We start from the raw sequence: 119,580 nt of genomic DNA, 5'->3' as shown, positions 1-119,580 counted from the left end.
CAAAGAACATCAGAAGCAATCCGTCTTCAGGTGGCAGGGCCGCAGGACTCCATTGCTGTCCTGATTAAAGATATGTAATATCTTAGCTGTACAGCTCCATGCCACAACCTGCCTCATGGGGACCTTGACCTCAGCACTTCAATGTTCCATCATGTTGATAGGGCCTGGAGATCAGCAGTTTCCCTAGATGCTTTGTTAAGACATATGTATGAGTCAGAGGTGGGAGATAAAGCATGTGGAAATGTGAACTTTTCCCCTGATAAAGTTCCTGGGAATCAAGTGATCTGTTGAGGTCACAATAGTTTGTTAATGTAGAAGAAACCCCTACATTGTGAATTCCTTACCACTAAGGCCCAATTTCAGGCAAAAATGTCAGGTGGGAGCATCTTCTTGCTCCAACCCACTTACTGACCCAGAAGACTGCCAGCTTTGGGCTGGGCCCAGAGTGAGTGAAGGCTCTTGAGCGGGACAAGCCGTTAGCACAAATGATTCTGCCACCAGGCCGCCTGTGGCAGACCCAGGGTGCTTGAGGGATTTATCTGTGGCATACTGAGGAGCTACATGGAGCCTCGGCAGAGCAGAGTGCTGCCCTCTTGACTTGTCACTGGGCTCTGGGGCAGTCTGGGGCTTGGCTACAGCATACTAGGTGGCCATGCTGGCCTTCAGGAAAAGGGGCTGTCAGACCTACCCAGCCACAGACAGGTGTGGCCACTATCACTAGGTAGACACGCCAGGATAGGGTTCTCAAGGCACAGGCAAGCAGGTGTGTGTGGGAGGGGGGCGGGGCGTGTGGCTCACTCACTCTCTCCCACGATGCCTCCTTCCTGACCTATGGCTGAATTCATCTCAGTCTACACCTACACTATGGCTTTAATGAGGTGGGAACCCGTCTTGACCATTATGGGCCCTTGTGGATTTGGTTTGCTCTCCTGACCTGTGACACCTCTCCCATCAAAATCCACAGGATTATCAAATGTTCTAAATCTTCAACCAGGGAAGGCACTTCATAGCAAAGTGATGGGTTGATGCCTATGGCATCTGCTCATCTTGTCAGGATCCCAGAAGTCTACAAGCGGTTAGCTTGAAAATACAGTGAAATAGTTTGCTGAAAACTCAGGTGTGGCACCAGCTGAAAACAATACCTTGCGAAACTGGGTAAGGCCTGCAAGATGGAGCATAAGCTCCAAACCCACAACCAGTTCACGGTGCTTTCTCCCACAGGTTGAAGCGTGAAGAGGGGCGTTATTACTACATCTCAAAGCTCTTCTCATACCTGAGGTTTAGGATTTGACTGGTGTAGAGGTTTTAGTCCCCAAGGAAACATCTTCAAAAATTCATAGTAATGATTCAAGTGAATTAAATTAAAGGCCTAGGCATCTGGCTGTCTCAGGTTTTTTGTACCTCTGAGCGACACATAGCTAAGATAGGAGTGTATCTAGAATAGGAGTATACATAAAGACTACGTGTAGGAGTAGCTAGGATGATTAACCCTATCGAGGGAAAATAAGATCTTGGCTATTTAAAAGGGGGCAGGGTACAGATGGACATGGGGCATTTTCTAAAGTGCTTCCTGGTTCTCCATATCCAGTGGCTAATGTTTGCCACACAGGCAGGACCACTAAGGAACTGGACTTTGGGACTGAAGATCACTCCAACAGGCAAAAAAATCCCTAGTCATAAATACTAGTTCTCATGGCCAGTTATGAAGTGTGCTGTAGCCTTTACTCACACCTCCCTTCTTGCTGGGTTATATTCCTTCCACAGGTCACAGAATTTCAAGATGAGATTATGATAAAAGAGGGAAGAGTACAATTTGTGACACTGGACTTCAGAGAATGGCAGCCCTGGTCACTACCCCTGGACTTGGTCATTGGCTTTGACCTTGAATGATCTCCCCAAGCAGAAAGTAATTTGCTTTTGGTCACATGTGAGAGTCATAACATGTCATATGGGAAGAAGGGTGTGTTTTTATGTGTCAGGGTTTCTCCAGTGATTGCCTACCAAGCCTGTCTTACCCTCCACCATTCTTCTGGTGAGAATCCCCATTCTTTGGAAAACTGCCTCTCCCCTACTCCACATTGCCCTGAATTCCAGGACAGGAATTTGAATCTTGAGTGGAAGGAGACCCATTAGAGCCAACGGCAGCAGCTCCTGGGAGGCAAGCTCCAGAGCCACTATGGCTCCTGCCTTTCTAGGTCCTGTGAACTACCCCACACCCTTCCCATGAGTCCCTGCTCCTTGCTTAGATTGGTCCAAGTCCATTTCTGTTACTTAAAACCTGAGAAACATAATGGCCAGTGTCTCTTTTGAGACCACCTCATACATCTCTGCCTCCCACCAGTGGTCAGCTCAGGGTCTGGCATAAAGGAAGTCTGCTCAGTATGTCTGAATGAACAGGTGGGTGAACAAACAAATCAACAACATTCAGCTCTCAGTTCACCAAGGCAGTCTGGATATGCAGGCTGGGAGAGAGAGGGCGCACTGGGGCAAGAGGAGAAAGTATGGAGAGTCACCTGAGCACAAGAGGAGGTAGAGAAGTCAGAAATGTCTAGCGGAGGGGGGACATATGGGGCAAAGAAAGGCCTGGGCAGTCGGGTGGGGCCGGGGCTGAGAAACCTCTGCAGCTGGGAACCGCAGACAGTCCGTGAGTAACTGAGAGGACCGCGGCACTGGTCATCCCTTCGGCTGGTCTTGCTGCAGTGGAGGAAGTCGGAGACACTGGGCGTCTCTCCAGCTCTACTCTTCTTTCCTGGGTTCCTTTCTTTGCATTCTTCTTCCAAATGAAGGAGCAGTTCCAAAGGCCTAAGCACCCTCATGCTCAGGGACCCAAGTCATCTTCCCAGTGGTACAAGCACAGACTGTTTGGCTGTCGCCATGGAAGGCTGAGACTGTCAATCCAGGAGCCAAATCATGGATCTATCTTTCCAGTGGGTCCAGGGACTGGAGGATGTCCTCAGAAAACCCTGCCTGGGGAAGAGGGGACCCTGACCCCGTACACCTACAACCACACTAGAGGAGGTGAGCTGGATGCACAGTGGCTGCCTTTATTGCATTCCAAGGGGACTGGGCTAGCTCTAGACTCCCCCCTCCCAGGCCTCAAGAAGGGCTCTCAGGAAGGACCCAGGGTGCTGGGCTGAGGACAACTCCTCCGTACTGAGGCCCAGAGCTGGAGGCCCAGGATTGAGAGCTGAAGGTTGGAGGCAGGGGTCCTAATCCCCAGACAGAGACACTTGTCCACCCCACATGGGGATGGGCTGCATTCTTCCCAGAACTCCCACGTGTACTCCCTCTGGAGAAGAGTCCAGCCCTCTGTCCCCGGTCAAGAGGGCAGTGTGGAATTCACTGTGACTCCCTCTCCTTTCAGTAAGGAGTACGAGGTCTCACAAAATCGACGCCTTCCCTCTGGCCACAGCTGCTGATGCAACCCTCACCTCACAGCAGAGGGCCTGGGAGGAGGGGACAGGTGTACTGGGGGTGGCGGCTGTGAGGCCAGAGGATGTGCTCCTTCTCGAGGTGTGGTGGGTAGGGTGGGGGTCAGCTAGGAAGCCCTTGGGTAGGGGGACAGTCAGTGAAAGGCAGGCACAGGCTGCAATCGGGCTCAAAGCCAGGGATGGGGGATGGGGAGCAAGGGGGCAGGGGAGGCAGGGGAGTGAGTGCCTGAGCAGCAGGGAAAGGCTGAGCATGAACACGCATCACCAAAGACCACTGCACAAGGAGGGGACAGGCCCTGGAAGGGCCCTGAGACCCATTTGGGCTCAGGGACAGGTTAGTGGCAAGATAAGCTGGGATAAATGAGGCAAAATGGCTGAAGGAAAAGACCCTGAGAGTCACCAGGCCAAACAGAGCAGAGGAAGTCTGGAGCCCTGAGGGCAGGGAGAGATCAGAGCCAAGTGAAGGGAGAAGGGAGATGCTGTCCCACATGCCCCAGAGCATGACGTTAGCAGCAGGGTCTGGGCAGGACATCGGCTGCAGATCATGCAGAGGACTCAGGGCAGCCCCAGCAGTGGCCAGTGTAAACTTCAAGGATGGCCAGGCTGCCAGGCACTTGGAGGTGGGGCCTGGGAGCCCTGGTGACAATGGCACCAGGAGAGGCCACGGGACTGGGTGCCACACGCCCAGTGTCTGATGAGGAGCTGAGTGAGGAGCGGCTGCTTGGAAAGGCCCTGGGTGGAGCCTCCTGGGGCACACCTGCTCCAGTTGGTTCTGTACTGGGAACATCTCTGGCGGTTTGAGCTGCTTCCTTGTTGGTCTGCTGCTGGATGGAGGCCCCCAGCCTCCTGTGGGGGCTACCGCATGCCCTGGGCCTTGGAGGCTCCCTCTTGGATGGGAGACTGTCCCAATAACTGGGTGGCAACCACCTCTGAGGCCTGAGGGGTGGCTTTGGAACCCGAGGCACTCTTCCGGGTGCCCTGGGGACTCGGGGGGCCTTTCTTCTGGGGCTGAGGACTCAGCTGGGGGCCCTTCCTGCCGGCAGATGGACTCTTGGAGCCTTTGGCCTTGGCTTGGGGGTGGGTGGCCTCTGGGCCCTTGAGGGGTTTTAGCCCCAGCATCTCACAGAAGGTGTTGCACTGGTGGGAGGAGGCGAACTGGTCCAGCAGGGCGGGGAAACAGCTCTCCTTGAGGCCTTGGTACCTGCGGCAGGACACAAGAGCTGAGTGGGGTCCTACCCAGAGAGACAGTCCTCAGGGCAGACCGTGGGGTGCCCATGGCATGGTGTCATGCCCAAGGTACCTCTTACCTTACCTCGGGGTGCTGAGGAGTCCACCTCAACTGGCAGCACCCAAAACCTCACTTTTAATCTGAGGCCTCATTCAGCCCTGGCCCACGGAATTCATCACGTGGGATGTCGCTTGGTATGAGAAGGCTCTGCTTTATCAACATAAATTACTGCAGACTCCAGGTCCCCACTCCACTCACAGGCCCTGTTTATCTGCCCCCCGATGAACCTCCACAAGGTTTCTCTGTGAGAAAGCAGAGGAGCGGGTTCACTGCAACCCCAGAACGCCAGGTGCTCCTGTGTGGGTGGCAAGAGCTGCTGGTCAAGATCTGGGGTCAGGGCCGTAGCAGATGGGGAGCAGAGGTCCCTGAGACATTAGGACATGGCCTTGGGCACAACTAGGGCTACTGAGTCACAAGGTCCAGCACCTTGGGGATGGAGAACCAGAAGAACTTTGACATTTTACACCCCAAGCAGCCTCTCAGAGGGCATTCTGTCACCAAGAAGCACTCACCCTCGCAGTTTGGTAGCAATCTGCACATCAGTCATTTTCCAGTTAACCCCTGAAAAGAGAAAGACAGAGAGTATTGGGAATTGGTGGTAGCCTGGGGCAGTTCTAGGACCCCCAGGTCTCCAAGATGTGTATCATTTTAGATGGGAACAAGCCAAGCTCTAGGCACATCTTCAGGTTCCCTCTCACTGGGCATCACCTGGCCTGTCTCAGGGGCAGTGTGTGTATATTTGTATTATGAGTAGTAATAATAGTTCCATTTTCACAGGTAAGGAAATTAAGTAACTTCAGCAGAGTCAGACATTCATTCATTTACTAACTGGGCACGGTCTGTGTACAATGACCACTGTGAATTAAAGTATCATTCCTAGACCCACAAGTCTTCCAACTAAGCTATTCTGTCTCTACTGGGTGAGAGTAGGTCATCCTAAACTGGGCAAGTCTCTGGCTTTTAGCTAAAACTTTCGCCTCCTCCTTAACAGATTAGCCCATCTGGACAGAGAGAGCTAGGTGGAAATGGAAAGGTGTAACAGAGCTGGGCTGGCAGAAGTGTAGCATGGATAAGACCAGCTTCCACATACTCATCAAGGCAGCAAGCAAGCACTCCAAGCAGCCAGACGGGCTCCAAGGTTAAGAGAGCCTTGAAGGACAGAGTCGGGCAAACAGTGATGGAGGAAACACATCCCACCTGGCCAGGCTACCCCAGCACCTTAACATCACGCATCAGGCCTGTGACCGCCTTTCCCTGTTTGCACTCTGTCCAGCTGCCTTCCTCCAGGAGCCAAGCTCTCACTAACAGGCCTGAGTGCCAGTAGATGACAGAGCAGCACAGATGTGGGCTTGAAACCAGGCAGATCTGGACTTCCATTTTGGCTCTGTCGCTTTGGAGCCGTGTGTGCTTGGCCAGTCACTTCCTATCTCTAATCCTTGACAGTAAACCCAGTGATCATGCTGCCCATCTTGTAGGGGAATTAAGACGATCACGGTATGTGTCAGACCCTAACTTAGTGTCTGAAGCACAGCAGTAATGCAATAAATATTCATTTCTTTGTCTTTTCTCTTTCAGCATTTTTCACATTCCATTGTGCATGATAATACTCATGATCCCTCACTTGCACAGAACTCTGGTTTGCAGAGGGCGTTCCCAAATACAGTCTCATGGAATCTTCATAATAAGTTTGAGAGAGAGGCAGGAAAGATACTATTATTCTTAGAGAGGGAAAGGAAATGGAAGCTCAGAGGGATGAAAGACGTAATCTGTCTGAGCTTCTTTTCTTCTCTGTAAAACAGAGACCCAGCTAGAAAATGAAGAGGCCTGGGGTTGAATTTTTTTTTTCTTTTCTTTTTTTAAGGCTTGACTTTCTTTCATTTCCAAGTCCTTCTACTATATTATGTTATTATCCCATTGTAGAAATTGGTATATTCATCATAAATTCTTGAGGACAATGGGTATTCCTAATTCACATTTTTATCTTCTCAGTACTTAGTAATGTTAGATGGAAAAAAAGAAGGAAAGAAGAAGGGAAGGAAAAATTTATAAGTTAACAAATGGAGTGAATAACAGTTTAATGTGTTACTAGCTCGCCCTTCAACATCTATAGTTATATATAAATATTTATTGTACAGCTTACCCCCAACGCTAAGCACACTTACAGTCAGTTTTCTATCTCTGGCCCTGGTTTTCTCACTTATTTACATCAGGGATAAAATGCAATAATGTGTGACATCCCCAGCATCCCCCAATGTGTGTAGACAGAACTGTATCTTTTCCTTTCTCTTGCCAGGTCTGGTTAAAGAGTGTAGGCCTGGAGAGGAGACGTCAAAGAAGGAAGGAGAATTCACGCTTACTGGCCTCCCTTTTTGGGGAAGAATCTGAATAATGGGAAAAATAGAAACAGACTAAAGAGAAGTATGAGAGACTAAGTTTGCTTACATAATATTAATAATAAACTACCAAAGACTGCTCAGTTGGTAAAGAATCCGCCTGCAATGCGGGAGACCTGGGTTTGATCCCTGGGTTGGGAAGATCCCCTGGAGAAGGGAAAGCCAGTATTCTGGCCTAGAGAATTCCATGGGCTGTATAGTCCATGGGGTTGCAAAGAGTAAGACACGACTGAGCGACTTTCACTTTCACACTCACCAAAGACTGAGGGGGGAACAGAGAAGGAGGAGACAATAAAGCTCTGTGTGCAAGGGTAGAAGAGAGTTTAGGAAGCTGGAGAGGAAGAAGGTTCAGAGCAGAGCTACAGGGAAGAAGGGTGATTTTGAAAATGTGGTCATGCAGCTTGAATTAGATCCCATGAAATAGTCTTTGAAATAATATATTTTTTAAGTGGAGCCTGGAGTATACGCCTTTAAACACAATTTCAGTAAGAGACTAGGCTCCATGAGGGTCTGGTATGTACTAGGGTTGCACAGAAAGTGGTTTCTGTCCAGTGCACTTTAAAAGGTTACTGTGAAAGCAGAGAAGAACACATGCGGAAGTGTGCTGCACACCAGTGCCCTGCCCTCCGCATGCTCTCCTGCACAGGCACACACCCACCTCACACCCTCATACCTGCCAAGTCTGTGACAAGGAAGCTGCCGTTCGTCCACAGATAGAGCCAGTGCTGGAAGGTCTGGCATTTCCACACGGCCTCAGAGCTGCTAGGCGCTGCAGGAGCCGCAGCACAGCCCCAGTCCCGGGAGCAGTAGGACTCTAGGGGCTGGCCCAGGTCCTCCTCCAGGGTGGCATAGGGGATGTTGTTGGCAGGCCGGTAGATCAGATACAGTGGGATGATCCTAAGCACAGTGCCACCCCGCGGTGAGCAGGACTGACCGTGCCCCGAGAGCGCCTCCCTCCACCTCAACTCCACACAAAAGGAAAACCCTTCCAAAAAGGGAACTCAGCTCTGAGCCTGAAGGGCAGCAAGGACAGGAGTTTCCCAATGCCTTCAGGGTCCTGTCCATCTTCTGAGGTCAGTGGGATGAGAGCTGAACCCTGCTCTGGCCCCAGGAGGCCTCTGTGCCTGAGTGAGGGGCTGGGACCCGTAAGTGACAAACAGAAAGGAATACCTCTGAGAGGATTCAGCCAGACTGTCCACGCCCACTAGACCCTGGATGGTTTAGCCTCCCTGTCACCTTCAGAGAGGCCCAGAACCTGCCATGCCTAAACCCCACAATCAGCAAAAACTGGGAGAAGGGGTAGGGAATTCAGGTGGGTGAGAGGAGACTGGAGACCAGAACAGAAGCTTTTCTAAAGTGGGCCATGAATCTTGACGTCTTTGTTTCTAGATTCTATTGAGGAACCATTGAGCTGAGCATGGGGCTAGCTGGGGGCCCATTTGCACATGACCATTACTCAGGGGGTACCCAGCAGGCTGTGAATCATGTCTCTGTGCAGGAGCTCAAGTCAGACTGCATGGCCCCCTCCCTGTGCACTTACTCAGGCACCTCTCCAAAGCCAGGAGCAGCCCGGGCTTCAGCCGCAAAGATTTTGCAGTACTCCCGGCTCATGTTCTGGATCTTGCACCCCTGTGGGTTGAAGAGAACCAACTCTGGTCAGCACAGAAGCATACCTGCTCTTAGTCACGCCTTGCTCTAAGTGGGAGGCTGTCTGCTAGAGGCTGCAGGGAGGATCCCAGCCCTGGGGAAGGTGGGGTTCACTCCTACCCTCCTCCCTCATCTGCACCTCATTTTTCTCATTTGTAAAACAAGAGGCTTTGGACATGTTTTCAAAGTGGTTTACAAACTGTTTGCTAGAGCCCTCGTGATAGGTAGCTGTGCCCCAGGGGCCACGCTGCAGAAAGTGGGGCACCCGCCCCACCCACAGTCACCCCCTGTCCCCTCACAAACAAGGCTTCTCTGTGCAAGATACAGTTGAGGGAAGTGAAAAAGGTTTCTGGTGAAAAATAGTTTGAAGACTATGGTCCCAACGATGTAGCCTGGACTACATCTCAGGCTCTCCTCAAGGTAAAGCAGAGACTGAGATGGCATCCACCTCCATATGGGGCTTCCCAACAGGACCAGGCTGGGAAGGGGAGGGATGAGAGGGTGGAAGCGGGGGCAGGGGCATGGGACAGTACCTGGATGGTGACGTCATAGTTTCTGCCCAGGAGAGAAGTCTCGCTGCTGGGCCCGAACACAAGCAGGCTGGACACCTTGATGACGCACGTACGGCCTGACTCGAAGATGGGTTCCAGCCCGTAGATGACCTTGGCCTGGGAGGCCTTCCTCAGGCTGCAACCGTGTCCACCCCCTCGAAGTTCCTCACTCACCAAGCGCCCAAAGAGCTTGTCCCCCCAGCAGCCAGAGTCAGCCAGACCCTTAGCGAACACCATGGGGGTCATCTCAATCTCTTCTCCAACTGGAGGGAACAGGAAAAGTGTGAAAAAACTAGAAACTCCCCCTCAGGACATCCCTGGCTGTCCAGGGGTTAAGATTGCGCTTCCAAAGCAGGGGACGTGGGTTCAATCCCTGGTCAGGGAACTAAGATCTCACATGCTGCAGGGAGCAGCCAAACAAATACATAAATACACATTATAGAAGCTCCCCCTGACTGATGCAGAGTCCACAGGGCAGGAAAAGCCTGGAATTGATACACTCACTCTGTCCATTACTGCTCTTTGGGGGTGCACTGTGGGGTCCGTGGTAGACTGTGAGCTCCTGAGGGCAGACCCTGTAGTTATGCAACCCTCGGTCATTCAACAGTGCTTGTGTGTGAGAAAATAAGGGCTCAGCCTGTGTCTGTGGAAGGCAGGGGTTTTCTGAGGAAGCAGCTATCAATACAGACTATCAGGATTAGTCTGTTTTAGAATTTGGTGTTTTGATCAAGTGAATAAGTGATTCCATCTCAATTAACAAGTTTGACTGAAAAAAAAAGTTTGAGACCAATCCAATAGCAATGAGTACTCCTAGTGCTCAAATTGTGATCACTAAATACCATTTTCCACTAAAGTGAAAGTGAAAGTCACTCAGCTGTGTCGGACTCTGCAACCCCATGGACTATATGGAATTCTCCAAGCCAGAGTACTGAAGTAGGTAGCCTTTCCCTTCTCAAGGGAATCTTCCCAACCTAGGAATCAAACCAGGGTCTCCTGTATTACAGGCAGATTCTTTACCAACTGAGCTATGAGGGAAGCCTATTTTCCACTAAAAGGAACCAGAATTCCCTGAACAAATGGCAGGAAGTGTCTTGGATTGACCAGAAACATCTATGGATCAGAAAGTAAGTGAAGTATCGAAAACAACTGGTTGCTTGTCACAAGAACACATGAGCCAACCTGAAGGGGCTTCCATTGGCCAAAAAAAAAAAAAAAAAGAGAGAGAGAGACAATTTTACTAACAAAAAGAATAACTGCAAAGTACTGAACATTCAAATGTGTTAAAATCCATACTTTCATAATTATAAAAAACAAAAAACCTTCCTCCTGGAAAAAAACAAAAAACCCTTATTGGTGACCTGTGGAAGATGTTACAGCTCTAATTCATTTTTCTGAAAGCTTAGCAAGAGGGAAAAGAAAGTAATTTCCATTCATTTTTTTGTTGGACCTATATGTATCAGGATTACCAAATAAACATTTCCTCTTTACTGAAAAATGTTAGCTAGTGAATAAAGAAGAAATGACAGAATTAAAATACTCCATGTTCTAAACCTTAAGGAGATAAAGGATTGAGGTAATAATCAGTGACTGCTAAAACTCCTCGATAATGACAGGAGTTGTATCAGATACAGTTTTAATTTTTTTTTTAAACTGTGCCTTGCAGTAAGTGGGAATCCTCGTTCCCCTAACAGTGATTGAAGCCAGGCCTGGCAGTGAAAGAGTCAAGTCCTAACTACTGGATTGCCAGAGAATTCCTGTTTATTTTTTTTAACTTTAAAGGGGATAGATCAGGCAGAAAACATGTGAATAAACTCAGTGATCATTCTTAGTTTTACTAAAACAAACAGATATCATGTGCCTGAAGATTGGAGGCAAAAGGAAACACACAGCTCACCTGTGAAATGTTCCCCCAAATTTGCACCTGAGCACCTCAACCTAATAACCAGTTTAGAGGAAGTCCATCAATGAAGCAACATGTTAAATGGTGATACAATCAACAAAATCCAAAATGGAAGACATTCTACACATCAAGTGACTTCACGAAGTAAATGGTAAGGAGTGAAAACAAGTGAGGGATGAGCAACTATTATACACTTGACAGATTTAAGAGATATGTCAGGGACTTCCCTGGCAGTCCAGTGGCTAAGACTCCATGCTCCCAGTGCAGGGGGCCCAGGTTCGATCCCTGGTCAGGGAACTAGACCCCACAAGCCACAACTAAGACCTGGTACAGCCAAATAAATAAATAAATATTAAATAGGAAAAAAAAGAAGATATGTTAGCCAAAAGCACTGAATGGTTCCTAATTCAAATAAACCAACACTTACAAGACAGGAAAATCTGATTTTATGAGAACAAAGTATTATTTGTTTTTAGGCATAAGGTTATATTTGATATTAACTGAACTGATATTAACTGATTTGATAACTGAACAAAAAGTACTAATTGAATGAATGAGTAAAGGAGTGAATGAATGAAGGAATTCATGAAGCTCTAGAAATCTTTCCATCACCAGCTGCCTTCAAAGTCCTAAATCCTTAATGTGTCTTTTGCAGGAGCAACCCAAACTCTTCCTCTAATATTTGTGCCTTCAAATTGTTTGTCAAACTTCAGGGTGTATGACAATCACCAGGGTGTCTACTGACATGCAATCATGTTAGGTCCTTCCCCAGACTGTGATTAAGAGTGTCTGCAGCAGGGCTCAGGTAACTGCATTTTTAGCAGGCTCCCCATGTGGGTCTCATGCAGGAATTCACAGACTCCTATGAGAAACTCCAGGGAGGAAACCGGCAGGGAGAAGTACCCTGGTAGCCAGTCCTGCTCTCGATCAAGGGCTCTGATGAGGGGAGAGGGCACAGGCTGAGTGAACTCCTTGTGGGATGGCCCTCTAGCCCTTCCTCCCCCCTCAACTTCTGAAACAGCTGTCCCCCTCCACCTCCTCCACAAGCCACATGCTAAACTAGGAGGAAAGGGTAGCTGTATGTGGAGATGAATGTGGCATTTGGATCAGATTCCAAGCTTCTCTTGTAGCTCAGTTGGTAAAGAATCTGCCTGCAATGCAGGAGACCTGGGTTGGATTCCTGGGTTGGGAAGACTCCCTGGAGAAAGAAAAGGCAACCCACTCCAGTATTCCTGCCTCGAGAATCCCATGAACAGAGGAGCCTGGGAGGCTACAGTCCATGGGGTCCCAAGAGTCGGACACGACTGAGCAATTAAACCACCACCACCAAGTCTTTAAAGAACCCCTGCAGAGGCAGGCCTAGGGACACAGGCCCATCCATTCCTCCCCGTGAGGGGCACCATACCTTGACCTTCTTCTCTGGAGATGAATCCTGACAGCACTGTGTGGAGAAAAAGCAGAGGAAGTCACTGTCCTCAGGTGGGCATGCCCACAGAGAGCTCTACCTCTGCAAAGGTAACTATCCCCGTCCTCCATGGAACAGAGACCAGGCGGAGGGGGCAGGGTCACACTCACCCTCGGGGCTGAGGCAGAAGTCGGTGGAGGCTGAGCCGTGCTCGTTGTGGATGGTGCATCGATACACGCCACAGTCCACGGGGGACGCCTGCACGATGGCCAGGGCCGCGGGCCCCTCATCCCCGGCACTGCAGAGAGGAGACCCTCCCCCTGAGGCCATCACCATGGCACAGCCCAGGCCAGACTGTGTCCTGAGGGTCCTCAGACCCCACTGTCAGAGGCTTCTGTGGGCACAGGCTCCAGGAGCTCTGGGCAGAGCCAGGCCTGCATCACACAGGCCAGGTTTTCGATCCTGACTCTGGCTGTGGGACTCTGGGCAAATGACTTAGTATCTCTGAGCCTCAATGTTCTCCTTTTTACGGTGGGAGTACTAGAGTCTCCCTTACAGGGTTACTATGAGGATTAACTGAAGGTGGATCCAAAGTTGGGACAATGCCCCGACGTGATCACTGCTGCCATGTCTTAGGGGGCCAGGTGGGGGTGACACCCAGCTGGCTTACCTCCTGCCCACCTCGCCCACTGGGCGCTGATCCTTGGCCCACGTCAGGACCGAGTCACTGAGAATGTTGAAGAACTGGCACCAGAGCTTCAGGCTGCCCGAGGCGTCAGGAAACTGCTCCACCCGAATCTTCCGAATCACCTGTGGGGCTGGGAGCAAGGGCACAGTGGAAAGGAGTAAGCCCTCTCCCTGCCGTCCTACGCCCTCTCTGGCCTTGCCCCCGCTTCCCTGGGTGTCATTGGTGCACAGGCTGAGAGAAAACAGGATTCAAGTCTCCTCACACACCCATCACTTCACCCACCCCCGCCACACCTGTGTCTCTGAGGCCTTTGCTCTGACTTCAGAGCACACAGCTTTGCTAGAAAAAACCCGGCCGTGCGCCCCCACTCCAGGCCAGGCAGAGCCTCACAGCTGAGGCCAAAGACAGCAGTCAAGAGAGGACATTCAGCTTGTAGCCTGGGCTCCTAACCCTAGGACCCTGCATTTGAGTCCTGTCTGTACCACTCTGTACTCGTGGGACGAGTCTGCAAAGAGGGGATGATGGTGGTGACAACGAAGATGATGATGCTAGAGCTAGGATGCTATTGAAGCCAGGCCCCAGGCCGAGCCCTTGATTTATTCTATCCCATTTAACCTCATAATGTTATGAAGTTGGTCCTATTATCAGCTCCAAGCCACAGAGCCAGGGCAAAAACTAAGCCTTTCTGATTCTACAGCCTGTGGGATTATTACATGGGAATACCTTTACAGAGGTGCACCAGGTCTCCAGCAGGCAGGTGACCCAGCAGCATCCTCTCCTGGGAGGCCATATCTAGTACTCACCTTTCAGCAGGTCTTTGGCCTTCCTGGACTTGGCCAGAGCATCCTGATTGCCTTCCTCCAGGGCCAGCTCAGCATCTAGACTGCCAGCTTTGGGGCTGGGGGCTGGGTCTCCTGCTGCCAACTCCTCCTCTGCCCGCGGCACCTCCAGCATGCCTGCCTTTCTGCCTTGAGTCGGGGAGCGTCTCTCGCGCCCAGGAGTCCCTGGGGACCGAGGTGCAAGGGCCTTCCTGGGCCCCCTGGGGGAGACTGAGGGGCTCTCTCTTTCTTCAGGCTTGGTGCCCTCTCCATCTCCCGCAGCTTTTACCTTTGGGAGAAATCTCTTCCTCCGGGCCCCAAGAGCCAGCTCCTCGGGCGTCGCCGCGGGGAGCGCCTCCCCCGGGGCCTCCTCCTCTGGGGAGGGCTCCTGGGCTCTGCTCTCGGTTGACAGCAGGCCCTGCCCAGGGGCTGCCTGCCCACCACCCTCCTCCCTAAGCAGCCCACCCATGCTGCTTTCCCGAGAGACCTCCAGGAGGCCAGGCCCCTCAAGGGGAAGCTGTCCCTCACCCTCACTGGATCCTCCTGAGGCCAGCCCAGGGCCCTCCGCCTCACCAACCACGATAGCGGGGACCGAGAGGGGGCTGGGGCCTGGGCGCCGGGCAGCAGCCAAGGCCTGCCGGCCAGCCTCCACCTCGCGGTCCAGGAGGCCAGTGAGACGGCGGGAGGTGCCGGGGCTCAGCAGGAGGGTCTGTGCGCTCTGCACCAAGTGGTTGTTCTCCACGCGCTCCAGGATGCGCCGTGAGGTTCGCGGACTCAGTCCAGCGACTTCTATGGTGGGGGCCAGGGTGGGCAGGGGCGCCGGAAGCCCAGCGGCAGCTTCCCCCTGAGACTCCGGGCCCCCTCCACTTGCTTCTGAGCTGGACAGCTTTAGCAGCAGAAGCAAGTAGTTCTTCAGGGAGTCTATGAGGCCGGGGTCACAGGTCCGGGGACCCGAAGTCCTCCCGTCCGCATCTGGCACCTTGGCGCAGGGCCCTTCGCTGTTTGCTGCCACAGTTTCTGGAGGGTGACTCGGGCTGGCTGTCCCTGGCCCCAGGTGCAGTGAGGGAGCAGAGCTCAGCAAGGTCTTGTCTTCAGAGGGCGGGAAGGCAGCTGCACTCCTGGGCTGAGAAGCTGGGGTGCTGGGTAGCCCCTCCTGGGAATGACGAGTCAGGCCAGCCTCAGGAGGAGAGGGCAGGGGGCGCCCCTCAGGGCCTAAGCCCCCTGGAGGACGGCCACCCAGAGCTGCAGGTGGCACTCTTCCCAGCTCTTCCTCCCTCGGACCCTGGAACAGGCCCTCCCTTGGCTTGTCCCTCCCCGGAGTGGACCACTCCAGCCCTCCAGAGCGCTCTCCTCCCACCGGCTCCGAACGGACCTCAGGAGGCAGTTGTGCCCTGGGAGCGAGGCCCCCCACCAGGGGACCCAGCACAGCTTCCTCCTGGTTCCCAGAGGCTGGTCCTGGTGTCTTGTCAGATGTGAGCACACAACCTGGTTTGTCTGGGACAGAGAACTCGTCCTGGCTCTGTCCAAAGCCTTCAATAACCTGAGGAGACCTAGGATCCTCCGAAGGTGGGCGTTTGGGGGCTCTGGAGTGTGGGCTGAGACTGGTCATGGACGCCTTCTCTGAATGACCTTTCGTGGTTGAGGGAGTGCTCCCCTCTGACTGTGTCCCCTTATCTTGCTGTACCCATCCATCTTCCTGGGTCCTCTCTTCTGCCTGCGTCCCCACCCTTCCTTGTGCCATCACGTCCTCCTGGGAATTCCTGTCCGACTCTGATCTCCTACTTCCTTGCATCACAACATCCACTTGTGTCATCCTATCTGCCTGAGTCCACTGGGAGGCTTCTGTTTGGTCTCCCTGTGTCCTCCCGTCCACTTGCATCTTCCTGTCCACCTCTGTATTCTTTTCACCTCCTGTTTTCTGGTCAACAGACATTCTCCTGTCCTCCTGGGTTTCTGCATCCATGGGCTCAATGATGCCCTGACTTCTAGAGGTGCTGTGACCAGCAGAGGCTGGATCAGAGCTGCTGCCGGCCGGTGCAGGAGCTATGGTTGCCTGGGACTCCTGGACCTGGGAACACACGGACAAAAGCAAGAACTTAACTACAGGTGCCTTAGGCTCTCTTTCCAATCTGATGTCCCAGTCTCCTCGGGCCTTAACCACAGCTGCCGTGATGGGAATCCGGCCACTTGGTTTCTCAGGCTTGTTAGGGGTGACAAAATCCCATGCCCACCCACCAAACCCCTGAACCCAGAATCCAGATACAGTAATATCCAGAATCCAGGTCTAGCTCTGGGCCTTCCCACCTCTCCCTGAAGAAATCCTGCCTTTCCTGATGGACTCTGCTCAAGTACTACCCCTCCCCTCACCCCCACCATTTGGAGGGATGTGTTCTCTCAGGGCTTCTGAGCAATTAACCTTTCCCTCTCCTGTGGCACTGCTGCTCTGGATAGAATGATGGGTGAGGTGGGAGAGTACTGGAGGGTCTCCTTGACAGCTTCGGGGGCAACATCACCATTAATGCTGAGTGAGTGGTAATTACATAATGCTAGTCAGAGAAGGCGTTGGCACCTCACTCCAGTACTCTTGCCTGGAAAATCCCATGGACGGAGGAGCCTGGTGGGCTCCAGTCCATGGGGTCGCAAAGAGTCAGACACAACTGAGCAACTTCCCTTTCACTTTTCACTTGCATGCATTGGAGAAGGAAATGGCAGCCCACTCCAGTGTTCTTGCCTGGAGAATCCCAGGGACAGGGGAGCCTGGTGGGCTGCCGTCTGTGGGGTCACACACAGTCGGACACAACTGAAGAGACTTAGCGGTGGCAGCAGCAGTCATAGAAGATTAAAGTCGTTGTGAATGACAGGTATGCCAGGAGATCCATGAAATGTTACAATGTTACCCTTCTGAACACCCACTATTTGCAAAACATTATGCTAGGCCCCCATTTATTATATAGGTATTACCTCACTCCTCACAACAATATGAAATAGTTATAAGAATTATCTCTATTTTAGAGATAAGAACACTGATAGTCAAAGAAGAAATGTAGTTTGTCCATTATCAGACAGTAAACAGTAGGGTTTAGAAGCCAGGAGTGTCTAACTTCAAATCACAAGTTCTTTGCTTTTATACTATTATGTCACACATTTAAATATAATTAAAGGACCTCCTATTTAAACACAGTGGCCTAAACGGTAATTTGCCTCTTCCCTCTTGGATATGCTCAAAACCAACTAAGTAAACAAGAAAAAATAAAGCAAATTCCATTGTTAGTGGAACTTGAGGTTGATAAAACCTATAGTCTCAAAAAAGTATGTGGAGGTAAGGACTGCCAAAAGCAGACAGATGAAACTCTAGGAGGCTGTAAGACTGTAGGATTGTGGAAGACCGGGTGGAAATCCAGCAGAAGACATATAAGGGAGATGTCCAACGGAGTCAGGGAAAGAAAAGTGGAACAGCCTACCGGAGGCAGATCTCAAAAAATATCAACAAAAAACACAGTCCTGAAGAAACCTCCTGAAAATTGCTAAGAAAATTGTTTCTGAATATGCAAGGGCTTAAGGATAAGTGTTCCCAGGGCCCTGGAGGAAATTACTGGAGAAGAAACTTTGGTCAACCAAAAAATGATTGGGAAACCACAGCAAAACAACTGATGGTGAACAGTGAATATGCAGTTAACCCTCTGGTTAATCAAGACTAAAACAAAAAAGTTTAGAGTGGCAGATCAGAATGTCAATGCTTATGCCCTGACGATGCAGAAATGATACAACTAGCATAGAAGGGGAAGGAGCAAGAAGATGAGTAGTGTGGGTGCCTTAATTGTATCACTTATACAAGCTAGGAATCAGAGGCATGATTCAAAGCTGAAAACCCAGGTAATAGAAATATAGGATACTTATATATATAAAGATAGCCACTTAGAAATACAACTTTGGGCTAATAGGAGAGAGAAAAGGAAAAGGAAAAAAGATAGGGAGGAAGTGGAAACACCACTCATTAGAAAGTAAAAGACATTAATTAAACATAAAATTATAGACATATTATATAGAATTTAAATTATACATTATTACATACAAATATTTCTAAGTATCAGAAGAACCACACACAAAACCATAGCTAGAGGGAACCTGCTATATAGCACAGGGAGCTCAGTTTGGTGCTCCGTGATGACCTAGAAGGATGGGATGGGGGGAGGTTGGGAGGGAGGCTCAAGAGGGAGGAGACATATGTATAACTATAGCTGACTCACGATGTTGTATAGCAGAAATTAACACAACATTGTAAAGCAGTTATATTCCTCCAATTAAAAACAAGAGCAAAGGGAATACATAATGAAAGACTTTATAAATAAACTATATTCAAGTCTAGAATTTAAAGCTACTTTACTGCATATGGAATGCTGTCCCTGGTGGCTCAGACAGTAAAGAATCTGTCTGCAATGCAGAAGACCTGGGTTCGATTCTTAGGTTGGGAAGATCCCCTGGAGAAGGGAATTGCAACCCACTCCAGTATTCTTGCCTGGGAAACCCCATGGACAGGGGAGCCTAGCAGGCTACAATCCATGAAGTCACAAAGAGATGGACACTTTCAAGTGATCGACTAACACTTTCACTTCCACATGGGATGCTGAATGAACAGTATGAATACAAAAAAAAACAGAGTTTGGAGAATATTAGGAGCCATCAAATATTAAGTCCAACTGAAGAATGTTAGTATCTTTTTACTTCTGATATTCTAGGATTAGGAAATATTAATATGGACATGAGAGCTTTAAATTTACAAAGAAAATGCTGATGTTGCACACATGGCTCATGTGAACAGAACTTTTTAATTTTTTTGGCCTTGCCTTGCAGCATGTGAGATCTTAGTTTCTGGACTAGGAATCGAACCTGCACCCGTTGCAGTGGAAGCAGTGTCTTAACTCCTGGACCGCCAGGGAAGTCCCATGAATGGAACTGCTGATTAAAGCTATCTTCACTCCCCCTCACCCCTAAACTGATCAGTCCTATAGAACCTACAGCTTCACTATCTCAATATCCATTCCCTTCTGTCTCCACAGCCAAGAGCCTAATCTAAGCTGCCAACAATTCTGTCTTGCCTAAGCCTCTTAATTGGTGTCTCTGACTCTAGTCTTTGCCTCTACAAATTTGCAGCCCAACTGATCTTTCCGAAATATAAATCTGATTGTGACACTCCCCTGCTTAAAAGCCTCCCAGTGACTTATCATCATTTACAGGTTAAAGCCTAAAAGCCCCAACCTAATACAGCAAGAAGTTGAAGGATACTCTCTGCCCACCAGGGTGTGAGGAAACAGGCATCAGCACAGCCTCCACAGATAGCAATCTGGCTTTACCTACTTAAACTGAAAATACTCACACTCTTTGACCCCAAAATCCCATTCCTAGGAGTTTGTAGAAATACTTCCATGTTCAAATGGACATACATACAGGGATATTTGTTGCAGTATAGTTTACAATAGCAAAAGACTAGATATGACGCTGGGAAAGATTGAGGGAAGAGAAGGCGACAAGAGAGGATGAGATGGTTGGATGGCATCACTGATTCAATGGACATGAGCTTCAGCAAGCTCCGGGCGATTGTGAAGGACAGGGAAGCCTGACGTGCTGCAGTCCATGGGGTCAAAAAGAGTCAGATGTGACAGTGACTGAACAACTACAAAAACAGCAAGAAATGATCTAACTTACTTCCATATGGGATTAACTCAATGAATTCTGGTACATCCACATCCCAAATAAGTAAAATAAATATCCAAATAAAAAAGCAAGGTATTGGGACAGAAAATATCATACACCACCCGTGTGTGGGAAATACAGACACATATACTTGTAAATGCACAGAAAACAGATCTAGAAGGATGCTCAGCATACCAGTTACAGCAACTGACTTCAAGAAGAGGAATGTAGTGGGGGCAGTAGAGAAAGGGTGAAGGTTTAATATTCTCTAAATACTTCTCATACTTTACAAATTTTATACCATGTGCCTATGACACATATTCCACAAAAGCTAATGAAGAATGAAAATGAATAAGTAAACAGGCCTTAGTGTGATCAGTGAGGCCTTTCAGCAGGAGAGCCAGGTCTGTCTCTCCAGGCTCATCTCTTGGGTTCCTCCATCCTATAGCACTGATACCATACTGACTACTGTGCTGTTTTATAATCACTTTGTTTCTTCTCTGCTGGACATTGCTCACCGGTAGGACTCCTTTTCCCTGAAGACTTCCCTCAAGCTTCTTCTCTTCTCTGAAGACTTCTGAGTTCCCTTGTGCTGTGCTGTGCTTAGTCGCTTGGTTGTGTCTGACTCTTTGTGACCTCATGGACTGTAGCCCACCAGGCTTCTCTGTCCATGGGGATTCCCCAGGCAAGAACACTGGAGTGGGTTGCCATGCCCTCCTCCAGGGGATCTTCCAACCCAGGGACTGAACCCAGGTCTCCCACAGTGCAGGCAGATTCTTTACCATCTGAGCTACCAGGGAAACCCAAGAATACTGGAGAGGGTAGCCTATCCCTTCTCCAGGGACCTTCCTGACCCAGGAATCAAACCAGGGTCTCCTGCATTGTAGGTGGATTCTTTACCAGCTGAGCTACCAGGGAAGCCCTTGCGCTCCCTTCTCCATCCCTAAAAATTTAAGTGGCTTCCTGTCCTATGTACCCATGGCAAATGTACCTAATTCTATCATTGTACCCTCATTCTCTGTGGCAGTTATTTGTTTCGTGCACACGTTTCATCTGCTAATCTTTGAACTCTTCCCTTCCGAAGAGGGCCCAGCTCAGGTCCAGGGTTAGACTTGGTGCACGATAACTATAAAGGTTGATGTCTCTAAACACTGTGGTGTGTGTGTGTGTGTCTGCATCTGGAACTGGGTAGAGATCTGAGGAGGAATGTCACGTACTTCTTAAAAATAAAACTTGTGTGAGCTGGGGTGAAACTAGCTGGCTCTCTGGAAGCTTTTTCATCATGAAGAACATTAGCAGTTTTAATTTGCTATCTTGTCTCTCTGTCTTCCCTGTAAATTCTCAGAGATTAAGGAACCAGTTTGATTTACCTGTGCAATGTTCATAGGCCAAGGCATATAGGAGGTTCACAGAAATGAACCACTGAATGACAAATACTATGGCTTGTCACCTTCTGAGAGGGCATGGCCCTGGAGCGCTGGTTTTGGGAAGCAGAATTCAAAGCCAAGGGCTTAACAGGGATGGAGCTGGGCAGTGTCAAGGACCTGGAATCTATTTCTTGATGAAACCCAGACCCAGGGCTCATATCGAGGCTTCGTCATCTTTAAATCTTTGATATAATTTCCAGTGAAACCATGCAGCCCTAAAGATTTCAGGGGGAAGACTTAACCTATATACTGTGAAATGATCACCACAATCAAGCTCCTCTTTCATTCTGAATACAGGTAATTTGTCTTTTTTTTTTTTTTCCCCTTGTGAGACTTGTTAGAGGTTTATCAATATTATCGATCTTCTCAAATAAGATTCTGGTTTATTTTTCCATAGTTTTAGTTTTCAATTTCATTGTTTTTTGCTCTTTTCATTACTGTTTCCTCCCTTCTGATTGCTTTGGGTTAATTTTGTTCTTTCTTTTCTAGTTACTCAATACAAGAGCTCAGAGTTTTGACCTCAGACCTTTCATGTTTCTAAAATAAATATTTAATGCTATAAATGTTCCTCAGTACACTGATTTAGCTGCAGCAAAATTTTGAGATGTTGTATTTTCACTTTTATTCAGTTCAAAATATTTCCCAATTGATTTAAAGGCCTTCCTATTTGACCCATAAAAGTGTGATATTTAAAGTGTTTGGAGACTTTCCTATTATCTTTCCATCACTGATTTCTACTTTTATTTCATTTTTGTCAGAGAACATGCTTTGTATGATTTCAATCACTTTACGTTTGTTAACGTTCATGACCCATCATATGATCTATTATAGTGAAGGTCTTAATGTACCTGAAACTAGTAAGTATTCTGCTGTTGCTACACAGAGTATTCTGTATGGCTACTAGATCCAATTGGTTGATAAGGCTATTCAACTCTACTCTTTAAAAAAGAAAATTACGTATGCTGTGCTGGGTCTTCATTGTTGCTCCTGGGTTTTCTCTAGTTTAGGAGAGTGGGGGCTACTTTTCATTGAGGTGCATGGGCTTCTCACTGTGGTGTCTTCTCTTGTGAAGTACAGGCTCTAGGCACATGGGCTTCAGTAGTTGTGGTAGACGGGCTTAGTTGCTCCGTGGCATATGAAATCTTCCCGGACCAGGGATTGAACCTGTGTCCCCTGCACTCGCAGGTAGATTCTTAACCACTGTACCACCAGGGAAGTTCCCTGGTTCTTTTCTATTCTTACTGTTTGCTAGTTCAATTCGTTATTGAGAGGAGTTTTTAAATATAGTCTCCAACTATTAATTGTCAATTTGTCTGTTTCTCCCTTTAGTTCTGCCAGCTTTTCTTCATGTATTTTGAAGCTCTGTTGTTAGGGGCAAACTCATTTTCATTTTCTTGAATTGACTCTTTTATCATTACATAATTCATTATTTTTTCCTGGTAATTTTCTTTGCTCTGAAGTTGGCTTTGTCTGGGGGCTTTCCAGTGGTACAGCGGTAAAGAAGCAGCTGCCTGCCAATGCAAGAGAGGCAAAAGATGCAGGTTCAATCCCGGGTTGGGAAGATCCCCTAGAGGAGGGCATGGCAACCCACTCTAGTATTTTTGCCTGGAGAATTCCAGGCAAGCAGGCACACACATGCTTTGTCTGATATTAATATGTGAAAGTCAATGTGTTAGCTAGCTGCTCAGTCGTGTCTGACTCTTTGCCATCCCATGGACTGTACCCCACCGGGCTCCTCTGTTCATGGAATTCTCCGGGCAAGAATACTGAAGTGGGTAGCCACGCCCTTTTCCAGAAGATCTTCCCAACCCAGGGATCCACGCTGGGTCTCCCACATTTTAGGCAGATTCTTTACCATCTGAGCCATAAACAGTCTAAATTTCCATTGCTTAGTGTTGGCATTACATATATTTTCAATTACTCTACTTTTTAAAAATTATTTATTTATTTATTTAGGCTATGCTGGGTCTTCGTTGCTGCCCTAGGCTACTCTCTAGTTGCAGTGTGCAGGCTTCTCATCGTGGTGTCTTCTCTTGTTGCGGAGCACAGGCTCTAGTCATTGCAGCGCATGGGCTCAGTAGTTGTGGTTTCTGGGCTCTAGAGCAGAGGCACAATAGTTGCGGTGCACAGGCTTAGTTGCTCCACAGCACGTGGGATCTTCCTGGATCAGGGACTGAACCCATCCCCTGCACTGGCATGACAGATTCTTCACCACTGAGGCACCAGGGAAGCCCTGTTATTTTTATCATTGGAATTGAAGTCAATTTCTTGTAAAAAACAGAGTTGGGAATGTGTTTTTGATCCAGTCTCAAAATTTATGTCTTTCACTTCATGTATTTAGATCACTTAAGTTTAATATAATTATTTAGATGTTTGGACTTAAATATCGATTATTTTATTATTTGTTACTTCAGTTATTTCTTCCTGTTTCCCCATCCAGGCTTCTTGTAGATTATTTGACAATTCTTAGTATTCCACTTAAATTTACATGTTGTGATATGTACTATATTTCTTTGTATAGTATTTTAATTATTGCTCTAGGGCTTACAATACATACACTTAACTTCCCACAGTCTCCTCCAAGTAAACATTTTACCATGGCAAGTGAAATGAAGCAATCTTACCACCACATAGGTCCCTTTATCCTCTCCCTCTTTATATATTAATATTACATTCACATACATTAAAAACCATCGTTATATTTTTTTTGCCTTCAAACATATTTTAGAGAATTCAAGAGGAGAAAAATAATTACATTTACCCAGATATTTAAAAGTTTCCTTCCGGTATATGTGTCTTTTGTCTGAAAATTTTACTTTAGCAATTCTTTAAAAACAGGTCTGCTAGTGACATAGTCCCTTAGTTTCCCTTTATCTTGGAATGTCTTTCTTTCACCTTCAATGCTTAAAGATATGTTTGCTGAATATAGAATTATCGATTGAAAAGTCTTTTCTTTCAGCAGTTAAAAAATATTATTTCTAAAACAACAACAACAACAAAACAGTATCCAACAATATGGGGTCTCCAGAAGAAACTTTCCAAAAGAGACACAGATGTATAGAACAGTCTTCTGGACTCTGTGGGAGAGGGAGAGGGTGGGATGATTTGGGGGAATGGCATGAAAACATGTATGATATCATATAAGAAACGAATCGCCAGTCCAGGTTTGATACAGGATCCTTGGGGCTGGTGCACTGGGATGACCCGGAGGGATGGTACGGGGAGGGGGGTTCAGGATGGGGAACACGTGTACACCCGTGGCGGATTCATGTTGATGTGTGGCAGAACCAATACAATATTGTAAAGTAATTAGCCTCCAATTAAAGTAAATAAATTTAAATTTTAAAAAATTAAAAAAAAATATTATTTCACTTCCTTTTTAACCTCCACTGTTTCTGATGAGAAATTGCAGTCATTTGAGTTACTGCTCCCCTAGAAACAGTGCATCATTTTTTTCTACATTTAAGATTTTATTGTTTTTTTGTCCTTAGTTCTCAGCAATTTGACTATGCTGTTCCTTGGCATGGAATTATGTGGGTGTTTCTTATTTGGGGTTTGCTGAACTTCTTGATCTGTAAGTTTGTGGGGTTTTGTTTTTTTTTGCCAAATTTGGGAAGTTTTCAGCCATTATTTCTTCATATATTTTTTCTGCACCACACTCTCTTCTCTCTTTCTGGGTATCCAAGGACATGAATTTTAGACATTTTGCTATTGTACCACAGATGCCTGAGGTTCTATTCATGTCTTTTTCTCTCTCTCACTCAAGTTGAATAATTTCAACTATTTTCAAAGTACATTATTTTCTATCGTCCTCATTTTTCTGTTGTGCCTAACCAGCAAGTCATTTTATTTCAATTATTTTATTTTTTCAGTTCTAAAATTAATATTTAGTTCTTTACATCTTGTATTTCTTTGCCAAGACTTTCTATCTTTCAATTTATTTCCAGAGTGCTCACCCTTACTTTTTGTTATTGCTTTAAAGTCAGAGAATTCCAACATATCTGCCATCTTGACATTGTCATCCTTTAATTGCCTTTTCCCATGCATGTTGAGATCTTCCTTATTTTCTCATATGCCAAGTAATATTCATTATATCCTGGACATTTAGAATATTATGAGATTCTGGTTTCTTGAATAAATCCTGTAGAGGATGTTAATACTTTTGTCTCAGCAGACAATCTACTTGGTTGTAGTCAGGCTCCAAGTTCCATTCAACCTTCTGTGATCGTAGTTTCAATTCAGTTCCATTTTCAAAGTCTTTACAGTGTTATTCAGATCTGTGTGTGTGCCACCCAGTGGCCAGTCTGGGACTTGGATGATGGTCTCTTAGTGGGTTTTTTTGGTTGCTTCCAGAGGCAAGTGGGATCTTAGTTCCCCGAACAGGGATTGAACCCATGTTACCTCCATTGGAAGTACAAAGTCTTAACCACTGAACCTTGAGGAAAGTCCCTCTTAGTTCTTCAGTATACAATGTTCAGAATCAGATCCATGCATGAATAGCTTGGAAATAAGCCCAGGAATTTATAAACAGCTTATGAAGTCACTTTCCCAAAACTTCCTCCCCATGATCTACCCTTTACTTCCTGAGTCCTTAGGATTACCTTTTCCATTCCTCTGTCCAGATAGTTAGGCTTCACTTAGCCTTCTCTGTCACATACTTTCACACATGAGTCCCTGTCCTGGATCAAGGAAGACATCCAGAAGAGAAAAAAAAAACAACAGAAATTGATCCCACCCTCTTGGGACCACAAACAGAGAGAAACATTCTCCACCATTCTCTTACCTCTCTTATTTCTCAGGCCTGTCTTGAAGGGCTTTTCCTGAATCTCTCTCTATACTGGTGCTTCCTTCTGAGTTTCTGACTGCATAGACCAGGCCAGGGAATAGTAGGAGATTTGACAGATTTTATCTTCTTGGGCTTCAAAATTACTGTAGACAATGACTACAGCCATGAAATTAAAAAACGCTTGCTTCTTGGGAGAAAAGCTATGATAAACCTAGAAACAGTATTAAAAAGCAGAGAAATCACTTTGCCAACAAATGTCTACACAGTCAAAGCTATGGTTTTTCCAGCAGTCATGTATGGGTGTGAGAGCTGGACCATAAAGAAGGCTGAGCACCAGAGAACTGATGCTTTCAAACTGTGGTGTTGGAGAAGACTCTTGAGAGTCCCTTGGACTGCAAGGAGATCCAGCCAGTCCATGCTAAAGGAGATCAACACTGCATATTCATTGGAAGGATTGATGCTGAAGCTCCAATACTTTGGCCACCTGATCTGAAGAGGTTGACTAACTGGAAAAAAACCCCTGATGCTGGGAAAGAGTGAAGGCAAAAGGAGAAGATGGAGGCAGAGGATGAGATGATTAGATAGTATCACTGACTCAGTGGACATGAATTTGAGCAAACTCCAAGAGCTAGTGAAGGACAGAGAAGTGTGGTGTGTGCAGTCTATGAAGCTGGACTTCACAAAAAGTTGGACAGGGCTTGGCGACTGAACAACAACATTGCCAAATCAGTAGTACTGATCAGTAGTGCTGACCAGTATTCCTGGTCTTATTCCTCAGTCTGTCTGCTACTATTTGTTTATCAAAGTCATCAAATAGCTGCACCAGGTGACTTGCCCAAGTTTTTAGTTGCAATCAGTGGGGGATACAGGGTGGATGGTGTTCACTCCGTCTCGTCCAGAACTGGAACTACCATAACCACAATAGCTAACTTAACATTAGTTATTGTATTTTCTAGTTCTGGAATTCTAGTTTGCATCATTTTAAAGTCTTTTCTACTTTTTATAGTTTCTAGTTCTCTGCTGAAATTTTCAGTCTTAACTTTTTATCTTTTAAAATATAGGATGTACAGTTTTTAGTTTTTTAGTTCATGTCTGATCATTCCAAAAGTTGGAATACATTGTGTGGCTGTTTTTGCTGGTTCTTTTTTATGTTGTTTTTTCGTTTGTTTATTTGCTCTTTGTGTGTGTGTGTGTTCCAATAAAGCTTTATTTATGAACGTTGAAATTTGAAGTTCATATAATTTTCACATCACAAAATATACTTCTTTTGATATTTTCCCCAACTATTTAAAAGTGTAAAAAGTATTCTCAGCTCTTGGTTCATACAAAAACAGGCGGCAAGCCAGATCTGGCCCCCAAGCTATAGTTTGCCAACCTCTGTGCTTGACCTTGCAATGATGGACACAGTTCTGGCCTCATGGCACTTACTGTTGATGGGAGAGATGGATATTGAAGAAATAATTTGAATAGTTTTTATGTAATTGCTAATTGCATAGGAAGGAAAATAAAGGGTTAATTATGAATTATAACAGGGAAATATCAATCAAATTAGGAAATCAGGAAATGAAATGAGAACAGAGATCTAAAGATGAGTAATATCTAGCCAGGAAAGAGTGGCTAAAAAAGGAAATCTTCCAGGAAGATAAGACTTATAAGGTCAGACTGATAAACTGAATGGTGGGTTTTACCCTTCACAGTCCTATTAGGTAAGCAAATGCTCCAGGAAGTTTTCAGAGAGAATGTGGTACCTGGTGTGTTGGGGACAGTGTGAGGGAACCACCTCATCTCCAAACGTGACACAGGAGGAGTTCCTTGTACCTTCCTTATTGTCATTCTGTGTTTTCACAGAGGTTCTGGCCTCTTCATGCTGCTCTTTTTCCTCCGCTGGGAGGCAGGTGAGAGGCAGTGACATTATGAAGCAGAACAGGGACTCCACAACTGAGAGTCAGGCACCCTGAGTTCTGGATTCAGTATTGCTATCCCTTGTCATGTGGTCCTGGGCACATTGCTTAACCTTACTTAAACCAAAAAATAAAGTACTTTTATATACATCAAGAGTCCAGGCAGGTGACTCCAGGCCCCTTCAGAGCAGTTCATTCAAAAATAGAGTTCCATGAAAGGCCACTGGACCTGGTGACTGCTGGGTCCTCCCCTGGCCTGGCTCTCAGTGATTCTATGAGAAGAGTCTTTTCTCTAGACCTGTCCGTGTTGGATCCTGAGCTAGGAGGGAACCTAGGTCTGGCTGCTCCCAGGCAAATGGAATGTAGAAGTTTCCATCCCAGCCCTCCCTAACAAGAATCAGGGGAAAATCAAGCCATTTTCTTCAGGAAAATGATAACTGTATCTTGTTGGCACATTATCAGGAAAAAAGCAAAAGTATATGATTCATATCGAGATTGTTTCAGATTTCTATCATTTCAGTGGCACCACAGGCAATTGGTAACATAAACTAGGTAGCAGGCCTTTAACGTCCCAGTAAATAAGCATCCTACTATGAGCGGCTCACACCCCAGAGAATGCTGAGCCAGGCTGAGTTCCTGCCCCCTCACACCTTCAAGTGTCACAGGAGGCAACTTCAAGGCCTCTGGCCAGCCCTGTCCAGCTTCCTTCTGTGTCACCTTAAGGCTGTTCCCATCAGAACATCTATCTGCCCCTCGGCTCTGGTGATCCAGTAAGCTTTATATCTGGGTTTTGTTTTGGCTGTGCCACTGAACTTGCAGGATCTTAGTTTCCTGACCAGGGATTAGTCCCCTGGGGCCATGGCAGTGAAAGTGCCAAGTCCTAACCATTGGACTGGCCAGGGAAGTCCCCATGTTCATGGTTTTTTTTTCTTCTCTTTGTGTGCCTGTCTATCATTTAGGTGCCGAATATTACATTTGAAACATTTTTCAGAAATGGTTTGAGGCTTAAGATAATGCTATCATCCTCCAGGTGATTTCTGTTTGTTTCTCCCAGGTGCTGCATGCACACCCAGGCACTGGGGGGCAAAGTATCTTGAATCGCCTTAACCTAACTTCAGGGACCGAGATATTTCTTGGTCACCCAGGTAACTCAGAGTTAAGCCTCAGTCCCTGTGAGGGTAATTTGCTTCTGGTTCCCTTAATCCTATGGTACAAACCTTCAGGGTTCCCCGCTCAAAGACCAGAGGGTTTACCAGGGCTACCACTCTTGAGACCATGGGCTCCAATTGTGGTCTCCCAAGTTCCTTGAGGCTGTCTGCAACACTGCTGAATGTCTCATTCGTCTCTCCTGGAGTGACAAACAACCCCAAGACAAAAGCTACACCAAGTGCTGGGGCTCACCATTATGGATTCCCATCTTATCCCAGATCCTGCAAAGCGATTCTTCACTTTGTTAGCTCTCCAGTGCCTTCAAGCAGACATTTTTATATTTTGCTCTACTTTACTAGTTGCCCTCAGTAGGAGAGTTGGTCTAAATTATCTAACCCAGCATTACTGGAAGCTAATATTCAGCAAGTGCTAGTTCTCTCCCCTTTCTGTCTCACGTCCAAGCCTGAAGGATGTTACAGTTAATGCTAAACAAACTAAAGCAGAACACAAGACACAGAAAAGAAAAAGTGTGGCGAGGCTTTAAATGCACCAAGGCATTAAGATTAGGACAAGCAGGTGTGAGTTCCTGGCCTAGCCTACCACCTTCCCTTTGTTTCAGGCTATGTGTCCTTCCCAGAATGTGTTCCTTCCTCTCTTTCACCCATTACTTTATTTTTATCTGAGGATATTATGGGCATTATTTTATATTAAAAAATTGTATTGGGTATTTTTCTACTATGATATTTCTAGTGATGAATCCTATACATGCTGCCAACCAGTCTGGCCCCTTTCCAGATGCCTTCCCTCGTGACTACATACCGCCCCACACTTCACCCCTGGAAACCTATAGTAGTAACACTCACCACAAACTCTTTGAGCTTATGGTTTGGAGCAAGTCTAATCCCCTTGAGTTATTTGATAATTCCTTAAGCAACGATCATGTCTCTCCCCAATCCCTCCTTCCTTCAACAGTTCTCAGAAAATACGTATATTCATGTAGGCTCTGAAAACCAAAGCGCCCTGATGGTGGGAGCGGAGTTTCCATGTACTGAGACGATCATCCTCAGGATGTGCGGGGCGTAAGGTACTGTGAGGTCTTGAGGCGTTCAGCAGAGCCTCCTCATGTCAATACCATCCCCTCAGAGGATCCCCTCAGACTATATCCCCACACTCCTATACCTCAGCTCCAGAGTTCTGAGCCAGGCTCAGAAAAGATCTCAGGTTAGGGCACTTTTAAAAGGGGAACTAATATCCCACAAGCTGTGAAGGGTCACCAAAAAAATTTTTTTTAATTAAAAAAGAAGGCTTGAATGACAGAAAGAAATACTATGCTCCCAGATGAGAAAGCTAAATATTAAGATATTGATTTTTCCAAATTCATTTTTATATTTAATGCAATCTCAATCAGAATACCAATGGTAGAGAGACAGAAAGCAAATTAGTGGTTGCCTGGACCTCAGGGTGGGAACAAGGATTAACTGCAAAAAGGAACAAGAATCTTTTTAGGGTGATGAAATGTTTTAAAACTGGATTATGTGAGTGACTGCACAACTCTGAATTGTGTGCACTGACCTGTACACTTTATTGTTTCTGTTCTGTGTTTTGGTCTTTTGGCCGAGAGGAATGTGGGATCTTAACTCCCTGACCAGGAAATGAACCTGTACCCTCTGCACTGGAAGGGGAGGTCCAAACCACTGGACCATCAGGGGCGGCCCTGACCTGTACACTTTAAATAGATGACTGTTACTGGTATAAAATCATACCTCAATCAAGCTCTTTAAAAATATATGCCTAGCAAATTTTACTAAAAGACCATTTAAAATTCAAATCTGACTAGTCTTCCATAAAAGGATTTAATATATTTTTGATCTTGTTAAAAATAATTCATCACTGTTTTGAAAATGCGTGGGTTTTTTTTAATGGTGAATATAAAGATACAAGGTAAAAAAAAAACAATGATATCTGGGAGTTTGGAAAAATTCAAACAACGATTCTAAGTTTTCCTAGAGGAATAAATAAGAGAGAATAACTTCAAAAATGTTTAAAAGAAGTATAAGAGGGTTGCTCTGTCAGAAATTAAAGCTACAATAATTAAATGAGATCATTCTGTTGTAAGAATCAACAAATAGATTAATGGATTATGATAGATGTATATATGGGAACTAAAATAGACTTTAGTGGGTATAAGGGTAGTTTATAAAGAAAGAATCACAAACTAATAGAAAAGGTTGACTATTTAAGGTAGATATGAGGGGAAATTACTTATTGTTGAGCTAGAAACTGATATTATGCTATATACCTGAATCAATTCCAGACTGATGTATAAGTCAAATAAAGGAATTCAAACAATAAAAATTATAAAAATATAGATATATGCTTAACTAACCTTGGAATAAGGAAGAAAATCATAAACACTATTGAAGAAATGGTTAAAATATGTATATTGTGGCATCTTACATAACCACAAAAAGTGAACTTTTCCAGATAACTTTAAGGAACCATTAGAAAATGCTCATAAAATAATGAGAAGTAAAAGAAGCAGAATATAAAACTAATCAAAATAATGTAAATTAAATTAAAAAAATAATAAAACACATATGCAAAAAGATTGGTAGATACAGCAAGATATCTGGATGGCAGACTTATAGATGAGTTTTCACTTTTTCCTTTTAGAATTTCCCCCACATATTTTACTATGGCCATGTTTTCCTTTCATTATCAAAAACTAAAGTGATTTGGTAGAATGAGAATATGAGAAACCAATCAAATTCAGCTACTAAAAAGCAACATCTTCAGAATACATATGGCCATTATATGCATTTTTCACATGTATGATGATACATTCCACAATTTTTTAAAGTATTAAAATAAAATAAAAGCCACACAAGCTCTTTGTGGCCACAGCAGAACCTCTGCAGACAGCCTCTCCTGCCCTGCGCTGCCCTAGCCCATTCATCCCACCTCGGAGAAGGCCTTGCCAGGAGGATGCAGCCGTCTGGCTGTGGTACTCCCCACCGCTGTGGGTGGAGAAGCCAGACTCACTCACAGACTTGGCCACCAGCCTGATCTCGTCCCAAATGTGCTCCCTAGGGGCCCATGAGGGCCATCCCTACAGTATGGCCTGCAGTCCAGCCTCTGGGCTGTCAGGCACATGGAGTGGCCCCATCTGGCCACTAGGAGCTCACCACTCCAGCTGCTGAGATCTCATGAGACCAGGCATGAGGGGCTGAGAGTCATGAACAGATTCCAGAGTCTGGTTTGAGGTTCACTCCACTCCAAAGACCTCTGAACTACTGTCCCCACAGACTAATCTCAGCACCCACTGAAATAAAAACATCTCCTCTCATCACCCTAGAAACTGGCGCTCCCTCCTACCTCTTTGAAAGTCCTTTCAATGGGAGAGGCAGCTCCTCCCAGTTCTCCTTACCTTCCCCACTGCACCCTTGGAGGTCCTGCAGCAGCATGTACCTCACGTCTGTCCCTTCACCCTTCCATCTTCTGCCTCGACCCCTGTGAAATGCTGCTTTCAGCTGCTCCCCATTTCCCCAGACCCATGCTCCTGCATTCCTGTGACCCAAGAAACAATTTCATCTTAGCTCCCCCAAAATGCTGTCTCTACTTAGGGTTGCCAGATTTAGCAAAGAGAAATATAGGACACCCAGTTACATTTAATTTCAGACAACCAACCAACAATTTCTTAGTGTAAGTGTACTCCATCTATTTTACACAACCCACCTCCAATCTTTTTTTTCAAGTTGATATGTTGTGTTTTCATTTTTATTCAGTTTAGGAAATTCTCTTTCTTCTTTTTTAGGCCACATGGCATGTGGGATCTTAGTTCCCTAACCAACCTGACTGGGGACCAAACCTGCACCCCTGCAGTGGAAGTCTTAGCCACTAGACCACAGTGGAAGTCTTAGCCACTAGGTGAGGGAGAAAGTCCCTCATCTCCAGTCTTGAAACACTTTTGCTTTCTGCCACTCATAAGAAATACTGTCTTCTTTCTGCCCCTCTATAAAACATTCCTTTCTCTCTACAAACTCCTGGGAAATAGTGCCTCTGAAACATGAAACATTGACCAAATGGGACAAACAGTTTCTTTTCTGTTAATCCCCTCAGTTTTGCTCCTCCCCTCCCTCTTCACCCTCCCCTCCCTTATCAAACTCCTTAAGCTGTCACCCACCAGCCTCCTTCTTTGTAGAGTGCATGTCCCTTCCCCATCTCCACACAAGACCTCTTTCCTCAACTGGCTACCAGAATCCCCAGGAAAACACCAGCACTCCTGTTCTCAGGTAAGACAGTTTGCCTCTACCTCCCACCACTGGAATGTCTTAAACCTATTGCCATTTGTCTTGTTCTTAATATGCACCAAGCCCTGTGCCAAGCACTCTGATTCTCACAACAGCCCCATGAAGTAGGCGTTATTTTTATTACAGTTTTATGACTTGCTGAAGATCACACAACGTTGAGGATAGTCAGATTTGCACACAGGTAACACCTGACTCCAAAATCTCAGATAAAAACCCAGATTAAGCCAGAATTTTCTGGATGTTGGATATGTTTTAAGTCTTCTAATAAGCATCCAGGTAAGATCCACTGCCCACCACAGACCACTCCTCGGTCTCCCCCTTCTTTTCCTCCCCAAAGAACATCCTCCTCCTCCACCTCGCTCTGGGACATCATCGCTTGGCAGTGAACATTCCTGCTATCGGAGGAGATGGTCACAGTCAGACTGTGCTGCCCACATGCCTGGTAGCTGGGGACCGCCTGGGGCAGGGGCCAGGCCTGTGGTCCCTGTTCCTGGCTAGCACCCCACCCCACCCCCTTCTATAAATATCCCACTGCTCACTGGCTGCCAAGCTGTTACAGCAACAGTTTCCATGAGGTCAGTGCCCCAAGCGGCCTCCAGGTCCCAACACCCACATGTACCTTGCCTGGAGCGCTGGGGCCTGCTTGTCCCTGCAGGGGGCTGTCCCGGGTGCTGTGTCTCCGACGCGCGGGGGGGGTGGGCACTTGGGCAGAAGTCTGGCATGGAGTCTTCCCCGAGCTCTGAGCCCCGGGTTCCGAATCTTGACTCAGGGAGGAATCAGGCTTGCTGCTGGCAGTGGGCTCTCCTTTGAGCTTCGGAGGGGCAAACCTCTTCCTGTTGAAGGGCCTGGTTGGCTGGGGGGCTGAAGGCACAGGCTGGCCGGGGGCAGCAGGCCCCCTCTCACCTCCAGCTTCGCTGGATTCCCGACGTGAGGGCCTCTGTCCAGGTGTTCTGCCCCGAGGGGTCTGGGCCTCTGCTTCCATCTGGGGCTGGTCCGCTCGGGTGCTCTCCAGGTACATGTCCTTCAAGGAGAAATACACTTCCGGCTCTGGGCCTGGGACAGGGGCCGGGGCCTGAGTCTTCTGGGCCTGGTCTGGAGTACCTGCACCAGAGGCTGGCTTCCTGGTGCCATCTGCTCCAGGGGATCCAGGCCCCCGGGCAGCCCTGCCTCTGGGCCGGGTCTGAAACTGCTCCACGTCCAAGGGCCCCTGTGTCCCACGGGAGTCAGGCTTGTCTGAACTGGGGAAACGGTTTTCCGAGGCACGATGGCTTTGAGCTGCCTTCTCCATCTCTGGTTTCCGCACTCCTTGCTTAGGTTCCATGTCTTTCTTCTTCTTCTTGGCCCCAGACTCCTTTTTGGGAGCTCTCTGAGGCCCCAGCTCCATGGCCTCACAGATGTAGGTCAACAGGCCACGCTCTCCATCCTCCCCGTTCTCAGGGGCAGCCTCCCCATTGGTGGTCACCTCTCCAGAAGCAAGACTGTTGATTAGGCCCAAACCTGGGTGCTGACCAGGCTCGGTGTCTCCCTCCTGCCAAGCCACTAGGGGTCCATCTTCGACTTCCCGGGCAGGGGCCGAGGGGACAGGCACCTCGGCCCCGCTCAGCCGCCGCTTTCGCTGGAAGCGGTCAGGGCTGAGTTTGCGCAGGGCATCAGCCTCGCCCACAGCCTCCTTCCCGTGCTTCCAGCTCTGCTCGATTTCCCGCATCTTTGCTGCAGCCTTGCGCTTCAGCTTGGCAAACCAGCGCTGGTGGATCTTGTATTCAGTCATGGTGCCCACCTCCAAGACCCCTGAGCAGGACACAATGCCCTTGGCGTTCCGGGCAGAGGCCTGATAGATGGCAGCATCTTCCTCTCGACACCTAGAGGCAGGAGCATGAAGTGGAAGGTGAAAGCCCCCCATCCCCATAGCCAGAGTCCTGCCCCTGCCAGCCCTGCCTCAAGTGCACCCCACCCCCCACTCCTCACCACAGCTGAGGATACTGAGGCTGGCAAGACGGTAGGAGCTGCCCAAGGCCACGCTGTTCTAGGAGGGATTAGACCTGGGGCCCAGGAGGCTCCCTTCATGAGCAGGTGACCCACACAGCCCGTGTGGGGTAAGGATGACTTGGGAGCTTTTTTTGGCAGCTGACCTCATGGAAAATGTTTCTATGGGTCAGGACCTCCTCTGGCTGTGCTCAGCTCTCTGGCTGTCAGAAATACTCCCATCCTGGCCTTAGGAGATCCCAGACACTGGCAGCCAGACACGCTTCACCAGGTGGTTCAACTCTGCAGCAGAACCCTGCCCCCACCCCAGACTTGGGTCACAGGACCTGCAGGAGGGCAGACAGAGCATAACGGGCCCCGCCTCCTCACCTGTAGAGCTGCAGGGTGTGACGGTTGCCCTGATGCATGATCTCGTATTTGGGCAAGCCACAGTAGCGGTCCAGCTCTGTGTCATCCTTGTACCAGGTCACCTCTGGCTCTGGGTACCCTAAGAAGGAAGCAGCAGATTGGGTTGCAGAGAAACCAGTTCCAAAATAGTGGGCAGAGAGAAGAGGATCCCGTGGCTTCCCCAGACCACCTGAAGAGACTGGACTGGTCCACGTGCCCCGGGTTGGCAGGAGGAAGAGGGCTACCCTATGGCTCAGCTTATATTTAGAAGCTAGGCCCTATCAAGGCCAAAAACTGTTTCCCTTCAGCAACTGGAAGGCAAACATAGAGGAGAAATTTCCTGGCTGCTGATTAGAAGGGAAGCAAGGAGTTTCCAGAAAGCTTTAGCTGGTAGTAATAGCGTCCTCTCTTCAGTGGCCTGTTGTACATCCTCATCTGTAATAATAGCTCTACTCTCAGAGGTCTCTCGCCAACACCCAACATCAGCACCAATGCCAAGCACCCTTCTTTCATTCCAGGTTCCTGAGCTATTAGTATCATTTGATGACACAGCTAAAGCATCTATCCATCCATCCACCCATCCATTTGTCATCCATCTATCCACCCATCCACACCTACCTTCTCCCCCATTCACTGCTGTGAAACTGACTGAGGTATTTTTCCAGCCCATCCTTTCTCAACTTTCAGCCCTACTCACAAAGAGAGCTTCTAGCTGTGAGGGCCACGTGTCCCTGCCTCCCTGGCCACCTAGCTGATTGGTCCAGTAATGGACACATAACCACTTAATCTAATTCAATCCTTTGACCTAGTATTTGGGAATTGGAACATAGAGACAGTCTATCCTTGGGTCTGGAAATAACTTGGAAGAGGTGCAACCATATTCTGCTACATGGACTGAGAAGCAGACAAAGCTACAGTGAGATGGAAGTGAAGTTGGTGTTCAGGATAGAATGAAAAAAAGGAGACAGAGAGGGTAGTCCTGATATCCTTCCAAATACTGGTTCCATTCTTTACCTGGCCACAGCCACACTCTTGTGAATTCCATAAGAAGTCCATCTAAGCCTTACCAAGGAGTTCTGTTTCATTTCTTAAGCTGACTTCAATTAATTTGCAATGGTTATTAGAAATTAGAGACTCCTAACATTGTTGCTGTTCAGTCACTAAGTTATGTCCAACTCTTTGCAATCCCATGGATTGCAGCACACCAGGCTTTCCTGTCCTTCATTATCTCCCCGAGCTTGCTCAAACCCATGTCCATTGAGTCAGTAATGGCATCCAACCATCTCATCCTCTGTCATCCCCTTCTCCTCCTGCCCTTAATCTTTTCCAGCATCAGGGTCTTTGTCCCTTAAATATATGTATATATTAGGTGTGTGCTGACTGCCAAGCAAGGGTTATGAAGATACAGAAGCTTGACAGCTCTGCTCTCAGGGAACCTACTGTACAATAGAAAAGATAGGTCTCCACACAAGGCAGGGATGCACCTGCAACTGGCACTCATGTGCTCTGCCTTCCCTGCTGTCTCGATAAACTGCCCAAGTGCCTGTCTAAGACACCCTCACTGGATCCCATCTCTTCCTGCCTCATCGAGGACATCTCTCCAGCTTGTTCCTCCTTTCCTGAATTTTCAGGCTTTTCCTCTCTTAGATCATTCCCATCAGCATACAAGCCTCTATACTGTCTTCCTTCTTTTCTTTGACCTCACATCCTTCCCTGGCTCCTGCCCCCATTTCTCTCTTTTCTTCTTTACAGAGAAATTATTTGAAAGAGCTTTCTGTACTCATTGTCTTTACCCTGTTTCCTCCGATCAGGCTTTTGAAACTACCGCTGCACAGGAATTGCTCCTATCAAGGTCACCCGTGACTCACATATCACCAAATCTCTCAGCATTGACCTTCCCTTCCTGAAACCTTTTCTTTGCTTGCTCCTGGATGCCCCTCCTTCTGAGTGTCTGTGCTACTCTACTGGCCACTTTTTCTAATCTCTTCATCTGCCCTCTCCCCACCACCTAGACCTAGAAGTGTTAGATGGGCCAGGGCTCAGGCCTCAGAACCATTTTCCATTCTCTCTATATATAACCTAGGGGATCTAATCCTGTCCTGCAGCCTTTAAATAGCTATATCTTCCTAACTCCCAAATTTGTATCTCTAGCCCAGACCTCCCCTGAACTCCTGGTTCTTATTTCTGACTGCAAACCTGACATCTCCACTTGGAGGTCTCATGGGTATCAGACTTACCCAAGCCAAGCTCCTTATTCCCCTCACCAAGCCGAGTCCTACTTACCTCAGTAAATGGCAACTTTATCCTTCTAATTTGGCTCAAGCCAAAAACCTAGAGGTAATATTTTATTCTTTTATTTTCCTCACATCCACTCCATCAGATGATTCCACATGCCCTCCCTCCAGAATATATTCAAAATCTGATCACTTCCTGCCACTCCTTGCCACCAAACTGCTCCATCAGCATCATCTCACACCTCAATTTCTCAACAACCTCCTTGCTTATCTCACTAGTTCCAGCCTGGCCTTTCTTCAGCCCATTCTCAGCACAGCAGCCAGAGGAAGTAAATAAGGTCAGGTGATAGCACTTCTCTGCTCAAAACACTCCACTAGCTCCCATCTCATGAAAGCCCTCATGATCTAGGCCACATCAGCCCACTGGCCTCACCTCCTCCCACTCTCTACCTTGCTTGCAGTACCCCAGTCATACGCCCCTGCTGGCTGGCCCCAAGCATCACATGAGCGTCACATATTGATTCCTCTGGCCTCTGTCCGCACTTTATCTCCATGGAGAGACCTTCCCTACCACCTGTATGCAATAACCACTCGCTCTCCCTGGTGATTCTTATCTCTCTTACTCTTTCTTTTTCTTTATATTCTTCATAGAATAGTGGCCACGGGACTGGAAAAGGTCAGTTTTCATTCCAATCCCAAAGAAAGGCAATGCCAAAGAATGTTCAAACTACCGCACAATTGCACTCATTTCACATGCTAGCAAGGTAATGCTCAAAATACTTCAAACTAGACTTCAACAGCATGTGAACCGAGAACTTCCAGATGTTCAAGCTGGATTTAGAAAAGGCAGAGGAACCAGAGATCAAATTGCCAACATCCACTGAATCATAGAAAAAGCAAGGGAATTCCAAAAAAACCCTATGTCTGCTTCACTGACTACACTAAAGCCTGCTGTGTAGATCACAACAGTGGAAAATTCTTAGAGAGATGGGACTATAAAACCACCTTATTTGTCTCCTGAGAAATCTGTATGCAGGACATGAAGCAACAGTTAGAACCGGACATGGAACAATGGACTGGTTCAAAGTTGGAAAAGAAGGATGTCAAGGCTATATATTGCCACCCTGCTTATTTAACTTACATGCAGACTGTGTCATGTGAAATGCTGGGCTGAATGAATCACAACCTGGACTTGCAGGGAGAAATATGAACAACCTCAGATATGCAGATGACACCACTCTAATGACAGAAAGCAAAGAGGATCTAAAGAGCCTCTTGATGAGGGAGAAAGAGGAGAGTGAAAAAGTTGGCTTAAAACTCAACATTCAAAAAACTAAGATCATGGCATCCGGTCCCATCACTTCATGGCAAATAGATAGAAGAAAGGTGGAAACAGTGACAGATTTTATTTTCTTGGGCTCCAAAATCACTGCAGATGGTGACTGCAGCCACAAAATTGAAGATGCTTGCTCCTTGGAAGAAAAGCTATGACAAACATAAACAGCAGATTAAAAAGCAGAGACATCACTTTGCCAACAAAGGTCCGTATAGTCAACGCTATGGTTTTTCCAGTAGTCATGTATGGTGTGAGAGCTGAACTATAAAGGAGGCTGAGCGCCAAAGAACTGATGCTTTTGAATTGTGGCACTGGAGAAGACTCTTAAGAGTCTGAGCAAACTCTGGGAGATGGTGAAGAACAGGGAAGCCTGGCATGCTGCTGTCCAAAGGGTCACAAAGAGTCAGACACGACTGAGCAACTGAACAATGCATTGCTACCTGACTGATTATACCCTGATGAGTTTCTACCCATCTACTCCAACTCCCTGGGGAAAGAACAGCTCCATGACTTGTCTGTGTTATTCGCTGCTATGTCCCCAGTTCCTAGAATAGTGTCTGGTATCGGGTCAACACTCATTAAGTATTTATAGGTGAATGAATGAAGCAATGCACTAAGGGCTCAGGGTACAGAGAAGGGAACAGGCACCTGCGGCTAGGATTCAGGGAAGGCTTTATGGCATGCGAGGCATTTGAAATGGCTGTGAGGGGGGTGGAATTTCAGAAAATGTGGGTTCAGTGTCTTCACTTCCCTTCCACAGCACAAATCCTGATACTGGAACCGTTCCCTTCTCTGTTTCCTCTCCTCTACTTATACCCCATGTGCGTCATCATCTCTCCTTCACTTCTGTATCTCTACCACCTAAGACAGTGCCTGGCACATAGTAGCTACTTAATAAAAATCTGCTGGATGAGTGAGTAAGGGGAAAAGTGAGTGAACAAACAAGAGGTTGGCAGGGAGGGCATGCTGACGAAGAACCATGACACCAGAGTGTGGGGTGGAAAGCAGAGGGCACACTGGGGAACCGTGACAAGAACAGGGAGCAAAGGAGGCGAGGCTGTGGCTGCGTCAGCCAAAACAGACTCTGGGCAGCCCTGACTGTAAAGCGAGCCCCATGTTTCCATTGTGAGCTAAAGTCCCTGGTTACATCACCGTGCATGTCCTCACCATCTCGAGCAGTGAGCTCATCCCTGCAGGAGCCCAGCTCAGAGCCTCCTTGCCCCATGATCTGCCCAGTTGGGCCTCAGCCTCCAGGGCATCTGAGTCCAGTCAGGCTGCAGCGAGAGGGCAGGGACAGGGCAAGAAGGGGATGCTGAGGGGGCCCCACAGCCACAAAGCTGGGGGACTCCAGCCCCCACGCCACCTTTTGGTGTCTCTTCACTAGGTGGGGGCCAACCTGAAAGCTTGGGCTCTCTGGCAACAATGAGTTCTGGTAACAACTTAAGTTGAGCAGAAAACATTTCTTTGTCCCCTGGGTAATATGAACTGTATTTTGAAACACACAAAAGCAAGGGAGGTCCATTACTCCCAGCTGCACACACACATGCCCATGTGTATGCCCACAGGCCGGCACACATACACACACACACACAGGCCTGGCCAGGAAACCCCACAGTGGTACTGACCTGTGGCCTTCCCTCTTCCCCTTCCTACCCTGACACCTCTGCTCCACAGCCAGCATGCCTCAGTCTAGAAGAAATCTAGCTCAGAGACTTACAGCTTCATCCTAACCACTCCCAGTTTGGAAAAGCTCAGATTCAGGAGAATAATACTGATGAATGTATATATTTAGAGTTTTCAAAGAGCTTTCAAAGATAGAATTTTATTTGGTCCTCATAATAACCCTGTGAAGACAACTGTGAACATTTATTGAAGACTTACTATAAGCCAGATACTGAGCTGGACATTTTTCCTGTATTACCTCATCTGCTCCTCTCATGAGTCCTATGATAAAGGTGCTGTTATACACCCTCGACTTAAAGGAGAGGAAACTAAGGCTTCTGTCCAAAGGTGTCCAGCTGGTACATGGAAGAACCAAAATCCAAATCCCCCTCTTCTACAAAATAGGCAAGGCGGGTCTCTGAATCTGTCTTACACAAAAGGAACATGAGACTCAGAGAAATGAAGTAACTTACACAGGGTCACATGGCTGGCACATGAGAAAGTCCCTGGCTTCCTTTCCCTTATTCCTCTGTTCTTCTCACCAGGAATTCTGGAGATAATATGTAAGTTTCTGCCCCCAGCAGTCATCATCTTAGATTTATTTCTCTAAAAAGAATATCTTCAGGAACTTGCTTCTGTCTAAGTCTAAAGGCTAACTCCCTCTGTCCAGCTGGCCACACACACGCACAAGCTAACAGAGAATTGACAACAGAGGTAAGGAGAGTAGGGGAAGGGGATCACCAAGCTAGACAGAGGTGGGCACCTCGAGAAGGACAGTAGCCCTGGCCAGGGGGTCCCTGAGGGAGACAGGAGCCAGAAGGCTCCACAAAGGCCCACTATCCCCCATATGCCCACTCTGAGAGGGAAGAACTCCAGGGTCATATGCCACTTCTTAAAGTCCCAAAGGACTTTCTGTAGAGTCAGCCAGCAGGGGTTCTGCCACAGACTATTCTTCCTCACCTGAACCACGGTTTCACCCACCACAAAAGCATCACCTCCTCCTGGCAGGGCCCTGCTTAGCCTGACTCATCACAAACTCATCTAGGGAACGCTACCAGCAGGGTGGGAGGAAGAGAGTCAAATGTGGTCACTCTATCTCCATGGAACAAGCCAGGATCACCACGCCAGTCTCATGCAAAGGCCAGTCAGGTTTACAGCCACCCACCATTCTCCACTCCAGATGGGGGTGGGGCAGGGTGGAGGGGAGACCCACTTTCTAGCTCTTGTCTTCTTTGTTCTCTGATCTTTCTATATAGCCCTTTCCCTTTCCCTGGCCCCTTTCTTACAGTCTACCTTTTCTCCCTGTTAATATAATTGGGAAAGGCTTATTTATAGTGCACTATGGTAATCACAGAGTCTTCGTTGCTAATCTGCTACATGAAATTCAGGTAACCTAAGATCTCTGACACAGGTGGGGGTGAGGAGTGGGAAGGAGGAACTAGGTACAACAGTGGACTAAGGTATGGATGGTAGAGACAGCGAGTGCCTGGAAACCTCACAGCCTTACTTGGTACAGCTGTAAATCCCATCATGCCAGGTGCTCCTGAGCAGAAGCCCATCGCCCTGGTGGGTCATCATGAGACAAGGGCATTATGGCAACTGAGGGGAGAAAAGCTTGTTCCTTTGAGTTGGGCTTGAGGCATGGAAAAGCTTACTTCCATGATGACACTGGGGATATTCAGTAAAATACCCTAAGACTCTGTAAGTCAGACACGGGTCAGCTTCAGCACGTTGCTCTCAGAGTCCATGGCTACAAAGGACAGAATGGAAGCAGGAGAGGAGGGAGGCTCCTGCAGCAGCTGCTGTTGTCAAGGCACTGAGGCTGCAGCTGCAGTGAACAGGCAATGTGGAAGGTGTCGTCAGCAGAGTCAGGGTCACCGCAGTCATACTCGCAAACATGTATTGAGCACCTTCTTCGTGCCTGCTGCATGAGGTGTCAGGGGTATGCTCTGTCTCATGGTCTTATGGGGAGAGAGAAGTAGGAACCAAGAAGCTGCACTGTGAAAGGCACAGCAAGAGCTCTCTGTGGAAATTCTGGAGATGACTTCCTAGAGGATAAGTTGGTTGAGCTGGGCCTTGAAAGATGAGAAGAAATTTGCCAGGCTTCTAGGTAAAAAGCAGCATCAGCATACCATCTACTTTCACTCTCTCACCCAAACCCACTAAACCACATTAGTTTTTTATTAAAAATATATGTGTGTATGTGTGTTAGTTGCTCAGCCATGTCTGACTCTTTGCAACCCCATGGATTGTAGTCCTAACAGGTTCCTCTGTCCATGGAATTCTCCAGGCAAAAATCCTGGGTGGGTTGTCATTCCCTTCTCCAGGGGATCCTCCCAACCCAGGGACTTGAACCCATGTCTCCTGCATTGAAGGCAGACTCTTTACCATTTGAGCCACCAGGAAAGCATATATATATATATATATACACACACACATACATATACATATATACATATATATAATCTCCACCAAAATAAACCGGATAATAGAAATGAAAACAACAGGAACAACAATATTTTGAAAGCTGGAAAGCAGATGCACAAGTAGAAACTGACTTAACAGACTCAAGGCAGCTTAACCCTAAGATGAGAAACCGAGAACTATCCTTTGAACACCAGAAAATCCCCAAAGGGCACAGGAACTGGCCACCAGATACCTCTGGGACTGGGTATAAAGGGAAATAAGGAGAAGTTAAAAAGGGTGTGGAAAACAATTAGGTCTCTGGATCTCCTCACCCACTCCATACCACTGGGTAACCAACTGCTCCTTCCCCAACATGTCCAAAGATAAGGTTTAGTATCTGGGAAAGTAAAACTTTGCCCTGAGAGTAAGCCAGCACTGTTGAGGGCATGAATTTTCTATGCAAAGACGTATCTATGAAATAAATACTCTATCCTGGAAGCCCAGCCAACCCTCTAATCTGCAGAGCTTCCAGAAAACTCAGCAAGACACAAGAAGAGTACTCATTATGGAATATAGCTAGTCCAAGAGAAAGTAACTAAAGAAACTCATTTTGTCAGTTCCCAACTCTAGTGGTGGCCAGGTCACCCTAGAGTGAAGACTCAAGGTTTCAGGCTCCTCCTACTTGCCCAGAACTTCCAATCAGCTTTTTAGTCTCCTATTTGTAATTATTATCTGACAACCAAAGATTCCTAGATATCTGAGGAAACCCTATAAATAGGAGATGAAGAACCAAAACAATTAAATAGAAAAAAAGCAAACTGGAAGAAACAAACTACACAGGAAACTTTTAGAAAACTACCATTACTAGTCTCAGAGAGTTTAGAGAAAATATTACATTCATGAGAAGAACAGGATGCTTTAGAAAACAATTTTTTAAAAACTCTTAGAAATTAAGAACCCAACAAAACAGTTGAAAGATAATACTGAGGAAATCTCTCAGGAGGAACAAAAAAGACAAATAGGTGAAAGCGACGAAAGGGTAAGAAAATGAGTCTGGGGAGGAGATATGCACAGGTGTTCCAGAAAGAAAGGACAGAGAAAGCAGGAGGAAGAAATCAAGATCAAAATAATCTCAAATTTCTCAGAACTAAAGGCTGTCAAGTTTCCATACTGAAAGCATCCAAGCATGCCCCTGGATGAAGACACTCGTATCAAGATACACCATTATGAAATATCAAAACACTCTTAAAAGATTCCAGAGAGGAAAACCAGCCTCCTATATGGAATCAGGAATCAAAATGCCCTCTTGCTCTAAACAGTAACACTGGAAGCAAGAAAGCAACCTACAGCAAAGTTTTCAAAATTCTGAAGGAAAATTATTTTCAACTTAGAATTCTATACCTAGCCAAACTTTCCATCAAGAGTAAAGCAAATAAATAAAATAAAGACATTTTCAGACATAAATTGTCTAACATTTATCTACCATATACTCCTCCTACGAAGCTACCAAAATAAGAATGTAAGTCAAGAAAGAGACAAATGTAGAATACAGATAAACAGGAAGTCCATTAAAGGAGAGGTAAAGGGAGCCTGCAGGATGATGATGAAGGGAGATCCTACGATAACATCTGTGTACCAGACACACAGAGCAACCAAGTCACACTGGAACAGGATGACCCAAAGGAGAGAGAGGCTGAGAGCTTGTCATCATAATGCCTCCCACTGTTGTACCATCTTTGGGACCTGAAGAAGCCACTAGATGTAGCTCAATAAAGCCAGAGAGTAAACCAAGAAAAAGGAAGACATGAGATATGACATATAAAACATGACATATACACCCAGTATAACAGCTGTGTATTAGGCCTAAAGGCCACCAGTTCAACTAGAATAGGGATGTCTCTAAGGAAAGAAGCTGACAGAGGACTGATGGTATCAATCTTGTGGAAAGTTGTTTTAAAAGGCTTTTAGAAAGTATAAGAAAAATTAGTCATAGACACCAAATAGCTAATTAAAAGAAAAATTAAGAAAGGATTAACCTTATAAAAAACAGAAGAAAGAAATATAATCATAGTATACTACAATGTTCAGTTATGACTAATATTGCAGAGGCATAATAAAGTAAACAGTAAATATTGATTAAACAAAATTATAACTATTTTTAGAAGGTAAGTGAGATGAAGCAGAGAAAATAACTGTAAAAAGAGCTAATTTCCTCTCTACTATAACAGGAATACTGGGTAGCATCTAAACTGGAAGACTCAAAAGTTAGCAGTATTCACATACTACACCAGCATTACAGAAATGTGTACACACCATAAGAAAGTGCTAAAGGCTGAATACAGTTGCTTCTGGGTAAGGCAAATTGATGAGAGGGGTGAATGGCTGTATTTTGATAACTGCATTTTTAGTTCAATTTGAAATTTTAAACTATTTGTAATATATTAATTTGATGAAATAAAAATTAAGTTTCATTTAAAAGGATTAAGGACGTTCTATATGGAGAAAATAACAGATGCAACAGCATGGTGTCGTGAAAGAGCTGAGTTTTCCTAGAAAATGGCTACTGCCAGAGTAATGCAGCAGATGCAGGCATAAACAAGCATCTCCTCTTTGCCAACTTCGTGGGCTTTGGCAAGTCACCTAACCTATTCTAGTATCCTTCTCTGTAAAATCTGACTAATAATAGCACCGACTTCACTGGGTTTTGTGAGAATTCAACAACAATGGAACCAGATAAATTTTGCAAAATGTGTTGTGCTGTACAAAGGTGAGGGATGCAAGCGCACCTCTGTGTCCCTGGGAAGTGTTCTCAGTTGGGAGCTCAGAAAGTTCTGGGCAAGGTGAAAACTGCCCAGGGAACCCAATCCTAGAGAAGCTGTTCAGCTGGCTGGGGCAGACATGCTCCCTAGAATCAGGGCATGTCACTGCTGGCATGTCATCAAGGGCATCAATGCTTTTGATTTACTGGAAAAAAAAGGGGGGGGAGGCGCTCTCAGAGAGAACCTTGACCTGATGGCTGCAGAGCTGGGAGAGGTAGGGCCCGTAGGTGAGTCCTACAGCCCTGGTGGCGTTAGTGCCATGGGAGCCAGTGCTGGGAGGTGTGGGGGAGGGGCAGTGCCCAGAGCCAGCTTCCCAGCCCTCGCCCCTTTACCCTCCCCTTCCAAGGAGTATCTCTCTCTTCCTATTCTGCCAACCTGTTGCTTCAAATTCCACCATGGAATTTGGTGAAATGCACATAATGATAGCTAATTGCTAACACTTATATGGTACTTACTGTATGCCAGGTATTATTCCAAATGCTTTGCATTCTTACCATTACAGTCTCCACTTTGCAGATGAAGTACTCAATATCATATAACTGGAAAGGGGACAAGCCAGCATCCTAAGCCAGGCAGCCTGACTCCAGCCAGGCTGGAGTCTGCATTCAGGTCTGCATTCAGGGTCTGCATTCAGAATCACTATATATTACTGTCTATTAGGCTTGAGACTCCGAAGTCTCAAACTACTCAGCTGTAAAATGGGAATATTTGAGAAGATGGCCTTGAAAACCTCTTTCAGCTAGAGAGCTTCTTTCCTTGGAATAAGATTCATCAGTCGCATATGCATGTCTGAGTGTGAGGAACCTATATGGAAGACAGGTTTTGAAGAACAGCAGGGTGTATGTGTGGCTTTAGAGTGGGAGGAGAAAGGGACCCCCACCCACATAGAGAAGTTAAACTGGAGAGATAGCTAAGAAGACCAATGTCAACTTGCACAGCCAACCCCTCTCCATGCCTGTGCCCACAGACCCGTTGGACCCTGACCTGTGTAGCAGCTCTGGCACAGATCATACAGATGGCCTCATTACCTGTGACGATGCAGGTGAATCTGACGTCGCTGTCCTCGGACACAGCCCGGGACTTGAGTGTGGTCTCAAATAGCGGCTGGGTCTCCTCTGTTAGCTGAGCAATGATGGAGCAGAAGGTGCTCCTAGGAAAGGCAAAGAACTGTTCAGAGCAGCATTTCTCCTATCTCCACTGCACGATGCCACGGCCTGGAGTGGTCCAAGGTGGCTTCTATCTTACCATGTCCATCCAGCATCCTGTAGCCATGGCTCCAGCACCTGGGAAAGTCTTTCTTCAAGAGAGCTAGGTCTCATGGCCAGGATGGGGGCAGGGATGTGACCAGGGGCTGAATGGAATCCTGACCCAGACCCGTTAAAATGGGTCCCTTCTGACCAGGGACCAGGCTCCTGCGCATGCCAGACCACTAGTCCTGGCATTCCCATTCCATCCTTATTGGGGGGCCTTGCTTCACACTCCACCTTTCATCTTCAGGTAAGCTCGTGCATGGGGGAGACATACACATGGACAGGCCCAGCTTCAGAGATGGAGGTCCCAGCACAGCAGAGCCTCCATTCATGCCATGGAGGGAAAGCCCAAGGGTAACAGGTCCCAGGAACTCAGGGGTCAGAAGAAAAGCCCCTTTCTTTGTGAGGATAGACCCATAGCAGACCAAGAACAAGCTGGCCAATGCCAGGGGTCTAGACCCAATGGCAGCCTCTAGTTCCTAGGAGTATTAGAAAAGAAAGATTCAAATGAATCCTGACCCTACACAGGGCCATGGACCTCCAGTGGAAAGCCAGCCATGGCTCCCTTGCTCCCCAGTGGGTACCACATGCTCAAGTGAATATTGGCAGCTCCAGGACCTACCAGCAGGACTGCCAATCACAAATAGATCCACCCGTGCGAGAGTCAGGGCTTTTGGTTCCCTCGTGAAAGTCCATCTCCCAGAACTCAGAGGCATTTGTGGGCTCACTGAGTTGATCACAGACTCACCAGCACTGCTCAGCATTGACAGTCCTCTCCTACCTGCCCACACGCAGCAAACCACCATGCCAAACCCTTCATGGGCCAGCAGAGACACAATGCATCCCTAGGCGTGACGTGTAACCACATAGCCAGGTTGTGCGGTGCACAAGCCGTGCCCAGCCCTCCCCTTCCCGCCCCCAACCCACACACCCTCTGCTGAGCAGCAGGGAGGACTGTGAGGGATGATGTGAGGAGGAGCAGGAAAAACTGTTGGGGGGCAGACAGATCAGTGCTGCTTTGCTCTGTGCCTCGGAAGAAGGGGCAGTTGCCCATGGGCAGCGTGTGTCTGCCTGCGACCTCTCCACAGGGGCAGGTAAGAGTCTGTGGGAACACAAGCAGACAGGAGCTACAGCCCTGCTTTGTTGGGAGGGCATCCCCATTCAGTTGACCATCTCTGTGGATGTCATTCTGGACTTGAGTTTGAGGAGAAAGCTTGCATCCCAGGAGGAAGGCCTGGAATCAAGTAAGACTTCTGGACTGAGAGGGGTCCAACCGTCTCTGCACAGGATCACAGATGCTTGGGCCTCTGGGAAGCTGACAGGAGTCCTCGCCCAGAAAGACCACCCAGAAAGAGAATCCCAACTGGGGACTGTGGTGAAGGCTGCCATAACACTCCCTGCCATGCTCCCACCTGGAACCTAAGTAACTTATTAGACAGTTGTAAGAACTGTCTTCTTGTAGCTTACTGTTGGAAGAAACTACTGTCCTTTCCTTTTTCTTTTAATCCAGTCGAAAATAGAGGGTCCTTCAGGATCTAGACTGTCAACGCTCTGACACTTGGGAGTTACAACATCTGAAAACATTTCTCACTGCTCTCATACTACCAGCAATTCCTGACTTCAGGGAATACCAACTCCCAACCAGCAGTTTCTAGAGGAAACTGCCCTGCCAAAAGTCATTGTACTTCTATGATTTTGCGACTAATTCAAAACATCCCTAATTATGTCCTCCCTGCTGCTACTGCTAAGTCGCTTCAGTCGTGTCTGACTCTGTGCGACCCCATAGATGGCAGCCCACCAGGCTCCCCTGTCCCTGGGATTCTCCAGGCAAGAACACTGGAGTGGATTGCCATTTCCTTCTCCAATGCAGGAAAGTGAAAAGTGAAAGTGAAGTTGCTCAGGCGTGTCTGACTCTTCGCGACCCCATGGACTGTAGCCCACCAGGCTTCTCTGTCCATGGGATTTTCCAGGCAAGAGTGCTGGAGTGGGTGCCATTGCCTTCTCCAACCTAATTTGAATCCTAACCTACTCATGAATGTGAACCTGGCTCTTGTACTCAGCCTAGGCTCTTAGGGATGAAGCTGCTTGGACAGGTCTAAGAAAATAAGCAACTGGGTAACTGAAGAAAACAGGGAAATCAGGCTTCAAGAAAATTTGCAGAGACAAGTGCTCATGCTAGATATTTAACAACAAGGTAGTTATTTCATTATTTTTGTTTTATAAGAAAGAATACTTATCTTTTCAAATTCCCAGACTAAGTCCTAACTGTATTATAACATTCTTATAATGGAAAATCCTAAGTAACTGCTGAAGAGTATAGCTAGGAAAACACCCTCTAGGAAAGTGGATCCAGGGTGCGTTTGGTTGGGACAGAGTCATTGCATATACTATCACATTCTAATAACCTGTCACCAGCTTTCTGTTCCTATTTTCTAAACCACTCAGACGTGAGATGGACTCCAAGTCTGCTGCTTCCAGTCTCCTGGGAAGCCAGGAAGTCCACGCACCTGGAAGTGGTCTAGTCCTACCCTGACAACTCCAAGTCCTTCCAACTCCATGAATTCATAAGAATATCACAGCCTAATCATGTGTCTCTATAGAACTCCATAATCATCACTGGTTTTCAACATCTTCAAAGGAACCTAATCCTGCCCATAGGTTTGGTATTTACCTTGCTTTAAATAAACTTCCAAACTCTCTTTTAACACTTAACACACTCCGCTTTGAATGAGCTGGATACCCTGTCTTCTGCCCCTTCAGTATCTACTCCTGTCACAGGAAACGTACATAGTAGCTACTGACCATCCCTGTAGACGTTATTAGCTTTTCAGAAACCTGTTAGCTATGCAGAAATCTTTCTCTGTGTGAAAACTATGGCCAACTCTTCCCTAGATCTACCAGAGTCTGGGAGGAGGCCCAAGCAGTGAAAAGTAGCCAGGAAACGTTCCCATTTTGATCACAATTGTCAGTTCAGCCAGGGGTGGAGAGCTGTCTCCAGTTAAGGAGGTAAGAGGACAGTCGTTCAACAGGCAAACTCTGACTGCGGGCCTGCTGGAGCCCTGCTCTGTCTCTGAAGCGGATTCAGAGAACAAGTTAACACAGAAAGACATTCACATGATAGCCCTGACCTCACAGAGTTCACAGTCTGCAGGGGTGGAGAGAAGTCAAAGGAGAGGGAAATTCAGAGAAGGAGAAAACAGAAGGAGAACTTAAGGGACTGAGGAAAAAAAATTTTTTTTAAGGAAGTAGCCATGGTTAGAAGACAGACAATAAGCTGTCAAACCTAGATATGTGGTTACAAAAACCATGAAAACCTAGGCTGAGGGAGAAACGGGTCACGTGACTGGAGGCTCTCTGCTCTGGTCCCATGCCTATCCCAGGGGCACAGAGATAGAGTTGCAGGCATCTTGGGAACCCCTGCCTATCTCTGGGTCCCGGCACCCCCTTCAAATGGTCCATGCAAGCATCAACTCTGGCCCCCGTGAGATCCATGCTCACTGAGTGCCCGCTCACACCTTCCCCAACCACCCTCTCCGCTCCCCTCACCCCATGCAGCTTGGTTATTAGTGCACAAGCAGTCACCCAGAGACCCCTCAGTGCCCAGACCCAAGGGAAAAAAAAAGCAGTCAGAGAAATGTAATGCAATGGTGCGTTTACCTTCCAGAGCTGGGGTGAGATAACCGGTTGCTTGATAAGCTAAGCAAAAACAGCAAACGGAATCATTAGGCCAAAAAAGCAAAGAGAGGAGGAGGTGAAATCAACAACAGTAGGCAAAGTATTAATCGGCCACCATCTGGGGCCCAAGGGCCTTTCTATTAAAAGGGACCAGCTGTCTTACTTGGCCAGCTCCAGTTAGCAAGTGGCCTCACCACCGGACACCCATGTATCTGAAACCAAGAACTTGTTAAGTGTAGCAGGGTCCAGGGAAATGGTTAGGCAGGAGGGAGGCCCCTCGGGGCTGAGCTTTAAGAAAGGTGTGTCCTGGGTCCTTGAGTCACTCATAGCTGCCTGGCACATCTCCCCACCTCTGCAGCACACCAGCGGGTGGGGGGGGAGGCGGGGCGGGGCAGCTCCTGCTTCAACCCTTGGCCTTTTAGGGGAGAAGAGCCCCCAGTTCCTGGAAATCCCCTCAGAGGCTGGGAAGGAGACAGGTGGCTTGGAGAACACCCATTAATATGTTAAAGTACGGTTAAAGAGGCCACGCAAGGCAAACCAGCTGGGAGAGTCAAGAAGAGAAGGAAAACAAAGCGGTTAATTCAGCAGGAGCCAGGAGGCACCCAGTTGGGTCAGACCAGCACAAGGCCCATGACGCTGATCACCCCTCCTGCCCCAGGACAGCTGAGAGCTGAAACCAGCTGGGGGCTGGGTAGGCCACTGCAGGGTGAGGATCACACAGAGCTGCCCCTCGGAGATCCAGTGGGTATGAGTCAACTTTCACCTCTGCCTCCATTCCTTCCAACACAAGTATCTCCAGAGGGGTCTAGGGACACAGTTCTCTGGGAGATCTCAGGTCCCCACCCCTCCCAACTACACTTACTCCCTTCAGCTGGCCCCACAGTGAGAACAGCTCTCCCTTCATTATCAACAGCCCAATCTGCTCAATAGAACTGTCAGTCTGCATCTCTAACCACTGACAGCCTGTATCTGTATAACAAAAAACAAAAACAAATTCACCTTATGCCCCCAAACATGGCTTCCACTTCTGTGTGCCTGGATTTATGGATACCACTGGGGAAGTACATCCTTCAGACCCAAAGAGCCCTACCCCCAGAGAAGCTGCTGCTCCAGATTGCAGCTGCCTTTATTCAGAGCTTTAAAAATCCTCCAGAGGCCGTGAGGGCAGACCTCCCATGGTTTCAAGGCACTGGCCAACTCCATCCTTTCCTTATGATGGACTTCCTTTGCCTTTCTCCTTAGAATGGAGAGATTTTTCCTTTGCTGGGTCTGGATTTCTTCCCTGGGAAGGGGACGGGGAGAATCAGCTCTCTAATTCACAGGAAATGACAGCTTCCACCTGCAAGTGGGCAAGGGACTGAGCTGTGACAGTCACCCCTCCCTGGCTCTCTCCAGGGCTAGAGCTCCCCAGCCTCATCCTGATTTCTCCGGGCCTCACCCTTAGATAATCAGCCATGTCAGGAGGAGTCCCAGGCAGTGAAGGCATCTTGTCTTCAAAAGGTGCCTGTGACCTGCTGGCTGGGCCAGAGGTTGGCTCAGGGCTCTCACCTAGGAACTCCCCAATTACTGACTGTGAGAGGGTCTGAATCAGAGGCATCAAATGTTGGGATGTCATGTCTGACTTTTGCAACCTCATGGACTGTAGCCTACCAGATACTTCTATCCATAGGATTTCCCAGGCAACAATACTGGAGTAGGTTGCTATTTCTTACTCCAGGGGATCTTCCCAATCCAGGGATGGAACCTGCATCTCCTGCATCTCTTGCATTGGCAGGTGGATTCTTTACCACTGAGCCACTAGGGAAGCTCAGTGATGGGATAAATAGGCCTAAAAACATTCTTAGTGATACTTTCATTTTATAGAATAGAAATTCAGGGCCCACGAAGGAAAAGTCTCTTCATAAAGGAGAAATGTAGGCCTGGGAGGTGGGGGGGGGGGGGTGTTGGGGGGTGGTGGCAGGGCAGGAGGGTGGGGGGAACCAGGACTGTTCCTAGAAGCTGGGGCCTCCCATTCCTCCTGGCTTTCATATATTCTGGGACACAAAAGGCCCCCAGAAAGTCCTGGTCTGATGCCTCAGTTTTCCTGAAAGACCTAGACAATTTGCTTTACCCAAGCTGAACAAGAGATGCCACAAAACTACAGCAAATATCACCGGCTCTACTGCTCCTCTGGGCCCACTTGGGCCAGAACATCCAAGAAATGAGGAAGCAGAGATTTCTGGAACGTCTCGATGTCCCTCAAAATCCAGTTATAACTGCGAACACCTGACTGTGGTTCCTTAACCTTCTCTAGCTCATCCAGGCTCCATCTTCCCATAAAAGTGAGGTTGGATCTGTAGGAAGTTGGGGCAACAGTTTGGGCGGGTTACGTGCATGTTGGACCTCTCACTCCTGGGCTAACTATGGATTGGAAATCCCCCCAGGGTTGGAGAAAAGAAAGGAATGCATAGGAAGACAAGTTCTAGACTTGGGCCAAAGCTTCTGATACCTGGCTCCCAGCTCAGCTGTCCATCAGCTCACAGGGGCAGTCCACTCTCCCAAGGCTCACAGAATGATGACTCACAAGCTCCATGATAGATATGTATGGAAGTAGACCCAGGAAAGGTTGAAGTCAGGAGTGGGTGGGCTAGAATTTGCCTCTCAGTCAGAATTCTGGAAGAGTCAGGGCTCAGGAGCCAGGGTTAGCTGACAAAGCCCTCAAGGGACCCTCTTTCTTCATCTCTTGGCCCCTCTTCCCATCCCCACAAGCATTCAGGTTGCTCTGAGAGACAAAAGGCTGTACGGTTGCCTGCTCTAACACAAGAGTCAGGTCTTGACAGAGAACTATGAACTGGCCCCTGCCCCACCTCAAGTCCCCAACAGCCCCATTCACTGTTATAGTCTCCCCTCCTTGGCCAGAGGCTTTTCCAGAGGTGAGAGAAACCTGGCCTTCCTGGTACCTCAGGACCTGGCTGGTCTGTGGCTACCTGGAAGGGGCAAGCCCACAGGCCACGGTCTTGGGCTAGAAAACCCTCCCTCCCAATGTCCCAGCCCTGCCTCTCCAAGCACTTGATGAAAAGAATCTCCATTTAAGACCATTCTCGCTCAGGCCCAAAGGGACCTAAACCAGACACTTCTAACCCACCTGCAGTTCTCAGGCTGACACACTGCTCATCAGATATGTAATTGTATCTACCATACAACTGCTCACCCTTTTTCCTAACAGCCCCATTCCCCTGACCTCCAAGTTATGTCTGGTTTGCAAGCCACCCCAATGTTGTCTCCGAGAAGGGCCCTGCATCCCTCTTCTGCTGTACCACTGGTGCTGACAAAGGCCAGACACAATCTCAGTTACAAGAGTGAGACAATTGTTGAGGCTCCCACAGGCCAGTCAGCTTCACCACGGACTGGATAAATACACACATTCCATTCCAGTTTTTCCATAGATCCAGTGGTTAGAGGAAGGGGCATGCTTTCTTGGCAGCCAGGGGCCTTGGCGAGTCTGACTCAGTCACTAACAGCCCTCCGCCCTGCCCCAGACATGTGACACCATTTGACGAGTTTTATGCAGAAACCGGTTCTGGTTACATTTGAACTTTTCCAACTCCAAGGTCAACAGAACTCAGCCAATCCACGAGGAAGTGCCTGGGACTTTTCCTGAATGTCCTTGATGTCTGTTTTTGTGCCATTTTAAGAATGGAGGACAAGAGGTCCCCAGGCAGCTTCTCAGAGGAGGGGCTGTTTTCTGTATATAACCTATGATTAGCCAAGTTCTGGGGCAGGAACACAACCACTCACCCACTAGCCATCCATCACAATTCCCTTTGGAATAGACTCCAGAGTTGGAGGGAAACTAAGCTGCCCTTAGTTTAGAGGAGACAGGAAGTGTTCATCTTCATGGTAATGCACATGTCTCTGTGTGTCTGTGTGCCTTTGAGGGCCAAGAGACTAGCTCAGTCGTGTCCGACTCTTTGCGACCCTATGTAGCCCGCCAGGCTCCTCTTTCCATGGGATTTTCCAGGCAAGAATCTTGGAGTAGATTGCTGTTTCCTACTCCAGGAGATCTTCCCAACCCAGGGATAGAACCCCTGTCTCCAGCATTGCAGGCAGATGCTTTACTGTCTGAGCCACAAGGGAAGCCCTTGAGGGGCAAAATGCCAATCTATCCTCTTGTGAGTCTTTCCACCTGTGGGTACCCTAGCTCCTAAACCAAAGCAACCATACCTCTTCAACTCTTGGAAGAGGATCATTCGGGCTCCTTCCCTTGGCACCCTGGGGATGGCACCCATCACCCCAAACTGGGCAGGGCGACTGGCTGCCTCAGAGCCTGGAGCTCTGAATCCTCAGGCAGACTGACCAGCATTTCAGGCCACCCCTTCACCTCACCAGCCCCCACCAAGATCCCAGGAAAGACCAGGGCCCAGAGGAAGCACCTTCTTTGCACAGTTTATTTCTTCCCAGTGACTCCTGAACTAAGCAGACCCCCTCAGGGCAGTGCCTCTGGCATCCCCACCACCCCCTCCCCGCCAGCCAGCAGGAATGTCAGCCTGTCTGGCTTTCCTTATCTGGAATCCGAGGCCAGGGAGTAGCTGAGCGTGGGGCGAGGATAAGGAGGGGCGGGAGTGAGGTGGGGAGATAAGGAGCCACTCGGGACCCTGGGAAATCACCCCGAAGTAGGCCTTCATCGTCCCCAGGGCCTCTCATGGCCTGAGGCCTGAGGCCCACGGAGCCGGCAGAGGCCAGGGAGACCCTGAAGGGCCCTCAGGGCCGGTCCGGCGGCACCATATCTCCACAGGCCGGGCGGGGCCCCTCCTGAGGCCTCGCTGGCGGCCTCTGCTCGCCCGCCGGCCCGGCCCCCAGGGCGCGACTCACCTGGTCTCAGGCCGCACGCTGAGCAGGTAGCTGCGGCTGGCGGGGCTGGGGATCCACACGGGCCCGTCGTCCTCGCCGTCGCCCCCCGCCTCAGACCGTCCGCCCGAGCCCCAACCGCGGCCGGGGGCCCTCCGCGACCCCATGCTGCTGCCGGCCCTGCCCGCCTCCTGCCCCTGCCCGCGCTCCCGGCCCCTGCCCGTCAGGCCCGCGCCGCCGGCCGCCTCTCTCGCCCGCGGCTGACGCGCGCCCCTATTTATAGCCCCGGGCCCGGCCGTCATCACCTGCTGCTGTCCCTCCCCCGGCCCGGGCCGGCCACCTCGGCCTCCGAGGCGCCGGAGGGCGCCGGGCCGCGAGGGGCCCCGCCAGGCCCTGCCTGAGGGGCCCACTCCAGGGCGTCGGCTCCTTCCCTCAGCCGACCGCCCGACGTGTGTGGAGCGCCCTCTTGGCGCCCGCAGCCACCCCGGGCGTCGGGGTCAGGGGTCAGAGAGGCTTCAGGGAGAAAGAGCGGAAAGGGTCGGGGTGCGGTTCTAGAATGGGACTGAGCGTATGCCCCTCACCTTCCTCACCGGGTCTCTGGGACCCAGGCTTCCCGCCAGCCTTCCTTCCCCACTCTCCCTGTTTTGCAGATGTGGAAGGTCGGGCTTTGCGGCCTTTGCCTAGTGGAAGGTGCGGAAGGACCAGAAGAGCTGCGTGGGGTGAAGGGGGCAAAGCCCCGAAAGACCAAAGATGGCCGGGGTTGGGGCTGGAAGAGGCAGTGAGGGGGAGGGGAGGGAGGCTCAAAACCTGGACTGAATCCAGCGGGAGCCCAGATCTGTCCCTCTTCCTGGCGGCAGCCCTGACTGACCCTGGCCTTGCCAGTGGCTGTTGGCCCAACACTTAGACCCACACCCACGTACCTACATAAGTAACCTCAGTTCCGAGGAGGCCAGAACTCCTCAGAATGTTCCTCTCCATTATCTAGGGTAGATTAGGGGTTCAGTAAACATCTCTAGGGAGAAGGCGATGGCACCCCACTCCAGTACCCTTGCCTGGAAAATCCCATGGATGGAGGAGCCTGGTAGGCTGCAGTCCATGGGGTCGCTAAGAGTCGGACACGACTGAGCGACTTCACTTTCACTTTTCACTTTCATGCATTGAAGAAGGAAATGGCAACCCACTACAGTGTTCTTGCCTGGAGAATCCCAGGGATGGGGGAGCCTAATGGGCTGCCGTCTATGGGGTCACACAGAGACACGACTGAAGTGACTTAGTAGTAGTAAACATCTCTAGAATTATTGAACCTCCTTCTCCACCCTGTTCAGCCTCCATTTCCCAGCACCCCAGGGGGAAGTGGGCTGAGTCCTAATACCCAGAAACACGATATAATCATTCGACACTTTCTTAGATCAAAATCCTAAGTACTGTCTAATTCTGGTTGTAAAAGTGGAAGTGACCACAGTCTGTGTGTGTGTGTGTTAAGTCACTCAGTCGTGTCTGACTCTCTGACCCCATGGGCTACTGAACTGTAGCCCACCAGGCTCCTGGGTCCAAGGAATTCTCCAGGCAAGAATACTGACATGGAGAATACCCCTCCCTCAAGGGCTCTTCCCACCCCAGGGATCAGACCTGGGTCTCCCGCATTGCAGGCAAATTCTTTACCATCTGAACCACCAGGAAACCCTGTTTACCCATCCTTTCTTCTCCTACCCCTTTGAAAGCATCCAGAAAGTATCTGAGCTGGATGGTGATAGCCTAGAAAATTGGAACAAAGGAGTAGAACCCTCTGTTCTATAAGCTGCACTCACATCCTTACTCCTTTTGGAAATGGCTCTTCTTTCACTATGTGCTTCTAGTGGCAACTGTTTTGATCCTACATGCTCCCTCCCCAACTCCCTGAAACCTCCCTCAGACTCAAGCCAGTCTACTCATGGTACCCAGGGGCCCTGATGCTGGGAACGATTGAGGGCAAGAGGAGAAGGGGGTAACAGAGGTTGAGATGGTTGGATGGCATCACTGACTCAGTGGATGAATTTGACCAAACTCTAGGAGTGGACAGGGAAGTCAAGCGTGCTGCAATCCATGGGGTCTCAAAGAGTCAGACATGACTTAGGACTGAACAACAATGGGCGTAGAGACTGAGCACGCACGTATCTCCTTGACCACAGAAGTAAGCATCAGACCCAAGCTATGCCAACCAAGGTTCTTTACCAAAATGTTTTCAACTGGAATTGGGAAAGAAAACCTGGACCTCTGTGGTGGTTAGCTGTAAGCTGCAAGGTCCCAGCTTTTAGTAGTGATGTTTCTTGCTGTGTGGAGAAGCCAATCTGCAGTGAGGAAGAAGGAAGCTGACACAGAGAGAAGCAAAGGCAGGGGGCACAGAGTCCTGCTGGCTTCCAGGTGCCTTGTTACAAGTGTTCCTGAGACCCAACTTTATCTGTGGCCTTCCTGCAGGTTGGCAGTTCAACCATTTCCTGGAAACTGTATCCAAAAATTATCTCACTTTGCTCAAGCTGATTCAAGTTAGACTTCTATTAGTGAAGTCTAAGAGTCTCAGCCAATACTGAAGACTCTTCTTCAAATGAGCCTGAACTTGCCAAATTTGCCCACACACACCCACACATATGATTTTCTGGTTTCCTGGAGGCGGGCATATTAAAATCTCTTCAGTTGTCTACAGGACAGTCCTTCACATATTCGAAAGTCTACTTGGAGTTTTGGTTCATTTGTTTAAGTTTAGAGTACCAATGGGGCTTCCCAGGTGGCACTAGTGGTAAAGAACCTGTCTGCCAATGCAGGAGACCCAGGAGACTCAGGTTCAATCCCTTGGTCGGAAAGATCCCCTGGAGAAGCACATGACAACCCACTCCAGTATTCTTGCCTGGAGAACCCTATGGCTAGAGGAGCCTGGAGGGCTACAGTCCATGGGGTCGCAAAGAGTCAGGCACAACTGAAGTGACTAAGCATGCACCCATGTATCAGGCTGGAGCACATGTGCTAGAGTCAAGGGTCATAGGACCTGTGCCTTCAAGACTCTTATGGTCTAACAGGGTGAGAGGAATAGAAGCAAAATACACTGCAAGGTGAAATGTGCAATTATAAAGCTATGTATAGGGGAGCATAAAGTATAGAAGAAAGAGTAGTTGGCTCTGCCTGGGGATTTGGTTAGGATAGTTTTCAAAGAAGAAAGTAAAGCTGAAGAAAGATTTTGGAAATGGCATAGGCGTTCACAAATAGACTGTTGTGGGTGGAGGGTAGGGTAGAATATTCTAGATGGAGAGACTAGTATGCACTAAGATAAGGAGGTATGAAACAGCTCAGTATTCACGTCACTCAAGTGTTAATGATTTGGGCAAATAGAGAAGTGAGGATATCCCTGGTGGTCCAGGGGTTACAGTGGTTACAAATTTATGATTCCAGTGCAGGGGTCATGGGTTCAGTCCCTGGGCAGGGAAGTTCTGTATGCCTTACGGTATGGCAAAAAAATAAATACACGTTTTAAAAAACTGAAAAAATAGAGAAGTGATTTAGGCAGGAACCCTCATTGTGAAGGCCTTGCCTAGTCCAGTGAGGAACCTGGACTTACCTTTCAGGCCGATTCTCTTCTGACAATGGAATATGGTGCCACTAGTTACCCCAGTGACTCTCCAGTTTATCCATTTCCTTTTGAAAATGTTACACACACACACACCCACAGAGGTCAAACCAGAGCAGCCCACAAATGAATTAGCACCTTTCTGGGTGTGGGCGTCACACAATTAGCAACAACTTTTTGGCAGTCAAATTATTCCAAATTATTTCAAAGCCTGTAAATTTTCAACACAAACCTTTGTTCATCTAAGTCCACTCCTACTTTACCTACTTGTAAAGTCTTTTTTTATCCTAAGTGTAAACTTCCACTTTTTTTGTTGTTGTTAAATCTCGTTTTCCTAATCTCACATTCCCTTTCCTTCTTACCTGAATCTTTTTGAATTCTGCTCCTGTCATCCAGTGTACAATCTGTTCTTCTCAGCTTCTTGCTATCTGCCAATTTAATGATGATCAGGGCACAGCTGAGTAAGGAGGGTCAAGGCATTCAAGGATGGAGAGATGGAAAAGGCACACTCTCTTTCCTGGATTTATAGTCTAGCAGGAGAAAGAGGATATATAAATTGGTGTTTAATAAGAACTAGGCCAAAAGTCCAAAGCCACAGGTTACAGTTCGGCCTTTCCACTGAGTGTTGTGTGTCCTTGGGCAGGTGGCTCACCATTTCTGAACTTTATCTCTCTCCTTTGTTAAGAGGAGTGAGGTCATGATCCTTTATGATCCTGAAGGTCATAGCTGTTGATCCAATAAGGATTTATTAAGTCACAGCTGACTACAACACACCAGGCATTATGGCAGGTATTGAGAGTGTTATAGTCTTTATCCTTGAGAATTTCTCAAGCCTGAAAGAAAGACAGAAAATTAAAACAGAATCGCCATCAATCCTCTGACAGAGGATTGCACAGAAGAGCACATGCTGTGGCTCTGTGTTTGGAAATAACCATGATACAAGGCAGTCAGTGTTTGCTATTAAATACGAGCACTGATGAAGCGTGGTAGGAGCTGGTACTGGTGCCAGGATCCACTCTCCCAATTGTTTTGAACTTCCTGGGGCCCCCAAGTAAACTGGGTGCCTGTGGTAGGAAAATCTTGGGCTACTGTTAATTATTATCCTTGTAGTTGTTCAGGCACTAAGTGGTGTCTGACTCTTTGCAGCCCCAAGGACTGCAGCCAGGCTTCCCTGTCCTTCACTATCTCCCTCAGTTTGCTCAACCTCATGTCCATTGAGTCAGTGATGCCATCCAACCATCTCATTCTCTGTCATCCCCTTCTTCTGCCATCAATCTTTCCCAGCTTCAGGGTCTCTTCCAATGAGTTGGTTCTTCGCATCAGGTGGCCAAAGTATTGGAGCTTCAGTATGAGTCCTTCCAGTGAATATTCAGGGTTGATTTCCTTTAGGATTGACTGCTTTGATCTCCTTGCAGTCCAAGGGACACCTACCTTATGAAGTATCATTAGCTTCCCAGACCTGTAGCAAACTTCCCAGGCATTTTCAAAGCTCCCTAGACCTGCAACCCATCTCAGTGTGAATCATTAGTATCATTGTAAGTTAATCAAACATATGTCTATCCGAACCCACCCCCACCACCTCCAGTTTCCTATTTTTCATTCTCTTGATTCCCCTCATTTTAAAGGTCTCGGCCCTGAGCTCAACAAAAGCCCTAGATTTCTGCTGACCCTGCCTTCTTCTGGGAAACTTCTGGCTTCTGCTGCAATCAAGCTGCCCTTCCTGCCAGCCAATCTGTGGTGCTCTGGACTGCTTATCTGACCTCCTTCCAAGAGCTCCGTAGGCCCATGATCAAGGCAGCTGAGTCCCTAATTCTGAGGGTGGAGACTCTAGCCCTGCTGCTCTGGGATGAGCTGGCCAATCTGGCACTCCAGGGATGGAGATGTGACCACAGCTGTGCTGGGGTAAGTGGACACCAATTAAAGGATCACTGGCAAGAAGAAACCACTCCTAATTCTGGTTTGATTGGAAAGGGAATTTGGGATTCAAGTGCAGAGCTGTGTTGGCCAAGTGCCCTTCCCAATCCACTTATTCTGATTCAACATCCGATTAGAGGGGCCAGGAGTTTCTGCCTCAGATGTAGGTCCTTTCCAGAATACAGTTACCATTACATGACAGGGTGCCTCTGTGGTCAGGGGGCAGCAATTGGTTGGTCAGGCCCAGGACACAAGCTCCACAAACTTGGAAAGACACCATCTGAGCCCAGGCCTCTTCAGGTCTTCTTGCAGAGTGAACTGGTCCTTTTCCTTCCTTTCAAGTCTTTTTTCCCTAAGGGACCTTCTATATCTCAGTCAGCCCTCCTTTTCCACTACAGCTACTTCTTCTCATTCTTTAAAACATGTTAATACCTCCTGGCAACAGCTGCTGCAATTTCTGTTCAACCCAAGGTACGTCATTGACCAACTAAGCCACTGCCTCCATTTTTGAGCTTGTTAGCACCTGCCCCATATCCTCCTAATCAGCCACTCCTACTCTCTAACCCCACCTCTACCAGCATCACCTGCCCTAAAAGTCAAGTGCTGTTCCAGGTTCTAAACTCTCTGCCTGTTCAAACTCTCCTGCCTCCTCCTTCACAACTGTCTGTGCCTTTCCTCCCCATCACCTCCCCATCCCCCTCACCTCATCTTCTTTTCCCCATTTAAAAATCATATTCAAAACCCTCCTCAGACCCAGACCTCCAGGATAGAAATGGGACACCTCCTTCTTAGGTAAAGAGCTTCTTAGGAAGCAGAACTCACCTTCCTCCTCAGATACCAAAAATATGCAGCCCTGTCTGCTGCTGCTGCTGAGTCATTTCAGTTGTGTCCGACTCTGTGCGACCCCATAGACAGCAGTCCACCAGGCTCCCCCGTCCCTGGGATTCTCCAGGCAAGAACACTAGAGTGGGTTGCCATTTCCTTCTCCAATGCGTGAAAGTGAAGTCGCTCAGTCGTGTCCGACCCTCAGCGACCCCATGGACTGCAGCCTTCCAGGCTTCTCCATACATGGGATTTTCCAGGCAGCCCTGTCTACATACACAATAAGTCTTGGGGCAAAATTTCAGGCAACTTGGTCAAAGGAAGAGGAAACCCCAGAGGAAGATAGAATTGTACATAGTGTACCCTAGGCTATAACTGAAAGGGGAAGTCTAGAAAGAGTGGAGCTTCCCAGTTTAAAATATCAAAGAGCAGCTTAATTACTCACTTGAAACATCAAAGACATAATCAACTTTCTCCATTTTCACAGAAAATAGAGGCAAAGACTATAGGATTCAGTTTTAGAAGTAAAATCTAATAGATTTTAGTCTATATCTGTGAGCTCAGTTGCTCAGTCATCATGCCCGACTCTGTGACCCCATGGACTGCAGCCTGCCAGGCTCGTCCATGGGATTTCCCAGGCAAGAATTCTGAAAAGGGTTGCCATTTCCTCCTCCAGGGGATCTTCCCGACCCAGGGACGGAACCTGCATCCCTTATGTCTCCTGCATTGGCAGGCAGATCCTTTACAATTGAGCCGTTTAATCTGTATCTGTCTATAAATAACACATGCCCACCCACGAAACGAGATGGTGCAGCTGGCCCACTGTCACAGGAGCACTCGCTATGGTGGAGGCTTTTCCCAGTTAGAACTGACTTAAACGGGTTCATCGTATTGTTTTGCCACATTTACCATACGATCCATCACCTACAAACTTATTGAGTTTTCAGTATTGAAGCACTAAAAACTATTTCGAATTTGCAAAGGGTAGTAAATATTATTTTAAAAAATAAGAGCATGCTAAAAGGCCAACACATGACACGATGAACTAGCTCGAGAATTCATCTGGCCCTAGGTCTCTAAGGAATAGCTACCTGGGTAACAGAAGGATCTGAAGATGCTTTAGAATTACCAAGTAAGCAGCTCAGACTTGGAAAGGCTTGACAAAAACCAAAAGAAACATTTCCTCAAAGAAAGTAGAATTCTAACTGAAAAAGCAGAAATCTGATGCAAATTGAAATATAAATAAGTGCAAATAAAAGTAATATTACCTTGTGGGGATCAGTGGGAGGGGTCTTTCATTTTTGTATATATCTAGGTATATCTAGGCCCAAAGTCGGAGAAGGCGATGGGACCCCACTCCAGCACTCTTGCCTGGAAAATCCCATGGATGGAGGAGCCTGGTGGGCCACAGTCCATGAGGTCACTAAGAGTCGGACACGACTGAGGAACTTCACTTTCACTTTTCACTTTCATGCATTGGAGAAGGAAATGGCAACCCACTCCAGTGTTCTTGCCTGGAGAATCCCAGGGACGGGGGAGCCTAATGGGCTGCCGTCTATGGGGTGGCACAGAGTCAGACACGACTGAAGCGACTTAGCAGCAGCAGGCCAAAAATAAATAAATAAATAAAACAATTAAACAAAAGAAGAAATTCAACAAGAGTTAAGTTAGTTAAGTCCCCTCTATATAAATACTTACAGGATCAAGAAGATAAAATCTTCTTGGGCTTCTTAGGGACTTCCCTGGTGGCTCAAATGGTAAAGAACTCACCAGCCAATGCAGGAGACATAGAAGATGCAGGTTCAATTCCTGGGTCAGGAAGATTCCCTGGAGTGAGAAATGGCAACCCACTCCAGTATTCTTGCCTGGGAAATCCCACGGACAGAGGAGCCTAGCAGGCTACAGTCCATGGGGTCACAAAGAGTTGGACACAACTGAGCAACTAAGCACAGCACATACAGGATCAAGGAGATAAAATCTAACCAGGTTCAATTCTAGATCCCCAGGAATTTAAAACTCCCCATCTACCAATTTGACAGATGCCCGAACTGAGGGCAAGAAAAGAGAGATCAAATAAGCTATAGAATTCAGATTGGAACCTAGGTCTCTTGACTTCTAGTTATTGGATTTCTTCATTCTATCACATTGCCAGTGAGTTTATTCTCAAGGCTATGTAGAAACATGGAAAATGTCCAGACACAACATTAAGTAGAAAAAAGTAGGGTACAAAATCACGCCTAGTGAATCTCAGCTCTGCCCCTTACTAATTCCATGACCTCAGGGTCAACCACTCCCCTCCAAAAGGAATAACAGTATTTATATCACAAGACTGTTAAATAGGCTAAATAGGAGAATGAATGTGAGAGTGACGTCTGTCATGTAGTTTGATGTTAACCACTGTTATTACCATAATTATATCATAAACTCAGCTATGAAATGCACAAGGATTGGAAAATGATATGCAAAAAAGAAAACAACTGCAAGGACAGATTATAAATATGCATGGTTTTTATTTTCTCTAGTAATGCTATATCATTTCCCAATAAGAAAAAGCCTTATTTTATTTTATTTTGGCCATGCCGCAGGGTTTGTGGGGTCTTAGTTCCCCAACCAGGGATTGGACCCATGCCCCCTGCAGTGGAAGCAACAGAGCCCTAACCACTGGACCACTAGGGAAGTCCCCTGAGAAAATGGCATTTGAAATAGAGATCTCAAAAAAAAAAAAAAAAAAAAAAACCACCTACACTGGGACTTGAATCTTAAGTCTGCTCTTTCCTTCAGAGGGACCGAAGGCTCCCAGTCTCTAAGACTGCTGTGGCAGTTGTTAGTGGAAAAGGTCAGGCTTTGGACCTGGATCCTGTGGAAAAGACAGGGAGAAATGTTCCAGAATCTAGAAGATTCTGTCTCATATCAGGCCCTGAGAGAACTGTGAATTGACAGCTACCAAATGAATCAGATTCTTCCACATAGGCATGCATTAAGTCACTCAGACACTCTTTGAAACCAATATTGTATACAGGGAACCGTCCTAGGAGCTTTCAAAGAATTAGACTGACCCCACTGGATGAATCTGGAACAATTTCCATGATACAAATGAAAAAAAAGCAAGCTTCAGAACACTTGTGTAGAGAATGCTATCATTTGTATTAAAATATATATATATATAAATACACATATTTTGAAAAGCTTGTAAATGCATAGAATTACTCAGAAAGATACATAAGATATAGAAACAGTGATTAATTCTGGAGAGGGGGCTGTGGAACCAAAGGCTGACCTCCAATGAGCAGCTTACTTTTCATTGTATTCTCTTTTGTATTGTTTGGATTTCTTACCATGTACGTGTGTTAATTTTCTTCAAAAAATGAAAAGCAAGTAAAAGGAAATGTACCCAGAGCTGAATATACAGTGATGACCAGGGTAGGCAGGGGTAGGGTTGGGTGTTCAGCCTCGCGGAAGGCAAAGTGGGTTGAACTTGCTTCACCACAGCTGTTTTCAAAAGCCAGACTGTTTACATAAGTTACGAGAAGAACTCTCTCTATACCAATCAGATTATAATAATTTGACATATCATTTCACTGATAAAGCAGTTGGAAAATAAATACCAGTCATTGGTCAGGCCTCAGAGTGTATTAAATTGTAGTTTCTACACAGGTGAGAATCTTATCTGTTTAACTTGGGCAGCATTCACTCCAGCAGCTAAGTGCTTGCTACAGCAAGCATTTTCTGATGATAACAAATGATAGCAACAGAACTCTTTAAAGACAGCTTTGAAAAAAATATCAAAAGATATTGGACCCTGAGGGAACCACGATCCCTGTGAGGGTTAAGCCACCTTTTCTGGAATAGCTCCCCGACAAAATGGCAAGGTAAATCCCAATGAGAATGAGGTCATAGGGATACTGCATGTGCTATGGAATGCCCCAAGCAAATGTGCCTTCCTTGGGGTGAAGAGGCACAGACTGACTCCAAAGAGAACCTGGTGCTCAGTGGGCATCCCACCTGCAGGGGAGGTAGGAAAGCAGGTGTCTGGACGGCTGCAAACCGGTGATAAGCTGGCCGCCAGCCAGATTAGCCAAGTCACTAAGGCAACACAGCAGTTGACACAGTGGACTTTAGAACTAGATGGGCTTGACTTACAAGGTCGTCCAGCAAGTATTTAAGCTCTCTGAGCCTCGGTTTCCTTCTCTGTAAAATGGAGAGGATCACTGTGAGATAATGCTGAGGACAAAGGGAGAACCACTGGCGAGTGTTTTTAGCAAGATGCTGGGCCCACGAGCAGGGATTACAGTGCTGTTAATTACCGCTATTACTGAACAGTGGAGAACTGACCATCAGCATCTAAGTCTGAACAGCGGGCAAGGTGCACTCCCCCCTCCAAGCCTAATGTCAGGTCAAGAATCCCAGACATTGACAGTGTTTCATAAACTAGAAAACGCTTCCTGGCTTATCAACTCACAGCAGCCTGTGAACCGAGTCGGGTGGGAAATACCAGGCCTATCTTGAGGGAAGGGTCTGGTGAAGTTAAGGGGTTTGTCAAGAGCTGGTTGAGGGTAGAAGCCAGACTGTGACCCAGGTTTCTTGGTGAGTGGCTCCACATTCTTTCCACTCCACGCCACCCCCAGGAAGGAAACAGAGCTGAGGTCAGGACAAGTCAAACCTGTGATTTCACCGCCTCCTCTACCCAGGCTCCAGCTAGCACAGTCTCTTAGTGGGAAGCGACTCAGCCATCCATTTCCAACACTTCTATCAACCTCTTCTGTAATGTGTTCCTGTGAACAGCCCCGGGTGCAGGACGGGCACCCTGAGACTGGAATCAGGAGGGGCTGACACCTGAGTGGGGGCCGGCTCTGGCCCTGCACACAACTGGAATCAGGCCTGCTTGGACCTCACTGCCTGCTCGGGAAGCAGGGACGTGGTGGCCTTGGCAGGCCTGGGAAACACTGAAAAATACTGTTTCTCCGAAACTGAAAAAGCATTAACCTTTCCCAGCGCCTTTAACATTTCCACTAGAAATTTGGCATTTGCTAGAGGAAGAAATTTTTTTTTTCCCAATTGTGAAAAGGTCAGGCATATTTATCTGACTTAATAATTTATAATTGATATTCGATGCCCTCCTTGAAAGATTGCCACTAAGAATGCCATTAGCACCCACCTCCCGGTGCTACACTAGAGCTTGCCAGGCCCAGCCCCAAATCTGACCCAGGCAGGGCTGCAGCAGCCACTCGGAGCAGAGGTCAGAGGGCACCTCCACATGGCCAGCTCCTTGTGCTGGCCAGGTCCTAGCCCTGCCATCAATGAAAAGACAGCCCGGCCTCCCATGTCCAGTCCCCTTTCTGCCACACCTGAGTTCCCTGCAACAGTGACAATACCACAGCCTCTTGAACAGTGTAGAAAAAATAAAAATTCCTCCCTTCTATCCCTTCCCTTCTCCCACCAGTAAAAGGTTCTCTTAGCAGAAGAGAACCATTTGTAGGAAAGATGGAGGTGCCCAGCAAAATGTCAGTAGGCCCTAAAAGCCAATGCCACTAGCTCAGTGTTGCAGGGGGGACTTGGAGGTGACTCCTGACCGGCATTACAACCCTCCCTTCACCCCTTCAGAAGCCCTGAGCTCCTGGTTTCCTAACCACAGCTGCAGAATCTAAAGAGGACCTTCCTTCTTGGACATCAGGAAACACCATTCTTTCTCAGAGATGGGCCAGCGAGGGAAGTCTGAGGAGGAGGAGGGTAGGGCCAGGCTCACCTGAACAGGAATACAAGAGCCTACCTGCATGGTAAGAAGGTTTTCTTTTATTTGAAATATAGTCTGAGCAACATGAGTGTAGCCGAGAGGAGGAGGGGCTGGCTGCCAGGGCAGCGGCCTCTCTAATGGCACAGGAGCAAGAGTACAAATATCCCCATGTCTGTGTGCCTCAAACCCCGCGCTCATCAGGAAAGGCAGAACAGCAGCAGAACAAGGACGCACAGCTCCTTCAAGGGGGCAGTGGGGCAGCGGGGGGTCCTGCCTCTCTGTGCCTGGCTTCCAAACAGAAGCTTTTCCCGCCCACACAGACAGGATGAGCCCGTGCGACAATGAATCCTCAGGACTGTTTGCGGGGAAGGAATCAGAGAAGACAGAGAGGAAGGGCATGGTTACCGAGAGCCCTCTGCAAGCCAGGCTGGGCGAGCTCTCTCCGAGGGGGGCCATGCCAGCACCCCCGTCTCAGGCTCTGGAATTGTGAAGCGAGCTGCTGCAGGGAGGCCCAGGCTGAAGGCAGAGAAAGGGGACCTCCCAGAACAGTGCGGCTGCTGAAGGGCCTTGAGCAGAGGTGACAGCAGCGGGGTTGGAAGGACACAGACGAGAGTTGGGGTACCGAGAAGCAGCACAAAGCCATAAATAACAGAAGCAGATTCGGAGCTGTGAGGGTCCTGGGTGACCCCGTATCTCCCAGGGTTGGGGGCCACCCAGCTCCCCACAGCTCAGGGCAGACACTGCTCCAGGACACAGCCGGACACACTCACGCTGGGTGGGGCCTGTTCTTTCCCACTGTCCACACAGCAGGCGGAGGATGCCACGGCGCCACCCCGACCATGCACTGCAGGGCCTCTGGTCACACCTGCGGGGACGGTGTGTGGCTGTCCCGGTCCTGAGAGGTCTGTGGTCGACTAGGAGCATCTTGGGCCCCATCCTCATCCTGGGCCAGGCCCAGAGATCTCCCCGTCTCGGAGTCGCCCACCAGAGGCTCCTCGGCACTTTCTTCCAGTCCGTTCTCCCTGGTCTCCATGGGCACCTCCTCCCCAGAGCCCTCCTCTGGCTCTGCCGCCTCTGCCTCTTCCTCCTCCTGGTCTCTCACCTTGTGGACGATGAAGAGGTGGCGGCTGAGGGAGCCGGCAGAGGTGTAGCACAGGCCACAGAGGAGACACTGGGCTGTGGAGCTGTCCTTCTGGTGCTGAGGTATGTGGCGCTGGAACTCCAGCCCCGAGTCCGTGGCAAAGCTACATTTCGCACACTGGAAAAGCGACTTGTGCCTTTTGGTGGAAGAGACTGGCGTGCCATTGCTGGTGTCAGGAGCGGCCCCCACTCCACTGACTGGTCTTTTCAGATGGTTCACCTGAAGGAGAAACGATGTGAGCCTGGGAGTCCAGGACACGAGTCCCCGGCGTGGGCAACACAGCCCGAGGACTTGCAGAATCATCACCCAGGCTGGGCTCAGCCAGCCCTAGGTTCTGGTCTAGGTTTGGTTTGCTTCTTTTGCTTGTTATAATGGACACTTCCATGTACCACAAGATTCCAAAGAAGTGGGAAGGGTACAGAAGAGATGAAGTCCCCCCTCCCTGGCTCCCCAGACAACACTGGGGTTCTGAGGTATCGCCAAAAGATGTTCCAGGCATGCACAGAAATACAACCACCACCTTTTACAAGATGACAGCATTGCATCACACTTTTTTTCACCCTGCTTTTTCTCACTTAACAACATATATGACAGATTTCTTTACCCCCTGGGCCAAAGCTATCTGACAGATAAATCTCAGAAGTGGAACTGCTAAATCAAAGGGTGTACGCATTTGCAGAGAAGAGAAGGTGTGCATCTTAATCATAGACAGTTGTTGCCAAAACGTCAATTGACACCCTACCTGCTGTGTGTGAAAGGGCCTTTGCAGACCAGGGCCCTTCTCTGAATAGCCAGTAAAGAGCCCCCCAAAAGCCAGGCAGCTCTCTGGGTTTCCCAGACATGCCTGCCCCTATGAGGAGCCACCTCCACTATGGAGTAGGGGGAGCCCACTGGGAAGAGGGACACGAGGCTGCCCCAGAAGCTGACCAGAAATGGGTACAGGGCATGAAACAGGGGTGAGGTCAGAGGGCCCGGGGCAGTGGGAGTCTGGGTCTGGCTCTTCTGAAACGGGGGTGGGGTGGGGATGGGGGTGTGACTCAGTGAAGCACCGCATCCTCTCCCAGTGGGCAGGCCTACCCACCCCACCTCCTAGGACCACAGAGAGGCAGAGGCAGGAGGTACGTGGGAAGCAATCCAGTGTTCACAGGGCACAGGACACACCAAGGGAGGGGTCGAAGTGACAGGGAAACGGCAACAAGAAAAGGCCACTGGCTTGCCTCATGGATCTCTGCTCCTTTCTTTGTGTGCGGTCCTCAGGCAGGTCACACGAGGCTAGAGAGTGACCAGCATGGAGGTTGCTGTCACTGCTGGCTGCTCCCCAGCCACAAGGATATGTGGGCTCCAGTAACCTGCCCAGCACCCCTCCAGCTCCAGCCTCACCGAGCAAGCTGCTCTGGTGGGCAGGGGCCCCACACTCACCTGAGGGGAATGTCCACCCGAAGGTCTGGCTTTGGATGTCTGGCTCAAATCAGGATTTCTGATACCGTGCATAAGGCTGATGTGGCTCTCCAGGAGGGAGGGCCGAGGAAAGCTGGGGCTGTCCTCTGTGCAATACCTGCAGAAGCACAGCCAGAGCGGCCGTGTAAGATGGTTGGCCCCAGGGTCCAAGGGGCCAGGCAGGCAGGCTAAGGTGAAGCTGCCTCTGGCTCCAGGGGAGACAGTCTGGGGGTAGGCAGGATGGTCCTTGGGCTGGCAGGGTGGCACTGGGAAATCCAGCCAGTACAAGCCAGCCACGGCGGAAGATGACAGGAAGTCAGAGTATCTGTACTGGCCCTAAGCTGTGACCTGACTCTCCTCTCTCTGGTGTCAGTGTCCAGAGACCCAAGTGCAGGCCCAGCAGTCAGCCTGACAGAGCAGCCTGTTCTGTCCGAAAGCTCGGAGAGATGGTACTGAAGTCTCATGGCTGACAGGGCACCTGCTCACATCGCACCCACTCCTCTCAACCTCAGGGCCCTCCACTACCACGGGGCAGGGCGGCCTGGGCTTAGGGAGTTGGGAAGGGGGGCCCTCCAGAGCCACCAGGCTCTGGAACGCCCTCTTTCTGACCTAGCCACAGCACTTCCCAGCAGAAACTTGCTTGTCTCTTGCCTCCCCTGATCTCATAGCTGAGAAAAGCCCCAGGGGTACCACGGCGGTCTGGATGAATTTCGGCCTCTTGGCTCCCACCTCCAGGGACTCACCCACAAGTGTAGACTTTCTTCACTGTGTCATGGTTGTTGCGGATGTGTTTGCGCAGGCTGTTGGGGGTGTGAAAGGACTGTTCACACTGCCGACACGGGTACCGCTTCAACGTCTATGGGGACGACAGGATGCAAGGCATCAGAACCCTAAGACAGTTCTGGGTGCATCTCTCTTCTCAGAGGAGGCAGACAGAAAGGAGGATGCCCAGAGAACTCAGGATCTGCGCCGCCCACCATGCCCATGGCACCAGGAACCAAAGGGGGTCATACCATGGCAGGGGCTCTGACCTTGCAGGACAGACGGGCCTGGACGTGCCACACTTACCCGACCGTGACTCTTTTTCATGTGGGACACGTAGCTCTCCCGATCTGGAACCCACTCCTGGCACTCCTGGCAGGTCCAGCCGGTGTTCCTCAGCCGGGGCCTGGCCTCAGCCCTGCGGTGGGCCTCAGGCCTGCCCCAGCGGCTGGAGGGCAGGGCACTGCCCCGAGCAGTCACACTGAGGGCTGGCGGCTCAGCAGGCACTCGAGGGCCAGGGCGGCTTGAAGATGAGTCTGCTGAGGACTGGAGGCTAGACAGCTCGTCCACGTTGCGGGGCACACCATGGGTGCTCTGGGGACAGAGGGAGCAATTACTGACTGGTTGGGGACGAGGGATGCAGGGCCAGGCACCCAGTCTGAGGATGTGCCGGTCTCCCCAGGTCCTTCCCCAAGGCGCCCCACCTTGACATGCTGCATCAGCTCCGGCTTCTGCAGGAACAGGAGCGGGCACTCGGGGCACTTGAAGACGCCCACCTGTGCCGTGCTGGCGTTCTGGTAAAAGTGCTGCTGGATGTGCCTCTTCTTGTTGAAGACCATTTCGCAGGAGCACTTATAAATGAGCCTGCCATGACAAGCCCCAGGGTGTGAGGTGACCAAGGCCCAGCCGACAGAACCACAGGCCCCTCCACCCCACATGTGATCTCTCCAAAGCAGACTCAGGTTGGGGAAAGCAATACTCTGAGCCAACGTGGACACTCCCCAGTCTCAGACATCTCCAAAGCACTCCCGGCTTCTAGCCACTCTCCGCCACTAGCCCAGGCTTCCCAGTCCATCCAACACCTCCCACAGGGCCCCAGGCCAATCTGCTCCACTCCCACAGGCCTGCAGGCCCTGCAGCCACACTCACTGGGAGGGTCTGTGGGGCTGGGTGGGATGCTGGGTGGCGCTGTGGTCCGCGGTGCTACTGGCAGTCTTGAAGGCCATGGGGCAGAACGCACATTTGTGGAAAACCTGGCAGTGCCGCTCCTGGATGTGGCTTTTCAGCAAGGCCAAGGTCAAATGGACAACCCCACAGTGGATGCACCTGGATGACAGAGGTGGGGCCGGGGGAACAGGTACGTCAGACCAAGAAGTGGTGTTAGAAGAGGAGGGATGGAGGACAGGAAGAGAGCCATCTCAGGGACCACCCCTCCCTTATGCATTTGGCCTTGAAGGTGTGCTTGCTACCGCCAGGCACAATGCAGTTACCCAGGGCCTCCCAAGCCCAAGACCCTCCTGGTCAAGAAGGGGAAAGAAAGCCCTCCCCTCACGGGCCAGAGAATCTTCTTCTGCAAGCCAAAAACTTGATTGAGCCTAACCAAGAGGAGCTGGTGGGAGTGGAGAAAGGGGAGTATGGTTCAAAAATGACATTAATAGCACCCATTTAAGTGTGATCCAACTGCAGGAGTCCAGGGCAAGTTTTAGAAGGAGACTGCAGAAAGCCTGTGCCTCCCCACACATGGGCGCGGAATAGGCAGGGATGGTCACTTAATAAAATGTACACCGAGGAGGTGCTACACTCGCCGTGACAACCACATTAAACAAACAGCCCTCAAAGCCCAGGAAGTGCCCTAGAGCAGCACTGTGGAACTTGCTGTGATGACAGAAGTGTTTCATACAGCACTGTCCATGTGACTATTTAAATTTCAATCAATAAAATAAAATGGCCAGTTGCCCTGGCTATACTTCAAGCTCTCAATAGGCACATGCGCCTGATACCGTTCTGGACTCGGCAGCTCATCAGTGTTCTAAGTTCTCCTTGGTGGGACTATGGATAACATTTTTATTTCTCTTTTCCCCTACTGATTTGTACTTTCTGAGTTTTGTTTAGTGACTATATCATTTTTATAATGTAGGAATTGTCTTAAATCATTTCTCTGAAATTGAGATCATGTAGAACTCTTCTTTCAACTTCAAAATCTCTCTCTATAAATACTATGTCTCCTTTCTTCAACATCAGAAAATGACGTTGCTCTAAGCTAACCTGCATCTATTCGGGTTCCTAGACTCTCTCATGTGTTCAGTCTTTCTTCTCGCCTGAAAACACAGACAGGTCTCCCTACATGAGAGAACACCCTCCCTGCTCCCAGCTCTGGAGGTAACTATTATTCTACATTTGTTGCAATACTGCTTGCTCCTGTAACCTTGGCATCCCAGTAATCTAGAAGAGAGGGTGTCACTTTACTGAAAGAAAGGACATTTCTTCACTTAAGAATTCTTTGACTCCAAATATTAGCATTCATTTCAATATATTAGCCCATTTTTGCAATCCGCATGACTCATCACAGAATCCTGACCAATCCTTTTTGTTTTCCATTCTTTTGTGTCTGTTTAGGGCAGGGCAGGGGGAGAGGGGGAGACAAAATCACCTTTCACAAACTTAATCAGCAATGAGGAAAAGTGCACAGAACCCAAAGCCTGTTCGCAACTAAGGCCAACAAGCATTCATTACTCAATATGTATGTGTTAGAGCTTCCATACAAACTACTTACACTTAAATTATATTTTCTTTTCTCTCCTGCCAAACAAAATAGTGACCAGCTCCTAGCACACAGAAGCATATCTATACCACAAGTAATTACGAGGGGAGAAAAAAATCCACACATTGCCAAATTCATTCAAAGTAGCCAAATACACCTGATATGTGTAAAGAATCTAAGTGGTTTTATTTGTGCAGTTTGACCAAACTCCTACAGGAGCAATGTAAGTACAAGTGAAAATCCATTCTATTACCCAGCAGACATTCTTGAAAGAAACCTCATGGAAAGTAAGAACATAAAGGGGTAAAAAAACACAGCCAAGTGGTCTCAGTGAAGGACTGAATCAAACAGGGCTTGGAAACTAATGAAAAGCTGTGTAGAATACCTGTGGCGGATTCATTTTGATAATTGGCAAAACTAATACAATTATGTAAAGTTTAAAAATTAAAAAAAAAAAAAAAAGCTGTGTAGAAAAGAAATCTAACCCCAAGACACAACTCTTTACCAACTTTTTTTTTTTTTACCAACTGTTTTTTTAAGAGAAAACAGACAATTATAGAACCATATGCTGTCACATACATAAAGCTTTAGAAAAGATATGGCTTCCCTAGTGGCTCAGCTGGTAAAGAATCTGCCTGCAATGCAAGAGACCTGGGTTTAATCCCTGGGTTGGAAAGATCGCCTGGAGAAGGGAAAGCGTACGTACTCCAGTATTCTGGCCTGGAGAATTCCATGGACTGTACAGTCCATTGGGTTGCAAAGAGTTGGACATGACTGAGCGACTTTCACTTAGAAAAGATAAAGAGCAATAAAATATTTAGCTTTGTTAATAATCACAAATAAGTAAATAACATATTATTAAATAGTCTAAACTTGCTTCCTTATGACATCATTGGTCACTCTCCAAATTATCAACAAAGAGCAGAATAATTTACAAAATCCTAAAAATATTACAGTGTTGGGACTTCCCTAGTGGCCCAGTGGGTAAGAATCTGTCTGCCAGTGTAGGTGACATGAGTTCCACTTCTGGGTCCGAGAAGATTCCACCTGCCACAGAGCAACTAAGCCCGTGCACCACAACTACTGAAGCCCATGCACCTAGAGCCTGTGCTCTACAACAAGAGAAGCCATCGAAGGTAGAGAAAGCCTATGCAAAGCAACAAAGATCCAGCACAGCCAAAAAATACAATTTTAAAATAAATAAAAATATTATTAATATAAAACTCTGTAGTAGAGCTCATTGAAATGGAACATAGGTACTCTTAGCTTTACTAAAAATTATTAATATCCAGAGAATGGGAGAAAATACTTGCAAATCATGTATCTGACAAGAGATTTGTAACCTGAATATATAAAGAACCCTTACAGTTCAACAAAAAGACAACACAATTTTTAAATAGGCAAAGGATCTGCATAGAGATTTCTCCAAATAAAATATACAAATGGTCAATAAATTTATGAAGATACGCTTGACATCATTATCTTCCAGGGAAATACAAATCAAAACCATAATGAGATACCACTTTACACCCACAATAACTATAATCAAGAGTCAGACAGTAACAAATATTGGCAGTGATGTAAAGAGGTCAAAACTTTCATCCACCCCTGCTGGGAATATAAATGTGGTATAGCTACTTTGAAAGACAATGTGGCAGTTCCTCAATTTGACTCAGCTATTTTACTCCCAGGTATATATCCAAAAGGACTGAAAACACTGTTACATAATAACTTGTACATGAATGTTCATTAGCAGCATTATTCATAAAACCCAAAAAAGGAGTGAATAATTATTATTTGTTATAATATGGATGGATCTTGAAACTATTATGCTAAGACTATATATTATATGATTCCATCGAAATGAAACATCCAAAGGACGCACATCTATGAGACAGAAAGTTGTTGTTTGCTTGGAATGGAAGGACTACAAATATAGAGTTTCTTTCTTATGGGTGATGAAAATACTCTAAAATTGATCATTGTAACTGATTGTAAAACTTTGTGAATATAATAAAAACCACTGAATAGGACACTTTAAATGGGTGAATAGGATGGTACATGAATTACATCTGAATAAAAGCTGTCGCAAAAAATACACTAATAGCTGAAGATCTTAAGTACAACGAATACTATGTCAGTGTGCATATCTTCTGCGTTCAACCACAGGTCACTGAAAACATTAATGTTAGTATCTTCAGTAATCCTAGCTGCATCATTTCGTCTGACCTTTCTTATAAAAAGGCTTGATAAACTACTTTTAAGACATTACATTGCTTTTTACTCTTACAGAAGAAGGTAAAGTATTTAAAGTACAAAAAATACTATTAATCCATCTGCGTTACTGAAAACTTCTTGGATTCAAGATTCAAATACAGGGACTTTCTTGGTGGTACAGTGGTTAAGAATCTGCCTTCCAATGTAGGGGGACACGGGTTTGATCCCCGAGTGGGTAAGATCCCACATGCTATGGGGCAACTAAACCCAAAATGCAGCCAAATAAATCAATATATTTTTTTAAAATTCAAGTACAAAAATTAAAGTATTGATTGCTATTGGATTCAATTTGATCTTGAAATAAGCAGCATACATTTAAGTCAAAATTAGAAAGGTATTTTCAAGTGTTATGAATACTGCAAAACAGCCGAGAATGCTGCCAAGCAATGCTCTTTCTAACGTGGTGGCAAGGGCTCTGTATAACCCCATCTCTGGGTTGTTTTCTTCCCATCTATGTTAGCATCTCCATTCTCCCTAACACATAAAAGAAATTAGTCTATATTTGAAAGTGGTTATCCCAAGAGACGGAGAAAGCAATGGCACCCCACTCCAGTACTCTTGCCTGGAAAATCCCATGGACGGAGGAGCCTGGAAGGCTGCAGTCCATGGGGTCGATAAGAGTCAGACAGGACTAAGCAACTTCACTTTCACTTTTCACTTTCATCCATTGGAGAAGGAAATGGCAACCCACTCCAGTGTTCTTGCCTGGAGAATCCCAGGGACAGGGGAGCCTGGTGGGCTGCCGTCTATGGGGTCGCACAGAGTCGGACACGACTGAAGCGACTGAGCAGCAGAAGCAGCAGCATCCCAGGAGAGAAACCTGGAAGTGATCACTAACCACTCCCCATCCCTCACCCTGGTATATAAGCCATCCTCAAGCCTTAATGCTTCTACTTTATCTCTCTCAGGTTTTCCTTCTATCCTCACAGCCATGCCTTAGCTGGATCCCTCAGTGTCTCATCGGAATTGTCACACGACCAGTCTCTAGTCTCTCACCTCTAATACACATATCAGCTTTCCAGCATGATATTTCTAAAACACAGATCTGGCTGGATCACTCCCCTGCTGCAAATCTTTCCATCGCTCCTCACTATCCCCAGGAAAACAGTCCAGATGCCTGCCAAAGAACACAAGGTCTTGCGTGGCCCGGCCCCTACCAACCCCCTTGTCTCAGTGCTCACCCTTCCTCCAGTTCATCATGACCTACACCATGTTTATCCTTCCTAAGAGTTTTCTGTGTGTGCTGGCACCCTTGCCTTTGCTCTTGCCAGATAGGCTCGCCTCCTTTCTTCTACCTAAAAATCTCCTCCTATCTTCTCTATGAAGCTTTCCTGACCATTCCTCAAATATAGGACTTAACCACTCTGAATCATAAGTACCTGCATGCATGTTTGTAAGCCATCAGATTAAAGCCACCTTGAGCGCAGATGGATTTTAACCATCTTTGTGTCTTGAGTGTTTGGCACAAGGCTAAAGACAATAGTAAGAACTCAGAAAAAGTTTATTAAATGAACTGTGCTCAGTTGCTCAGTCATGTCCAACTCTTTGCAACCCCATGCACTATAGGCCACCAGTCTCCTCTGGCGGTTTCCCAGGCAAGGGAAAATGGGTTTCCCCAGGCAAGGATACTGGAGTGGGTTGCCATTCCCTTCTTCAGGGGATACTCCTGACCCAGGGATTGAACCCATGTCTCTTGTGTCATCTGCATTGGCAGGCGTATTCTTTACCATTGGGCCATCTGGGAAGCCCATTAAATGAACTAAATCAAAATTTAACACCAAAGAGAAGAAAACTTTAATAAATTTGGGCAAAATTAAATTTCTGAAGCAAAAATGATCAAAAAACATAAAATGTAGAAACTCCCAAGCAAGTAAACCAGTAAAGAGACCTGATTGGGTCAATGTAAAATTACAGATCAATGAGTTTTAGAAGGAGTATTCACTCTCATTTTGATCTTTTTTCTGAAAATGACTTCTTGCTTATATTCGTTTAACACCATAGAAATAGATCAGTTTAAAATAGCTTTCTCTTGGTTTTACCATGAAGCTGATCATTTTTTCCATTCTCAGGTCTTACTTCTCACAAACTGACAAAAACTAATCAACACAAAGATACAAGTCCTTTGACTCTGACAGCTTGCCATTTGTTCAGAATTGAGAATATTTGAAAATACCAAAATTTGCAAATTTCTTATTGAAATAGTATCTTAAAATTAATATGCCAAGCATAATAACTTTCTGAGCAAATTTATATACCTTTAAAAATCAAACTGACAAAGTGAATGTTGCTGCTGCTGCTAAGTCGCTTCAGTTGTGTCCGACTCTGTGTGACCCCATAGACGGCAGCCCACCAGGCTCCCCTGTCCCTGGGATTCTCTAGGCAAGAACACTGGAGTGAGTTGCCATTTCCTTCTCCAAAAGTGAATGTTAGGTATAGCCTAATATCCCCAATACCTTCCTCTTTAAAGCTTTTCTCTTTTTTTCATCTTTTGGCCACACTGCGCCACTCACAGCATGTGGGATCTTAGTTCCCCAACCAGGGATCAAACCTGTGTCCCCTGAAGTAGAAGCTCAGAGTCTTAACCACTGAATGGCCAGGGAGGTCCCAAAGCTTTTTTTTTCCCCCCCAATGTTTAACTTTTTAACTCCTTGTTCTTTTCCTTGCTCTTCTGGTTCCCTACAAAGTAAAAATGTCTGTCCACATACCAATCAACATTTTTGTCTTATTAAGCTGGAGCCCAGGGCTCATAAGACCAAAACTCAAAATTCCTCTTATAGTTTGGCTATGCCAAAATATGTGGCTTATGGGATCTCAGTTCTCCGGCCGGGGATTGAACTCGGGCCACAGCAACGGAAGTACCCAATCCTAACCACTAGACCACTAGGAAATTCCCAAAACTCCAGTCTGAAATGAGTTATGGTCCAGAAAAAGCAGCAGCCACTGGGCAAGCCCAGGACAACACCCACCTGTAGCCCACCTTGCGGGCATAGTGCAGGCAGTTCTCCTTTACGTGGGTCTGGAAGTAGGCAGAGCGGCAGAGGGCCCCGCACTCCGGACAACAGTAGGGGGACTTGTGGGCGTGGATCCGCTGGTGGGCGCAGAAGCTGCACTGGTTGGGCAGCAGCATCTGGCACACCTGGCAGGTCTAGGAAAGAACATGGAGAGAGTAGTTCAGGCAGGAGCCACAGGCCAGGAGCTCTCAACCAGGCTGCCTGGCTTTCCTAGGACGCTGATAAGAAGGGCCACCACCCCCAACCGTTCTCTCTCCCAACTCTCCTAGGACACTGGTGACACCCCAGCCTCACACAGTGATGACACTGATGCCCTTGCCAGCTTTGCCTCTCACCTTATTAATCAAACGCAGACCTGACCCTATTTCCCCCAAAATCAGTCCTACACGTCTGGCTGTGATCCTGCTCTCTCCTGGCTCAGCAGAGGACCAGCTTTTCCTTTCCGGAGGCCCAAGGCACTTCTTGCATTCTAAAATCTTGCTACACTGCCAGGCCTACCAGGGCCTCTGTCCTGGCTCAGCAGGTTCCAACTCAACACCTTCAGTAAGTTGGCTCAGAGACTCCCAGAGCAGATCTGAGCCCCCCTGGTTAACACTCAGAGGCCTCCATGCAGACCAAGTTTCCATATGCTCAGCCTGTCTGCCCACTCTGGGGTCGGGCGAGCAGTGCCTGGAGCCACAACTGCCCACATCCATCCACAGAGAAGCACAGAACAGGTAGTGGCTTCCTTGTTCTCAGACCCAGGAGAGAACCAGAGGCTGACAAGTCCTCCAGGCCGACTCACAGAAGCTCTCAAACAGGGAGAGTCCAGAAGCCCAGAGGGGAGAGCGAGAGACTGAGCAGGGGCCTATGTGGGGAGAGGCCCCTCATAGTAACACGGGAGCCACTGACCTGGGCTCAGGAGTGCTCAGACTTATAAGCTGTTAGGGAGGCCAGGAAAACATCTGTTTTAAGCAGTGATATCCAGGATGTAGGGCCCTTACAGCACAAACAATCCAGCTTTTTCAACAAAAGAAATGCCAAGGCAAAAAAACAAAAAAGATTGAGGGAAGAGGAATTTACAGATTAAAAGAGACTTAAAAGAAATTTTCAACAACTGCAATGGATAGCCCTGATTTGGATCCTGATCTGAGCAAGCCAAGTGTAAAAAGAAATGAGACAACTGGATATTTTAACCCTAACTTAATGATGACAATACTGAGACATTTGACACTTGATATTAAGATTTGATAATAAGGAATTATTATTAATTTTGAGGTGTGATGATATTATATCTATGGGTTTTTTTTTTAAGGAAAAAACTTCATATTTTTGATATGTATACTGCAATAGATACTATAATGCTAGGATTTGTTTAAAAATAATCCACTGAGGGAGAGAGGATAAGAACACAGATGAAACGAGACAGGCCACTGAGTTGGTAAAAAAAAAAAAGTATTCTCTGTGACTTTTACAGCACAGTATTTTGACTTACACATCCTTAATATGATATATTCTAAGGATATGAAGAACTGCAAATATACCCTCAACTTTATGTGGTTTCCTAAGGTTAGAATATTGGTCTTGACATTTTGAAATCTGTGCGGATATGTATGTACATGTGTGTGTACAGTAGGAAAATTTTAGGAACCAAGGTTTTCAGTATAAAATCAGTTACATAAAAAGTATAATCTTGGCCTCCCCTGGTAGCTTAGTAGTAAAGAATCTGTCTGCCAATGCAGGAGAGACAGGTTTGATCCCTGATCTGGGAAGATCCCACATGCCACAGAGCAACCAAACCTATGCACAGTAACTTCTGAGCCTGTGCTCTAGAGCCTGGGAACCACAACTACTGGAGCCCTCGGCCTGTGCTCCACGACAAGAGAAGCCACTGCAGTGAGAAGCCCCACTCCCTGCAACTAGACAAAAGCCCGTGCAGCAACAAAGACCCAGCACAACCAAAAATAATAAGATTCAAAAAAAAATTTTTTTTTTTAAGTATAATCTTACATTTCAGTAGCAGTATAAACTCAAGATCTCTCTTTCCTTATTTTAAAACTTTGTATTTCTTAGCTCTGGCCACTGAAAAGGCCTAGAAACATATTCAGCAAAATAAGCACATCTGGTGCCCAGAATGTAGCCTCTAAATATCATTTCTCACTTAAAAAAAAAAACAACCATCATGGCCTCTTTAAAAATTGAATGATTCTAGGTTTAGCACAAGAAATGCGCCCAAATCTTGCTGGGGCTCAAAGCAGGGAAGCGTCTGCAGGTTTAATGAGTTCAAGTGAAGGAACACAGGAACACAGGAGCCAGCCTGCCGGGACCCCCACTGACCAAAATGGGGTAATTGAGCATTGAGAACAGTGAGTCACAAATCAAAGCCATACAACAGACTGACAAAAAACAAAAGGACACACACGCACAATACGGACGAAAACCATCAAACCACAAAAGGAAAACAAAAGAAAGGAACAAACAAGAAACAAAATCAACTGGAAAACAAAGGTTTAAAGTGGTAATACACACACTTTATGGTGTACAGTAGTAATACATATCAATCAATAATTGCCTTAAATGTCAATGGACTAAATGCTCCAATCAAAATATGTGAGAGTGGATTAAAAACAAAACAAGAGCCTACAACATGCTGTCTACAAGAGACCCACTTCAGAGCGAAGGGCACACCAAGATTGAAAGTAGGGGAATGGAAAAAAAGGCGTTTCATGCAGACAGAAATGACATGAAAGTGGAGGAAGCAATACTCAGACAAAAATCCCTTCCAAAATCACATCAAAAACAAAACAAAACTTAGGAGTAAGCCTGACCAAGATGATGAAGGAGACTTACATGCTCAGAACTGTAAATATTGATAAAGAAAAGTGAAGATTCAAAGAAACAGAAAGACATGCCATGCTCTTGGATTGGAAGAATTAATATTGTTAAAATGGTCATACTACCCAAAGCAATCTACAGATTTGATGCAATCCTTATCAGGACATTTTTCATACAACTGAAGCAAATAATCCTAAAATTTATATGGCACCATAAAAGAATTGCCAAAGCAACCCTGAGGAATAGGAACAAAGCAGGCGGTTTAACCCTCCAGACTTTAGACAATACTTCTAAGCTAGAGCAATCAGAACAGTGTAGCACTGGTGGAGAAACAGACACATGGATCAAGGAAACAGAACAGAGAGCCTGGAAATAAATCCACACATCGACAGTCAATTAATCTTTGACAAATGAGGCAAGACCATACAATGGGGAAAAGCCAGTCTCTTCAGCAAGTCGGCCAGGTGCGTGTAAATCAATGAAGTTAGGACACATCCTCACACTACACACAAAAATGAACTCAAAAGGGCTTAAGGTCTTAAATATGAGACAATAACTCCTAGAAGAGAACACAGGCAAAACATTCTCTGATATAAAGTACAGCGATGTTTTAAGTCAGTCTCCTATGGCAACAGAAATAAAGCAAAACTAAACAAATGGGACCTAATCAAACTCACAAGCTTTTGCACAGCAATAGAAACCATAAACAAAACAAAGACAACTTATGGACTTGGAGAAAATATTTGCAAACAAACAGTGCAACTAACAAGGGCTTAATTTTTAAGATATATAAACAGCTCATACAACTCAATAACAACAACAACAACAAAAGACCCAATCAAAAAACAGGCAGAAGATCTAAATAGACATTTCTCCAAAGAAGACATACAGGTGGCCAACAAGCACAAGATGCTCAACTAACACTAATAATTAGAAAAATGCAAATCGTAACTACAAGGTACCATCACACACCAGCCAGAATGGCCATCATTAAAAAGTCTACAAATAACAAATGTTGGAGAGGATGTGGGAAAAAAGGCACTCTCCTATACTGTTGGTGGGAATGTAAACTGGTACAGCCACTATGAAAAACAGTATGGAGCTTCCTCAAAATGTTAAAAATACAGTAACCATGTGATCCAGCAATTACCACTCCTGGGCATGTATCAGCAAAAAACTTATAATTAAAAAACATACATGCACCCCAATGTTCATAGCAGCACTATTTACAATAGCAAAGACATGGAAGCAACCTAAGTGTCCCCAGACAGATGAATAGGGTAAAGAAGATGTGGTATGTATGTGTGTACACACACACACACACACACACACACACACACACACAGAAATACTACTTAGCCATAGAAAATGAAACAATGCCATTTGCAGCAATATGGATGGGCCTAGAGATTATCATACTAAATGAAGCAAGTCAGAAAGAGACAAACACCGTATGGTATTACTTATATGTGGAATCTAAAATATGATACAACTGAACTTTATTTACGAAACAGACTCACAGACACAGAGAATAGGTTTGTGGTTGCCAAAGGGGAGAAGGGGTGAGGGAGGGATGTATTGGGAGCTTGAGATTAGCAGATACAAACTATTATATACAGAGAAAGGATAAACAGCAAGGTCCTACTGTATACCACAGGGAGTTATATTCAATGTCCTGTAATAAACCATAATGGAAAAGAAAAAACAAGAATGATTGAACATATAAATATATAAATAAATATAAAAATAAATATATAGAAACCAATGAGCTTATTATAACACTAACACTAAATAATAGAGGAGGTCACCTCATACCGATTAGGGTGGCTATGATTAAAAAAAAAAAAAAAGATGCACTATTGGTGGGAATGTAAAATAGTACAGTCCCTGTAGGAAAAAACAGTATGGGGGTTCCCTGAAAAATTTTAAATAGAATTACCATATGATCCAGCAATTCTACTTCTGGATATATACCCAAAGGAACTGATATGGTACAGAACAGGGAATAAAGATGATATTTTACAGTAACTATAAATGGACTCTAACTTTTTTGTACAGCAACTATAATTCCATAAAATGAAATACTTGATCACACACAAAGAACTGAAAAGCTATTTGGATACCATGCTTGGTCTTCCCAGGTGCACTAGCGGTGAAGAACCCGCCTGCCAATGCAGGAGACGTGAAAGATGCAGGTTCATTCCCTGGGTCGGGAAGCTCCCCTGGAGGAGGGCATGGCAGCCCACTCCAGTATTCTTGCCTGCAGAATCCCATGGGCAGAGGAGCCTGGCCGGCTACAGTCCCTAGCGTCGTAGAGTCGGACACGACTGAATCCACTTAGCACACATGCACATAGCGTGTTCACAGCAGCATTATTCATAATACAACTAGAGGCAACACAGTGTCCACCAATGAGTGAGTGGAGAAACAAAAGGTGGGGCATACAACAACAGGATATTATTCAGTCTCAAAAAATAAAGGAAATTTATCAAACCCTGGAACATGGATGAATCTTAAAGATATACTAAATGAAATGAGTCCTTCAGAAAAAGACAAACACTGTATGATTCCATTTTCTAGAAATTTGATTATTCTAGTCAAATTCATAGAAACAGAAGGTAGCATGTGGTTACGACGGGGAAGGAGTGGGGAGAATAGGGACTTGTATTTAATGGGTTTAGAGTTTCAGTTTTGCAAGATGAAGAGTTTTGGAAATTGATGGCACAACAATGTGAACCTTCTTAACTCCACTAAACTGTACATTTAAAACTTTATGTTATGTGTATTTTATCACAACTTTTAAAACTATTAGAGGAGGGACTCTTAAAACACCATTTAGGATTGCCGGGGCATCCATTCACTACTGTGAAAACTATTAACTGAGGGAAACAAACTTATCCAATTTTTCAACATAAACTACATTTCAGGGTAACCTAAAAGCCCTCAAAGGAAGCGGGGAAGATATTTTACACAGAATTCCAGCTGATAAATGAGAATAATAAAATTTACCACACCCTCGCACAACTCCTAATAAAATCACTGACTCAAGCAGCAATTATTAATGGTAAAAAGACAGGGAATTTTCTAAGAAAAGGATCAGAACATCACTAGCCTAAACTCAATGATGAAGTTTAGCATCATTAAAACTGAGACAATCAAGAACTCTGGGCCTCCCTGAAGTAAGGAATTATGAAGAACACAGTACTCCCACTCCTCAACACTGAACCTAAATCTAATCAAGTCGTCACTGCTAACGTCTAGTCTATAGATAAAATATTGGGTATAGAACAACAAATTTTATTGTCTGGGGAAGCAATCAGCCGAACTCAAAATTATCCTGAAAAAGCCTCAGGAAGCAATCAGTCAAACCCAGAACAGTCCTGGAAAATTCTTAGGACACATGACCCAGTTTCTTCAATACAGTGATGATGTGAAAAATCACTGGGTGATTTTTGGGTGGAGCAGGAAGAGGTACTGCTCTAGATTGAGAAATATTTAAAAGCTGGGACAAACAAACACAACACGTGGTCCACATTTGGCTCGTGATTCACAATAAGCTCAGCTATAAAAAGACAATTTTGACCCAAAGGGAAAACTTGTCTACAGACTTGTATTAAGACAATATTAAGGAATTGTTACTAATTTGGTTAGCTGTTATAATAACGTTATAGTTAAACAAAAGCTTAAAAATAAGAACCTGTATGACACCTGCCCAACAAAGAGGCCTGGAATGTAAGGGAGGACCCCTCCAGCCACTGAAGAGGGAGGGGTTCAGACTCCGGGGAAGAAGTCAAAGGCCCCGAGCACGTTTCCCTGCAGTCCCTCCCCTAGAGTGGAGCCCAGCCTGGGGCTCGGGGACCCCTCTTACGCAGCTCCCACTGGAAGGGAATGACACAGAGAAGATGCAGGACGAGAAGGGTGCCAGCCTGGGATCCTACACCTGGACGTCAGCCGGCTCAGATTTTAAAGGGCAGGTGAGTAACAGTGTGGGGGGAAAGCAACCATGGGCCCAGGCATCAGACATCCACTGGCAAAGTTCTGACCACAGGACCCAGAAGACCCACTCCTGTCCAAGGCAACCATGCTGATGCAGCCCCAGAGGAAATGGACCGGGGGGCCCACACCCCACCTAACTCACCAGGAAGAAATGCAAACCGAAACTGAGAAGGTGAAGATGAGCGGCAACAGACTTGTGCACCACGCGGGCTCCTCCTGGGGGCTGCCCACTGAACTCCACCTCCGGCCTCTAGCCCTGGACCCCCAAGGCTGGACCCCCTCATTCCTAACCACTCCCTGTTCCTCCGGCCACTCTACACTTTCCATACCTGTCTCTCCCCTTCCTCCAAACTCACCCTTGCAGAGCCAACTCAAATGTCATGTCCACAGCACAGGCACCTTCCCTACGCCTGGAACCACGATGAGTCAGTCCCTCGAAGGAACTCTACACAACTGTTCACAAGCGTGTCTTAGCCCCAGTCTTAGCCTGCTCCACACTCCAGCAGTCTGGGTGGGGAGCCCTGCCCTTGCTGAGCCATCCTGAGCTCCTGAAGGAGCTGTGGTCTTCCTCCCACTGGCATCCCTGCTCTCAACACAGAGCCTCCGTGCACACAGGTGCCACTCGGAAGACAAATGCAGAGCTCATCAAGACACCAACAGGTGCATGGGCCACTGTGGCCCTGGCTTAAGGAGGCTTGGTGAGCGGGTGGGCATGGCTAAGCTACGAAGAGAGCCACCTGGAGAAGGGAGATGAGGCCGTCAGGAGGCCTGCTTCTGCAGACGACCTTGCTGACATGGACACCACTGACACACAGGGTGCCAAAGGGTGCTTTCAGCATGGAGTGCCTTAAGACACACACACACTCTCACTCATTAGGATCTCATCACGTGCACACACACATCAAGCATAAACACACACTCATCATGATCTCATCAAGCATAACCAGGAATCGGACCGAGAGATAAGAACAGAGACAAGAGGAGGCCCCAAAGCCTTTGCCTGGGGCCTACTCAAGTAGGCCTACTACTCCTTCCTTCTACAGTCTACTCTCCTTTCTTCCACAACATCCTCCTACTGGCCCTGCTACGGCTTCCCCAAAGGGATTCTTCAGAAAGAAAGCAGCCATGTCCACTGTGGGCACAACAACCTGGTGAAGATACGGTTCTCAGACATACAGCCTGAGGCACGGGCAGTGACACACAAACCCCTGCCCCCGAGTTCTCGGGCACGTGCAAGGACTACACTGACCGCGGCCAGAGTCCGGGGCATCCAGCAGAGACCTAGCCCTGGCCGGGCAACAGGCCCTCAGCCACTGGAGGGGAGCGGAGTGTCCACAGATACACACCGCAGACCATCAGGGCCCCCCCTCAGCTGCGGGCAGGACGCTTTCTCAGGAAATCCCAAGCACTACACATCCAGGTGGGTGGCTAGCCAGCAAGGCAGGTTCCTCTCCCAGGGCTCTTCCAACGCCCCCACTGCCCTAGATCAGTGAGCCCAGGTATGGGTCTGTGTGAACCCGGGGCCTGACAACTGCCCCAGAGATGGGAGGCGGCCCTGCTCACCAGCCCCTCGGTCTCCTCAGTCGTTCTCTGGAAGTGTGCGGCCATTGCCATGTAGTCTCGCATCTGCTTGTGACACTCCAGGCACTTGATACTGTGCCGGATGAGCCTCACGGGGTCCGGGTAGAGCGGCAAGGCGGGGAGTGGGGTGCTGGCATTGCTGGAAGCCTGGCCGGGCTGGGAGGGGGAGGGGGGCGCCGCGGCGGCTGGCGCCGTGGAGTTCGCAGGGGTGGACACGAACATCTGGTCCGCAGAGATGGGCTTCACAAGCAGCTGAGAGCACTGCATGACGAGCCCCTTGCTCTTGTGGTCGCGGGCGTGCCGGAGCAGGCTGCACTTGTTGAAGAAGAGCAAGGTCTGGGAGCACAGCGTGCACAGCACCTCGATGTGGACGCTCCGCCGGCCGTAGTGCTGGCTCAGGCTCTTCTCTAAGGCGAACGCATCCCCGCACTCCAGGCAGCAGTAGCCACTGGCCGGCACGTGGATCCTGCTGTCCGCTGGCGGGCTGAGGTTGGGCGCGTAGAGGGGCACGGGGTTGGAGCTGTGGAGGACCTTGTTGAAGACCTCCAGGACCAGCGGGGCAGCCTTCTTCACCTGGTGGACCAGGGGCACTGACATCTGCGTGGGCTGAGGCTGACTCCGCCTCTGCACGGAGGACTTGGCCGTCACTGATGCGGCCACGCTGTGGGGGACCAGGTTCAGGTTGGCCAGGTGCACGGCCTTGGGCAGGAGGTTGGCAGGGGCGGGGGCGGAGGCTGGCGGCGCCGGGCTCTGCTGCGGCTTTCTGCCCTCCAGCGTGCCCGAGGCGGCCCCCTTTTGGCCCCGGGCCCCGGAGCTGAAGCAGGAAGGCGAAGGCTCACTGGCTTTCGCTGTGCACTCCTCCCCTTTCCGGTCACTCTGGGGGCTCCCAGGCTGTGCCCCCACCTCAGCAAAGTGCTCCACCCCAGACAGGGTGGTGGCCTCGTCCTCGGGTGCCTCACTCGGGGCCTCGGCGGTGGCGCTTCCTAACGGTGAGCCAGAGGGGGACTTACTGGGGTCGTCGGGGTCTGGCAGGATCCTCGTGACAGTTCGCTTGATTTCCCCTGAAGACGTCTTGATGGTTTTGATCCTGACTTTGGGGATTGCTGGTGGGGAGCTGGCAGCCACGGAGGGGGAGCCCTTGCTGCTGCTGTCACTGCAGATGCTCCGAGGGCTGTCAGAGGGCTTGATGCTCTTTCGGGTGGCCTCCAGGGGGCTCCGGGGACTCTTTGGTGACTTGGGCATCTTGGGGCTGCCTTTGGAGCCCTCCTTCGCAGGCCCTGAGGGATCCTTCGTGTGGCTGGTCTGATCCTCCTTGGCGACATTGGCCACTCGTTTAGCCTGCAGGGCCACCAAGGCCGCAACACAGGAGGACAGCTTGGAATGAGCTGGCTTGAGGCGCTGCCTGGGGGGGAATGCCGAGCCGGTGCCGAGCTCTGAGGCCAGCCCCTTGGGCTCTCCAATACTGTTGCCGGGATGGCTACTGAAGTCCAGGGCATCCCCAAAGAATCGACTGGCATCCAGTTCCTTGTGCACCTCCAATGCCTTCTGCCCACCTCGCTCGTGCTCCTGCGGACTGCCAAGGGGCAGGGGCTCAGGCTTGGGTTCTTTCTTACAAAAGTGATCAAACATATGCAGCTCCGGGACCGGAAACTTCGTGAGAGCCTCCAGGACAGGGCCCCCCACAGACCCACACCCAGGAGGGGGCGGGAAGTAACTGTCAGAGTGCTTGGGCTTCATCCCAAACCCATTGTCTTTGATGGCGTCCTCAGGCTCTGGGCTGGAGATCGGACTGAACTGGTTAAAAGTTGGTAACGGCTCTGACTTGGAGGCCTCCAGCTTGCCGGGGAAACCCCTGGTACTGTCTCCATTCATGAACGTGGAGTCAAACTTCCCACAGTTGTGGCCTAGACTGTGGGGGTCTGCAGGCAGGTCAGAGCCCCGGAACCCATTGTGCAGGAGGCTGGGGGCGATGTGGTCTTTCTCCGCCTCAAATGACTCCTGGCGGCTGGTGTTCTTGACGATGACACTCACAGCTGGCACATCCGAGGCTGAGCCTGAGTGAGACAAGGACACGTTCTCATCCACACACAAGCCTGGGGGTTTGAGGGGGCTTTCATTCTCCTCACTGGGGGTCTGGATGGCCTCCTTGGCATCAAGGCTGGTGGGGTCTGGGATGTCAAAGGCAGCCAGAAGGTCGTCAAAGTCTGGAGTCTTCATATCCCCCATGGCTGGATGCAGGCAAGGGCTAGAACAGAAACAGAACAGAATTAGTGATGGCCAGATCCCACCAAGGCTCGATCCAACATCATCTTCATTGCATAACCCACTCACTAACACGCGTGCAGCCAGCACGCCCACACACAAATCCCCCACTCTGTGGGAAGCCACACCCCTGAGTTCTACCTCAATAGGTTTCCAAAATGCTGGGGATGCTGGAGGGAGGAGTGGAGAGAAAAGTTAGTACATTGTGACATGCCTGCCTGGTGGGCTCTAAGTATCAAACAGGGAAATTCCTGGCTGGCTACATAACTGAAAATAGGGTACAGTCACATGATACTCCCTCAATTTCTCAGGGAATGTCATCACTCCACAATCATGCTGCTAAGTCACGTCAGTCGTGTCCGACTCTGTGAGACCCCATAGACAGCAGCCTACCAGGCTCCGCCGTCCCTGGGATTCTCCAGGCAAGAACACTGGAGTGGGTTGCCATTTCCTTCTCCAATGCATGAAAGTGAAAAGTGAAAGTGAAGTGGCTCAGTCATGTCCGACTCTTTGTGACCCCATGGATAGCAGCCTACCAGGCTCCGCCGTCCATGGGATTTTCCAGGCAAGAATACTGGAGTGGGCTGCCATTTCCTTCTCCAGGGGATCTTCCCAACCCAGGGATCGAACCCAGGTCTCCTGCATTGCAGACAGACACTTTACCACCTGAGCCACCAGGGAAGCCCAGACTTGGCTATAATTTCTGCTAATTTACTCTTAGTAATTGATCATCAACTTTGTATAACTTGGTTTTTTGCTGCATGAATTCAATCAAATTAAAAATGGTTTACTATTGCCAGGATTTAAGCTATCTCATAGATAAACTCTAGCCTATTATATCATCCCCAAGTTTTTTTTTTCTCTAGTCAGTGTCTGCTTGATTCCTTAATTTTCACCCCAAATTCATTACTGGTTGGTGAGTGGATCACTAAACCTGAGGGACTGGGTGACTCTCAAAGAAGCACACAGTCACCAAGCTGACCAGGGAACAGTTAAGCCCTCAAGTTTACTTTAATACACAAAGAAAAGAAAATCTACCTGATTTCTTCATGCTTTGGAGAAGCAAAGCTACAAAACTATTGCAAAGGAGGAAACCTGAGGCCTTCCATTAAGAAATTACTAACGCACTCACTTTTAGTTGAGATGTGGGGCTGGCTGGTTCAAACCTGCTGAGAAGAGGAAGAGAAACCCAACCATCTCCCTGGTTCAGCCCATAAATCCTGCATCTGCTGTAGCATCCCAGAGCCTGACATGCTTAAGTGTCTCTTACACCACGCTGGTACTGAAAGCCTTTGTGAATGCTGACCGACACAGCTCTTTCATAAAGCAGAACAGTGGCTACACAGAACCAGATAAGGGGTGAATCCCTGGGCCCAGGAACCCTAATGCCAGAAATTGGTTCTAAGAACAAAAATTCACCCGCAAGTTATATGCAAAAGTGTATGGTATTATTAAAACAACACCAAAAGGAAACACATGCAGACATACAAAGAAATCTAAATGTCCATGGACAAGGAATGGTTAATAGACTATTATGTAATCGTTAAAAACTCCAATTATGAAACCTAGGTAGCAACATGGAAAATCACTTACAGTGTTAAGTTTAAGAAAAGATAAATACAAAAACTATGTCAAACTATAACAATGTAAAACTTAGCATGCATTTGGGCCAAGATTGAAAGAAAAAAGTGATTTATGCAGGCTTGTGGGATTACTGGTGGGTTATTTTGTGTGTGCTAGTAGACTCCTTTTATAATTTAAAAAAGGGAAAACATAGGGAAAAAAAGAGGAACACTTAGAATCACAGGGGACCAGTCAGCATAGGTGTATCTATTGCCACCCCATGGGATCAACAGGCTTGCAGGCTTGATTTCTTGTCCCACCCCGCCAAGCCCCAACAAAACACACCTGCCTTCTTAAAGAGTTCTCACAGAACACGAAACAGACTCCTCCCCAATTGGGAAGATGTCTAATTATGGTAGATACTAACAAAGTGAAACCCCAATTATCTTAACAGAATATGAGCTGGCAGAATCACTGAAGAGATGTAAAAGTTTCTGGATAACAAGTGATTATCTCGTGGGACAGAAGTGTTGGAGCCCATAAGTGAGGGGAAGACACTGGGTATGGTGGGAGCACCAGGTCCCGGTACCAAGTAAGCTACTACGCAGGCCAGTCCCAAATGTAAGGAGATACCTGTGTGGTATCTGCTTTACCTTCCACTCCCCAGGGCTCCTCTTCTGTCTAGGAAAACATGGTTGAGGGAGCAGGGTTGAATAGACTGGTCTTTTAAGGGGCTGGGAAAAGCATGTGGGAGAGGAGTGGTGGCAGCTGGCGGGGTGCTTCAAGGGTCAGTGAGGAGCCCGCCACCTTTACCTCTGAATCACAGAGATCCTACGTGAAGTCCTGTTCTCCACACAGAGAAACCTCAGGAATGGGCTGAGAATGGTCAGAGGTCAAAGCAAAAGCTATCTATTGCTAGCAAAACCAGAGCTAATAAATGGTATGGCGGATCTCTATTTAAAACAAACCCCAAAAATTTAACATACCTTTTATGAAAAAGGGGAGAGGAATAGTCTAAAATGTTAAAAATATCTGAACAGATGAAATTTTCTTTCCTTTTTATCTACACTTTAAAATTATTTCCTCAAACTATTTATTTCAAATTTTATTACTTAAGTAATTTTATTACATTATATTTTTAACATTATGAAAAGAAGAAGAAATTAGGCAGGCCAAAAAATTTGAGGAATTTCTTACAGAGAGCTCCAAAAATCATTACTATAAAACTCTTAAAGTATATCTAGCATGACTCAGCAAGGGACTGCCAGCTAGAAAATTGGTGAAGTAACTTAATTAAGATTAAAGGTGTAGTCAAAATAATAAGCTTCAGTTCAGTTTAGTCGCTCAGTCATGTCTGACTCTTTGTGACCCCATGAATTGCAGCACGCCAGGCCTGTCCATCACCAACTCCCGGAGTCCACTCAGACTCACGTCCATCGAGTCAGTGATGCCATCCAGCCATCTCATCCTCCGTCGTCCCCTTCTCCTCCTGCCCCCAATCCCTCCCAGCATCAGAGTCTTTCCCAATGAGTCAACTCTTCGCATGAGGTGGCCAAAGTACTGGAGTTTCAGCTTTAGCATCATTCCTTCCAAAGAAATCCCAGGGTTGATCTCCTTCAGAATGGACTGGTTGGATCTCCTTGCAGTCCAAGGGATTCTCAAGAGTCTTCTCCAACACCACAGTTCAAAAGCATCAATTCTTCGGCGCTCAGCTTTCTTCACAGTCCAACTCTCACATCCATACATGACCACTGGAAAAACCATATCCTTGACTAGACAGACCTTTGTTGGCAAAGTAATGTCTCTGCTTTTGAATATGCTATCTAGGTTGGTCATGACTTTCCTTCCAAGGAGTAAGCATCTTTTAATTTCATGGCTGCAGTCACCATCTACAGTGATTTTGGAGCCCAAAAAAATAAAGTCTGACACTGTTTCCACTATTTGCCCATCTATTTTCCATGAAGTGATGGGACCAGATACCATGATCTTAGTTTTCTGAATGTTGAGCTGTAAGCCAACTTTTTCACTCTCCACTTTCACTTTCATCAAGAGGCTTTTTAGTTCCTCTTCACTTTCTGCCATAAGGGTGGTGTCATCTGCATATCTGAGGTTATTGATATTTCTCCCGGCAATCTTGATTCCAGCTTGTGCTTCTTCCAGCCCAGCGTTTCTCATGATGTACTCTGCATAGAAGTTAAGTAAGCAGGATGACAATATACAGCCTTGACGTACTCCTTTTCCTATTTGGAACCAGTCTGTTGTTCCATGTCCAGTTCTAACTGTTGCTTCCTGACCTGCATACAGGTTTTTCAAGAGGCAGGTCAGGTGGTCTGGTATGCCCATCTCTTGAAGAATTTTCCACAGTTTATTGTGATCCACACAGTCAAAGGCTTTGGCATAGTCAATAAAGCAGAAGTAGATGTTTTTCTGGAACTCTCTTGCTTTTTCGATGATCCAGTGGATGTTGGCAATTTGATCTCTGGTTCCTCTACCTTTTCTAAACCCAGCTTGAAAATCTGGAAGTTCACGGTTCACATATTGCTGAAGCCTGGCTTGGAGAATTTTGAGCATTATTTTACTAGCGTGTGAGATGAGGGCAATTGTGTGGTAGTTTGAGCATTCTTTGGCATTGCGTTTCTTTGGGATTGGAATGAAAACTGACCTTTTCCAGTCCTGTGGCCACTGCTGAGTTTTCCAAATTTGCTGGCATATTGAGTGTAGCACTTTCACAGCATCATCTTTCAGGATTTGAAAAAGCTCCACTGGAATTCCATCACCTCCACTAGCTTTGTTCGTAGTGATGCTTTCTAAGGCCCACTTGATTTCACATTCCAGGATGTCTGGCTCTAGGTCAGTGATCACACCATCGTGATTATCTTGGTCGTGAAGATCTTTTTTGTACAGTTCTTCTGTATATTCCTGCCACCTCTTCTTAATATCTACTGCTTCTGTTAGGTCCATACCATTTCTGTCTTTTATTGAGCCCATCTTTGCATGAAATGTTCCCTTGGTATCTCTAATTTTCTTGAAGAGATCTCTAGTCTTTCCCATTCTGTTGTTTTCCTCTATTTCTTTGCATTGGTCGCTGAGGAAGGCTTTCTTATCTCTTCTTGCTAGTCTTTGGAACTCTGCATTCAGATGCTTATATCTTTCCTTTTCTCCTTTGCTTTTTGCTAATTTAATTAAGATTAAAGGTGTAGTCAAAATAATAAGCTTCAGCACACACCAATGTCTGCAAACTGTTGCAAGCAGCCAAAGTTGGAAAGAGCAGACCACAAAAGGCTGCCTGCCTGCCTTGCCTTACCTGGGGGCAGGTCTCAGGACACAGGGTGAAGGCTCCTGCCCCAGGGCCACAAATACCAGTCTAGGATCCATGGCCCACCCTGCAGAGCATTCAGTAGAGCTCACCCTAAAGCATCTGAACAAGCCAGATGCAGACCTGGTGACCTAACCCAGTGATCTAGAGCGGCCAATCAGCAGGCAAGGCAGGTTCCTGGGGCTCCGGGGCCTAGGCTGAGAGCCAATCTCCCTTTGAGATGAGATGGTGGAAATGTGCTATGATGCATACAAGTCCCTTGAGGGTGAAGAACAACTTCAGAACTGGCAGACTGACACTGTATCCTCTCAGAATAACTTTCAATTCAGGGAAGATCTGGAAACTAAAAAAATTAATAAAGTGAATATAAAAGTCCCAGCTTTTATTACAGGGTCTACCTGCTGCCCAGGACATTCTGCCAAACTTTTAAGTTAACATCAACTAGATGAGAGGGAGGGAACACCGTGATTTTGAAAGGGCCCTCATCAGGCCTGATTAACCTAGTAGAATTCTTTGGAAGGATAAAAGCAATATAATTATGGCAGAACTAGTAGGCAGAATTTCTAATGCCAAAATTCCACCAGAGAAACCAACAAACTGAATTCCACATTGCTGTGTGTATGTCTGTCTTTATCTGATTGTTGTTTATGGGAAATCATGAACAACAGCATTTTTTTAAAACTACTGACCAGTTCTGGACTGGAACTTGATAAACTTTCATAAACTTTGATAAGCTTTCATAAACTGCCTAGAATGGTAGTTTCCAACCCATAGGGCACCCAACTTCATATCCACAAACGTGCTTCCAGTGACCAGCCGTTAGAAACACCACTACTGGGACTTCCCTGGTGGTGCAGTAGATAAGAATCAGGCTTGATCCCTGGTCCAGAAGAGTCCACAAGGTGCAGGGCAACTGAGTCTGTACACCACCACTGCTGAGCCTGAGCTCCAGGGTCCAGGAGCCACAACCACTGAGCCCATGTGCAGCAACTACAGAAGGCCATGCACCCAGAGCCTGTGCTCTGGAACAAGAGGAGCCACTGCAACCAGAGAGCACCCCCTGCTCACCACAACAAGAGAACACCTGCACAGCAACAAAGACCCAGCACAGCCAAAAATTAGCTAGAAAAAAATATAAAAAAACAAACACAAAAGAAACCCCACTACTGAATAAGAGTTCATGAAAAAATTAACTTGAAAACGAGGTATCATATTTAAAATGCTTTCGGAACCAATAATCTAGCAGAAAATACACTAGGCTGTTAGATTCACAAGGGAAGAGGTTTATCTGTCTTGTTCACCACTGCATTTTCCATTAGGCACTCAATAAATATTTATTGAAACAATAAAATGCAACCTTCAAGATTGCAAATGGCCTAAAAGCTGTTCCAGAAATCAAAATGCAAAATTAAAAGACAAGTTCTCAGGAGGCTGTATGAATAGGCAAAATTATGGCAAAGAAGCCTTAGTGAAGGCAAACGTGAAGGAACACTTAGGGAAAAGCAATTCCAATTACACTTTTAGAATAATGGGTTCTGAGCTAAACTGTTCAATAAAGAAGCATCAACTTAGACTGTTCCCTTAAGACATTGTGTTGCATGTCTCATCACAGAAAGCCCAGAAAATACTGGGCAGTATCAGAAAGGACAGTGGAAACAAAATAAAACTCGTGATCCCACCCTTATTCAGAACCACTCCGTGTCCACAGCAAGATGTGCTGTGCAGTTTTGGCTCCCTATCTTAAGAAAGATGTACCAGAATTGGAAAATGTCTCAAAAAATGAGATTGAGTAGATGGAAAAGCTTTCTAATAAGAGCCTAAAAATCAGAGCTCTATTTTATTCTAGAGATGATGGTTTAGGGGCAAGGCGGAGCATAACTGAAGTATAGGTTTATTCACCAAACCTCAAACACTGGAGAGTAGAAGGCTGCATTTTTGCAGTCTGAAGTAAATGAACATATAGGTCCACAACAACGTAATCCATTAGTCAGAAAATATACTGAAATTGTTAAAGGAAAAATACACAAACGTGGTAACATCCACATTTACTGAAATTTAGAAAAAAAAATTTTAATGGCTCTGAGAAACTGAAAACTTGGTGGCCTGTTTTTCTTAACAGCGTTAAGTTCAGAAACAACAGATTAATGAGAGTTCAAAAACAGGACATTAAGTGGGGGAGATGCCCTCCAAATCTAAGAAAAGTCTGTCTCTATTCAGTACAATCTGTCTAATGAGACAAGGCAACAAATAACATCGAAGATTTATAGAACAATGGAAATGAAAGACCACATGATTCAGGAAACACTGGGCCGTGAGACCACAAAGACAAGTTTCTCTGCATCTGCCACTGCTTGCTGGATGAAGACTACAGGGAAGGAAGAAGATATGTGTGTTTTACAACCTGCAGGTGACCTCTTTACGCTGCTGCCCCACATGATCAAATGTGGTGTAAATACTGACATCATCCATGTTCAATTATTGTTATTAACAGTTAAAGGTTTAAAAGTGAATAAATAGAAGTTACCCTCAGCTTTTTATTTTGGAAGGAGCATCCCAGGGGATAAGAAAGCAAAAAATTACTCAATCTGTATGAAAGCACAGAGAGAGAAAGAGAAAGATTACTTAGCAGATACTAAGAAAGCACTTGGGTTGGTTCCCAGGTGGGAGAACTTCTGAACCAAGATGGAAGCTGGACAAAAGAGAGAATGAGTGAGCAAGCTGCTACTCCCATGACCTGCAGGAATGTCAGTCCGGACGTTCAGAAACGTCAGAAAAAGACATTGCTACTATGGGGCTAGAGATGGTAGCTCAGTGAAACTTTAGCTGAATCAAAGGAAACAGGAAGAACTATCCTTCACCAATTAACTGTGTGAGGATCTTGGGCAAGTCTTGGCTTAATATGTAAAATTAAGCTAACTTGAAGGACCTCTGAGAAACTGAACAGGCTAGGCTACAAATTAAAACTATCGGATTTCTATGTAAAACTTGAATCCTAAAGAAGACAAGCAGACTGTCTACCACATATATACTACTGCCCTCCTCAATACACACCTGAGGCCTCCTTACAGATCTAACTGACCCCAAGTCATGGCCATTCTGAGTTGGTCAGTGGCCAGCGCTTCATTTCATGAGGCACCTGGTATTCTACTGCTACTGCTGCTGCTAAGTTGCTTCAGTCGTGTCTGACTCTGTGCGACTCCACAGATGGCAGCCCACCAGGCTCCCCCATCCCTGGGATTCTCAAGGCAAGAACACTGGAGTGGGTTGCCATTTCCTTCTCCAATGCATGAAAGTGAAAAGTGAAAAGTGAAAGTGAAGTCGCTCAGTCGTTTCCGACTCTTAGCGACCCCATGGACAGCAGCCTACCAGGCTCCTCCATCCATGGGATTTTCCAGGCAAGAGTACTAGAGTGGGGTGTCATTGCCTTCTCCCCCTGGTATTCTAATCATTAGCAAAAAACAGCCAGAGAGAGTCTCAGCTGTATACAAGAAAACTGTGCCCCAAAGGACCCACACAAAAACAAGAAAAAGTTCCATTTGTCTCTTTGTCTGGTCTTTGCCAGAATGATTGCTATAAAATGCTTATCTGATCCCGTCTCAAAATCCCATCACCTTCAGAACAGAGCTCAAACTCTTCCCCAGCAGGCAGAATCCATTCCCATCTGCTCTGTGTCCACCTCTCCAGCCGCTGCCCAGGGTACCTTTCAGTTACTAGTGGTTCTCCCCAACTTTCTTGTGCCTGTAGGTCAGAGCTCAAGCTGTCCTCCTCACTGGCCCCCAGTATAAACCTGCCCCCTGCCCCCAGAGATCATGCTCCAGGCGCCCTCCTCCTGGACGCCTTCTCCAAAGAGTCTGCCTTTCTCTTGCTCTGTGGTTGCTGCCCAGGGGGGTTGGGATCGTGGCCTTTGCCTCGAACACACCTACCACACCTGACACCCAATGGCATGTGGGCTGTCACTGCCCCCACCCCTCCCAGAACCTTTTCCTGAGGCCCTTCAAACCCTGGCCGACACACCTGTCCCTGCCTGCCCTGCCCAAGGTGTCCCTACTTTCTCCCTCTCTAGGCCCTTCCAACCAAAAATTACATTTCCCAGGAAGAGAACTGCAGTGCAAGCATTCTGACAAGACTCACAGGATGTTGGAGCTGAAGTGGACCTCAGGAATGACCTGGTCCAGGGACTTCAGAATACCTGTCTGCAGACCGCTGATGGACCTGCTGCAAAAGAATAACACAAGGAGTGACTTTACAACAGAATCCCAGGTTCCACTGTAGCAACTCTGATTCAATGGGCCTGGGACAGATCTCTGCATTGGTTTTTAAAGCTTCCCAGTTGATTCCAGGGCTCTGGACTAGTACGACCTATTCATTTTATTCATGAAGAACTGAGGCTCAGAAAGAACAGGTTCACCCATCTCATAATGATCCAATGCCAAGACTTCTGTGGGCACCGAGGACACAAAGGGAAGGCCCAGACCCTGTTGCTGATCGCTGTCCCCGCTACAACCCACTGAAAACACCGCACAGCCACACACCTGTGGGCGCCCCCCCCAAATGCTCATCAAGGGGACACGGGCCTCCTAGGCAAGGGAGGAGGACGCTCTCTGACTGTCCCTGTCAGAAGTCACCCCACCCTCCCTCGTGCTCCTGTTTGTTTCACTTATGGGATAACTGCCTACCTTTATTTCAGTTACTTCAGTAACATGTTCTCTCTTCTGCTTCTTCATAAGCCCCTCAGTAGGCATTCACTACATCATTAATTAATCGGTATCCCTCGATTCAAGACTTAGCTTTCTACCTGGAGAGGCATCTCCAACCTAATGTGGCCAAAATCTAACTCTTGATTTCCTCCTACCTTCTTTCTCACTCAGTAAATGCCAACTCAAGCCTTCCAGATGCTTAGGCCAAACCTCTGCATCCTCAAATCCTCTCTTTCCCCTCATAACCTTCATCTAAATCCATAAGCAAATCCCATCAACTCTACCTTCAAAAATCCAACCATTTCTCAGCACCTCCAATCATCTTCTCCTCTTTCCTGGATTCCCACAAAAGCCTGCTTGCCTGGTCTCTTTGACTCTACTGTTGTTGTTTAGCCATAAGTCATGTCCAACTCTTTGCAACCCCATGGACTGCAGCCTGCCAGGCTCCTCTATCCATGGGATTCTCCAGGCAAGAATGCTGGAGTGGGTTGCCATGCCCTTCTCCAGGGGATCTTCCCAGCCCAGGGATCAAACCCATGTCTCTTGCATTGGCAGGTGGATTCTTTACCACAGAGCCACCAGGGAAGCCCCCTTGCCTCTACTACTCATTTTCAACACAGCAGCCAGAGTGCTGCTTTTAAAACACCCACTAGATCATGTTCCTCCTCTCCTCAAAACCCTTCCAGATTGTCCCATTTCATGCAGAGTAAAGTCCAGTCTTTACCCTAGCCTACATGCCCAGGATAATCTAACAGTTCTTCAACCATGCAGGGCAAACTCCTGCTCTGAGTCTCTGCATTTACTATTCCTCTGCTTGGGATGTTCTTCCCCTCAGATTTCTGTGGGCTCACTCTTCACTCCCTTCAGGTCTTTATTCAAACAGCACTTTGTGAGGAGCCTTCTGTGACCACTATGCATAAGCTACCAATCCGCAACCTCACCATCAATTTCTGTCCCTTCAGTCTGCTTTTTCTTCATGGCTCTTAAACCATCTGACACATTATATAATTGCCCATCTATTTGTTGTCCATTTATAGGCTCCACTTCGTTTGCTAGACGGTAACCCTGGTTAGAAAGCGGGAACGATGCGACAGTCTTATCTGTCCAGAACTAAGATTGTTCAAGGATAGTACAGATTCCTAAGCAGATTTATTACAAGTCAAGCAGCTGGTAAATTTGCTGTGTTATTTGTGTTTAGCTTTTAAAAATCTATTATAAGTAGAGAGACTGAGTGGTGATGGGGCCTTGCCAGGGGGAAGGGTCTGAAGCAGCACTTGTCTATGAATTTGAGGCCTCTGTGGGACTGTTTAAGTTAAATATTTTATTGGTGGAAAGTGCCTACTGGCCACTGTCCCCACAATAAGGTCATCTGTCTTGAGGATGGGATCAGTGTGATGCCAGCGGAGGGGGAAGACTAGCTCTGAGATGATGAGGACATGGGGTGGTCTGGAATCTTAAGAAAAGAGGATACAACTCAGTGACTATACCAAAAATCACTGAATTCATGCACTTTACATGGGGGAATTGTATGTCATGTGAATTACACCTCCATAAAGCTGTTAGATTCTTAGAAAAGACAGAAAGGAAGGAGGATAGAACTGAAAGGAAGCAAGGTTATAAAGGACTATACAGCTGCCAGCAATGATGCAATGGAAACTAGGTGTAGGCAACAAAATTGAAGCAGAAGGACCAAGATGAAAACAGATCCGTTGTGACCAGTACCCCCTTCCTTCCATTACTGAGACAGATCCCAGCAGGAGCAAGTACTGCGAGAAGCCACTTGGTTAAAAGGGAATGGGACCCAGGGGCTGAGTACTTTAAAGGGAAGACAGGGCTCCTGCTGTCCACACACCATCCTGAGGAGTCCCCACCCACTGAACTTTGTAAAAGCATCATCTCTTGGTAGCAGAGCCCCCCAAACTTGGGCAAGAAGCCTCAGACCTACTGGGAACCAAGCATTCACTCCCAGATCAAAAGGTCCCCTCTGGTACCTACGGTGGCTTTGCGTGTGTCACCAATCTCATCTACCACAAGTAAACCAGAGTTCTGGAAATTTAAGGGTTGGGGTGAGGGGCAAATGTGCTGTTAGTCTTGGGGTGTCTCTGCAGCTCCCTAGCTCACTACAGAGTTCGGGAGTCAGAGAGTCAAAGGCCTGGTCAAGGCCGCCTCTCCCAGCTGCTCTGTTCTCACTCCCCATTTCTTCTCCTCACAGCTCCACACATAAACATATACTCTTCTCCTTCCCCTCCCTCTCATCCCCGACTCCCTCCTCCATGCCCTCTCCATCCCTCCTCTCTCCCTCCTCCTCGCCCCCTCCATCCCTCCGTCCCCTCCTCTCTTCCCCTCCTCTCTCCCTCCTCCACACCCCCTTCCATTCCCTCCTCTCTTCCCCTCCTCTCTCCCTCCTCCACCCCTCCGTCCCCTCCTCTCTTTCCCTCCTCTCTACCCCCTCCATCCCTCTGTCCCCTCCTCTCTTCCCCTCCTCTCTCCCTACTCCACGCCCCTCTCCATCCCTCCATCCCCTCCTCTCTCCCTCCTCCATGCCCTCTCCATCCCTCCATCCCCTCCTCTCTCCCTCCTCCATGCCCTCTCCATCCCTCTGTTCCCTCCTCTCTTCCCCTCCTCTCTCCCTCCTCCACGCCCCTCTCCATCCCTCCATCCCCTTCTCTCTTCCCCTCCTCTCTCCCTCACACTTTCTTCATTACCCCCTTCCTCTGCTCTCTTCTCTCCTTCTCCTAAAAGAGATCTGGGTGGGCTCTTCCACATGGCTGCTCAGATCCCAGGCAGCTAATCTCCTGCAGGAACACAGGGCCCCAGACAAGGCAGCTTTTCAGCAACAGCTTGGCGTGGCAATGGACCTGACATCCAGGTGTCCACACGTGTGCCCACTACATATGTCTCTGGTGAGCCATGGGAATGACAGGGAATAACGTGCTCAAGAGGACATCTCTATGTGCCCTTCCACCATCAGACAAAATGGAATATTAAAAGTGCTTATTTTTTAAAGATATTATCTGTAAAATGTTCACAAATAAAATGATGTGATATTTGGGATTTGCCTCAAAACAAACACAGGGCAGGAGGAAGAGGGAGGGGACACAGATAATGAGGCAAGATCGGCCATGAACTGATAACTGTTAGATCTGCTGTGAGGAATGCATGGGGGGTTATTATGTTATTTTCTCCGTGTATGCACATTTCAGCATACTAGGGACCAGACTCTTGGAGAGTGAACTCTACAGGTGCAACTAGCCAACCTCAAAGGTCATACCCATTAGGATGGCTGTTATCAAAAAACAAACAAAACAAAAACAGAAAACCGCAAGCGTTGCTGAGAATGTGGTGGAGAATTAGGGTCCTTCTGAATTGCTGGTGGGAATGCACTGTTTTCCATAGTGGCTACAATTATACAAACACAGTGGACCTAACACTTCTACTTCTAGGCACACAGCCAAAAGAGCTGAAAGGGACCTCAAAGAAGTATTTGAGCATGATTCACAATGTCCAAAAGGTGGGAAAGAACAAAACAACCCAAGGATCCATCAGTGGATGAATGGGTAAACAAAATGTGATATAAATATAAAAGGGAGTATTATTCAGTCATAAAAAGGATTGGAATTCTGATCAGGCTAAAACATGGATGAACCTTAAAGACAATACGCTAAATGAAATTAGCCAGATACAAAAGGACAAACACGGCATGATTCCACTTAATAGGAAGCACCTAGATTAGCCAGATTCATAGAAGAAAAAGTAGAACAGTGGTTATCAGGGGATAAGGGGAGAAAGTATCAGGGATCATTATCTAATGGTACAGAGCTACAGTTTGGGATGATGGATAGGTTCTAGAGGTGGATGGTGATGATGGTTATGTAGATGTCCTTAATGCCACTGAACGTACATTTTTAAATGGTTAAAATGGTTTAAGTCAACTATATTTCAATAAAAATAATAATGAAAACACTCAAAAAATTCTAGGATCCCCTTTAAAAGTGGTTAAAATGGTCAATTTTCTTATGTATATTTTACCACAATTTTTAAAAATAATAACAGCTACCAAGGAACATTAAAAAAAAAAAAAAATCACCGTGTCCAGACTTTCAGCTCTTCAAGGCCTGCTCAGGTGAACCCAGACATCATACCTCAGTGAGGCTCTCAACACAAGGGCGTGGCAGGTGTCGCTGGGGGTGCAGAGCTATGGAGAAAGGAACAGCTTCTACCTAGGCACATGGTCTAGTTTCCAAATACCACCTAGGAAAGAAGAAAAAGAAAATGTCTTTTAATAGAGCTGAAGGGCAAACATTAAAGTAAGTTAATAATAATAATAAAGTGTAGGTCAGACCCTGAGAAAAATCTCCAAATGTAATTCAAAGCAGGCTTCAAATGTAATCCAAGATAAAACCTTCCCCAGTCCCAGAAGGGTTTCACAGGTAGCTCAGTGATAAAGAATCCACCTGCCAATGCAGGAGACAAAGGAGATGCAGGTTCAACCCCTGGAGTGGGATGACTCCCCTGGAGAAGACAACCCACTCCAGTATTTTTGCCTAGGAAATACCATGGACAGAGGAGCCTTCAGGGCAACAGTCCACAGGACTCTCAGAATCAGACATGATCGAGCAACTAAACAACAGCAACAACAGTCCCAGATCCTCTCCTTTTTGCTTATCACAGTGTGGTGGTTCAGAATCCAGACCACCTGGGTTCAAATCCAGTTCTGCTGCTTACTGCCTTGGGCAGGTTTTCTCACCTCTGTGTCTCAGTTTTCCCGTATGTAAAACAGGATTACAGGAGTTAAATGAGGTAATCTCTTACCCTGCCTTACACACATCAAATGCACGTGTTTGTTAGGTATTTTGCCACCAACCTCAGTGGCCAGCAAGCTTCACCTCATAATTTTTCAGAGTGCCCCTGCAGACAACTGGATCCCTAAACACCAGGCTTACTGGAGACACGCACAGGAGACAGAGACAGGACACATGAAGGCTGCTTACCCCTCATCACAGCTCGCCCTCCAGGGCTCAGGAGGGCACAGAAGCAGAGGGCCAAGAAGCATTCGAGGCGCCTGGGGGCAGGCAGGCTGGGAAGAGTCACAGGTACGGGAGAGACAGGGAAGGGACAAGCACCAAGCAGGGGGTGAGGCAAGAGGGAAGAGGTGGGGAAGCGGCCAGACCCTTCTTCTTTGTTTTAACAAGCGGTCCTCAACTATACCTGAATGGAACCAACTCGGGAACCCTGGAAATGGCCACAGCCCCCCAAAGATTCCACTGTAACAGGCCCATGTGGAGAAACCCTCAGGTGCACGCACACAAGCGACAGAACAAAAAGTCTCATTTCTAATTCTGCTCACTCTCACTCTAAGTCCACATTCCCTCATTTGGCTTCATTTTTGTCTTTGATAGACTAGCATTTGATTGGATTCTAAATAGAGATGTAGACAATGTTAGTAGAAAAATTTATAAGGGAATGGAAGGAAACCCATTATCCCAATTCTATAGAAGGGAAACACAGAAAACTTGTTTTTCCTTTTCTTATTTGGACCTTATGTTTTCAAAACATAAACAATCAGAAAACATGCTCCCACATGAGGATACAGTCCAAGGCCAGGGGATGGGGTAAGTGATGTCTTAGATCTGATACCCAAAATGAGGTAGTTCCAAGGTGCGCCAACGAGCGTGACTGATTCCTTATCCCGGGGTGCCCTCAGTCCTGCCGACACTGGAGCCCCCGGGTTGTTCAGACCATCTCTGCGGCCAGTAACACAGCCCAGCTGCACAGAGCAGTAGCAAGCTTGAGCGCCAGGCACCACTGGCCCAGCCTGGCTGGCTCTCTCGGGCCCCTACATTCTACACACGTGGATTGATAGGAGCTTCACCACTTATAAAACACTACTGCCACATCACAGGGAACTAACTCGCCAGCTAAGTGGCGGAAATCAAGACTCAAGCTCAGGCTCCTAGGTGCCTCCAAGGACCAGAGTGCCCTTCCCCCCAGGGACTGTGAACCAAGAGGCCTGACTTTACGCTGCAGGTACCCAACCTCCTTGTCTTCCCAGGGTGCTACTGTATACGGCACATGTTTTCCTTCAACTGGTATTGAGATACTCACTGCAGTCGTTGCCATAATTATGACACACCTTCGGGTGTTGTGAGACTGAGGTTAGAAATCTAGAATACTGTTCTAGATTAGAAGTTCTTCCAACACCAGAAAGATTAAGAACTGTCAGAGCCCAGGAGATTCTAGGAAGCCATTAAATTTAAGCTGCTAACTCTACAAGCAAGAAAATGAAGGCCCAGAGAGGTGAGGTAATCAAATGAGATAAAAGACATTAACTGAAAAAGAGTTTTATTACCGTGGAAGATTCCTCTTATTCCTAGCAAAGCCACTGGCCCTGCCTAAGCTTCCCAGAGGGCCTGAAGTCTCCAACTCAGTTACCATGCAAATCTTTCCATCAAACACCCAGCATTAAGCTTATTAACCCTTAGACCAGTGAATCTGGTCCTGGAAGCACATGAGAAACACCCAGGAAGCACTATTAATACCTAACCCCACCACAGACCAACTAAATCAGACTCTTTAAGAGTTGGGCCAAGCATTTTTTAGAAAACAATGCAAAGGACTGATATGTCTGGGGTTGTGAACCATGGTCTTTAGACCAAAGTATAGTCCGGGGACCTCTGGCCTCAAAAATCACCCTGAAATCTTGTTAATAATGCAGACTTCTGGTCCACCTGGAGACTGACTCCAAGTGAGAGAAGAGCATCCCAGTAATCCGAGGCTGACCAGAGAACCACAGCGCTGGCACCGAGTGAGTCCTGGAAATCACACCCGTGCTCCAGCCGACCCTGTGGTCCGGGATGGCCCCAGCAGCTGGCCTGGCAAAGGCTCCTGGATGATTTAAACTTTGGTTCCCTCTCTAAGCTGAGAGCCCCTGCAGACGCCCCACGGCATCAATCCCCAGCAGCTGCAGTGAACCTTTCAGAAAGGACGGCAGAGTCTAGCACGGCTCTGCACGGCCAACCCGGGCCTCCCATCTCACCCAGAGCTAAGGCGCAGGCCCCCACAAGGATCTACAAGCCCAGTGGGGCCACCCTGGCCCCCTCTCCTGCACCTTCCCCCCCCTCTCTCCAGTTTTTCCTCTCCACTAACTGCTCCTCCCTCACAGCTCCCTATCTCGCTCCTTCAGAGCTCTGCTCAAATGTCCTTTATCACAGAGATGTCCCTACTTCAAGCAGAAAACCTGAGGCCTCCCCACCAAACCTCTCTGTCCTCCGTCCCTGCTTTGTTTTTCTCCATAATACTTTTCACAAGCTCTCAAACTTTTTTTCCTTATTACCTGTAAGCCTTCACACACAAGATCACGAGCTCCATGAAAGTAAGACTTTTGTTTATTTTCTTCCGTGTTATCATCCCAGTACCTATAGTGCCTGGCACAGAACAGACACCCAAATATTGATTCTAGGAATTAATACCTTAGAAACACCAATCTCAAAACATGATTTGTACCAAAAGATCATCAAGGAGCTGATTATGCCAAAATCACTTCTCCACTCATCTCATCTTGGCCAAAGGCTTTTTAAAAACAGGCTAATAAACCTCATGAAACAGAGACTATTTAGAAATAAGGATTTTCAGTCAATTAACCCAGTCCAAATGGGTCTGTGAGTCAATGACAACTTGTTCTGAGGAACAGATGAAACTATGGAGACAGAAAATACAGTTGAAAGAAGTTAATCGGACAGATGGATTTCAGATACTGCCCTGGTATCTGTGCAGGTTCAGAAGAAAACCTGAGTACACTCCCAGCCCTTTTCCCATCAGGAAGTCTCCAGCAGACCAGAGAGGACAGGCAGGCTCCCACCCAGGGTGAGTTGGCAATATGCAGGCCCAGTGCAGGCTACAACCGCCTGCTCCCCACAGAATGAGCCATCAGACGAACACACCTGAGGGGGACCCATCTCTTTCCCTGCGCCCACTTATCCCCACCTGCTTCCAAAACTCATCTGAAACACGAACAATAAGCTCTACCAGGCTGGGAGCGCAGAAGCTTTTGTCAAGGCCTCACAGCAGCTGGGGAGAAGCCCGCCGTTACTAGGTCTCACTGAGATCCTCGGTGCTGCTTCCCACCTCCGTCCTGGTCCTTGCTGACCTCTCTCCTCGCCACCTCTGGTCTCTCCCCACAGTCCTCCTATGTGTCTCTTTAAGACCAATCTTCCCCCAAACACCACTTTTATCAGTCATCCACTCTGCTCAAAAATCTACAATAGTTTCCCGTGGCCCATCACATCAGCTGCAACCCCAATGCCAGGCTTTTGAGAACCTCCGTAACCTAACCTAGGCATTGACCAAGTCTCCTGACTTTGCATTTCAAGAGCTGCTTCTTCACCTGCCTCAAAGCACCAAATCACTGCCTTCACCTTCAACAGCACTGGTAAGAGACCAGATTGCAGAGACTGGAACAGACCATGTCTCCAACTTCCATTCCTGCCAAAAGCGTCCTCACTGTCCACACCACCCACACCCATTCCCCCACCCCAGCTTCTATTATGTTGTTTGTTTGTTATTTGGATATTTTTGGCCTTGCTACACAGCTTGTGGGATCTTAATTCCCCAACCAGATACTGAACCTTGGCCCTCAGCAGTGAAAGCAGAGTCCTAACCATTGGCCCACCGGGGAATTTCCCCCCTCCTCCTAGCCTCTAGTCCCACTGCCCTTTCCCACTTGACTTCCACAACACACACACACTAGACGCATGCATCTGTGCTCATTCATTCACTCAATAACGCTAGCTGAGCACCCACTACATGCCAGGCCTTATTCTAGCCACTGTGGACACCACAGAACAAAGTCCCTCCCCATGCAGTGATGACATTCCACTAGAAACAAGCAAATTCATATGTCAGGTAGTCATACAGCCTTTCTCAACAGGAGTTCAACTGAAGTCAGAAACTGGAATGACTATATTCTCAATTCTGAAGCAAGTGAGAGAGCAAGCCACGTGAATACAGCGAAGAGGTTTTAAGCAGAGCAAAGAGCAAGTAGAAAGCCCTGAAGCAGCGAAGTGTTTGGTGCAAGCAAAGAACCTGAACCAGAGTGGAGGCTGTGACAAGAGACGGAGATGGGAAGCAGGTACTGGAGGGCCACTGCAAGGACTGATGTTCACTTTCAGATGGAAGGCTGGCGGGGACATGGGGGAGGGGAGCAACCTGCATTGGCAGGCAAATTCCTTACCAGCGAGCAACCGAGGAAACCCTATTTTATATATGGTAATGTGTATACATCAATCCCAATTTCCCAAATTATCCCTCCCCCGTAACCCTCTGGTAACCATAACATATTTTTTAAATGAAGGAAAACCTTCTAATCCTTTAAGCTGCTTGCTGCTTAGTCACTCAAGTCATGCCCGACTCTTTGTGACCCACTGGACTGTAGCCCGCCAGGCTCCTCTGTCCATGGGATTTCCCAGGCAAGAATACTGGAGTGGGTTGCCATTTTCTTCTCCAGGGGATCGTCTCAACCCAGGGATGGAACCAGTGTCTCCTGTGTCTCCTGCATTTCCTGCACTGCAGGCGGATCCTTAACCTGCTGAGCCATCCATCAGCGAAGTCCTTTAAGACTGAGCCCAAATTCCACCTCCACCTCAAAGTCCCCTGTACCAGTGCAAGGCCGTGCTACACCCTACGCCCAGGGCAGCAGGACCACTAGGGTGGCCCAGCATTAGCAGCACATGCCCACAGCAACTAATGTTCATGGAAGTTTCTTGTGCTGCCCACATGCCTCTCCTGTCGTGCGGAACATGTCCCTTTGGACACTCTTGCCCCCAAGTCCCTGCCTGGGTCCCAGTCTCTCTCCCCATTGACTTAATTAACTCCTGGTAATTAAAGCTACTGTTTAGTGATGAACTGCCAAGAGACTGACCTCTCTCACAGGGTGTAAATATTTTAAAAGGGGACTCTAAGGGGAAATGCAAACGTCTTCAGACTCAGGGGAATGGTGGAACGTTAAGCACTGGGGCTCACTGGGGATATGGGTAGGTGGCTGCCTTCTAAGGGTATAGGTGCTTAGAAAAGCAATGTCAAAGGGAGACAAGTGGGGTAATGAAAAATGAGATTACATCACTGCCACCGCCTCCCTCCTCCCAAACAGCCATTGAATCCATTTTGGGTACCAGGGAATGTTCCCCAGAGGTAACCCCAGACATCTCTGGGGTGACTGGTATGAAAGTAACCACCATCCTCAGAAACAAAATCCCTCTTAAGACACGTCTGGCCTGGAAGCAAATTGTTCTCTAATTGCTTTCAGTGGGGAAACTCCTTGAGGGCGAAGTTCATCTCACATGATACTTTCATGCTCCACGGAGCATCCAGTTCTCTCTGGGCTGGGCCCAGGGTGGGCCTTACAAAAGCAACTGTAGATAACTGATCAATGATGGCCCAGTGGCAAAAAGGCTCCAAAGGATTTTAAATACAAGCAAGCATTCTAACCAAGGACAACAGTAGTATTAATCATACACCTAATATTTTTAAGGGCCTGAAGATTTATAGCTTTAATGAAGTCTTGGGCAGTGAAGTAGTTTTTACAACCTCAGCCAGTTCAGTTCAGGTCTGGAGTCTGTCTAACAAAGGCAAAGGCAGAGAGCAGCCCCTGTCCACAGACACGAGCCTCAGCTGGGCCAAGCCCCAGAAGAATCTGAACAGCTGCTCATTACCCACCCTGGACTCCTTTCTCCTCCAAAAAATTCATTCTACTTGTCAGCTCCACCCAGATGCGTGCAGCCCTGGCTCCCTGAATTAAGGAACCATTACCATCAGAGGTCCTAGCCTAATTCACTACTGGGGAGAATGTATCTTTACTGCACATCTAACAAAGGCAGCGAGGGGTGGCCTGGTTCAACACCATACCTCTTCTGCTGCTGCTGCTGCTGCTAAGTCACTTCAGTCGTGTCCAACTCTGTGCGACCCCATAGACGGCAGCCCACCAGGCCCCGCCGTCCCTGGGATTCTCCAGGCAAGAACACTGGAGTGGGTTGCCATTTCCTCCTCCAATGCACGAAAGTGAAAAGTGAAAATGAAGTCGCTCAGTCCTGTCCGACTCTTAGCGACCCCATGGACTGCAGCCCACCAGGCTCCTCCGTCCATGGGATTTTCCAGGCAAGAGTACTGGAGTGGGGCTCCATTGCCTTCTCCCACACCTCTTCTAGAGGAACGCAGTTCTGAGCAGTTAAGCGTTTTTGCTTTAGGGCATTCAATGTCTGTCTCTAAAATTAAAAACAGATTTACTGGTTGTTTTCTTTTTGTAAAGATGACATACAAGCTCATAGAAAATTCAAATGATAGGCAAAAATATAAAGAAAAGAGTAAAAACCACTCCAATCCCACCACTCAGTGGTAAAATCTTAGAGTAAGCTCTGTTCTGCAGAGAAGTGAACCCATTCTGAGTTAAACCTAGGGTGTTACTCTTGCCTTTCTGGATAAGCCTGCGGATTTCATTTTTGCAGAAGACCATTAATGCTACCCCTGCAATACTGGAAAAAATTTCATGGGTCTCCAATATTTCTGGAGCTCACGAATGGACATAACAAAGTCATACAGACCCCCCCTGTCCCACATACATACTGACTCGAGGCCAGAAGGTCATCTGTTCAGCAGACATACCCCTTTTTTCACTCAACATGGCAGCAGTCTTTCTACAATCGATCATGTAAATAGAGCATGTATGCAGAGCTCCAGCACATCTCCTGGAGCATGTCAATGACAGGAAAGGGGACAGACACTGTACCTCTTGATACAGCACCTTCAGAATCTGAAATGGAGAATCTGGGTAAATGTGACTTTCCCAGAGTCACCCAGCCAACAGAGGACAGCTGTTCTCTAAGCACTGATGCATTTGAGGAATGACTCTGAGGTGACACCAAACTCAGAAGGTGCTCATTAACTTTTCTTTTAGTCATAAAAAGGATCAGATGTGTCATTTCAACACACACATAAACACTTCCCACTGTCAAATAAAAATGAATGGTTGGCTGAAGTAGCACTTTTATCCCTAAAAACACTTCTCAGAATTAAAAAAAAAACTAATGGACACCCCCTCCTCCACTTCTAAAGCATGAAGCGGGAGAATACTGGACCAGATGCCCACAGACGGAAACACACACAGACTGCGGGCACACTGGACCAGATGCCCACAGAGACACACACAGACTGTGGGCACACGACCAGATGCCCACAGACGGAGACACACTCAGACTGTGGGCACATGACCAGATGCCCACAGACGGAAACATACACAGACTGCGGGCACACTGGACCAGATGCCCACAGACAGAGACACACACAGACTGCGGGCACACTGGACCAGATGCCCACAGACGGAGACACACACAGACTGCAGGCACATTGGACCAGATGCCCACAGACAGAGACACACACAGACTGTGGGCACACGACCAGATGCCCACAGACGGAGACACACACAGACTGTGAGCACACGACCAGATGCCCACAGACGGAGACACACACAGACTGCGGGCACACGACCAGATGCCCACAGACGGAGACACACACAGACTGTGAGCACACGACCAGATGCCCACAGACAGAGACACACACAGACTGTGGGCACACTGGACCAGATGCCCACAGACGGAGACACACACAGACTGCGGGCATACACCACTACTCCACCTCACAGACATCGACACTTGGAACGCTCTTCTATTCGCGATGCTCCTATTTTTGTAGGAAAAGAAAAAAGTTAAAACCAACTTGCCTAGAAAGATAGAGCTGGGGAAAAAGATCTAATAAAAACACTAAATATTAAAATGCTAACAGTAGATCTAGGTTATAGAGTTTATCATTTTTATTTCATTTGTATACCCATCTGTATTGCCTAAATTTTCCACATGAATAATGTCCTTTAGAGTTTTAAAAGAAAAATAATTAATCCATAATCTAGGTTGGTCTATTTGGATTTTGGTTTCCAGTGTAGAAAAATACAGATTCAGAGCTCTAGGGGGTTCACCACTCTTTCCAGTTCTGCAGAAGCAGAAGTGTTAAGACGAAGCTCAAACCGCATGAAGGTTCCCATGCAATAGGAAAGTTCGCCACGACCAGGCTGAGTAGAGGGCAAGAATTAGTACCTCCTCTTCTGTCCCCCATGTGTAGGCAAGATAAAAATCCTAAACCAAACTCTTCTTCAGGTGCAACCCCAACCCACCCCCACCCCACCTCTTTCAAGAGTTCACAGACCTCTGTTCTCGGAGCAACTTCCAATGTACCTGTCCATAGCCACCCCTTGGCCACAAAATTACCCACACCATTTGGTATCTGCATACCTTCCCCAGTAACCCAATCCTAGGGAGCCCCTTTTGCAATACTTTATTTCTAAAAAAGTTATTCCTCCTTTTCCTTAAGTTTCACAAACACAGGATCCCATTCAAATGATACAGAATTATTCATTCCATCAATTAATAAACATTGTTAACTACACTGTATAGAGCTTTAGGGCAAGGTTATGTTAACAAAAAAGGGTTAGTATTCATGGAGCCTGAGAAAAACAAGTGGGAATTGAGGAGCAAGAGTTTGCTAGTATGTCCGAGTCCTGCCCAGAAGTTAGGGGCTGGGGGTGGGGAGGGCCATGACCAGAGGACAGAGATATCTGTCATTCTGCAGTTTCAGTTCTCAAGGCTAGTTAATACCCTGATTTTTTGCATCAGTCTCTTCCAAGTTTGGTTAGTCACTCTCCCTGGATCTGAACCAGCTCCACGTGGCCTACACAACTGAATTTCAAGGCTTCCCTGGTGGCTCAGTAGTGAAGAACCCACCTGCCAATGCAGGAGACAACAGGTTTGATCCCTGGTCCCGTAAGAGCCCACATGCTGTGGATGCGGTGTAACTAAAGTCCGTGTGCCACAACTATTGAACCTGTGCTCTCAAGGCCAGGAGCCACATTTACTGAGCCCATGTGCTGCAATTACTGAAGCCCGCACACCCTAGAGCCCAAGCTCAGCAACAAGAGAAGCCACTGCCATGAGAAGCCCGCACACCACAACTAGAGAGTTAGCCCCCACTCGCCACGAGATAAAAGCCTGAGCAGCAACAAAGATGCAACACAGCCAATAACTAAATAAAAATTATATTAAAAACAAACAAACAAAACCACCTGAGTTTCAGGTTTCTGAAACTTCATACACTGAAGCCCTGAGATCCCACCAAAATAAAGTCACCTCCCAGGATGACAACTGTATCCTCTCTATCAGCAGCACCCATCACGGTATGGATCTGATGTATCCAGTAGTCTCTGATAGGTCCCTGTGCCTTACGGAATTAAATCCAAACCTGACCTGCCTTTCACAAGCCCAGCTCAGCTTACCAGCCTCATCCCTGGACAAACCAAGCCTCTCACAGCTCTGTGCTTTCACGTATAACTCCCTCTACATAGAATGTCCTTTGCCCAGTCTTACATGGTGGTAACACTGTTCTTCCTCCAAAGCCCAGTTCAGAAGTCACCCTGGCCCCAAAGCCTTCCCTATTTCCCCAGGCATTTAGTTCTTACCCTCTTAACTGTAGCTCTCTAAATACAGGGGGTTTTGAGAATTTGTTAAGTACATTGTAGCTCATTTTAATTATCTGACCTCCCCTAGATACACTGAGCTTGAGGGAAGGAACTCACATTGTATCTAGAAGTCCCAGTACAGTGTCAAGACTGAAACAAGAAATCAGTGTTGAAGGACTGAGCACATGGAACATTGGCATTAAGTTATTTAAAGGAAAACAGAGTCTCACAATATTCAAGAACTGAATTGTCCCTACAGTTAATCTCATCCAAAATGACAACAGGGCTGGGAGGCAGTGTGGATGTTTTAAAATTTTAATAAAAGAAACTAACATGTTGTACTAAAAGTTAATTTAATCAGTACAAAAACCCTAGGAAGTAGGGACTTTTACCTGCATTGAAGCTAAGAAAAGCTTGAGGCTTTTCCAGATAGGAAACTGAGGCACCAGAAGGGTTAAATAACTCAAAATCATTCAGTTAGTAAGTGGCAGAAGCAAGACACAAACTCAGTAGTCTGGCTCCAGAGCCAGAGGGCTCCGGAATCAGGAAGACCTGGGTTTGAATACAGATTATGTTACAAATGTAGCTTTGGATAAGTCATCTAACTCCTCTGAGCTTGTAAATGTAAAGGCGGCAGGACTACTCCTCTTAGAGTGCAGAGAAGACTAAGTTAAATATGATAATGTTTGTAAAAGTCTCTAAAATTGATTTTGCCACCTAACAGGCACTCCATAAATGTTAATTCATTTTTCTTTCCCTTCCTAAAAGCTGGGCAAAATAGTCTCTCTGAGAGAAAAGATCCTCCTCCCCCAGACTGCTTGAGGCTTTTCAAAGCAGACCAAGTAGTGAGGCCACTCCATACATTAAGCCTTGCCTTACCTTACCTGCTTATTTGTCCATACCAGAGTCCTTTTAAAATGTAAATATCATCATGTCACTCACTTAAAACCCTGCAAAAGCTCCTAATTACACTGGGGGTAAATCCAAACTCTGGAGGGAAAGGCATTCTGTCCCGGAGGCCCCCAGTGAACTGACACACCTCTCTAGAAACTTATCTCCTCTCCAGTCACAGGCCTCTTTCACTTCCTCCAACTTACCAAGCTCTGTGCTGCTCCACACATGGTTAACTCTCACCCCTCCTTCAGGTCTCGGCCTAAATGTCACTTCCTCAAGGGACGCTTTCCCTGAGCCCCCAACCCAAATCAAGGCCCATTATCTCTCACCACGCTCTTCACCTTTCTCCCCTTGTACTCATGACAGTTTGAAATGATTAGTTCACCACTTCCTTCAACGTTTTATTCAAAAGACAACTTCTCAGGAGCCCTTTCCAGACCACTCAAATATAAATTCAGTCTCTACCCAATAACCCAATAACCTGTTTTCTTTTTCTCATTAGCACTTATTAACAGCATATATTTTTATTTTATATTTTATTTTATTGTCTGTGCAACGCCCCCCCATTAAAGCTCCACAAAGGCAGTTATTTTTGCTTTGTTTTCTTCACATCATCTAAAACAATGCCCAGCAGGTATTTGTTGACAAATACCTGTTGCTGAGTGATGTTTCAAGATTATTTGTTTATTATTGAGTCTATGAACTCAAGGCAAAACATGTCTTTCTGGTTTACCCCTATACTCCCAGCACCTAGTGCAGTGGCTGGCACATAATAAGTGCTCAGTAAAATTTTACTGAATGAATCGAAGCCATGACCAGTGAAACAACTGGAAAGCGGTCAAAATCTGTGTGCTAGCACCTTGCTTCCTCTTCTCTTTCACTGCATAATGTACTTGGGGTGAGGCAACAGACCCCTGAAAACCCACCATGCACCTTCCAGGCCAGACATCTGTCTGTCCACTTTCTGTAACCTCAGCCACACTGTACACACCAACAGAGGCACCCAACAGACCCTGCAGAACACAGAGTTGAAGGCAAGTGGGCCAGCCCTGAGCCAAATACAACCTTTCCCCACTCCCCACCAAGTCCCATTCTCTAACTGGCAGTCCTATCCTAGGCTAGTCCTGGGTGCCAGCCATGCTGGTCTGGGTGGGCCCTAGGATTTATTCCAGTGCAGGATTTTTAATGCCACCTCTGGCCTACTCAAAAAAGAAAAGTTCAAAATCCCTGAGCAGCTCCAATAATCCTAGGGTTCTCGGAAGCAGGCATACCTAAGGTCGTCCGGACCCCTCCCCCTCACAAGCGCTGATCCAAGGCCAGGAGGCCATCTGTCCAGCAGACGCTCCCCGTCCGCCCTCGGGTCACATTGAGCCTCTTCCCCCCCAGGTTGGCAGGAAGAGTCCCTGCAGAGAGACAATCTCCACCCTGATCAACAGGCCTGGTCACCCTCCCTGGGCCCCCCAACTCTGGAGCAGGCATACCCGTCTGCTCCCGAAGAAACCTCCCCCAGGGACAAGAACTTGGGCGGAGGTGGGGGCAGGGACTGAGGGGCGCCAAAAAAGGACGATCCCCCAAGTGTCTGCCCCGTGACGGCGCCAGCTCCTCGGGCGGCCGGGATGGTCCGGCTGACAGGGCGCCCCAGCCGGGCAAAGTGGCACCGTTATCCGTGCCCGGGCGGGGGGCCGCGGGCCGACGCCAAGGGCGACCGCCCGTCTCGCGCGGGGAGGACAGACAGCAAGCGTGCCCGCCCGGCGAGGTAGCGGCGGGTCGGGACGGCGGAAGGGGCAGGCGGCCCGTCCGCCGGGGGCGGGGTGGGGTGGCGGCCGGGGCCCGCCAGGCGGCGGTCGGGGGAAGTAGCTGCCGCCTCAGGCGGCGAGCAGGGTCCGCCCGGCTGCAGGGCCGGGCCGCGGCGCGGGCGCGGGCTCGGCCCCGGCTCTGCTCTGCCCGGGCTCGGGCTGGGGCGGCCTCGGCGGCGGCCCCGGCCCACAAGCCCCGCCCGGCCCGGCCCGCGGGGGGCGCTTACCTGGCGGCGGCGGCGGCTGCAGGCCCCGGGCTCGGCCGCGCGCGTCCCCAGCGCCGGCTGTGGGAGCCACAACATGGCGACGGCGGTGGCGGGCGGGGCTGCGGCTCCGGGGGCGGAGCGGGGGCGGGAGCCTGCCTGGCGGCGGGACCTGGCTGGGGCCGCGGGCGGGGAGGGGGAGGGTGGCCGGCCGGGCGGAAGGCGACTTGGACCTGGGCACCCGCCCAGGGCCGTGCGGCTGAGGGGCAGCCCCGGCTTGGGGCCTGGCCTCTCGCCTCTTGCCTCCCGCCCCAGGCAGGCTGCTCCGCACCGACCCAACGGCGGCGACGGCAGTGGCGGCGGGCGGGGCGGGGCGGGGACGGCGTCGGGCAAGGCCGGACCCTCGGCCTCGCCTGCCCCAGCCGAGCACCCGGCGCGGTTCCGGTCCGGCGGCCGCCCCCTGCGACCTGGGCCTCTGGTTCTCTGACGCGCCTCCCGGGCGGGGGGCCTGAGGTTGGGGCCGAGGTCCCCCACTAGAGGGTCACGATCTGCCTACGAGGTGCCTCGCCCCTGCGGACTGGAGCGCCTCTGGAGCCGGGACGGCGTCCTCTTCCTTCAAAATCCGGCTCGTAGTGGGGCCTAGGAGGCTGTTACCTGAAAGGGAGCAGAGGCGGCGTGGGCCTGCGCTTAGTAGGTGCGCCCTAAATGCTCGGTCATCGCTGCATCTGGGAACTTGCACGCGGGCCTGGAGGTGCAGGGGCGCTGTGACATGACCGTGAGACCCGCGGCGAACGGAGTTGGCGGCCTGGCGACGGCTGCCTCCCAGGGGTAGACTGAGAGATCCTCCGAGTTACTGGGGAAGCTCTGACTGTGCGAGGTGAGAACTCGGAACAGGCGGGCAGAGGGCCAGGAAGGACCTTCCAAGAACCCGGAGGACCGGGGAACGGGCGGCGTTAAAGGTGGCAGCCAGGTGGGGAGGGGAGAGCACGGAGTCGGTGTCTGGCACTGAGCACCCACTGCTAATGGAGAAATGCCCTCAGAAGAACCGGGAAAGAGACGCCAATTTACTCGAGGGGTGGAACTAGCTCAGCCAAGGCCTGCTCTGGGCCAGGCTCTTCACTGAGTTGAGCACTAGGTAGGCAGTTTGTGGTGGTGGAGCAATGAAGGCAGTAAAGGGTGATGAATCCAGAAATTTGGCAGGAGGAGGGAGGGGAGGGAGGGGAGGAAGGGGGAGGGCTGGGGGAAGGGACTGGGCCTATGGCTCCAGGGGTAGTAACTGTGGTTAACACTGGAAATTTCCTAATCATCTTGTGTTCTCCCCACACGCAAGTGTATGAAAGGTAAATACCTGAGATGATCGATAGGTTAAATAACTTGATTGTCGTAATCATTTCCGTGTACACATATGTATATAAATCATCATATTGCATACTTTGAATATGTGTATTTGTTAACTATACCTAAATAAAGCTGGAGAAAAAAATGTTTAAGGTAAAGAAGAGGTGATTTTTTTTTTCTTTTTTTCAATTTGAGGAAGAACTCTCAAAGGATCTGAGAGGGGAGACTAAAAGATAAAAGATAGGATAATTAATAGTGGGTGATCTCAGAAAAGAAAAAGGAAATAGGGCTGGGGAAGAGGGAGGAAGAAATCCGAGAAGAGGCACATCTCTTCCTACTAGATCTAGACAGTACACAAAGACAGAAATATTTTGAGGTGAGGAGGCATGCATGCTCAGCCCTGCATGTTTCCATGGGTCAGCTGCCTGGATGACCCCCTGAGTCAACCATAATCCTTCAGGGGTCACTGCCCTTTAAAGTTTAAGTGCAATTGGCTCAAACCCAATTTGACATAAAGTGGGAAACACAGCTTATGTGTCAGTACTTCCAAAGATTCATGGGGGGACTTCAATTTCTCCAAATTATCACTGGCCCCAGTTACCTATTTCCCAAAACATAATCCACTGTGCTTTTTAAGGAAATTTGTCTCTATATCCTGCATTATTGTTGTCGTTCAATTGCTAAGTCATGTCTGACTCTTGCGACCCCGTGGACTGTAACCCACATGCTCCTCTGTCCATGGGATTTTCCAGGCAAGAATACTAGAGTGGGTTGCCATTTCCTTCTCCAGGAGATCTTCTGGGACCAGGGATCAAACCTGTGTCTCCTGCATTGTCAGATGGATTCTTTACAACTGAGCAACCAAGGAAACCTCTATACCCTGGATACCATTCCATTTATATTCCCCCAAAATACAGCACCTTGAAAACAAGTAAAATGCCCAGTGTTCCATGATTGTTAAATTATAGTTGATTTGTAATAACCATTGAAATCATGTTGAATGCAATATTGTAAATCAACTATACTCTAATACAAAAAAAAAAAAATTTTTTTAATCCAGTTGAACAGAATTCCCCTGCTGCCCAGTGGTTAAAACTCTACCTTCCAATGGGGTTCCGTTCCTGATCCCACATGCCTTGTGGTACAGCCAGAAA

At 47.7% G+C, this 119,580-nt stretch overlaps 2 protein-coding genes and 1 non-coding gene across 12 annotated transcripts; all 3 read right to left on the bottom strand.

Annotated features, from left to right (window-relative positions):
* Positions 1–3,019: 3,019 nt before the first annotated feature.
* Positions 3,020–56,216, bottom strand: ALPK3 (alpha kinase 3). 3 transcript variants are annotated; one of them, XM_059879281.1, is made up of 14 exons: positions 55,989–56,216; positions 51,120–51,158; positions 47,241–47,362; positions 35,738–35,855; positions 34,005–35,244; positions 14,107–16,189; positions 13,286–13,433; positions 12,786–12,913; positions 12,616–12,651; positions 9,293–9,573; positions 8,653–8,741; positions 7,786–8,009; positions 5,232–5,280; positions 3,020–4,632 (listed from the first exon to the last, which is right to left on the bottom strand). In XM_059879281.1, the coding sequence occupies exons 1-14, from the start codon at positions 56,129–56,131 to the stop codon at positions 4,287–4,289; spliced, it is 5,046 nt and encodes a 1,681-aa protein (XP_059735264.1). In that variant the 5' UTR covers positions 56,132–56,216; the 3' UTR covers positions 3,020–4,286. The 3 variants fall into 3 exon arrangements, with proteins under 3 accessions (XP_059735264.1, XP_015314695.2, XP_059735266.1); XM_059879283.1 differs by lacking the exon at positions 3,020–4,632 and adding an exon at positions 4,639–4,961; XM_015459209.3 differs by lacking the exon at positions 51,120–51,158.
* Positions 56,217–68,065: 11,849 nt separating this feature from the next.
* Positions 68,066–117,975, bottom strand: ZNF592 (zinc finger protein 592). Of its 8 annotated transcripts, none has more exons than XM_015459183.3 (11): positions 117,743–117,975; positions 103,732–103,895; positions 99,079–99,162; positions 87,789–90,051; positions 79,371–79,549; positions 72,516–72,692; positions 72,071–72,230; positions 71,673–71,960; positions 71,348–71,460; positions 70,587–70,722; positions 68,066–69,386 (listed from the first exon to the last, which is right to left on the bottom strand). In XM_015459183.3, the coding sequence occupies exons 4-11, from the start codon at positions 90,030–90,032 to the stop codon at positions 68,886–68,888; spliced, it is 3,798 nt and encodes a 1,265-aa protein (XP_015314669.1). In that variant the 5' UTR covers positions 90,033–90,051; positions 99,079–99,162; positions 103,732–103,895; positions 117,743–117,975; the 3' UTR covers positions 68,066–68,885.
* On the bottom strand, positions 80,054–80,127 carry MIR2364 (microRNA mir-2364). The gene has a single exon (NR_030954.1). It is a non-coding gene; the product is annotated as a microRNA mir-2364 (primary transcript).
* Positions 117,976–119,580: the final 1,605 nt, after the last annotated feature.

Source organism: Bos taurus, chromosome 21, assembly GCF_002263795.3.
Source record: "Bos taurus isolate L1 Dominette 01449 registration number 42190680 breed Hereford chromosome 21, ARS-UCD2.0, whole genome shotgun sequence".
Classification (NCBI taxonomy): Eukaryota; Metazoa; Chordata; class Mammalia; order Artiodactyla; family Bovidae; genus Bos; species Bos taurus.
Note: the sequence above shows the minus strand (reverse complement) of the source record. Positions and strands in the feature narration are given on the sequence as shown.

Bases quoted from the DNA above. Each gene is read 5' to 3' on its own strand.
- ALPK3 (XM_059879281.1), bottom strand. From the start codon at position 56,131: ATGGGGTCGCGGAGGGCCCCCGGCCGCGGTTGGGGCTCGGGCGGACGG. The intron at 35,856-47,240 runs GTAATGAGGCCA...CTTCCTTCTTAG, and splicing joins ATTCACCTGCATCGTCACAG to GGTACCCAGAGCCAGAGGTG. The intron at 13,434-14,106 runs GTGAGTACTAGA...CCTTGCTCCCAG, and splicing joins GGCCAAAGACCTGCTGAAAG to CCCCACAGGTGATTCGGAAG.
- ZNF592 (XM_015459183.3), bottom strand. From the start codon at position 90,032: ATGGGGGATATGAAGACTCCAGACTTTGACGACCTTCTGGCTGCCTTT. The intron at 71,961-72,070 runs GTGGGGCGCCTT...CTCTGTCCCCAG, and splicing joins AGCTGATGCAGCATGTCAAG to AGCACCCATGGTGTGCCCCG. The intron at 70,723-71,347 runs GTGAGTCCCTGG...GTGCTTCTGCAG, and splicing joins AAGAAAGTCTACACTTGTGG to GTATTGCACAGAGGACAGCC.